The following is a 130249-nucleotide window of genomic DNA, read 5'->3' on the forward strand; positions in this document are numbered from 1 at the left end:
TTAGCTTTCCCAGGAGGTCTAATCCTCTGTGTTTTGCTCTTCTGGTGCCTCTTGAAGGGCTAACTGTAGTCATCAGCCCTTTACCCAGAGGCGTCTAGTGCCGGTCCCGGTTGTCTTCAAGGTCCGTTTAAAGTCGTAGCACCCGAAGAGCTGGCCCGGCTCATTAAGCGCAGAGTTAAAATAAAATCATGCAGATGCAGGGCCCTTCCTGTACAAGGGCTACAGCAGAGTCCATCACTGGTCTGCTAAGGGTCTCGTCGCACAGGGGGACCGGCTCTGGGTGGTGGGAGGTCTGTCTGCTGCTCAAGAGAGATGAAAAGCTTTTCTGACCCTTGTGCAATTTGTCTTTTTATTTTGAACCTTATAGGGCATTCTCTTACATCCTGGAATGTATCTGAGTGTTCTTGGGACTTATTTCATTGCAGCAGCATCTTTTTTATAAAAGGGTGAGTAAAATTATAAGACCTGAATTAGGTCTTAGTAGTGCATCGTACAATTTTAACAAACGTTCAGCATTTTTATTATATACCCAAACAGTGTGCCTGTCTTTTGATTAACTCCTCATATTTTTGCGATGTCAGTGACATCATTACCTTGCAAAAGCACGGAAAAACAAAGTACAAAATTCACTTGATTTGATCTTAAAATAGTTTTTACTTTGGAAACATCAGTTAATATAATGGACACAGACAGACTTCGTGGATAGTCAAAGAATATGTTTAATAAAAATAATTAAACTTCCATTTCCTCTATAGAACTTCATAGAAAGTAATTCAATAAATTACAAATGACTTTAAGACGCTTTTTTTCCTCCACTACAGAAAGCATTATTTGACTACACAGACCACAACTTGCAAATATTGCAACTGTCCAAAAGAAAACAACTTAAAATGACTTTCAAGGTTTTATCAAGCTGAAAACAAAAGATACAAATACAAGGCAAGGATAGCTATTTTCTTCTTCAGCAACTACTTTACATAAATGATCTCCTTTGTCCCCTTTCATGTCTTAGTGTACATACTTTTTGCAACACCTGCATACACTCTATTTGCATATTGGTTGGCTGAAATTTAGGGTACACGTAGATGACCTTTTCCGAGGCAGGGGGTGTCCATTAACACAACCTGGTCCCAGCAAGTTCATATCCCCATAAATTGCTGCAGCGTGATAGGACAGGGCAACGAAGTCCAAGACATAATTAAAATGAGACTAAACTGCTTAACTAGAAAATGTGTCATTTTCTGGCAAATACCTGAAGACAAAAACACAGTGGAGGTTGAGTGCAAGTGGAGATGTTTTTGGTGGAGGACTCTAATCTTTATTCTAGATGGAAATAACATTTGAATGCTTGAATCTTTTTGTTCAAACCCAGAATGCAAGTGACTGACTCTACAGACCAGTGCTGGGTGCTTATGGGTACAAATGAAAGTTGCTGACCAAATTCTCACTAAAATACTGAAAATGCACCCTGAACACCAGTGTTAGGACTAGGTAGGTTGTAAAGGGGGTTGGGGGTGGGGGGGGGGATGAAAAATATGGCAAGCCACTGACCGCACTGAATGCAAACAGATTTGCTGGCACCCTAATGCTTTTAACAAGCTCAGATTGAACGGTAACCTTCCTTTGCACTGGTTCACTTGAGTGAACAGCAAGACCTGTAGTTAGAAAATGTTTGTTTTTTTCGCTGACAACTGTCACCAGAGTGTCATGTTCAATTAGCAAGAGAAACGATAATTGTGTAGAAAAAAAATCAGTATTCAGCTAAGACTGCAATAATACGTGCTGTTCCAGCGGTATTCTGTATTCCTTATTTTAACCATATATAAGTAGGTTAATCTCTTTTAGTCTGTGTCAAAACATGACCAGACTAGACTAGTAATACTGTCATTGGAGAAAGCTTCCCAAACTAGGCTCAGGGAAAACTTTACTAAACATTCTCCCCAGGATTAAAATGTTCAGTAATCAGTTGATCTAATTTTTGGCAACTCCTTCATTAAGGTAACTGAGCATCTGTAATGCCTAAACTGGCAATACTTGCAGTAATACCAAAAGTATGTATTTTGTGGTTTAATTAAAAAGGCAGAGGGTTATCCACATTAAAGACGATACTCAAGTCAGGACCCCTTAGCCATAAAACTTCAAGAAATATTGTTGTAGGTAACCCATTCTACTGAATTACAACTGCAATAGACTACACCTAAAAATTCAAGGTGGTCATAAACGGGTTTTCCATCAATGGCAACAGCTTGAAACTGTCCCCCAGCAATGAGATTTTGGGGATCCCCTACTGTAGAGCATACTGTAATGGGAGCTGTGGATGAAAATTACAATGCAACTCTTTCAAGCAGAGTCTTCTCCACCATTTGTCCTCTAACAAGAGCACAGATTCTGTTTACAACCTGCTTTAAGGAGGCGCGCTTGTCAATAGCTCATACAAATGGATTTCGCAGGTCTGAAAAGCAGGTCACTCCGGCCAATGCGTCACTCCATCATGGCCCTCCTACAGGGGTCAGTACATATACAGTGTCCCACCATATTTATTCAAATGCCCCCATCTCTAGTTTAGATACCTCCATGCCAGCAATCTCCCTCTCAGCCCATTGCGTGACTCTGCACTAGCTCTGCAGAGCCTAGTTCCCAGGCACCTGCTTCATTCTGATTGGCGCCGTGCTGCACTGAGGCGCCTGACACACATCTCAGTCAAGGCAGCTCATTGTTACTCGTTCTCACTTGGCAGGGCGCAGACACGGCCCTGCACAGTTTCAGGAAGTGCACAGCCCCCCCTGGGGGGGGGGGTGTCTCTATAGGCCAGCATGTGCAGGTGTGCACAACACACACCAAGCTACGTTACGTCACAAAAAAGACAAAGCAAAGCAAAACGTGCTCCGAAGCTGGAAGGCCCGCGGAAATATTTCTGTCACGGTTTGATCAAATGTCAAAATTAAATCATTCATTCCACTAGCAACGAAAGGACTCGATGGCTCCAGTCTGGGGGGTGGGGGGGGGGGGGGGATGAGGCCAAGAAGTCTGGTACACAAAAGTTAACAATTAACAAAAGCTCATCAAGCTTCTACTCTGCAAAGACCACACAGATTCAGTTAACAGTTTTAGTAGTGTTGCAAGCTAACTGGGAATAGAACACAGATTTAGCCTGTATAGTATTTGGCAACAGTTCATTAGGAATTTCCTATACATACTGCGTTGCTTTCTTTCTGTGCCTCTGCCGCCGTTCATAAAAAAAGTACTAAACTTACCCCAGGGCTCACACTATGCCTAAATCCTGATCCTTTGCACACCACCACTTATTGCTACAAAAATTAAAACAGCAGAGTGGTCTTCATAAAATTGCAAACTATTAAATTTCATCGCTTTTCATCATTTATAGCTTTATGACGGTGTTACAACAGCCTCCCTCAATACACTGATACTTGCGTTTGCTTGAGAGCTGACTTCAGCAACTGAGTGCAACAAAACAATTCACTTCCTATCGTAATGCTTTAGTTGCTCAGAACAACATGGATCCGTTTGTAAGGACTGAACAGTCCACAGTTCCCAGCATCCCAGACTCTGTTCCTTTACAAACCACACACTCACAGTTACATCGATCCCTCCTCTACCGTCTGCAGAGCCCGGCACAGGAAGCCGGAGAAGCATGAATGACAATGCCGACAGAAGTGCGACTCTCTCGCACAGACTTTTCTTCTGAGCCTTGGGTGGGGAAATGCCAAAAATAAAACAAAAACACACAAAACCAAATCGGGGAAATGAAAGAGCACAGCACCACCAGAACCCGGTGAGTCAACGTAGTCACAGCAGTCAGCTAGGTGAGTACAACACCGTGCAGGACACTCGAGTCTTTTATTTCTGGACTGCGAACAACGAAGTAAACTGCTGTAAACTCGACACCAGAACTCAGCTGAGGTAACAGCCACTCTCGTTGGCTGACTGGGAAAGGTTTTCGTTTCCGCTCTTTGTTATTTTAAATTAATGTTCTTCCGAACACACGGTTGTACCTGAAGTTGATTTTTTTCCTCTTCCCATCAGCAGTGCACTACAACCCAAGATAGCGTTTCTAAAACTTTTTTTCCCTCTTTTAAAGCCTGGCTCCCGTTCCCACGCGGATTATCATTCGGCACGGTTCCGACTCGCTCCGCTGTCTGGTTTCCACTAGCACTCAGCGGTGTGGTTCCGGACTTGCACCCGCACACAGCAAACAGGTGTATCGGTGTTTATCCACAGAAAACAGGTGCCTTCTAGCACAAGGCCTCTGTGACTGACCTGTGCAAGAGCACATAAGAACCTAAAGTGCAGTTAAGACGACCCATTGCTAAAGGAAAACAATTATATACATTATATATATATACACACACACGTAGATAAGCGTGTGATGTATACAGCATTAGCCAAAAGGCCTATATACTGTTAATCTACCGCCTTTATCCCTTCCCTAATATCACACAAAGCACTTTCTAGACGGAGAACCAGCACAGCAGGAGTCAGACCGAACAAAGACATGCCTGGAGCACCAAAGCAAACCACACTGAAGGGAGCAACAGCTTCTTTAGGATCTGCAGAAAAATGGCAAAGAACATGTAGAATCTACAGCTTCTGTGACATTCATTAGCTGCCCGAGTTATTGCTGAGTTTTCCAAAGTTTGATCTGTAAATTATAAGTGTCAAGGAGGCTGTAAAACTATTTACAAATTAAATCAAAATATGTATAAAGTCCTGTGTTTTTTATCCCCACTCCAAATATATTAAATGTACAGCTCGGCTCGAGCATTAATTTTTTCTTTTTTTTAATAAAATTAAACCCCAACAAAATTATAATAATGCCTTTTTTTATCTGTTGCAATTGTACACCATTGTGTTATACAAGTTCATGTATTTCAGAAATCTAATAAAGTTTGACATGCAAATTGTCTTTCAAAACAATATTGTACCTTTGAACAAACACTGAAATTTCATTTCAGTTCTTCTAGATAGGGATCTTTTCTTTTTTCATTTTTTTCTTTTTTTTAAATGACACAACACTTTCTTCCGTTTTTTGATATTTACAAAGGAAAAAAAAACACAATGTAAGTGCAGGGTTATCTATATATAAATATATATATTTATATCGAGACTACACGGGGCTCAGTCTTCGTTGCTGGAGTCCGAATCCTCCGACGACGAGGAGGAGCCGTCGGACTCGGACGACGAAGACCCGGCCTTCTCCGAGCCCTCCTCGGCACTGTTCTCCTTCTGCTCGCCGGGCTCCTGGCCCTTGGCCGGCGTGCTCCCGCCGGCCCCCCGTGGGGTCTCCCCTGAGGCGGCGGCGGCGGGGGCCGGGCTGGCACTCGCGCTCTGCTGCTGCACGTCGAACACGCCGGACTGAGACAACGCGGAAATGGGAAGATTAAGGCCTGGAGTGAGAAGCATCCCTGGATACAGCATACTGGAGAGTAACAAGGGGTTAAGAGCTAACGGGTGGTTAGAGGAAGCAGCGGCAGCAGCCACAGCTGAAGCACTTAGGGGCGCGGTGGCGCCTGAGGTCGAAGGGTCACTCGGGCATTGGTCAGCGCCTTGACCTTCTGTCCTTTCGCCTTTCGTGTCCGTAGGCACGGGCGTCTTAGAAGCCGAGGAGGAAGAGTCGCCGCTGCCGCCGTTTCCCTTTTTCGTGCCGTCCTCCGAGACCCCAGCTCCTTCCTGGGGCTTGCCCAACAGGCCGCCCATACCCAGCAAGTTCGGCAGGCCGGCCATGCCCGAGAGCATCATGGGAAACATGGCGGCGAGGTTGTTGGCGTCCCCTGCGGCGGCCAGTCCCCCTGGCAGCCCCATGAGGCCGGCAGTGAGATGCAGGGACTGCAGGCTCTGAAGGTTCTGCTGGAGGGCCTGCAGACTGGACAGGTCCATCCCCGAAAGCAGGCCGTTGGACAGCAGGGGGTTGATGGAAAGGTTCGCGGCGCTGGCGTTCGCAGCTGCCGCCGCCGCCTTGGCCATCTCACTCTTGGGCCGTCGCCCTCTCCGGCTCACTTCCTCACGCACGATCGGTCCCGTCAGGATCCGGTCAAACATGCTCTCTGGAAGGAAGCCCTGATCGGAGAGAAAAAAACCCCAGAAGAAACGGGGCTTACGAACTGGATCACAGAAACAGACACATACAGATTCTAATTGACACCCAACGCAAAATACCCAATGCCAATAAACCAAATGTAAAATTGCTGTTCACCTTTATAAAACCCACAGGAACGAGTCTGGGGAAAAAGAACAGAGGAGTGACTCACCGACCGCTTCACCACGTCGGCCCACTCCGGGGGCACGCCATACTCCGGGTTCTCCTTCAAGAACCGGCACAGGTCCTTCAGAGGAGGGGCAAAGGCGCCGCCCACCTGTTGGGAAGACCACGAGCTCTCGTCAGGGCTTCCCAAAGAAGGGCTCTGTGCAGAACAGAGGCACAGCTCCACTCTCGCAGCTCACCCTTTTTAATGTGAGGGGGGGGGGGGGGAGTGGGGGGGGGGAAGGCTGCAAGGTTTTAAACACAAATGTAAATAAGCTTCCCTGTAAAGAGTCAACTGTTGGTGGTTTACACACAACTTCAACTCGCAGTCCTCTACTGAAAGGGCCTCATTTGCCAGTATTTATCTTATTTACTTTCCCTCTCTTTGTTGAAGCTCAACAGCTTTTCAGGGTGAAATTGAGCTCTTCTAGTTCCCTGGCTAGCTTGTCAACAGTGAAGAAGAGGTAAAGGACAGACAGGCTCCTCTGTAGATGGTGCTGTCTGGCGGAGTGAGGGCGCTCTGTACCTTTCTGGCGTTCCTCCTGTTGATGATCTGCACCCTCTCCTCGCCGGTCAGGCTGTTGATGTCGATTTTATTGGGGTTGCGACACCGATGCCTCTTCTGCCTCGGCCTGCCGTCCTGAAACGTCATCTTGTTCAGACCCTGGAGAGAAAGAACATTTTCATTTAACACCATACGGCACCAAAATAATAACAAACAATTCCAGCGGGGCATCCCACTATAGCGCTGGGCCTGTTCCGAGGGAAGAGAAGGGACTGGAGGGGGTGGCGATGGAGACTCACGGGGATGAACGCTCCCACGTCGGCCACATATCCAGGGTGCTCCTTCAGCCACTGCTCCAGGTCCTTCTTTTTGGGGGCGTCATCGCCAGCTAGCCGAGTCCCATCCTTCAGGTTAATGACGGGCACTCTGCTCTCCGTGTCCACCGGTGCCTGGCTAGGCCCGTACCCCAGCCCAGGGACCACAGCAGGACTGGCCTGAGCGCTGCCCCCGACTCCCAGCCCGACCTACGGGCCGGACATACACCATTTCAGACTGAAAGTCCTGCCTGAGGCGGAAGATAAGCTAGCGACCACGTAGAGGCACCGATATTTACGATAACAACACAAACAGCTGAATAACGGAGCACGCGCAACTTCATTTTTTCCATAATCATAATTAAAAACAGGCTCTTCAAAATGCATTTTGTAAAACACATTTTAAAGGTAACTTCCGACTCAGAGAAACTGGTTCGTGAAACGTCCTGACTCCCTTTGGCCATGTTTGCTAAATTTCCCATGATACTGCCCATGGTTACTTTCTGTAGACACAACTCTGACGAACGACCTTGAAGAGCCTGGTTCTGGTACAGCAGAGCATGTTACTTCTCAGCTTCAACACCTGAACCGATAAAAAAAAAACTCAAGCGCAGATGTTAAAGAGGGGGAGGAGAAGGCCAAGAGCAAGTGTGTGTGAGTGTTCAGGGGGAGGCTGGCATTCTTGACACGTTCCTTCATTCTGGCACATTTACGAGCAGCTGCCGAGACACAGCTTCCTGTCATTGTGGGCTGCCAGGCTTTCTCCCTGCAGCTGGCTGGCTGCCCTGAGCTTCTGGAATGGGAGTGCGGCACTGGTGATGGGTGGGAGTGTGGGGGAGCACTTTGTTCTTACATGGTCAGGAGTGGATCTGTTCTTGTTCAGGAAGAGGAGGTCCATGCCTTCCACATTCTTCCTCCTGCCGCGTCTCTTCTTCACCACGGGCTGGCCGTCCAGGGCACCGTTGGCACGCATCGGGCCCGCGGCCCCTGGGGAAACGGAGCACGCCGTCAACACCCGAGACCGCAATCCTCGCGTGCGGGCGAGATTCTTTTACTAACCAGGTTCCCCCCCCCAAAAAACGCATGACCACCAAACCCCGCCCTCCCCATCTATCAGTCCCCGCTATCTCCATTTAGGACATTAACATCTGCAGAAGAAAAACTTGTTGGCCCAGATGCAAAAACAAGTTTCAGCATCTGCCTTCTTCATGGGTAGCTGGTTTTGTATTGTTTACAAGGCTAGATCTGTACTGAACGCTTTGGCAAAGTCTGGCACTGGTAACCCATCAGCCACATTAACCCCCCCCCCCCCCGACCCCAACCTGACGTACCGGCGGCAGTGGGCAAGGGTTTGGTGAAGTCGGCCAGGCTGGTGTCAGAGGCACTTTGCAACTCCCGGAGCCGGGCCAGGTACTGCTGCTGCCCCAGCGGCCCGTCTTCGCCCTCCAGGGGCCTCTTCTGAGGGAGGCCCTGCTTCTGGAAAGTCAGCTTCAAGCTACCTTCCTGCTGCAGTAAGAGGAAAGGTCAGAGGTGGGGCCTTCAGACACCCTGCAGGGCAGCTCAGCGCTGTGAGCAGCAGGCAGCCTGAAGGAGCAGCTGTCAAGAGCACTGGGGTTGTGCCTGCGCTGGGCGGCCATGTCTGTTCACGTGCAGTCAGGTGCACACCTTGCAATGCGGTGTGTGTGTGTGTGTGTGTGTGTCCCCACCATGTGCTTATGGAAGCGCAGGCATGCCAGTGATCTTGAAGTAACTGCTTCAAAACTGCCTGCTTTTTTTTCCTGCTCCCTCTTGAAATATCTTTCATCAAAGAGAGGCTTTTCCTGAAAACAACAAGTTTAACTGCATCAAAACAATGAAAACTGCAAAACAGACGGGGCGATAGGCTTTTGTTCTTAGTGCATTTGGTCCTTCCTACCAGAAGCCTCATCTTAACAGAACAAGCCCAGGCAATTTGCTCTCCTTTCATTAATGTACTAGTTCCGATGTTTGAAAAAAAACAACAACTATATTTTACAAGGATTTTCTTTTTACTAGCGCTAGAATAAAAGACAAGCCCTGTCAAAGCTGTGTGGAGCCACCGGGGGTGGCGGGTGGGAGTAGTGAGAACAGCAGAGCTCTCAAATTCCATCCCTACTGGGAGATGCAAGTCTAGAAAACAAAGGGGATACAGGATGCTGGTCATATTCACCCTGAAGCCAAAACTGACAGGGCTGAACTCAACTGCCTGAAGTCATTCCCTTCTCCGCAGTTTCACAGTATTTTAGAGTCAATTCCACTGAGGGGAAAGAAAGGCAAGAAACTTAAACCACGGTCATCATGAACGCTCCTACTCCTGGCACAGTGGAGAGACAGCTCTTTAAACAGGATGTCTCGAGTCCTTCCCCGTAAGTTAGTGCACCAGCAGCGGAGAACCGCTGGGGAACCATGAGCACCTGTGTTGGCGTGAAGGGAATGAAGAGCCAGGCATGTGTGTGTGTATCTGTGGGAGGGCTGGAGCAATGCTGGTGAACTGTACTGCCACACTTCGGACTTGCTCTGCAGATTTCATCACATGATGGTCAATACTGATAAACCCCACTTGCAAAAAGTTAACCTGTGTTAACAGCCTCAGTTGTAATCTTAAGACTAGGAGCCTTTTTAATCAACACTGCTTAGTGGACAAGAATTCCATCAAGAGTCATTACTTATTAGCAGTGTTTTGGGAAGCTAAATATTTGGTTCTTGTGGTAAATTTGTAAGTCTATCCATAAAAATACTTAGAGACACCTAATAAGAAAATGACAAAGGAAGCTCCATCTGCTGGTGTCTGGGCTTTGTTTTGCAATCATAAGCGAAGCCATGCCTTTTGTCAGTCTACAGAAAGCAGGCACTCTCCACACAGCCTGGTGGTTTCAGAAACCAGTAAAGAGATCACACCAAAAAAAAGACCAGGAAGCACCTTTAAACCAGCCAAGACTTGGGAGATAAGAGAAAGAAAATCCGTAATATGTAAATTCAAAAATAATCATTCGCATAGCTTTCCCAGAAGCTGGTATAAGGATGTTACTGCTCATAGCATTACTGGATCTAAGCCCATGTAGATCCACAGTGTACCCAATACAGGCAGAAGAAGAGAAAAAAATGCCATAGGCAGCCATTTGCAGGGAAATAAAAAACATGCTGTACACCGCAATTTGCATTCAGGTCCTAGAGGGAATAAAAAATAAACATACGTCATTGATTTTCACTGTAAACTCCTTTTCTCGTACATGCTTCTTCACCTTTGACATCTGAGGCGACTGTGCGGGGTCCTCTCGGGGGCCAGGCGGGCCTCCCTGGTCGCTGGGGCTGTCTAGGAGCTTGGTGGTGTAAAAGGAGGACACGGCGCTGCCCTCGTAGCCCCTCCGCGCCGCGGGCCACGCCCCCTTCAGCACTGCCTGGCAGATGCTGTCCAGCCGGTTGATCATGACCCGGTCCTGCCAACGAGAAGGACAAGCTCAGATCCCGCCGCCAGGCCAGCTCGCAGGAGGAGGTGGGAGGTGCGGCCCCCGCCCGCGAGGATGATCTTGGGAACAGTTACAAACAAGAGGGGGGCCATTAGGGCAGTTGATTAGCTTACAGATTCAAGGATCTCATCCAGCTGTTTGCAACGCTAAAGCCAATACTCCCATGACTCTTCTCAAAAAGTTTGTTTTAAAAGCAGTTCTGCACAGTTACACCTTGTGCCCTCTGCTTTGTGCTTCTCTGTTCATTCTGAGCATTTATAATCAAGGATTTTAAAAACGGATTGGGATTTTGAGAACAGTGGCTACTGTGCATCGAGATTTTTACGCAAGCCTGATTTCTTTGAAGGTTTAGATTTTCAATGAGCAAATAAAACGGCTTATGCTGTGAACTTTCCTAAACATGAGCACTTGAAATGTTTTTTTTTTTAAGTTTGAAAACTTGCATTGACCATTTTATATCTAATAGCACAGTGTCGACTCGCTAAACGTTCTGATAACATGGCCACTCAATTGAACAACCGTTTTATACCAAAAGGATATAAAATGATTTGAAGCAGCTTTTGTGACAGGATGTTAAACCATTTTAATACAGAATACCAACAACAGTAACTAAGTGGCATGTATCACTTCAATAAGTTTCATAAACTTCAGTAACACTGAAAAAGTATTTATCGCTAACAGAATTCTGAGTTATCTTATACAAATGAACGCTAAATTACTGTTAAGTCAGTATTGTTATCTTCTGCAAAATAAAAATATTTGAGGTTGGACAAACATTTCACATTAGAGGCCACAACAGCCTGGAGAGATCTTACCTTTGGCCAGTAGGAGGCAGCCAGCATGTACCCGCCCTGAAAGGCATGGGAGGAGCTGTGCAGGCCGTTATCAGTGAGGAAGCTGTCTTGTGTCTCGTCCTGGGTGGTGCTGAGAGATGCCACGCTATCTTCGTCAAAACCCTTGATCTTCTCTGCCTCTGCAACTGCAAGGAATCCCGCATGATCAGCTACTGGATTCACGGCTTAGCACACCAAGAACTTCCAGTAAGCAGGCAATTATTTTCTTTTAGGTGATTTATTCTAAGAAAAATTGCATCATATCTAATGGAAGGTAGGATGGAGTTGTGGGTGAAGTTTTCTTCAATTACGCTACGACCTCAAATACATAAAAATCACATTTTATGGGAGGCCAGCAGCCATATCACCTTCACCCTGCAACTCACACCTGACAACCCACTGAAGCTCAGCAGCTGTGAGCCTGGTCAGTAACTGGATGGGAGACGACCTGAGAAAAACTAAGTCTGCTGCTAGAAGTGGTGTTAGTGGGGCCAGCAGAGGGCGCTCAGCCTGAAGTCTGTGTGGTCCCAATGCTCCAGTATGGTGACGGGGACACTATATCGTAAAAAGGCACCATCCTTCGGATAAGATGTAAAACCGAGGTCCTAACTCTGTGGTCATTACAAATCACAGGTTTTACCCTGACATCCTGGCCAAATTTCCCATTGGCCTTTACCAATCATGGCCTCCTAATAATGCCCATCTATGAACTGCCCTCGTCACTCTGTTCTCCTCCCCACTGAAAGCCGGTGTGTGGTGAGCGTACTGGTGCACTATGGCTGCCGTTGCTACCATCCAGGTGGGGTGGGGTAAAGTGTTTTGAGGGGAGTGTCCAGAAAAGTGCTCTATAAGTGTAAGGAATTATTTTCCTGGATAATTTTATCCTCTCTGATCTTACCGTAGCGGAAATCTCAGAGCACGTTAAGGGGATGAGAGGTATAAGAAGCGACTCCTCGCCGCTCTCACTCACCACTCGCCTTCCTGTCCTCGCTGTCGCTGTCACTGTCCTCAGAAGAGGAGGAGGAGGAGGACGAAGAGGAGGAGGAGGAGCCGGAGGAGCAGGAGGAAGAGGAAGACGAGGAGCTGGACCCAGAGCGGGAGCACGAGGAAGAAGAGGAGGAAGACGAGGAGGAGGACGACGAGGAGCGAGAGGAGGAGCAGGAGGACGAGCGCTCCGTGTCGGAGTCCGTGCAGGAAGCCCGCCGGCCCTGCCTACGCCCCCGCTTGCTGCCTCGCTTCTGCTTCTTGGCTACCGAGTTGGGCGTCAGCGGCTCCGTCCTGGCAGCCACCATGCTGCGCCGCTCGCTCTCGCCCTTCACCTGCCCCCCAGCTTTGCTGTCCACCGAGCCCTGGGTCTGGGCCCCCAACCTGGGGCTCCACTGCTCCGCCTTGCCCTTCCGCTCCGCCCCCTCATCCTCGGACGTGGGCGGCTCCTCCTTCAAGTGCTCCGCCCGCTGCCTGGGCTCCTCCACTTGGGCTGTCCTGGCGTCGGGCGGCCGGGGCTGGGCGGCGAGGGGGGACCCCGCCACCATGGCCTGGTACTGGGGGAGCAGAAGAGGGGTGGGGGTGCGGGACTGGGCCCCTTTGTTCTGGCTGTAGTTGCTCTGGGCCGTCATGAAGCAGAGCTCGGGGTCGCGCAGGATGTGGTAATCGGTGCGGCTCACCCCGTGCTTGGCGGCACCGATGAGCAAGTCCCGGTCATGCGCGCCAGGCTCCCACCAGACCGGCAGGTCCGGGCCCGGCTGGCACAGCTGGAGCCGCTCGTACAGCTGGGGGTGCCGCAGCACCTGCTCCCGGACCTTGCGCAGAAGCTCGATCCGGTAGAGCGTTCGCGACGCCCGCTCCTCTGTGATGGGCTGGATGGAGATGGAGGGGTCCACCGATTCTGGAAACGGAAAATCAAACCACCTCTCAGCTACGGGGAGCTAATGGTTCTTTTTTCCCCCAGGTTCCTCCAAATGGGTCAGATCGAGCTCCTCTAGTGCCCAGGCGGCACACATCTCACTCACCCCCTTCCCTGGGCGGCAGCCGGCACACGCGGCGGCACATGGCCGTGAAGGCGCACAGGTACTTCTGCAGGCTGTCGTCGGTCTTCTTGTGCAGCCGCGCCATGGCCCGGAACTTGGTCCAGTCAAAGCGGCCCTGCTCCGGGTCGAAAACCACACCGAACGTCGACACCACGCGGTAGAAGTCGGCCTCCTCCCGCCGTGTCCACCTGGGGGGGGGCACCAAGCACAAAAAGCACACCGCTGGTGAAAGACGCCAATGCGGGCTCTTACAGCTGAGACCATCAGGGGACGCTCGTGAGCGCATCAGAGAATCTGGATTTTACTTAGTTGGAATTCATCACTTAACAGAAAACATTTTGCTGGAATTGATGTACTCATCCTAATTTAAGGTTCTTGTAAGTCAACTGATCGACATAACTGAACTAATTTAACGTAAAAAAGTCTATTTAGCTATTGAAGATTTTGGTGTGCCGTGAAAGCCTGCGGGAGTTGAGCCCCCCGGGAACCGCAGTGGATAACAGCCACTGGGTCTGCGAGCCACTCACCTCTGCTGCCGCTCGATCTTGGCGGCTATCTTGGGGTTGATGTTGTCGTTGAGGGTGGACAGCAGGGCACTGGGCTGAGCCGGCAGGGCCTGCTGAATGTGCTGGATCTGGCGGTTCTTGGTGTTGCGCTGGTAGGCGGTGATGAGCCGGCGCAGCCGTGTGGTCAGGGCTGAGGGAGGGGGCCAGTACAAGGCGTCTCCTTCCATTAACATCCCCCCTTCTGACAGCAGGGAAAACCAGCAGGTCGAAACAAAAACCGAGACGGATCGAGATTAAAGAGGATGACCCTGCATGGCAACCACTTCTAGTCTGAAGCCCATCTGATGCCACACTTGTTCAACATTTTAAACTTAAGATTCTTAAAAATAAAGCAAAAAAAAAACCCATCTGGATCTCATTGCACTCTGATCACTGCACCTCATGTGCCTTACACTGCAGAGAAAAACAGCAAATAGCCTGACACCCACCTCCTCCACCATCTGCAATAACCAGGTCTCCAGGGGACGAGGCATCATCCTGGAAAAAACAAGGCAGCCTGTGAAGACCTACAGCCCCACTGATTGACACTCAAGTCAGTTCAGCTTCACTGCAGCGCTGGAATTAGACATTTCCTTCAGACCCATCAGAAGAGACCCCAGAATGGTTACAACAGTGACAGCTGTCCAGATTGCATAATATACTTTTCAAAGGATTACTCTAATTTCTGTATTATAAAGCAAGGTATAGCTGATTTATTCTATTTTAGATGCAGTGTGTTAAAGACCCATGAAATGCAAGCCAGTTAAGACTGGTCCTACTGCTACCTATGAGATAAAGCTTATCTCCTGCAAGCTTCATGTCGTGAGGCCTCACCTCGATATCGTCTTTCAGCAGGGCTGGAGCTGGCTTGTATTCTGGGTCATCGCCGTCCCTGTGCGACATACGAACAGATGTTCAGAGTATGTTAAATGGCACACATTGTGCAAATCTACACACATACAGGCAAAGTTCCCAAGTACAGGAAAACAAGTTATGCCACAATATTAACAGTAGAAAACCATGAAATGAAAGGAGTGTCAGTTTCCATGGCTACAAAGCACTCCAGAGATTAAAGGAATCAGGAGCCGGATGACTGGAAAAAAATAAGAGTGCTCTCAGTGTATTGTTTATCAATGTTCATAATGGGTATTAATCTTAACTTTTATACTGCATTTTTTGGCAGAGTTCTCCTCCCCACCTGACTGGCTGAACTTTCAATTTCATTGGAGTCCACGCCTAACCTGAATGCCTGTCAGCCATCTAGTGAATTTGGTCCAGCATATAATCCTCCACGTGAGGCTGTGAGGTTTACTAGGGTCTGATGCCCTTTGCAGACTGCCCTGCGCGGGTCTGATGAGACTGAAGCTCTTACCCGTCCATGAAGTCGTTGGCCCGCTGCTCTGCGGCGATGGCCTTATCGTCCGGCCGCCCCACGCGCTCTAGGAAGATGAGAGCGGGGTCCGCTCGAATGGTGTTGTACTTCTCGTACCCTGTCCAAGCAACAACAGCAAGAGAGGGAAAAAGTGTTTATACTGATCTCCCACAAACCCACACCTGCTGCCTTCAGAGACCAATAAAAACCCTACGGGCATCTGTGCGCGATCAAGCCCAAATATTGTTAAGGCAACATGACATGACCCTGGAGACATCTTAACTTAGCCTTGAAAAACTGACAACTTTCAGTACGGACAACAAAATCTGCAGTTATGGTCTGGAATACAATAGTACGTTAACACCGACCAGCGGCGGGGTCAGGCCCTGACTCACCATGCTTATAAACGCCGATAAGGAGGCTCTTGTCCGCTTCTGTGTCCCACCAGTGAGCTGGAAGCTCCGAGTGGTCTGGCTCAGGAACCCAAATCTCAATCTCGCTGTTGAACAGGAATAGAACCATAACCACAAGAAACAACACCCTGGAACTTAGCAGTGCAATTCTAGACCCTAGGCCTATACTGCTTAGCCTCTGGCTGGTAGAGGTGGTTTCCAGACTGAAGGGACACACATGAGGGAGGCTTAACATGTTTGCATTTGAAGTATATATTAGTTTGATAAGTTTCATTAACATCCTTTGGTAGTAGAGAAAAGCTTCTGAAAGAGTAATATTTAAGTAAAAAAGTTTATCAAATCTCTGGCACTACAGGAAACTGTCAGTTTTTGCCAGCTTTTTTCAATATTAATATTAAGTCACAACATTTATTCCTGGGCTCAATGCAAAGACGGGGGGCTTCCTTTTTTGGGAAGCAGATGTATAGACGGTATATGAGACTCACGAGGAGTTACATGAGGCTTGTATTCAAGTTTCAGCTTGGCTAGGAGTTATTAAAAGGTGACACACAGGCGCCAGAATAAGAAGGTATATAAACCATCTGTGTGTGATGAATAGTGCTTCTTTATGAAAGTAAAATATTTTAGCTTTATAAATTGGCCTCAGCTCAGGTGCTTGGCAAGGCTCTTAGGTTGTTAAAGAATTATCTAACCCTAAGCCAACCAAGAGAATCCTACTCGAAAAAGGCCAACTGAAGCATTCAGCATAATGCAATATTCTGCACAGTCCACCAATCTTTAAATAATACAAGCCAAAACACTTTGAAATCTATAGAAAAATCTCTGTGGGCAGAAAACCCATAAAACATAAGAAAGCTAGTTTCCTGTCCCTACAGAACAGAGCTAAGATCCGTGTAAATCAAGCTCAGTTTTTGTGCATGCCCTTCTCTCACCTGGAGTCCACACCGTCGAGCACCTTCTGGGACTGGTCTCCTATCACTTCCTGTTTCAAGTAGTACAGCATTCGGACACGGAGCAGCACCCTGCAAAACAAGAGCCAGACCAGCTGAGCAAGGACTCCAGCCTATAGGAAGGGGACAGAAAGCTCACAGGAATGCTGATGAAGCAGGGCGGCGCGTCACAGAGTCAGTGACCCTGAAAGCAGCCTGCTAGTCTGGCTCCAGTTAAAGGCACAGTCAGGTCCGGATTTATGCCAGCTGAGATGCTATGATAAAGAAAAGGAAACACTATTTGTATCTTCAGTTTCACTTCCAGCCAACATGGTTTATACCGAGGAGCTTTGTTTGCTCTTTGTGCCTGCAGGCAGATTTGTGACCTGTGCTCCAACACACCTGTGAGAGCTGCAAAGAAGGAACATTTTCTTAAAGGGCCATATTTTTAAAAAACAAAAAGCATGAGCAAATGATCAATTAAGTTCCAGACACAGTCCTATAGACTTCAGTCTTACCCGTGTCGAAAGCTCAGGTGAAATTCACCTGTTAAAGCTTTCGTCACCAGAACTCGGCGGTCTGAGAAGTGCAGAAGAGAGTCCAGAACAGCCGTTCTCCGCATGCGCTGACATCACCACTGCGAGACGCAAGGCGCTGCTCTTGCTGTTTGGACAGGTACGGGAAATCATGGGGTGGGAGCTCCAAGTGTTATGAGCCCCATCCATCACGTGCCTTTCAAGCAATTCTCTCACATGTAGCTTTTGCGTCTCAGTGTTCCCCCAAGGCAGTGCGGCTACTTTCTCTGCTCTGGGATTTATTTTGACAATGGGGAACTTTCCTTTGATAAAATCCTCTGTGCACATTTCAGCAGTGCTGCCTTGAACAGCTGCTGAATCCCACTGCTGTCAGGGCAGCACTAAATCACACTAATGGAGAGAGAGAGAGCGCAGGACCATCATGCTAAACTGTCTCTGTCTAGAGACAGGCTGCCTGCTCAAGTCTTTCCCTGCTGGAGGGCTTTGTTGCAGGAGTGTCACAGGTTCTTCCTTAATTCTGTGTGCAGAAGTGTGGAGTGGCGGCGTGGGTTCTGGAATGGTAACTGGAGGGCTGTGGGTTCAACTCCCAAGCGGAGAACTATTGTTGTACCCTTGAGCCAGTTATCCAGTAAAAATACCCAGCTGTATAAAATGGGTGCAAATGGAAGTCACTTTGGATAAAAGAGGCAGCCAAATAATCATTAATTAGTTAGGAGCAAGAACAAAGCTCCAAATCTGACCACCCATCCTCCTTGCTCATTCAAGGGGATGAGATGATTAATAATTATGAAATTAAAATGAAAGGAAAACAGTCTGGTTGAGGAAAAATTGCCGGGTTAATGAAAAAATTCCTGATCAGCCAGACTCTCCTGTGTGACAATGTTGGCTCAGCCCTCAGTGACTGTTAATAATGCCGTTCAGCAGTCCTGCCCAAAAAACAAAGGGGAACTTTCTATGGACACTATGGGCTCTGTGTCAAAAGATGCAGAGATACAAAACTCTTTTAGAGGAAAATAACAAACGTGCACATTTCTTTACAAAGTACTGTGCCAAGATATTCCTGCAGTGCTATGGATGAATAAAACCGATTCACAGAACAATTCGAAGAGAACTAAAAACGTGATAAAAATCACACGTTTCTGTTACATTTCATTGCTTGAGGGCTCCAGCAGCTGCACAGAGATCCTGAAACTACCACGAAGACTGGCAGTGCTACTTAATCTTTGTAGTGAGGCTGAGCCCCGAGGCAGCCGTGCCCGCGGGCAGCGAAGGAGGCGGTTGTTAGGATGTGGTTGCCGGGAGCGGTTGCTAGGAGACGGCAGTGCTCACTTGTTGCAGTGGTGTTTGAGGTGCTTCTTGTAACCGTCGTCTTGGAGGAGGTGCTCCGGATTGTGCTTCCTGATCCATTCAGCCTTCTGGATGTCGAAGGAGCTTGGCTGCGTCTTCACCTTCTTCCCCTTCCGCCCTCGGGGCACTGGAGCAGACAGACCTGGACAGGAAGGGACACACCGTCAGTCTCCTTGTATTTTAAGCACAGAAGGAAATGACACACTGGATTGTACAGTAGGTGCTTTGATTTCAGCCTAAAATTGGCACCTTTATTATTAGACAGCTGTATAAGGATCAAAGAGAGGACTGAACAGACCACCTGTCTAAAATAGGACACAGAGAGGGACATGCCCACAATCCCTTAGTAGCACTTCTATACCTACTAATTCTAGTGTTACAACTCTTGAAACAGGCCTGTTTCAGAAAAGCCTTACAGGAACCAAAACTGCCTGGATTTCAAACTAATGGAGCTCTGCCACCTTGCAAGTGACATCATCAAATCTTTTAATTAATTTTAATCAATTTCAACAAGGGACTACAGAGCGCAACTCACTGTGGCAAAAAAAACTGCACCAAGGCAAAACCTTGTCAAGATAAATTCAATACACATTTCCTCTGCCTTGTTTAGGAGTCATGAATCAGCAGAGGCAGTTCTGAACCCTGTCTGGCCCCCCTGCTGTCGAAGGCAGCACCCTGGACAGGCCTCTCCTTTGAGGTGGGGCCATTTGTAGGGAGTTCCCTACATTGAGGGCATGTCACACCCAAGAGAGCACCTTCAGTAACACCGCCTGTCTGCGTCCACGGAGAGAGACAGAACCGGGACTCTTACTACGCCCAGCTTCAGGTTGTGTCCTTGTTCACCTCCCCCCCCACCCCAACAGCCACTATACCCAGGTGGTTCTGCAGTTCCTTGGTCTGGCCGTCTTCTGTGGGCGCGATCAGATCCCACATGAAGCTCTTGATTTGGTCGTCCCCGCGGTAGTGCACCAGGCAGTAGGCCAGCAGAGCCCGGCAGATTATCTCCACGTCGTGCTCGTTCAGCTGCCTCTTGAAACGCCCGTGCAAGAGGATGTCCTTCCACCGGCCCCACCTAGCACACGAGACAGGCCCGTTTACAGCTCGACACCATGGTAAAAGCACTGTGAAGCCCGGCAAAACCACAGCAGAATCTCAAAGAAAAGAGATGCGGCACAGACGAGAGAGAAGCACAGTCAAATCCTGAAAAATGGAGAAAAAAAACCAACTTCCCCCCAAAAATTGAGCTTTGTAAGCAAACAAGGGCGACCCCCTGTGGTCCTCACGCTCATACACTTTTCACAGACGTCGGGGGACACGCACACAAACCATCTCCCTCTGGCTACGATGAACCGCTGTGTCACAAAGAGTCACCTCTTTACGCTGTCGTTATCACCACCTGTCATTCAACTTTTGCAATCATCTCTCTCTCTTTCCTAGCGTTAATCCCGCATCAGCAGGGTCCACTTGTCGGCACACCAGTCTCCATTTGGTGGTTTGAACCAAATCTTTGAGCTGATGTTGCCATTAACTGCGACCGAGAATACTCCAACCGGCGCGTCGCTCCGCCTGCCACCGGGGTGGGAGGGGTGGGGAGGAGAACAAAGTAATGTAGCCAATTCATAGAGGGGGATTATTAGGAGGCATGGGAAATTTGGCCAGGACGCCAGGGTTACACCCCTACTCTTTTCGAGAAACACCCTGGGATTTTTAATGACCACAGAGAGTCAGGACCTCGGTTTTACGTCTCATCCGAAGGACGGCGCGTGTTTACAGTATAGTGTCAACTTTTGCAATCATCTAAATGCAGAGAAAAGCATTTCCTACATTCATTCCATGAAATCTCGGGCTGCCGCAGCTTCGGGAGCCAGGAAGGTGGGGAAAGGGGTGAGGCTCGGATGGCTCACCCATAAACCAGAAGGTTCTTTTCCACGCGGAAACATTCGGTGCGGCCGTAGCCATTGAGCCGATCGTACGGGCGGCGAAGTTTGGGCTTGTCGTCCCCCTCGCTCTCTGGCTCCGACAGCTCCGCCAGCTCATCCTTTGTGGCGCTGAAAGGGCGGGTCTGCTTCCTGACCCGCGGCGTGTCGATCACGAGGCTGTTCTGTTGGGACACATCAGGAGAGACAGAGCCAAACGGAGGGGGGTGAATAAGAAGTTAAAGGAAACACAGGTAAAAGGTCATCAGAAAGACAAGAAGGAAGGTGAAAGATGCTAACGAAAGGAAAAGAGGGAAAAAGAAATGGAGAAAAGATTGCGGAAGAAAGGAAAGATGACTTCCAAGTCTATGGAAATGCAAGACAGCTGTGCTACAGCACTCACTCTGCCATTGATAGTGTCCAGGTCAATCTCTGCCTTTTTTGCCCACTTGTCCCAGAAATTTGGATCATCCAGAGAAATGTCTGTCCTGTTTCCGGATGCCACAAAACTGGCCTATAAGAGAAAGAGTTCATTCAGCGCCGTCCACACAGAATGCTGCCTTATTTTTCCCCCTAAAGAAGTGGCAGTGCAGCCTGTTCTTGGAGACAACACCTGGACAGGAGAGAAGCTCTAAGCTTCAGAAATTACTTGCTCAAGGAGAAATTCAACACATAATTAAGACATAAGTACAAGAAGAATTAAAAATCATAAGTCCTGAGTGAGGTGCCCTGTACCTTGGCAAAGGTGGAGCCCCTGCCCTCAGACTCAATAGTGATGGTCTTGGTTCTGCGCTGGAGGATCTGGTCGATATCTTCCTCACAGAATTTGGAGCCCTCATCTTCCTCATCCATAATGGCCCCGTACGCCCCCCGACGAAGCAGGTCTTCGATCTCCTTCTTGGAAAGCTGCTGGATCTGTTGGGAGGCAACAGAACACTCGGCCTCACTCGGTGACTGGACGGGCTTTATTAACGAAGCCTTCATTAATGGAGTGTGGAAGAGAACCTTGAGCTAACGGGAAGAGTCCAAGGAAAGAATAAAAATAATTCAAGGGAACGTTGCCCCGATATTAAATCTTCTTGTAAGATGTAAATGCATCTGGCATAGTGGAAAAATCACCCCCTCGCCCCTTTACAGGGAAGAGTGACATGGGGCCCGTTTAGACTTCTGAGGCTGCTCCCTGATCGCGACGAAGCAGAATGAGCACATTCCAGCAAGGGTTCGGAATGCAGGAGGTATGTAACGGGGCAGACAGAATCAATTAGATAAAAGCCCTTTTAAAGAAGGTTAGGAGTCTAGATTTGAAAGTGCTCAGGGAATGCGGCTCCGTTATCCTTAGAGATAGAATTCCAGAGCCCTGGGGCCTAGCATACTTGGGGGACAGACAGGAGACCAGAATTAGACGAACAAAGGCTGCCAGGTGGGGAGTAGGGTGATAAATCAGAAAGGTACAGAGGTGCCAAGCCACGTAGAGACTTGTAAGGTGACCATGAGGATTTTAAAGTCGACACAAAACCTGATGGGAAGCCAGTGCAAAGATGCCAGGATAGGAGTAGCGTGACCACTTGCACACTTACGCCGCCCACGCTGTTCTCGCGCCCGCTCATGCTCTGCAGGACAGCCTTGTCCAGGCCCAGCTTCAGGCTGGCGCGGTCGAACATCTCGCGCTCGTACGAGTTCCGGGTGATGAGCCGGTACACCTTCACAGCCTTGTTCTGCCCGATCCGGTGGCAGCGAGCCTGAGCCTGCAGACGCACACACAGAGAGAAGCTAAAAGCCTGAGCCCTGGATCAAAATGCATACAGATTTAAAAGACCAGAAAAGCACAGCAATGGTGCACCGACTATGAGACTTTTTTAAATCAATTAATACTGATATTATTTTAATATTATTAATTTTAAAATAATTATTAATTTAAAATAATTTTTAAAACAGAATGTTACCTGTTATTTTATGGTTGATAAACTAATGAACATTAAAAACAAACCCCAAAAACCTAACCCGCCCCAGCAGGAGGAAGAGGACGGACCTGCAGGTCGTTCTGCGGGTTCCAGTCGGAGTCGAAGATGATGCAGGTGTCGGCGGCGGTCAGGTTGATCCCCAGCCCCCCCGCCCGCGTGCACAGTAGGAAGACGAAGCGGTCCGAGTCGGGCTTGCTGAAGCGGTCGATGGCGGCCTGCCGGAGGTTCCCTCTAACCCGCCCGTCGATCCGCTCATAGAGGTACCTGCAGCAGAGCACGCTCACCTCAGCGCGGGCAGGAGACTCGCACAGGAACACCGATGAAAGCTCGGGCTGTTTTTTTTTTTTAAACCTATCACCTGCATGTGCAGAACACCTCTGACGTCAACCACACAGGCCCTTGACATATACTGGAGGACGCTGTGGGAACCTTCCCTTGGCAGCACACTCCTCTCTTCACCATCCTTGCCATAAGCCCCTGCAGCTCTCCTGACTTTCGGATACTGCCCTTAAAGACTCGAAGGCTCGAAAGCTGCTACACAAATCCAGCTTCAGCGCAGGCTCCCCCAGAGATTTACGCCCCCGGAACAGGCAGGGCTTCAAATGCAAGACCTCAAAATATTTATGGAAGCGGTTTTTTCCTAGATCTGAAGCAATGGGCTTTTCAGGACGGCTGGAATGAAAAAAAAATTCTTCCTGTTCAGGCTGATATACAGGCAGACAGAGCTGCTGTCTGTGCCTCTGCCAAACCCCCATGGCACCTCCAGCCCTGGGATAACCATCTTGTTTCTGTGCAGTTATCCGTCTCTCCCAGCACTGCTGTTTTTCCCTGACAGGCTTCCTAGCTGCTCAGCGCAAGGAACCCCCAAGGGGCTGCCGACCCCTGACTGAACCCTGTCTAGGCTCCAAGCCACCACTTGCTGCACTTGTTTACATTACTGCTATTTTATTTCTTTGCGCCAAAGAAAAGCAAGAGGAAAGAGCTGGAAAGGAGAAAAGGGAGGGTTAGCCAGAGACATTGAACAACCAGACCCTATAAAAATCACTACCAGTTTCCTGACACTGCCTGAAAGACCAGACTGGCTCAGCTTAACCAAGTGTTCCTGCTCTGGTAAAGAGACACAGTTTCAAACACAGCATTATTGTGGTTTGGTGGAATAGCCCTTCAACCAGCACAAGATAAATTCAGCATCTGCTCATTGCAACACAGGCAGGTGGCTACACTGTTCACAGAAAACCAACAAGAAAAAGTGATAACACAGAAACAAAGATTTCTTGCAAGAAAAGGGAATGCCAGAAAAAAAACACCATCAGCACACAGGTTGAGATACTGTTCTTTGCAAATCACCTTTAAATAAATCAGAACATCAGAAATGATCAGGACAGAGTCAATTGCGTGAAAGCATCTGAGCCTGTTTTAGGTTACTTCTGTCTCCTGGCAACTAGGATAACAGAGGCAGCCTACGTGTATCAAAACAAAGGCGGACAGTCGCTTGCAAATGGAGCAGAAAGAAACAAGCTGGGAAAACAGATGAGAGTGTTTTGGTAGGAGATCTGAATCCGAGATATTGCAGTATAGGATGGGCGTCGCAGGCAGGTTACCTCCTCTGGATGAGGTAGTCCTCCAGGATGTCCAGGCAGCGAACCATCTGGGAGAAGATGAGGACCTTGTGGCCACCCGCCTTCATCTTGGGCAGCAGCTTGTCGATGAGGACCAGCTTGCCGGCGGACTGCACCATGGCCTGCAGGTGGAAGTCCGGCGCCGCGGGGTTGTGCACCTCCCGAAACTCCTCCAGGATCTTCTCCTCCGCCCCTGGAGGACACAGCGAGATGAGGGGGGTCGGCTCCCCGCACACAGGAGCGCCTACACTGGCCTCTCTCTGGTGATCCTTGCTTATCTCACATGAGGGTCCAGCTAACCTTCGAGACTGGGCTACCTGTACCCTGTATTAACTGCAACGTCAATTATCAAGTCCGTCAAGAAGCAAAATTTTCCCTGAGCCACAAAATTAGGTCTCCAATATTCTTGTCATGAATTTACTTGCTGTGAAATCACGCACAAGTCTTAGTAAGCTGTGCTTGCTACAGTCCAATTAACCTCAAGGGTAGCCACTACTTTAAGTAAATGAAGCAAAGTGCAAGTCACTTAAAAGCACCTGTAAGAGAAGTAATTCTATTTTTCTTCCACTAAGAAGTTAAAGCTACTGGTGCTACAGGCACCATAGCACAGGTGCAGAACTCTAGTCCTTGATGCCCGGTATCCAGCATGTTTTCTAGGTCTCTCTAAATGAATTGACAACTTTGAAAAGTGTTAAGCTGGTGTAACTGAGCTAACGATCAGCTCATGTCATTAACAGCAGAGGCGCAACAAATACCCAGACACTGCAGTTCTCCAGGACTGGAGTTGTGCAGCACAGCACTACAGGAATGATAAGTAACTACAGCAAGTCAACCATGTAGTGCTCTCCCTTAATGAGACAGGCATGGCAACAGCATACAGATGAAATGGGACATGCTAATACTGGACATGCAGCAGGAGCAGTGACAGAGCACAGGCAAGGCTTGGTGAAGGCATGTACAGTGCCAGCGACTGCTCTGTACCTTTGATGAGGTAGGGGTGGTTGCAGCATTTGCGCAGCTCCATCATGGTGTTGACGAGGTTGGGGACATTGGCCTGGCCAGCGCCCTTCGACAAGAAGGAGAAGTTCTTCTCCAGAATGGCCCGGTAGTACTTCTTCTGGATGTTGGTGAGCTCCACCTCAATGATGGTTTCCTCCTTGGGCGCCAGCTTCTTCTCCACGTCCTCCTTCAAGCGCCGCAGCATCATGGGCTTCAGGATGGCCTGGAGCTTCTGGACCTGTGGAGAGGTGAGAGCAGACGGGTTTTTACTTGAGCTGCTGCACGGCTGACCTGCCACTTGCACCCAGTTCCGCCCACCACAACCCATTGACATACATACCACATGGGGCATGTTTTTATAAAGCTGGCATGAAAGTACAAAAGTTTAACAAGCAGCTTTTGTTACAATTTCATCTTCAGTTATTAAAAAAAGAGTGCTGCATTCAAGCGTCATTGAGGGCTTGTTGTTGTTTTTTTACATAAGGCCTCCTAAGCAAACTGACATTAAGATTTTGAACACCTGTGTAAAGAAATATTAGACCGCAGATACTAGATTTGCATTCAGAGCACAGCTAAAACCTACAGGCTTTTCAAAAATGTAATTATCAGCAATATCTGTTTGTTTACTCTGCCTTGCCACATGTCAGAGTGACCCAGTTAGAATACCAGTCTTTCCCCACTGTAATATCAACATCAAAAGAAATTCCACTTTTTATGCAGTGGAAATTCCCATAAAAATATTCCCTCCAGTAAAACAGAACATCTCTCAGCTGACTCTTCCCCAGACGTTACTGTGCACATAACTATATAAAACAACCTCCCAGCCCCGGCAGACATCTCCAACACAAGGTTAGAGTGCCCTGCACCTTCGGGTTTTAACAAGTTCTCAAATCAGATCACAATCATCTTTACTTACACAAGTTAATAATTCATCTAAAAAAAAATAAAACATACAACTTGTCTGAAATCCAAATCATCGCACAGTATAAAGACTGAAGACCTGTGCATAAAGGAACATGAAAGCTGTGATTTGTATTGATAGACTACCTCACACTTAATGCACCATCATAAACAGAGGCTGGGGATAGCAGGGGCTTTGTAAGCATGGATCCATGGAGCTCACCTGCTCTTCCGTCTTCAGATCCCCGAACTCCTGCATGAAGGTGGACTCTGAAGGGAACCGCAAGGGCTCCAGGAAGTGCAGCAGGCTAAAGAGCTCCTCTACTGTGTTCTGAAGAGGAGTGCCTGTCAACAGTACCTTATGCTCCTGGAAGGATAGGGGGACAGGAAAAAATGTCACACGCTGTACAGAGAATAGGGGGATTGCAGTGCCTTCTGCGTAGTGCTGGGCGATAATTCGATAATGATAATTATCGCGATATAATTTTAACAAAAGTTCAATAAATGTTCTATATGTATGTTTATGCTTTGCGCATGATATGCGCATGTGCACAAAATACTGCACGAGTGCGCGTGCGTGTTGCAGACCGGGCAGCTAACGTGGTGTTGTTTACCCACATGGTGGTGGCTGACAGGATTGTAGTTAGAGTGGAGAAATGAGCGACACTGAAGCAAATGTAGTGCTGCCAACGACCAGCTCGAAGGACGATGACATCGTCGACAGAAAAGGTCATTCAACTTTATCACACTGCTGTATTTAATTTTTCTATTAAGATATTTATTTTGTAAATTTTACTCATACATATTTTGACATAAAAAAGACTTGAATACTCTCTACCTCAGATTTGTTTAATGTTAATGCAGTTTGGCAAGTGTTTGTTGTGTTCTTAAAATAAAGAGTTGTTTAATTTACCAATTAACTGTCCGGTTTCTTCAACTTTCACTCAGGAGAAAAAATCTGCCTTTAAACTTGAAAGAAATAATGATTTGACATTTATCGTGATAATTATCGATATCGATTGATATGAAAATTTTTATCGTGATAATGTTTTTGGGCATATCGCCCAGCCCTACTTCTGCGATATCTTATATTACAGGCATCTTCTGCAATATTTCTACAAGCAAAAGTCTGCACATTCAGGCCCTGCACACTGTCTACCCAGCAGGATAGATGGAACAGATCAGTGTCAGTTTGTCAATTACCGCGCAAATGTTCCACTTAATACAGCACCATAAAAGAAACACATCAGAGGCCAGTACCAGGCTCATGAGCTTGAAGCCCTCCAGCAGCTTGCAGTTCTTGTTCTTCAGCCGGTGCGCCTCGTCGATGATGACACAGCGCCACTCGATAGCGTTGAGCTCGGGACAGCCGCCAAGGATCATCTCAAAGGTGGTGATGATGGCGTGGAACTTGTAAGCCCCGCGAATCACTCGGCCCTTAGGGAGGATGGAGCACAACAGGTGTGTAACATGGCACTGTTAACCGCTGGTGCCCGAGTGACATTGAGCACTTATCACCATGAAGAACCTCAATATTAAAATGAGTATAAGGTGAACTGCCTATTCCCATTAACAGAATTTCCACCCTCTCCCGATGTCAAGCTTGGAATTTTTCAGCACAGCTGCAGCCCCTGGAACGCACTTGTATACTTCTTGACAGATTTGCACATACATATACAGATACTATCAATTAATACAGATTACACATATGAACATTCTATACGTCTAGTCTAGACATTGATTGATATGCTGTAAGCTCCTACTCTCTTGGAGAAACCAGGTGACAAGGGAGCTGTACCTGAGAGTCCCTGAAGTACATCTCGTACTGCTGAAGCATCTGGCGGCTGACCATGCTGCCGTGATAGACAATGACATTCAGATCCGTCCAGGTGCGGAACTCCCTCTCCCAGTTGGCGATGGTGGACAGCGGCGCGATGATGAGGAATGGTCCACGGATGCCCGTCAAGAAGATCTCCTCCAGGAATGTGATGGACTGAATGGTTTTGCCCAGACCCATTTCGTCAGCAAGGATGCAGTTCCGTCTTTCGAAGGAATGGAGGGCAAAAAAAAAAGGAAATAACCTTAAATGTAAGTCGGGAAGAGTTTGGCTTGCCATTCCACAAATGTCCCATCAAGATATTCATCTGAGCTTACTTAAAATCCCTTTTACAGTCTGCATTAGACAGAGACATGGGTTCACAAATGGATTCATCTCAGAATTCCTGTATGAATGTTTCCATGCCCCTACTCCCCTGAATAACGATGAAATCCTAAAAGAGTCACGATGGAATATTTTAGTAAAGGCTTTGCATTCATTGCAGATTTTGTGCATAGAGCCATTTAAAGCAGGCTTCTACTGCTAGTTCTTGGCAGACGTCTAGTTCAGACACAGTTACCTGTTTCACATTTCTCCGACGTGCCTCGGCAGTAGGAATGTGGCCACACACGCACAAAGATTACATGGAATGTTTTTCCAAACAAATCACAGCCAGTGACTTGGAGAGACTTGCCTCTATCTCCGTTTGACTTTTTAATCGCAAAAAATTATTCTTTTTGTTCATTGTACTCACTTCCATAAATAATTGCAATGCAGATTAGCCAGACACGAGAACAGCTGAACTGCTGATAGCATTCATCAGCTTAGAAAAGGACAAAGGTAAAAGGAATCAGGTATTCCAGAAATCTGGGAAGGGACAATCTAAGTGTCATCTTTTAAGTAAAACATTTTATAACAGAGGTAAACTACCAGTACTTACAGATGAATTAGCAAAAATATATTGTACACAAAAATAAAAAAAAAATCACATGGAAGCTAATTAAGTCTAATATGCGCGCTGAATCCTTAGATAATGCACATCCTAGACCAGATTTCACAATTTCAAAACTGTAAAAAAATGCAGAATGACTTAGGAGCTGAATTTATAATAATGCAAATGACTTTTTTCCTCATCCTGTCAGCTTGCAGAGGACAGTTGTGACAGACATGCAACCATTCAGTGACAGGAAAATGAACGCAATTACGGCAATTAAAAAAAAATCTGCCATCCTGTCACCGAATGTGACTTGAAAGAAAAACTGCACGGCTTTGAGAACGCAAGAGGAATTTAAGGAACTCTCTTCTAAGCACCATCATATGCAACATATCCTGATTGCGTTGGCCTACATGTGAGCAACTGGAATTTCACAGAGAAATTCAAGGACTCTCTCCACTGCTGTGAGGAGACTGCAGCCTTGGTGAGGAGGCACTTCCCCTGCCCTCGCTGACCTGTTGTACCAGTTGAACAGGAGCCAGTTCACTCCCTCCAGCTGATAGTCCCTGAGCCGGTTCCCATTGCGGTATTCCCGCGACTGCTCCGTCTTCTTCCACATGCTGGCGGGGGGTCGCTCCTGTGCAAGGGACAAGGGGAGAGGCAGACACCGTGTCACAGGCTACAGCCAGAACTCCCACTCTTGCAGCTCAGCATGAACCGGCTCCTGGCAGCAAGTCCGGAGGTCTCCCCAACAACAGCCATTTATTTTTAAGTGCAACTCTGACCATCCAAACATCAAGTCTACTCAAAGCCATCTTGACATTCCTAAAAAGATCACCACCACCAACAGCGCTTCCATGCAGCCAACACCTTGTCTCCAATTTTGCTCTTAATTTAAATGCGTCTTTCAGACAAGCTGCTGCAAGAAGGCAGAGAGATGCTTACCACTCTGCGCGGGTCTGGCCTGGCTGCCTGCAGCTGCTCAAACTCCTCGATCTTGCTCTGGTCCACATCCTCCTTCAGCTCCCAGGTGCTGTCCTCATAGGGCAGGGAGCACCACTTCACCAGGTAATACACCACAGGCTGCCCAAAACACACGCAGCAATCACAATGAACAGCGCAGCCAGACCTTGCAGGTTCAGCCACCAAGCAGCTGCACACCAACAGCTGGCACTGCTCCTGCTGCCATTCTGTCCTCTAATTCAAAGTCAGGCAACCAAAGATAATCCAGTGAACATCCCTACAGTAGAAGATCCACAGTATTTTTCCATCACAGAAATCAACAGGGGTCTTGGTGTAGTGTTTTCTGCTCAATACCACCAAGCTGCTATATGCAGTACAATTAGACATGCATCTATCAGCTAAAGACAACATTTAATCCCTCCTTCTTGTTTTAAATCAATTTGGGGTCAATCCTGCAGCCGGACAGTGGGGCTTTTATATTATTTGGGGATACAGATGACAAAAAAGGTAGTGAGTTTCCTCTACACGACACTTACTTTTTTATTATCATGCAAACACTTCTGAAACTCTCCGCCCTGGGGTGGATAACAGGGAGAGCGTGTCAGTGTTACCTCTCCAGTGTCCTTGTCCTTGCAGTAGGAGACTTCCAGCACTCGGTCCACCTCCACGTAGTCGGGGTTAAAAGGCTCCTCTTCCATCTGCAATGGAAATGAAGCACGTTCCTCTCATGATTACCAGCAGCACAGGTGACAGGCTCATTTGCATATGAGCAAAACAAACCAAGAGAGAATCAGGAGGGTCTTACATCTGCAAAGAAGTGAGCCCTCTGTGCCTGTTTTATCTTGAACCGTTTGATCTTCTGCTGGATCCTCTTGTCCTTAACAAGCTGCTGCTCGGTGGCCCACTCGCAATGCAAATACGAGCTGATGGTCACAGAGAGAGAAAGCAGACAACCAATCAAATTCCACAAATCCCAAACCTGCCAGGATCAGAACAGCTCTCGGTCCTACTTGGGGAAGAAACTCAATTCAGGTGCAGCACAGAAGGTGATCTCCTGTTACAGCCTGAGCAACAGAGACTGAGCCTTCCTGAAATGAATGTTCGAAAATGTTTGGCTAATTCTTACTAGTTAGGCAACACTGTAACGTAAATCAATGACAAATAAAACTCTTTGAATTTAAACACATAAACCTCTATGTACATGTGAATTTAAAATGGACAAGTGTGTGTTTTCTTAATCACTTAATGGGTTTATAGCAGGAAGGACCAACTGATCTTTACCTGCTAAGGAATTGTCCTAGGGTCAGCACTGAAGCTGCTAAGCTGGAAACATTTTTTCATCTTTACATGAGCAACAGTTCATGTACAGATTACAATGTAAAATGGGTCGGATACCCATTTTTCTGATGACATTGTGAACACTATCATTTCCTAAAAAGCAAAAGTATTTTATGCATCAATAACTTTAAAACAGGTACACCCAGAAATCTTTCTGCATGAAGATGTGTAGCTCAAAATACTTTTTTAAAGCTAAGAGAGCAAGAATATCCAAACGTTATGTAAAAAAAGTCCTTACTAGTTTTTGTATTTGACGTAAAACTCTTCAACTTCAACCACGACCCCAGGAGACACCTGCAGGAGAAGGAGGTTAATTTAGTGAAGCCACAGCACCATAAGTGAAAACAACCTCCCATGAGCCAGCGGTGTGTCACAACTAGCCACACGTGTTCTCCTGTCTTGCAGGCGGGGGAACAGAACCCAAGCTCTGGAAGAACGAAAGAATCGATCAATTACCTCCTTCTTTCCTATGCGGGAAGACATGATTTTGTCTACCACTGCGGCATCTTCCTCACTGGGATTTTCCTGAAATGTTAAAGCAAAAAACAATGTTAAAAAAACACTTAAAAAACCAGCAGCGGCTTGATGCAGTAAAAAAAAAAAACTTGCTGTCAAATAACTCTTGTAGATCCAAGCTTGGATCTGTCAAATTTCTCCTAGCACCACGATTGCCTTTATTCCAGCTTGAGGAAAGCTGCTAACCCTTAACCTTTTTCACTGATGCTCAGCCAGGAGAGCACTGATTCAGAGAATACTCTGCCCTTTTCCAGAGAACCGTGTTTGTTTCAGTGCCGGAAACAGCTTGTGGAAAACGAACAGAAATAACCAATGTGCTCCTTGTACTTCCGCTCAGGTAGATTAAAGATCGGCTTTTGGCCTAACGTTCTGCAAAGCAAAGTGCCAAACAAGTGAGCAGATGAGTGCCAGACAGCACATGCCACCTCCATGAGGCCTGTTTGTTTTTGCTTATTTAGCGATGGCAGTATTCTCAAGATCTCTATGCACGGACTGCATGCGACATTCCCGCGCAGAGTCTCGTGCTCAGCATCGCTGTGCGCTCACCACAAACAGCTGCACGGGCTGCTCCTTGCGCGAACCCGAGGCGGCCTTCTTGGCTTTGACGATCACCTTGACCTCCTCGTCCGAAACCTTGCACTCCCCCTCCTCCGCGTATTTTTTGCGTTTTACCTGACGGTTAGATCTTCTTTTCTGAGGGAGAAAAAAAGTAATTAAAGGCCTTTATTGCTTTGTCCCTGTGGTCTTTAGGGCAAAGGGATGCCAGGAATATCAAGACAACCCGGGGAACAGACACTCTACAGAAGCAGCACGAAACCCTCCTGTATTTCCACTGTAACCACTGTAAACTGTCCTTTACTGTCTACTACACTGCAGGCTTGAACTCCAGCATGTAAAGATGTGATAACGCCATACCCATTTTCCATCCCTTCGGCTCCACACCATCCTCTCTGACCCCCTCCCGGTTCCTACTAATGTACTTAACTGCTCAGAACTGAATTTTGTTAAAATATGTATTCTTTGGAAATTTACATTTCTCAAATTATCACATGCCAACAAGTAAAGCTCATGTGCTGCTAGTGTCATCTTTTCTGCTGAGGCCTTGATTAGGGCTGAAATGTTGAGAGATTTAAAGCATGTTTCCAAACGGATTCAAACCAGGAGGGTACCCTTCCCCCCCCCCCCCACCATCGTGGGTAGTGCTATCTTTAGGTCACACTTCATTCAAGCACAGAGTTAAGTGCTCCTGTTGGGCTGCTGGTTTTGGTCAAGGGCAGCCCACGGCAGCGGGATGACGTGGGAATGATGCAGAGTCTCGTGTTGGGACACACAGAGCCTCCTGAGGCCTTCCAGGTGCTTGTATGCCAATGCAGTGCGGCCAGTGAAGGTCGCTGATCAGTGCTGATCCTGCACTAAGGGGCAGTGGTCCTTGCAATGTGTTTTACAAATGAAGAGGGCTCGAGGGTAGGCAGGTCAGAGGAGTCTGCTCGCTCTTCCTCATTCTCCCGTGTGCTGTCACAGGGTTCCTAGCTCTGAGCCAAGACGTGAAAGACACACGACTGGACCCTCCAGATCAGGAGAGCTTTTAAATAATAACTGGAGAGCCTGAAGAGAAGATAGCACAATAAAGCAAGACCCACTCGTGCCCCATCCTCTCCCACGGCTCACCGAGTCATCGTCCTTGGAGCAGCGCCTTGGAAGGGGCTCCGTGTCCGACAGCTCTTCAGAGGACTCCGTCTTCCTTTTCTTCTTCTTGCCAAACTTGATGACTATTTTGCTGAAATTAAAACAAAATCGATCAGTAAGCGTCCTGGAATGCAGCCTCACTGGGGAAAAGCAAACAAAAGGAGGGGAAGAAGACTCACATGGGTCTGGATACCAGAATAATAACCGTTTCGGCTCTGCAGACAGTATGAAAGCAAATAACACTTCAGAAAGGTCAGAAACACCATGAGGCCAACCGGCTGGAAGAACAACAGGGAAACGATCTGAAAGAGCTAAAATTTTTGAAGTGCTTATTACTGATGTTTAGAAGACTTACGAAATTAAAAAAAGTACCGTCAACAACATTCTCCAAGCAGAGCACACAAGCTCCATAGTTTTAAGGAGTGTTGTTTTAGTAGATCCGTTTTTAAACTGATGCCGATACCAGCTAACACAAAAACGTCAGAGATTGGCAGGATGATGCCAGCTGGAGATTAAGTCAAGTTTCTACCCCCGAGAAGCTCAGATCATGTCAACCACGATGATGGCAACCTGCACAGTTCTAAGTCTGCTAACTGTACTGCTTGTTTGCTCCCTTAAACTGAGGAGTCAGACACCAAGAACAATCCTAAATGTCTGCTGGAGGTGAAAGAGGAAGGAAGGAGACAGAAAATAGCCCAGCGGCAGGCTGCTCTGGAAGTGCCCTTCCCACACTTACTGCCTGGGCACCGTTTCACAGCTCAACGCATCCTGTGCCAAGGAACAGCGAGAGCCACACGTGCTCTCAGATTCCTTCGGCTGCAGAGAAGCGCCAGTATGTACTGGCAAGTCCGTCGGCCCTGGAGAGCTCTGCCGGGACTCGCCCGCTAGGTTGTCAGCGGCAGCTGCATTAAAGCACCCCAGCCCAAGAATAAAAACACACCCAGCCACACCTCTCACCACCGCGGCACAGCCCAGTCCGCCTGCAGCGGCCCTTTGCAGGATCCATTATGGAGGGCAAACGAGGTTGTGTGGAAGCTGCATTCACAGCATTTAACTTGCATGTAATAAAGCAGAAAAACTGCACCACAAAACAAGAACAGCTTGAAGAACTGAAGATTACTCTTCTGAACAACGCCAGCAGCCACAACAGGAGAAACGGCAAGAGGTGCTCTCCACTGCAGGAGTCACCTTCGCAGGAACCGGAATGACCCGTCTTCGCCTGTAGCTCCACACAGGAACTTCATCACCAGTTTGCCCTGGAACTGCGAGGTCCATCACACATGCACTACCAAGAGCTGGAGAGAAGCTTTAACCCACTGTGCAGAAGACCCTCCAGAGCAGCACGACATGCAGGACAGGTCGGGCCCTACTGTCCTCTTCACAAAAGCTGCATCTGTCACCCAGGTTTCAAAGTAGTTAACTGAATTAATTATCCAATGAACCAAACCAGTGAAGCCATTTTCCAAAGTTCAGTGCAGACTTAAGGTATAAAACCTGTTGAACTGAAGCTTTTGACAACCATAGCTGAACAATTTCCCTAAACTTGATATAGGATCACTATTATTCACATGGACTTACTGAAGTCTTTGTGGTGACTGCTGCAGTAGTACACTATTAGACTCTGTAATATTCCATGGGAAGAACTTTAGTGGTATCCCTGCCCTGCACTCCACACACTGCAAAATTCAAAGCACCTGAAACTTAGAGAGACTAATACATAGGAAAAACACCCTGAAATTCTGCCTCTTCCTGTGAGAGCTCTCAAGAGCTGTATTCTACAAAGCACACTCCGCTTCGGTTCTGTAACCTTTACGAGCAACACAAAACAAAAGATTCAAGGTGGCATCTCTCACGCGTACCCCTCAGGCAAGAATAATTCATGCCAAATTTGACACATGAACGAAACTCCCATCTGTGGCATAAAAGGGTTTAGCTTTATGAAACTGCTGACGCAACAGATTTCCACTCTGGACGCAGTGCCACACCAGGCAGCTGGAGAGTGCGAGTGTGCGTGTGTGCGCGCGCAGGTGTGTGTGTGAGGATGGGGTGGGGGGGCAAGCGGCCATGAGGAGCGCTGACATCACCATTTCCCTACCCCTGGAGCCTCCGTCTTTATTGGATCCAGAGAAAACCAGTCAGCTGTCTGGCCCCCTGCCAGGCCTGCACATCTCTCTCCCACCTCTTTCCAGATTTTCCTCCATCTCCCCTTCCACGGAAAGAAAACAAGATCCAGCAGTATCGATCGTTCCATCGGCATAATCACATGCTGACCACATGACAGCAGACATGGGATCCGAAAAGGCACAGACTGAGAAACGCAGCAAACGCTGGCATAAAAAAAAAATGTTTTCCTCGTCCCACAACTGGTCCGAACGATGATGGTAAAAAAATCTTTATTTTTTCGTGTCCCCTCCATGAACCCAGTCCCTCTCCCTCCCCCAGCGAGCTGCCCTAGTCAGGCCTCCCTGAAGGCTCCGCGCGGGGAGATCTGCAAGCACTGGATAAGACCAAAGGAGTCGCAGGAATGCAACACAAACCTCAAATACCATAATCCTTGGCTAACACCCTGGCAATCGAGCGTCATGTATCATGAGGACTCCAGGAGCCTCGCTCAAGCACCTCCGGGGGCCCTAGTGAGACAGGTGGACACAGGGGCTCTGGGGTGCCAGCCCCTCTCCATCTCAACGCCCTCTCTCTTCCAAGTGTTCTCCACCATTCACACGAACACGAAAGACAGGCACACTCTTAATAACCTTTCATTTCTGACTGCTCCCCCCCGAGCTAGATTAAACCTCAACAAGCCCCTATGAAATGAAATATAAATTTTCTCACAAGGAGCCTGCAACATGCTTCTACAGAGAATATTCACAGCATTGCAGTGAAAGTTACATATTTTAAGAAGTTAACAGAAGACACAGCATAATGAGTTATGCCAGTAACTAAGAAAAAAAACAGTAAACATGTCGCAGGCAAGCCAAGTTAGACCCCCTTCAGCACAACAAAGGACAGGACCCCAATAAAACGCTTAACAGCCTGCAAGCACCCTGTCCTGTTTTTCTGAATGGAGCTTCACGATTCTCCTGACACCTTCACAGACCACACAGGATGTTCTTTCACACCTCCCCAGTGTCTTACTTTCGACAGACTTTAAGAGAGACAGATTAAGTGAAAGGCTTGACTTCATAACGTCCTACTACCAACACAGCTTGAAATGCCAAACGCCCCATTAATCCTGAAGTGCGAGCGGGCGCTCTATCAGTGTAGCAGGAGGCATGCCGATCTGTGGACACGATGGACAGGAGACTGTGGTCAAGGGGGACCAGACCCAACCAGGGAGAGAGTCACCAAAACTAAAGAAAACTGGCGTAGAGAAGGAACAAAAAAATGGAAAAATGAAGCCAGAGAACTGGAACTGAGAAGGAGTGAGGAAGCAAGAAGGCAAAAGCCTGTAAAAAAGGAGATTAAGAAGACCACATCCATTGGGGCACATGTACACAAACTGGAATGGTACTGGGCCCAAAAAAAGACACACTGGCTGAGTATCTGACCAGGGTGAGAGACAGCAAGGAGAAACTGACCATGATGAAGCACAGGCTCAGTGACCAGAACTCGGCAACAGAAACTGGGGAAAAAAGGGCATAGTCCTTTCTGACTGTGCAGAAAGGAGGGGCTCAGTGACCACAGCCTGGCCATAGAAACACAGGCAGACCTGGCTGTCCAGAGAGGACCGGCTGTGCTGCAGCTGCCAGCAGGGAGGTGCATGTTCTGCTGCACGGTTAGATGGACTCATGGGTCAGAGAAACTTGCTTCTGTTAGATAAATCAAATCCCAGACTTCCCAAACCTGCCAGACTCCGCACAGCTACCGATTCTACTTGAAGTGGGAAGGAACATCAACAGAGCTGCAGCCCGGCATGTGATCTCCTGTCATAGCCTGAGAAAGAAGAGCCTCTGAAATGGTACTCTACAGGTTTTGCCGTTATGGCTTCAGTAAAACCGACCAATAAACCAATAAAGTGATATTCCAGCGTGGAGCAGGCTGCAATAGTGTTGGGAGGGAGGAGGGGAAGAGGGAGGGTGAGCTAGGGTCCTTAACTGCTCAGGGCTGCAAGCACTTCACAGCCACAGAGCTGCAGGAAGCTGCGAGAGGGTGGGTGGCCAGGGGAGAGAGGGTATCCTCCTGGCTTTCCCTAAGCAGGGTAGGGGCTGCAGCAGCCACTCACAGTAGTGCTATTTTTAACCCATCTGTTTCACTTCCCTGTAATAGAAGCCTGACAAGCGTTGGGACATCTCCAGTAAGGTCACCATCAAAGAGCCTCAATCTTACTTTAGCCTAGGCCAGCAGCGAGAACACGGGTGACTTCTGCTACCACGTTAGCGTGGGAATTCAACAGAAACTACTCAGGTTTCAGAAACTGCAACTGAAAGCTCCCACGCTTACTGGAGGCGCGGCTGTAACACAAACTCGTTTTTTTATGTGAAACTAACTATTACCTCTACCACTAAGGCAGCCGGCAGCTCTCGGCGCATGATTTTAGGCTTCCCTCTGTGCCCCCAGGATCCCAGACCATTAGATTTAAGGAAAACCAAGAATAAATTCCCCTCACATCTCATACTGCACAATGCTGAAAAAAAATAAACCTCACACTGAGGTAAGGAGGAAAAAAAGTTAGCAGTGGGGAAGTATAAATAAAGTAGACGACTTGTGAAGAATTCAGGAAGGGTGTGAGGCAGAGAAAAACAGTGTGAGATTCACAATGCAGAGGGGAGGAAAGACTTCAGCTCCGTGCAGGAGGTTCGTAAAGCCCGGATTGCTTCAGTAACCTCTGACTCAGATGACACCTGTTTCAGCCAGGAACAGGACTCAAGATCAGAAAATACAATGTGCCTTAGAATCCTTCTACTTTCCCCAACTGGAACCTCCTCTTGCATGGCTGAATTCTAAGAGCTCATGATCTCATGTGGCTCTGCTCCATCCTGAGAGCAAAGCCCGTTTCCCTGTATCCTCTTTCTTGAGCATCCCATACTGCTCCCCTGACCAAGGTACTTCACTCCAAAAGCACCATAAACCACTTCAGCTTGTTCAGGGACTTGACCTCAGTCCTCAGTGGTTTGACTGCGAGTTATCAGTTTGATCAGGCCCTTCAGCTGGTACCGACAGCCCTGCCGAGCATATTCCTTCCAGATTCTGAGCAATCTGGGCAAAAAAAAAAAATAGTGCAACCAAAAATAACTCCAGTGCCATTCCCAACCTTTTCCCCATTGGAAAAAAAAGTGTAACTTCTGCTATCTCTTCCTCTTGCCTCACCCAGTCCAACAAGTTCGATGGCACAGCAGCACCAGAGCTGGGTGCTACAGGTTCTAGGGCCCTGGGAGAGCTAAGGGAAGAGGGAGGTCGCCAACTCCATCATGGGAAACAGATTGATCACTGCCATTGACAATGTACACAATTTCTCTGGAGGAAAAGGGCCAGGATGCCCATCCTCCAGTTTCTTGACTGATTAGCCAGCTTCTTGAAAGATCCCTGCGGGTCAACCTTCACAGTGGTGGACCCATATATGTGCCTCCACAGGCAGCTGTCAGAAGGGACTGGAGCAGGAAAGATTAAGACGGGACCAGACAGAGGTACTCATAATCCTCAAAGGCCTTGACCAAGTTTACCCAGAGGACTTCTTTAGAACCAACAGTGAAACACCGACCAGAAGGCACAAGGGGAAACCTGGAAGTGCATTTACAACGGAGGACAGGAAGCACTTCTATGTAACGAGAACAAGCCACTCAGCCGACGAAGTCGATACACTGGGTCCTTGCAAAAAAATAGCTAAATGAGATCGTTGGATCAATTACCTACTAACCACCAAACAGGCCAGATGGGCTTAACAGCCTCCTCTCAGTCATAAGAATATAAAGATTCTAAACGAGTTGCAAATGTTTTGAGTCCCCTTCATTTCTGCTGACAGGGAATATGCTTACTAGCCTTCATGCAGGCTTGACAGTCTAAAGATGTTCCACTGAGCATCATGCCTTTATCCGTAGAGGAAATCAAGGCTTCAATCAAATCTTAAATGATAAACCCCGATTTATTTCCTCCACGAGGGTTTGAAAGCGGAAACACTGAGTCACAGCAGCTCGCAGCAGCCAGACCTGAGGAAAATCTCCACTGGCTGTTTTACCAGCAGCATTGACTAGACGGGGAAAAAACAGCCCCACAGAGAACATCTACCGTAACAGGTTTTCTGTAAAGCTGTGACTCTCTCCTCACGGCAGAAAGCCGTCGCTACATGCGACTGCAATGTCAAATGAGCAGGGCCATCTTGACCAAATTCCTCATAAACACGAAACCAAGAAAACACCCTCTCTTCAGAACCAGAATCGGGGTCTTTTCACTTCCGGCTCTGTAGCACACGCTGCACGCCATGCAGCGGTGGGAGAGCTTCTCTTTCCTGGCAGTCTCCCTCCACAGGGCTCGGGCTCCAGCTGCACTCTGCGGACGTGAGCCGCCGCAGCGAAGCTCCGCCAACCCCTCCTCACAGATTTATTTAAGCAGCAACATGATTAACTCTTCAACTGCATCGCCGCGCAGCGAAAGTGCAAAGTGCTGCATACATATTCAGGGTGGCGCACCACAGAGGCTGGAGCAATGAGAGCGAGCGAAGGTTAGAGCCTCTGCAGTAGAGACAGCAGGCAAGCATAAATATTTCATGAACCTGGCCTACACAGATATTTATAATCTAAAACCTCAGCGCTATTAACGCATGCTTCAATTCTCTCGCCATCTACACACAAATCCCATTACCATACAGTACCAAATATCAAAACCCTCCAAAACCCTCCCTGCTTTCCCCCACGCACACAATGAAAAAAACAACACATTGCCAGTAAGCAACAGCTGGAATATAGTGTAGATCTCCAGAGCTATGCTAACAATACAGAATGCCTAGAATGCACCAGTTAATGGCAACATTAAGACTCAGGAGCTCTGAAATAAGAAATAAGGGTCTATTTAGGGGAATGGTGTGCTGATGAAATTACAGAAATGGTTGATATCAAGATAGTTTAGGATGTTACAGATTCCCCCACTCAAAACCTAATCTTTAAGGTCAGTTTTACGTTTGCTTTGTTTTTAATCTTACCGACATGTTTTTGAGGATTACTAACCAGCATGTTTGGAAAAGCTGTGTAAAACTTACAAAGCAGAACGTTTACCAGACAGAAATTTACCGGGCTCACACACTTGAGCGTGAACCTCACAGAGACTGTTTTGGGAAGAGCAGGTCATACAGAAAATTCCTGGAAAAAAACCGCACAGTAAAACTCTTCTTTAGCCCATGTGTGTTGAATCTGTACTGCACATTCCCAGCTTCCATCAGTCTCGGTCAAGGAAAATAACAGACTTGTTTTTTTCTTTCTAAAAAGCTCTGTATTTTTAGATGCCAACTACTATACAGCAATACTAACCCTCTTCTAATTAAAGATGTTTCAAGACAGACCTTGAAAATTACTCCAGGCAGTCGCCATCACCCACCATCATTGTTAAGTTTAACTGCTTTTATCCGTAGTGACTTATATTTGTTCCCATTTATATGGCTGGGCAGACCGCTGGAGCAGTCTGGGTGAAGGATCTTGTTGATATTGTGTCCACTAGCAGTGCCCCCTGCCAGGATCTGGACCCACAAATCCGAGTCCGGACCCCTGCCCCACTGCGCTGTCTTGATTCTGAACCTCAGAGAACGCAAGAGTACACCACTGCCTGTCCGTCTGTAGTGCGGCAGACTGGGACACCAGCAAGGCGACACCTGAAGGCCTTGTTTGTATTTTTAGATGTTAACCGCGATAGAGCAATAACGATATCTCGCATGACTGCGCAAAAGTAATCGTCATCTCTGTGCTCTAAATCGGCAGCATCCGTTCCTGCTGAACCCGCAGGAGCCATCTCCAAGTCAGGCACCCTGGCTGGACATGCATCCCCACGACCAAGTCTTTGCAAGTGGACCAGTGGTTAGCGTGGTTCACACCCAAGCAGCAGGACAGTGAATTAGAGAGAGGTCTCCCCTCCACCATAACTATGAAGATCTGACAGGACAGATACCAGTAGCAACAGCCACTCACTTGCAATCCAGCGTAGTGCAATACTGCCAAACATCCCAGCTACGCCCAGCTGAGATGTGCACAGACTATCCCACAAAAAGCTAATTTCGCCACACAGAGTTCTTCCTGGAGCGAAACCAAAATGACAACACATGACAAACATAATGACATAACAGTAGGGCTGCATAAGAACACGCAAAGGTTAATTCCACGCTGAAGAGCAGAAAGCAGCAGCCACGTTTCGGCTGTTGAGCCTTCTTCAGGCGAGAGTGAGTAAGTAAATACAGGGCTGACAGCTGGATGGTTTCATGACGAACTGAAAAGACTGCCCAGGAACACCTGATCCATCCCGCCAACTCCCACCTGCCACCAGGAGCCTGACCGCGCGCGTGCCGAGCTCGAGGGAGGCAAAGGCAGGGCCAGTACAGCACGCGGTGACGGTGCACTTGCCAAAGCGCCTCAGTAATACAATAACACAGGCCACGTCAAAGCCGCCCAGCTCACTGGGGTCACAGTTACCACTGCCTTCCCCCTCTACAAATCCGCTGCCTAAAGCGCACGAGAATTTTCTTCGTTTAGCCAAACGAAGCACACCCTCCGACCTCTTGTCCGCACGCCCAGGTCCGTCGTCTGTCTGGTTCTGAACCACAGTCCTGCAGGAGGGCTCCCGGAGTCAGATACTGGATCAGGCAGCAAGCCGGACGGAGGAACGAAAGCCAGACGGGTCGCCCGGAAACGGCCCAGGAAGACGCCCCTGCTTACCCGATCTTGGTCTTCTGTTTGGATCGGGAGGCGGCGGGGCCCTTGGCCCTCCTCGAGGGCGGGTCTGTGGGCGGGGCCTTGGCGTGGTGGGGCTTGTGGTCCTGCCGCGGCGGCGTGGAGGAGCAGGGGAAGCTCTCGGGGCTCATGACGCGCGGGATGTTCTTCTCCCCGCGCTCCCGCGCCTTGGCTATGGCCTCCGAGATGATGCGGTTGGCCTTCTCCTGCTTGTCCTCCAGCGCCTGCTCCATCAGCGGCTTCTTCTTCTGCCTCTTCTCCGACGACGAGGAAGAGGAGGAGGAGGACGACGAGGTGCTGCTCTTCAGCTGAGGGCTGAGGACCCTTGTGTGTCCACTGGAACCATTAGTGTTCTTAGAGGAAGGGGGCTGAAAAAGAGAGAGAGATGAAATCAGTCACTACCAAACACTAAAACCCTTATAGGTGTATACACACACTGCCTATATTTTGAAATAGGATCTTGTGGTAAGATAAACTCTTCAATTAATTAGTCCACTGAATGGTTTATTATGAACCCTTTCGGTAAAGCCACATTTCAACGTACTGCTAAGGAGCTCACAGCTTAAGCTCGGAAATAATTTTCAGATTGCGCCAGGGAGCAGATTAATTCCGAATGTTCATTTACAATACCGAAAACTTACAAAACAGTTCTCGCCACCCCCCCCAGGCAATATTTTTCATCTTCATGACGTGTGTATAGGTGGCCTTTCATAAACCGTGGACATCAGCAAGAACAAATTTGCTTAAACCAAAAGCCTAAAGATGAGAATGATACTTAAATGGTTTGGTTTTGTGACAGCTGATCACAATCAAACTCCAGTCTTGACCAAAAAGGCAAAAACTACTTCTTTTTTTTCCTCTAGATGTAAAAGCAGCAAGGTTATCTACCAAAACTCACAACATAAAAGTAAGCAATTTACATTTCTTGTTTTTGCCTAAATGAATGCAGGCAAGAACTCAGGCCTTCGAGAGCAGTCAGCACTGTGCACCTAAGTCCTAGTAAGAAAGCTGTATAAATTTCATTCAAGAATTCAGTCACAGAAGGGTAAGGTCATTAGAGTACCTCAGCAACAAAACTCAAAACGGTGAAAAGGCTTCTACATGCTCCACAGCAGAAAAATACAAACTTCAGGATTTTTATTAACACATGGAAAAAGTTAAATCTCTGTCTTGTTTCATGTGTCCACGCAAGTACACAATCTTTACTGCAAAAGCTTTACAGTCTATAGCAAAGTACAGATTCTCATTAGTCCAAATTAATTTAACAACATGGACAGGAGCTCCTCCACCTTTCAGAACCTCTTAGGGAAAACCAGGATACATGGCTCCATTTAAAGCACATTTTTAAAGCATGCGAGTCCACACAGCACACTTACTAAAACGGGGAGCATTTCAGGGTGGCCCACAGGCCCAGCTATTTCCTACAGCAGTTTTAAAAGGAGCCTCCTGAAACATGCCCAAGTCTTTTTTTTTAAACTCACACAGCAGTCAGGATCTTTATATCCAAGTTCTCTGTATTTAGCAAACACACTGGTGCCACAGTCTATTTCTGCCGTCCGCAGAGACTCAGCTCCAGAGCAGTAATGAGGCTCTCTTGGTGGCAAATAAGCAGAAACAAGATGTGGGAAAACTGAAATAATAATCACAGCAGCTAATAAAGAACAAACGTGCAGATATTTATTTTCATTGTTCCGCCCTGTTACAGGTGATGTATGCTTTTGTGCACAACAGGCAATTGTTTTAAAAACATGCTAGGAGCGATCTAGAAACAAAAGGACAATGCAAAATAAAGAGCAACGCAGCGGGGAGATGAACAGGCAGCGTATCGGATGTGTTTGTACACAGCGTGGAGGGGAACGAGGCTGCACACTGGAATGTTCTCACTAATCCGACTCAAGAACAGGAAAGAATCTGCACAAAAAGACCTAGGAAAAAACCCCAGCTCCCAGACAAACAGTGAACCTCTGTATCATGTTAGAGAGAAGGAGTTATGATGTTCGTGAAGCTCCTCCGCAGTGCTTCAGATCTGTACAATATCCCCATCCCCCGACTCACCGGGGGGGGGGGACACTCCACCACAGATTTCCAAAGACTTTTGGGTAACCTAGACCCCGTGTTGCACTTCAGCGAGCAACGTTTCAACACTCATCACTGACACACTGACGAGAGAGCGAGAGAGTGCTGCATTGGAGGAGAGGAGCCAGTATCGGAGAAAAAACACAGAGCGCCGAAGGGAAGGAGAGAGAGAGAGAGCGGAAAAAAAAAGAGAAAGAGAAAGTAAAAAAAAAAAGGCAGCAGGCAAAGGCGAGCGGAGCATGCCACCTCTAGGCCTAGGAACTAAACAAACAAGGGAATCGGCAACGAGCTCAAGATGGCGAAGGCAGCCCGGGTCTGCAGCAGCCAGTAGCAGGGAAGGTTATTCAATCCTATTAGCCCTTCAGCCCAGCCAACCCCTCCTCCTCCTCCAGCTCGCTGCACGTTTCACTTACCCTTCCTCTTGGCCTCTTCACTGAAGACATGGTTTTTTTTTTTTCCTTTTTTCCAGCCGCCTAACAAAAGCCTTGCCCCTTTTGCCGGGTTTTTTTATCCTCTCTTTTTTTTTTCTTCCTTCTTCCAGCTTCTTTTTCTTCCAGAACCCACCTCCCCCCCACCCCCCCCCCCCGCTACCACCACCACCACCAACACCACCACCGCCACCGCCGCCGCCGCCACCACCAGCAGCAGCAGCAGCAGCAGCACCGACCCCTCTGCTGCCCCCCCGCCCCCACCCCCAGGCTGGGCTCAAGAGGAGAGCATTAGGAGGCGACTGCTTAACTGCCTCTTTATCTAGGCTGCTCGGAGAGGGGGCATGGCAGCCGGGAAAGCTCGCCTTCTGCCTCTTCTGTCAAAGGCTCCCGTCTGTCGCTCGCTCTTCCTCCCTCCTCCCTTCTCATTGATTCACTGGGGCTCGGCTCTCGGCTCCCGGCTCGCTCACATCCCCGGCTAAGGTAGGCTACTCCTTCTTTGTACACAAAAGGGTTTTGTGTTGTTACTTTTTTCCTCCCTCTATCTCCTCCCCTCTCGCGCGCCGGAGAGCCTGCACAGCCAGTCAGCCTCCACGAAAGCGATGTAAAATGAAAGCACAAAGCATCAAAATGCATCAGCATGAACATTAGAGATGTCGATGTCGTTAAAATCCTGACTCGTTTTTCACTCTCTCTAGCTCGCTCTCTCTCTCTCTCGCTCGTTGTGTGTGGAATTAAGCCAGCAGATGGAGCTAACAGTTATTATTCCATTAGACCGTGCAACTTAACCCCAGAAGGACTAAATGTTCCTAAACTGACAAGCTAATACACCCTGGGATGAACTGGACCGGATCCTCCCTGCATTCATTATGCACTTCTCCTTGAGCACTTCTGGCTGGAGCTCCAGTATTCGTACTCTGAAATAACTGAACTGAAGCCGTTAAAACGCCAAACCTCTGGAAAGCCACAGGATTAAAAACCTACCTATCTGTTCGTCACCTATTTCATTCCCAGGACTTTTTATTCAGGAGATATAATTACCTGTATTTAAAAAAAAATACCACTGAGGCATTATGAAGCAAGAAAAACCTTGTGACAGTTGTCACTATTTCAAGCTACAGAAACATTAAGCAATGAACAAAACAGGTACCCTGGACATGAAAAGAGAACTAAACAAAGCCATGCATAGCCGATCTTTACTCTGCAGGGAAACCAGGCAAGTTAAGGTGGGGGCTGGTTAACCTCCAACCTAGAGAAAGTTTCACTCAACAAATTACCTAACTGTTTTTCTGGATGAGAAATTTGTTTAAGGGGGGTTGCAGGGGGTGTGTCATCAGAAACAGCCTCTGCAAAGCGCTCGGTGCCAGAGAGCTTCCTGAATATCACTCACTGGGGTCAGAGGTCAGAGGGCAGTGACCCCGGCGAGGGGGACAGAGAGGAGCCCCTGTTCCAGACCGGCCTCCTAAACCTACTGGCCGCCTGCTATACGTGTTTCTGGAAAGCAAACAGCGAAAGACTTTGGCTGTTTGTTAAAAATAAAAAAAAAAATGAAATGCTGAAAACCAGAATAAAAACGCTGACTTTCCACAGCCAGTGTGTTACTTTAAAGACAGATCTTCATGTACATACAAGTATGTACGATGAACACGTAGTTGAACAAATTTACCATGTACTCCAGACAAAAGGAAAATCAAAAGACTGCAGTCTGTCTGTGTGTGAAAGCTTGCGTGGACAGAGTGGAGAGGACCGAAGCTGCTCCCGGCAGGGCAGAGCGATGGAGTGGGGAAGCCATCTTGGGAAGGGCAGTATGAAACAGTCCTGGGACACAGAAACCGGAGCCCACAGGAACACGACAGGAGGACCTGGAGCCCTGCGCAAGACGCGACAATTACAGGAGCAGCCACCTGCCGCACATCGGCCCGCCGCCGCCCCCTGCTGGTAAGGGGCGGCTGTGATGAACCCGCCCGCATCCGAGAGCGCCGGGCTGGCTCGTTACTTCTTCACAGCCACACGTCTCCTCATGCAAAACCCACAGGCCACATCTGCCATGCCAATAAGGGCGCCTTACTGAGCTAATTTGAACCCTTAAAAACAACCAGAAAAAAAACTGCAAGTGATGGGGGAAAAAACCGCGGTCTACACAGGGATAGCCCTCCCGTTATTGTAAAACAACACACAAACCCGGATCGTCACCGACATCTAGTCTGAGATTCATAAATGCTTTGGATGTTCGACCGTTTCTGGATTTTTTCCTGTCTGCTGAGCTCTGTTTCACCATGACCATCTGGAAACTGTAAGCTCGTAATTGATACACAACTGAAGAGTCACCCACCATGTGGAATGACATTAAAATAAATACAAAAATAATGGAGACTCTCCACCCAAACACAATGCTTCCTGCCCGTAATGCGATTCAGAAGAATCATCCATCCGCCTCACAGCGAAGGAAACGGAAAAATTAAGTTACACGCAGGGCAGCAGTGAGAGCAAAAACGGCTCTATCAGAGCCGCAGGGTCTTCACCTTCTCAGGACCACGGGAATCTACCTCCGTTCGTTCTCTTACACTGCTGCACTTCGAGTGTCACTGCATGAGAAACGTTTTCCATTTCACGTCAACAAAACAACCCCCCCTGTCATCAGATTCACCGGCAGCAGCGTGGAGCAGTGGTCAGGGCTCTGGACTGGTCACTGGAAGGTTGACAGTTCGATTCCCAGGTGACACTGCTGTTCCACATTGCTTAGTAACACAGCCAGCTGTATAAACAGGTGTGCAAGGGTTGTAGCAGCTGTGGAACAAGAACACGTCATGCTGTTGAAGCCAGTATCCCATTTCTTTCAAGAAATAGGTGGATGGGACGCCTGGATTAACCCACTACTATCCAACAGGCTTGATGAGTGGGGCTGAGGACAGACAGGTGTTGTGCTCCCTGTTCCAGTGCTTCAGGTGGCAGATAATGTACACGCTGTCCCTTTAAGTGCTTAGCCTGTCCAGTCCTTGGAATTTGGACCACTGGAAAAGGATCAGGTCACGCCTTCCAGACTGCGCTTTCCTAACTGAAATAATTACGCATGCCAAATAAATAATGCCCAATCCAGGAGCCCGACCCGCACCTCCAGTTCAGGAACAGTGACGAATTTTTGGGGAAATGAGCACATCCGTTAGCCCATCACCATTCAAGAAAATAAAAAGATCACAAATCACCTTTTAACGTTCATCAAACTAGAGAAAAAAAATCATCCTGCTTTAGACTAACACACACCACTTGTCCAGCTCCGGTTTTGTAAAATGTTTCTGTGTTGCTTCTTTAAACAGTTCTCCGTTTCCTTTCAGAAACACCCTGGGTGAGGAACCTAACATGCAAGCCTGCCCCTACAGACAGGCTGAGTCAGAGGACAGCGGGCTCTCTGGCCGCCCTGCCTTCCGTCTCCTCTCCAGATCCTGCCTGAAAATAAGACGCCACAATGAACATCGCGCAGCAACTAAAAAAGACTAAGAGCGAGCAGCACAGCCAGGCAGTCGCGCACATGCTTGGCTGATCACATGGCACGGTTCTGTACTGCACCGCAGTTCCTTGGTAACAGAACAGTTAAAATGCAAATGTGCTCTCTTCAAGGCTGAGAGGAGTGTGTGTTCCTTCAATACACACACACAACGCAGGTGCCACTTTCAGAGCTATTAATTACCAGCCCTGTTATGTACATTGTCCTTTTCTTTCCTCCTGGATCAAACCCTTCTTCCTCTTTCTCCTCTACCCCAACCTGGTCCTGCGTCCCCCCCCCAACCCCTTCCTTGATCTCCAAAGCTCAACAACGCCCCCCCCCTATTATCTTCCCTACGCTGTATTCTATTTGGAAATGTACACTGCGTCCCTGTCAGCTCCTGCGCTCGTAGAAAAAAAAAAAACTGACAGGAAAGAAAAGGCTAACTGTGCCACAGAAGAAACGTCCTTGAAATCTAGGTTAGCAGTTTTTTTAGACTCCATCAGGTACATCAGGTGCTTCCTGGTTGTCTAATCTAATTCAGTTTTACTCAGGAACGTACATCCCTTCCTTTTTTTGTCACCCCCTCCCCCTCCCTGTTTTTTACTATTTTTACTTCTAGAAAAAACAACAAAGAAGTGAAACCCTGAATGGGCTGTAAAGCTCAGTGGTATCCGAGGTGGGATGTGCGACGAAGATCACCACCCTGGGGGAGTGGGATGGACTCTGGATTGATTACTGATCTGCAACAAGACTACAGCACGAAGCCCCTTCGCACAGTCTCTCCAGTTCCCTTCCCTGAGGCACCCGGACAGAGCGAGCTTCTCAAATCCACAAGAGAAAGGAAAATAAAACATTTCCTTCCAAAGGAGACAGCACAAAAAAAAACAAGCACTACTATTTTTCCAGAAACCTGTATTTTAAAAAAAAATAAAACTTTTACTGAAAGGCTGAAACAAGCCCCCCCCTTCCCCCAGAGAATAACTTTGCAAAAAAATGTCTAGAGACAAACTGGTATCATCTGATTAATCGAACCATACTCCAAAGAAAGCAGCAGTTTTAGAATCATTGCCTTCTGCATCACAGTGTGATGACAACAGCAGCACAGCTCTGAGGATCTGCGCCAGGTGTGAGGAAGAGTACAGCTCATGACTCTGCAAGGTTCAGACCACCTGGGAGCCCTCAGTTAGCAGACGCCTGATGTTTGCAGGAACTCTGCACAGTGATGCAGATACTCCCTGACCAAACACCCGCCTGATCTTAACCTTCCTGTATGACTGCACTGTGAGGCAAGGGTAAAAGATCAGATGAACGAATTAGGCCTTGGTGTCTCAACCAATTAAAAGTTGCGAAGGATGAAGAGATGCCCCGTGAACAAATTAAAAAGGACATAATCTTCAGCGATGCTTCCTGAGCTGATTAAAAAGAGCAGCAGGCTTAAATGGGGCTTCATGTCCAATCAGCCACAAGCCTGGTTCTGCCTGCTCAGCACTCCCCTCCTCTGCACAGAGCACTCTGGGATCATGACTGCCAGGATTTAGAAAAGGGCTGACATGAGGCTGCACCGCAGCAACAGAAAAAGATCATTTTTAAGGAGCGCAACAGCGCAACGCACCGACTGTGGCACGGCACAGTAATGGGACACATTTGCACTCGCCACTGAGTCACAAGTGTTATTTACAGAATCGAGAGCGACAGGCTACAGCCTGCGCCGAGCAGCTGAGCTGCATTCAACACAGCTGGACAATCCTGAACAGCAAGAGACAAGAGGAGAGGGGCTGGACCGGTCTCTGTCATCACTGACCTGAACTGACAATGTCTAAGAGCGCACAAGAGCTTACATACTATATACCATCACATGAAGTTTCATGTTATTTTTAAATTACCCTCCGTCTTGAAGGAAAACCACCTAGCAGCTATTTAAGATCTGCAGAAAAGGGGTTGACCGTGGCGGTGGACTGGCGTTCCACCCAGGGTACCCCTGCCTAACGCCATTGCTGGCCGGGAAAGGTTCCGGCTCCCCCTGACTGGGTTTGAGTTGTTGTAAAATGGACGGATGTCCTTGAAATCTGAATGGAAAGAGGTTAACAAGTCCAAACCAGCCATAACTGGTCAAACTGAACCCTCTCCCATCAGATCAAGACTGATCGTTTGAAGGCATCTTGAAAGCCTGGAAGAACACAAGAACGGTTACATCCAGCCCATTTGATAGTTTGCAGCCAAAGGACCTAAGAACTGCGTGAAGCCATTGTTCGCATTCTTTATAAAAGCCAGGATGTCAGCTTCAACCAGGCTGGGTAGTGTGCACCACACTCCCGCACACCTTTGTGTAAATAAGTGCCTCACGTCGTTGGTATTAAACGCACTGCCAGGTACACACAAGACAGCCTGGACCTGGGGATGCTTCTTCACAAGAGGCTTTAGCAAAGCTACAGGAGAAAAGCTAACATTTACACCCAACAGCCAGCGGGTAGCAGTAGTTGTTGGGGAACTCAAGTCAGAGTTCCAGGGCTGAGTTCTATTTTGGTTAATGTCCTCTGTATCAAGCTGAACACGAGTTCCAGCGAGCCTCCTTGCAGATCCTGTAAATCTGGCCCAGGCAGGACAGCCAGCTAATATGACGAGCAGCTCGCGAGCAAGGTGGTGCCCCTGGCCGATCTCCCGACACGCGTGGTGACGTCTCCAGTATGCGCCGCGGGCGAGTGCCCTGGGAAACGCCAGCCCTCCTGCCTGCAGTCTGCTGGTGGCAGGGAGAGGCTGGGCAGCAGGCATCTTTCCCAAGCTCTGATGACGTCGACCCTCTTCTCAAGCGTGCCAGGGAGTTCTGGGCCCCGCGCCCCCAGAAGAGCAGGCGCCCCCTGAGACACAGCCTCGCACCCCTGCCAGGCCCACCCACAGAGGAGGAGGAGGAGGAACTCGGGGCGAGGGAGGGGACGCAGACAGCAGGGCCTGGCCTTCGCAGAAACGCGGAGCTGCAAGCCTGCACAAACGCGCTGAACCCCCCACCCCGCCCCCAGAGACACACACACAGCCTGAAACCAGATCACATAAGGTTTAAAATAAACATGAGGCCCCGCAAAAGAAATCTTAAATTAAACACCAACAGTGAAACCTTTTCCTAACCTGCAATTTCATTAAATATACAGTTACACATCTCAAGATAAAACCTTTAAAAGATTTAGAGAAATAACATTTAGACAGCGTTCTCAGACAAGACTTGACAACCTCAGTGGCCTTCATATATCCACACGCATACAGTACTACTTTTAGGCTGTTGACAAATGCAGCGTTCTCTGAACATTAACTGGCCCGTTAATTCTTTAAATTCAGCCATTAGTACTAGAAATGAGGCTCATTAGTACTTTCTATTTCAAAAGAGGTTCACCGTTATCAACGAGCCCTATTTAAACCTCTCCTTAGGACTGCAGCTTAATAGCAGGAGCAGTATTAAGTCTACACTGTAATCAAATTAATTGACTTCTTAATTTAATTAAGGGGGGGGCGCTTCTGCTATTTGCATCCCTGATAGGTTTGAGAAGGCGACACTTCTTTGGAGAGACAGGGGACAGGTCAGGGGGGCCAGCGACTGCTTTTATTTGGCGGCGGTAAGGGAGAGAAAGGGGGTCAGACTGTGGTCACAGCTTGCCCACATGATCAAAGCCTGCTGCTCTGCACGGCAGGAGCTCATCACCGCTGCTCACCGGGCACAAAGCATCAGCTTTCGTTCTCCACACCGAAAATCTGAAGGGTTAAGTACAGCTCGTGCGTTCCACAGCACAAAAAAAAATCATCCATTGAAAACCGGAACTGGGCTGCCTAATAAAGAATTTTAAAACGCTGCATTTCTGATGCAACAGCAAAATTCTAAAGGTTTCCATTATGAAAGCTAGATTAACCGGGGATTCTGATGGCAGGGAACACGATGTGCATTCTTAGGAGTCTGACCAGACACTTGCTATGCTTGCTGCTGTTCTGGGAACTCTGGCGCAGAGAGGCTGAGCTCAAGAGAGGCATTCTTCAGCAGCACACGATGAGGTCATCAGCAGATTAACCTCAGAACGGCTCTGATGTGGGAAGCTGTGATGTCACAAAGCTGAGGCGTATGCCAGAGGAGACCTGCCCAGTGTGAGAAACAACAGCGAGTTCACTTCCGAAAGCACAAGGGGGGTGGGGGGGGGGGGGACAAAGAATAGGAGAACTTCCAGAGGTTTCTAAAGCTCTCTTCTGAGGCTGTCGTGCAGCTTTGCTTTCCAGATGGGCTGAATGGCCTCCTCTCTTTTGTCACCTCTCTCATGTTCTAAACTACAGAACGCAGCTCTGTTCCGAGTGATAAACCATCCCCGGGCGGGACTACGTCAGAGCGCAGGGCTGCTGTTGTTGCGGACCAGACACGAGATGGGAGGTGTGGACAGGCCCTGCAGCGCCAGATCACATGGCCCTGCTGGGTGCCAACTGCCGTCCAAAAACACGCCAGCAGCCCTCCGTGAGAGGGGGAGAACGTGAAGCCCCCCAAAACATGACAAGACTGAAAGGGACTGCTGAAGGCCGGTAGAGTACTCCGGGCTTTCTCCACCAGGCACACAGCGGGGGGCACAATCGCAGGCAGTTACCGACTCTGCATTATTAACAACCCCTTCTGTTCAAGCCGGAGGCACGCTGCAGACCCTGCTGAGACACCTCAAGGGAGAGAAGGGCTTCTGCGGATCTCCATGTTTGGTGTCCTCCTGCTATCCTTCTCTCCCTCTCCCTCCCCCCGCCTCCTCCGCTCCTCTTCTCCCTTCCTTCCTCGACTGAACGCTCAGATTTTCCACTTCCTCCCAGCGCAGCCGCAGGTGCCTGGGGAGGCCGGCGGGCTGCCGGTCAGCGGGGGGGACGGCAGTGCCCAGGAGACGAGGAGTGAAGCCGCTCACCATGGAAAACCCACACACCCGGCCCCCACTGGAAAAGCACCACTGTCGAACAGCAGGCTAAAGCACAGAAGACCACAGGCGACCAGGCTTCACAAACACTCACCACAGACCGACTTCATGACACAGCTGCACCGCTGTAAATTATATCAGAAATGCTCTTCCTAATTAATATCAACGATCTCAGGTCTGGTCTGGTCAGTAATCTAGCCAGATTCGCAGATGATCGCAAAATAAGGGAATTGGCAAACACTGCAGAAGGAGCAAAGGAAACTCAAAAAGGCTTAAGACAAAACTCACGACTGTCGTCTCGCTCCTGTTTGCACATTTAACAAACAAGCGCAGAGAGTTACACGCAGGTAGTAAAGCAAACTGCAGATGCACAACGTGAAAGAGAGGAAACTACTTAAGTGCTTAAAAAGAAGTGTTTACTAACAAAAAGCTAGCGCAGAACATTGTTTGATATTCCTACTGTAATATTTTCAAACAATCTGTGGCACGGTTTTTAAAACTTCACGTATGTGCCAAAGGAACAAGTGCCCCCGTTGAGCTTGTTTTCTCTCGTTCTTTTGGCACAGAAGAAGACCAGTTCTTTTTTTTTTTACAACCAAGAAGAGGAGGCACTTCTTTACTCAAAGGGTTGTGGGAGGATGGAACGTGCTGCCCAGCCACGTTGTCAAAGTCAATACTCCTGGCAGCTTTCAAGAAACAACTGCCTGGCACTGCTGGATCAACTACTAACAACCAAACCAGAGAGATGGGCTGAAAGCCCTCCTCTCATTTGTAACTGTTGTCATCAGGAGAATGTACAGTACATTATCTTCCACACCAGTCATTTCTTTGTGCAGGTTTTAAAGAAACTAGGCTTTCACTTAAACACTCAAAATCACTTCAACGGCAGTGGCCAACAAACAAGATGGCAGTATTCCTAAATCGGGGATCTGCGACTCTACAAATGCTGACTGTGTAACTCTCCCTCGGTACAGTGCCCTCCAGTCTGCACGGTTCACGATCAAGCTCGCATTCAAGTCCACAGGTGCTTGGATATGCGTTGTTTGACAGACTGCAGGTTATTTTGACCATCAAAATCTAGCAGCAACGAGGAATAAAGTAAAACTACAGCTCGCAACAAAAATTAGCACTTCCAAAAGAACTCATGCTCAAACTCACTTTTCACTCCCTGGGACAAGGAAAATCCCAAAGCATCCTGACAAATCCCTGAAACCACATGCATACCCACTTACACCCACACGCCTGCCAGTTTTACAGCAGACAAGGACCCGTGGCCCAGTCTTGCCTTTGGCTATTTTAATGTCAAGACAAGTCCGAAAGTTCTCTTGAATACAACATTTAAATCAAGAAAAGCTTGTCATAACAACTAGGAAAACAGCAACATCTCGTTACAATATAAAACGTCCTTTAGAATCTCCACCTAGGGACCAACTCCGTCATATTGACAGTACCAAATTAGCATGAGACAAAGAAAACTATTTCCGATTTCTAAGATGAGAAGGAATGGTGGAGTTCCTTCATTTGTTTCGATTCGTAAAGTCAATCCTGCGTGAAAAGTGTCATTTAGCCTCGATGGAGGTTTTCAACTTTTTTTTTATATTCTAAAAGGGTTACTTTACTTGAATTCCCTGAACTAGTCGTGACATCTGGCCAGCTGTGTGCAGCAGAAATGATCTGGGCCTTGGCTACCGTAGCGCACCAAATGATGTGCGATGTCAAGACACCTTGCTTTCAGAGAGCAAGCCGACAGGTTACAGCCCAAGAGCCAGAGAAACAGATCAGCTCTTGTAACCTGCTGGTTACCAGAGGAACCTGTAAGCCCGCAGGTTCTCTCGCTAAAACTGCCTGCACCCTCAACGCCAACAAAATAAATAAATAAATTACCTACTCTCTCACGAAAACAAAACCATCAACCCGGATCACACATGTGAACCAGCTTTATTCTCGGAAAAGAGAAGCTGTGAAAGCCTTCGGGGCATCAGTTTATAATGCAAGCAAAACAAAATGAAAATATCCTCAGAGCAGCACAAAGGTCCAGCAGCAGACACATCTCAAGTCTGCTGTGACTGCTCCTCTTCCACACACGGTTTCAGAAACCATGGAGCCAGACAAAAGACGGCTTCGTGGTTTCCCTCTTACAGCAAGCCAGGCGGGGAGAAGTTTCTCCTGTAAGCAAAAGGTTAATGGGCGGCAGGCCTCGAGCTCATGGAGTGCTGATTGCGTCACAACCCGCAAGCATGAAATTCCAGCGTGACAACCGATCAGCAGAGCCAGACGCTGAACTCTCAGGCCCCCTTGGAAAGAGCGAGAGAAGGAAAAAAAAAACAGCTCCCAAAAGAATGGTTATTTGTCAGACCTACTGTGTAGTTGAGGCTGGCCAAAATCCCATATGCTCTTCAGTGGCGGTTTCTGATCCAAGAACAGCCCCCCCCCTCTCCCTCCACAACCCCCTCTCGCCCTCCCCCCACCTCGCTCTCCCTCTCTGGCTCCGCCCCCTGTTCCTGGAGCTGGCTTCCTGTTCACCTTTAACCCCGCCTCTCCTCCCCCTCCAGGGAGCTCCGCAGACAGGCCTGCCGTCTGGGAGAGGAAAAGAGTGGCAACGTCTCTCTCTCGCGGCCCTCCTCCCACCAGCAAGCACATGAGCGACGGGGGAATCGGGTTTCAGAGCTGGCTGCAGTTCCGCCCGTCTGCGTGTTATATAAGTCTTTCCAACCGTGTCAGGAAGAGACCGGGCCGGCGACTCGGCCCTCGGCTCCAACCATCTTCTTTCACCAGGTCAGCCGCTAAATATAATCGCCGAATCCAGGCGGCGTCCCCCTGTTACTTGGGTCTCATTGCCCCCTTCTCTGCCCTGTCCCAGGTGATGTGGCCACTCGCCAAACCTGGTCTGTTTACAGTATCTGGTTTCCAACCAAAATAACAACAACAAAAAAGAGCTGATAAAAATGGGTCTGGCTGTTTCCTCGTTTGCCTGCGCACGGCAGTGTGCAGGGATGGAATAATTCTGGGCCTAATGTTCAAAGTGCAAATAAAAGAATCCTGCTGATCAGGCGTGTGCTCACGGGTGATAAGCAAGACAGGCTGAATGGCCTCCTCGCTTGCAAGCCTTACTTATGTTCCTCTGTAAATATCCAAATGTGCTGCATACTTCAATACCAGCAACAGAAAAGAAATATTCTACGAGTCATCTTTTACATTTCTGAAACCCCAAAGACCAATCTTTTTTTTATAGGTTAGAATAAATTCCTTGGTACCAGAAAAAGAGCCTTTTGACATAAAGCCTAAGGTTCGCTAGTGCAAGCCAATGGAAAGGGATGCCCCCACTGCACAGAGTATCCCGCACAATCGTACACAAGTGTGCAAGAAAACCACATGGGGATTCCCCACCTGTCTCTCTCGCGCAGCCCTGCCCAGTCCCTGCCAGCTCCCCCACCTGCTGCTCAGGGAAAAGCCCCCCACACCGGCCTGCAACTGGGAGGGAAAACCCCACCGGCACCTCCAAAAAACAGAGGCGTTGCACCGAAGGGGATTTAGAGAGTCACGGCCCCTTCGCTTATATAGGGGAAAAAAACTCCAGCGAGGAAAACCACGTCCCATATTTAGAAAAACACATCACACGGGCGTGTTGCTTCGCTCGGGAGAAACGGCACAGGAGCCACAGAGCGATCGGTGCAACACCTGCAACGTGTTTGGGATCGTACAAAAAAAAAAAAATAAAGGCACCTAACCCATGCCAAGACCTACTCTTCAAGAAAATTCACGAAACTAAACGTGTACAGGATGCCACAGTGTACACAGACAAGCCAAACAAGTTCTCTGACCACATCCTCTGGTCTGAAGAGTCAAAAAGCTGCACACGAGCGCCAGGTGTCGCCTGCACACGATGAAGGAGACCTAGAGGCAGGCAGTCACAGCTCCGAGCGCCCAGCACGATGGCAGGAAACAGAACGGCAGCAACACCTGCCACGGCCCCAAACCACACCCAGGACCACTCGCTCAGCCGGGCTTGCAGGAAGGGACTGGAGCACCACGGCAGCCCGATCCGAGCTGCCAGCGGAGACATCCGAGCGGATGTGGAGGAAGCAGTGGGCTCAAGGAGGCGAGCTCTGCCAGGTGCACTCTTAGGAGCTCATACCCAAGAAATGCTGAAGACAGAAAATCTTTTCCATGTTGTAACAAGAACCGACAGAGGGCTTGCTGGTCCTGATCTAAAGGACCTGAAAGAAGCTTTGGCAAGAGTAAACATTCAGGGATACTTCAGATTATCTTCTCGCATTTTCCCCTACATTTAATCAAATGTGACTTTTATTACACTACATAGTCTATTCTTTAGACTTTCAGCAGGAGGGTAGAATTAAATCATACCCTCCCACCCCTTGACTAAATCAATATTACTATTCATTTTGTCACGGGATTCACTCAGGTGTCAGAGCCTGGTTAGGTGAAGTCCCTTCAGCCGGTAGCACTGACTTAAGAAAATTGGCAGGGCTCCTCTATCGGACAAAGATCTGACAAAGCTCCCTGCTGCAGCGATGTACCTGCGCGGAGATTAAACACAGCTCATGTGCTCTAGCCTGCAGTCCGTGTCCTGATGGAGCTGGCGTTACTTAAGCTGCTCCTATTCGCTGAACTGTGGGAACGCACAAAGCCCACCTCACACTGGGACAGCAAAACCCAAACAAGACTGCCGACCTGCGATCAGCCCCGCGTGCCGATTGGTCCGCTGGACATGAAACTATTACGGCACATGCTATTGGCCAGCTGGACTCTGCTGGGTGCTGGGGCAGCCTTGTGTTTGAGGTCATTCCACTCTTGCCGTCTCTCTCGCCCCCCATGCACAGATAAACTGCGGGGCAATGCACACCACCACCTCCCAGACATCAGCGAGGGGATGAGGACTCTAGCTCCACACTGACCCACATCTCATTATAGCCTTAAGCACGCTTACAATATGACCTGAAGACACTGCTGCCATTCCTAATCAGTCTCTGCCTGCAGCCCGTGTACCCAGACTGCGATCAGTGCGATTCAATGGAGACTGTAACTCCCCCACAATGGCAGGTTTTCAGAACGTTCAGTGGACCTTCCAGGGATAGCTGAGCTCTACAGCACACTGCTGTCGCGAGTCGCGGTTTTCTTTCTTTCGCTTCACGAGACAGGTTGTCTCTGGGAGGCGACTCTGCCAGAGAAAGGAAGAGGCGTGGTCCAGCCCTCGGACCATCAGGATCTGCCTCCGGCTTGTGCTCAACAAGGCGCCGGGTCTCCATAACCTGTTTTCCGCATTTTCTAATACAAACAAAGCCACGCACGCATCTGCCCGTGTTCCAAAAACAAACCACAACGCCTCGAGAGTCCCTTCGAACGCCGCTCTGCTGTGGGACTCACACAATCGGCCTGTTAAGCACTTCATTAACTGCTAACTAATTCAGGGACCAAAGACCACATTAAGCAAGCAGCTGCACCAGAACTGCGCTACGGAAAGGTCAGGGGACGCCAGCGTTTGCAACCCTTCCAGTGTAACAGGGAAGTCTCTGGCCTCGTGACTAGCAGGCTGCAGGTTCGAGGCCCTCGTGCCGACACTGCTGCTGTACCTTGAGTGAGTTGCACTAGTCCTGTATGAATAGAAACCAGACCTACAGGCCACGTGACGGACCAGCGTCCCGTTCGGAGGGGCGGGCTGGGGGTCGAGGTCGAGTCATGTTCTCTTTCATCGCCTCGCGTCGGGGAAGGAGGATGAGCCCGGGCCTGGTGAGACGCGGTGTGTGGCTCCAATGGAACTACCACCCCTCTGCCCCAGGCAAACCCCCGGCTCTACTATTCATTCTGACAACGCACATGCCCCGCTGCCCGTGGGGAATAACTGCAGGACCACCCCTGCGACCCACCCGGGAGACCCACGGCTGCACGGCACCGCCTCAGTCCTCAGTGCTCCACAGCAGAAAGTGCCCAATTAGTCCTTTCAGTGGCGCAGAACTAAAACGCTAAACGTCAACATTCCAATCGCCTGCCTTCCTGGCTTACGCAGCACAACTTTATTACCCAGTTTCGATACCGAAATGAGTCTTCATTTTCAAACCGCCTATGAAACAGAGAACTTGTTCTGATGAAAGACGCAATACTGGAACCGTGACACCAGTGCTTTTATCCAACGCGGGTTCCAGAGACTGGGGGGGGGGGATGTTGCCGAGGAACAACGTGTGGAACATGAAATAAAACCCCTCACCTGCGCTTTGTAGTCCAGCGAGAACGAATTTCCCTCCTCTTCCTCGTCCTCTGCTTCCGGGTTGCCGTTGGCCCAGGAGCTGCCCGAGTCGTGCTGGGGCTCCATGGGGTCGTCCTGGCCGAGGGCGGCCTCCAGCTGAGGCAGCAGGTCGTCGCCCAGGAGGTCCGGCGCCCCCAGCCCCTCGAACGCCCCTTCGTGAGCCCCGACCTGCTGCAGCAGGTTGTCCTCCAGCGCCTGGAAGCCGTTGCTGCTGGCGGCGGGGGGCAGGGCCGGGGCGCAGCTCTGCCGGTGGTCGGTGGTCTGGCCGCCCATCGCGTTCGGGAAGCAGCCCAACCCTTCCGGGAACATCGGAGAGCCGCCAAAGCCCCCCTGAGGCTGCCTCGCGTGCCGCATGGCCTGGAAGTGGCTCCTCCCGGCCGGGTTGAGGGGGGCCTGCTGCTGGGCCGCCCCGGACAGCATGGCAAAGGCGTCGCCGGGGCCCGCGAAGCCCGGCAGGGAAGAGTGCAGGGCCGCCGTGCTGGCGGCGGGGGCGTGGGTCACCGGGGCCGAAGACAGGTGCCTGCCGCAGCTCGACGCCGGCTCGCCGGGGAAGGAGTACTGCGGGGGTGGGAAGGCAGAGCCGGAGCTGACGGAGCAGGAGGACAGGGCGAGGGAGGAGGAGGAGGAGGACGACGGCGAGGACGAGGAGGACGAGGAGGAGGGCCTGGAGAAGGGCAGAGCCAGGTCCTCCGGGGGGCCGGCGAACTGGCGGCCCATCCGCCTGCCGGAGGGAAAAGGCCTCGACGGGCCCAGGGCGTCCTGGACCGGGCCGTAGGGACTGCCGTTGCGGTCCAGCGCGGGCTGCAGGGAATGGGGCGCGGCGTGCGGCGTCTGCTGCCGGTGGAGCGCCGCGTGGGGCTGGGGGTTGCTCGGGAAATAGGCGAAGTCGTGGTGCTCTGCAAAGCCCTTGCTGGGCGGCTGCCCGGGCTGGGAGTTCATGTACTGGGGCTGCGGCAGGTGGTGGTGGTGGTGGTGATGGTGGTGGTGGTGCTGCTGCTGCTGCTGCTGGCCGAGCTGCGAGTTCTGGCTCGGCGCCTGCTGGTGGAAAACATTCCCGCTCTGCTCCTGGTTGCCCCACATCGGGCTGCTGTCGGGGAACAGCCCGTTAGGCTGGGGGGTCTGGTGCACCGGGGAGCTGTGGTACTGGGAGTGCAGCACGTTCCTCCCCCCGCCCGCCGCGCCACCCTCGGCGAGGGAGAAGGGCTGCCCCAGGGGGAGGGGCCCCTTCAGGACGTCGAACTGGCCGAGCTGCTGCTCGAAGGGCAGGCCCGGCTGCGAGGAGGCGGAGGCCGGCGGGGGGGCCATGCCCGGGTGCTTCCCCCCGCCCAGGGGCTCGACCTGCAGGGGCTCGAACTCGGCGCCCAGGTTCAGCTCGTCCACCAGGGACACCGGCCCTGAGGCCACGAACCCCTCGTCGGACAGCCCGTCCAGGCCCCCCACAAACAGGCTGGGGTCGTCGAAGAAGTCCATCATGGGATCCGTCATGGTGCAAACGCGTCGTCTTACGGTGAGCCTTCGCCGCAGGGCTCCGCGGCGCCGACCCCCGCTGGCTTCTTACTCTTCCAGACAGAAAGGTTCACCGGCTGCAGTGCCTCAGGTCGTCCATCTAAGCAGGCCGACGTCAGGCCATGCTACGTCACCCAACGTGCCTGTATGTGGGAAGAAAAAAGGAAGGAAGGGGAGTTAGCGAGGCCCCATACGAACACCTCCATTATTTTGGAAGCCTGCGCCCCACGTGCGACATATGTCTCCTTTTCCGCGTTTCCTGCCTATCCTCCGTTCCTGGTTGGATGTCTTATTGAATACATTAAGCAGTCCGGTCAGTTAGCACAACGCACAGAAGGCAGGAGTCCGTGCCATTTGGACAGGAAATGCATTTGCACGCCTGCCCAAATTCCAGGTGATTCCTTAAATCTGATAACCTGTCAGAGCCAACAGTTTAACTCCCAGGTGCTTCGTGCTCGTGAAAGATTACCCCTAGTGGCACGTGGAATCAATACAGAGTGCCAAAGCCGTGACATGACGTCACCCAGTCTGCACACGTACGTGCACAGTTGCAGTTTGGTTTTGAGTTTACTGTTCACATCAGGGCCTAGTTTCCTAAGGTGTCGTGATCAAAACCTACAAGCGAACTTGTCAGTGGGGAATGAAAGATTAGGCATCACTATTTAGTCACAAGCACTTAAATGCCCTGTGCTGGTTTCTCTCACGGTGCCCAGAGACAGGGCTTTCTGGATGAGCCAGCTAATTAAGGGCAGGGTGGAGTGTCGCATCTTTCAGGTGCACAGCTGAAGGGCTCCCAAATATCAAGCCAGCAGCAGAAGCAGACTATATTTTTATTGACTCAAAACAAGTTATTAAAATACCGTGTCAAACAAAAGGAGCTGCCTACCACACCACATGGCACAAGGGCTGCACCTGCTGTGTGGGGGAACGACCAGAGACAGCTGGCGAGATCTCGCTCGACTTCCTCTCAGCGCACAGCGTCTAGACCGCAGCCATTGCCCCATCACTGGAGAGCCATGGAAGACCGAGGTCACTGCCAGCAGACCGGCCACGAGGCACAGCTCCTTCCTGCACTCCTGTCATTCGCCTGACCAAGGGGGCCTGCCTGCCAGAGGCCTGTGCCCACTCGCACCCCTCCTCCTCCTCCTCTTCTTCTTCTTCTTCCACCCTCTCCCTCTCCAATCCTGTTTCGACACTCCTGGATCCCCGCCTCTTCCGCAGCCTCCTGCTCGGCCTCCTCCCGACCCCGGCTCCACCACCCAGGTCTGGCCGCTTAACAAAACAAGCGGCCATCCCACTCGCTTCCCGACCAGCGTCCGAAACCACGTCAGGACCTGACCATCCGCCATCGTATTAAAGAATAAGATCCTAGTATTAGCACAGCCCCCCCCCCCATTAAACAAAATTATATGCCGGTCTGAACACAGATGCCCATGCTGAGAGAGCTCACTGGGCAGCGCCCCTGAGCCAGAGCGGACGCGACCCCCAGCACAGCACAGCCAGGCAGTGCAGAGCCACACCACCGCGCTCAACACAGGTGCGACCAGTGCACCGCACTTTCAGAACACATGACTAAACACGGTCAAGCAGCTAATGACCAAAAAAATAACATCTTAACAGGACAGGGAAACCAGCAGTAACGTTCCGGCCACACCGTTTTGGCTCCGTGGAGGCAGAGAGGGTGTCCTTGTTCCAACATCGGGAGTGTCAGGTGTCGGCACCCCGCTCTGTGCTGGGGTGCTGGGGAGAGCTCCCTGGCTCTCCGGCAGCCTCCCTGCTCAGGGCTCCTCATGAAAGGAGCAGTACTAAGAGGATTTAAGCGGCAGTGACTTAGCAGTTCTGTTGTGTTAGCAGCCGGCGCGCACAATGCCTTACTCAACAGAAGCATGCAATCCCCTCACGTCTGTACCAGCACACGTTCAGCGGGGAGACGTGGCACAGCACTCTGTGGCTTAGACAGCTCTACAGTAAGATGTGCCCAATTAAGAAAAAACACGCTTCTCCTCATACTCTCTGCCAGGACAGAAGATTATCTTTATGCCACTTCACGTCTATAAAACATTAACAGAAACAGCTCAATCCATTTTCTACACCCTTAAGTTTCCCCAGATTCAAACGCAAGGTTTTATGGATGCAACAGTCTTTTTCAGCAGCGGTCCTGGTCTGATCTGTCTCCTACAGTGGCGGGATGCAGCAGAGCACGGGTCTCTACTGGGACGCTGTCCCGTCTCAACCGCGGTTACAGAAGAGGCAACCGGTGACCTGCAGGAGTCACAGACGGCGCCTGGTCTCGCACGCACACAGTCCAGACACTTCGGGACTGCCAGACAGCCCTTATTTGTACTTTGTACAGGATAAATAAATAAAATCTCATGAGGCTGCTTTGCACCTTGAGAGTTCCAGCTGCACCTACACCACAAGCAGAGACCGTCCGAGCTGAGCTCACAGCACTCAGTACTGCGGTATGGATCTTAAAGCCATTTTTGTATACAAGTAAAATATTCCAGCTTTTCAATTACTAGTATACACTGTTACGCCAAGGAGGCCATGAAAATGTATATTTTCAAGTATTGGCTTGTTTGGGCAAGTACTACCTCACAGGAGTTTTCCAGGCTTGAAAGTTAAAAGCATAATATTTTCTTTTCCCCCGATTACAGAAACAAAATGTTTTTGGGGGAGAGATTAGACGGTGTTCAGGAGTGACTCGCGAAGGGAAGCACCAACGAGCCCTCGACAGGCAGATGAAAAGAAAAGCACCTAGCCGCCAGTGCGAGCACAGCTGCCAGGGCCTTGAACTTCTGACGCTCACCCCTGCCAGGAAGGGCCATCTCTAACTGCGCATTTAAAAAAAAAAAAGCTCCTGTTTTTTTTTTTATTTGCGTGCATTTCCAAGTCAGGCGCCAACAAAATGAACGCCAGAGGGGGGGGGGGTGACACCGACAGGAGAAACTCGTCAGCAGAAACATCAGCTGGCACGCAAACATCACAGACAGCCCAGGGTAGCCCCTAAAGCTGGGGAACAAGTACTTTTTGAGGGACCGGAGGACAAACTTCTGCTCCCGGTGCCCCGTGGCGGTCGTGCGCTTAGTCCCACACAATCTACGTAAGCACTTTGGTTTCCCGAGCACCTTCGAAAACTCTTCACAGAAACAAAAGACCGTCGACAGTATAGATCTAGAGACACATATACACACACGCAACACACGCACACAAGGCGCTGGGGAACATTTGCCCTCCTAGACGCCGGGGGACGGAGAGGTGCGGACGGGCACATTTTAGCAGACGGGGGGGGAAACAAACGCCAGCTAGCTCAGTTACAGCTCGCCGCCGCACAAACAAGTAGTTAAAATGTAACAATAAGACCCCCCACCACCACCACACACACACACATCCACACCACCACGAACACCCCCTTCCCCAGTCCCCCGTGTTGAGTAACGCCGGCCCTCGCCGCCCTGCGTCCGCGGGTGAGCCGCGGTGCCTGCCGGCGGCTCCCTGACGGCTGCGGCCGGGGCGCCGGGCGCCCTACACCTGCCTGACGCACTCGGGGTGTCGCTGGGCTCGCTAGGCCGGGGAGCTCCTCACTAGTTCACAAGGAAGAAAAGTAGTAGCGCCTTCACTTCCTATTCTATTGTCTGACTCAAACTCGGTCTAAGATTCAGCCTGCCCTTTTTTTGTACCAAAAAAAAAACACACAACCACTAACCTTAGCATCCTGTGTGCGTGTGAGCTGAACGATGTCTTCCTCATTCAGTGGCCTCCTCTCTCACTCTCTCTACCCCCCCTCCCTCCCTCCCCTTGACTAAATCTGGAGTCCGTCCCTTAAACCAAACCGTCTGCTAATTGAGCCGCAGCCCTTTAAAACAAGTGAAGCAACTCTTTGTGTTGTTTTATCAATCCTGTTTTTTTTTCAGAAAGTGATGCGGGGTGGAAGGTGGGGGGGGGAGCACGCTACGCTGACGGGGACGGATGAAAACGTCCCTCCGGGTGGTGGTGGTGGTGATGGGGGGGTAAGTTGAGGACAGCGGGGGCTGCACCGCTCCTCTCCGGTTTGTTGCTGCGAGCGAGGCGCACACGTGTTTTCCACACGGCTTTCACCTCTCTGTGCGTCTCTTCCCCCCCCGTCTGGGTGACGCGGAGGCTGGCTGGCGAAGGGCGGGGGGGGAGAGAGAGAGGGAGGGATCGGCACTCAAGGCTACCCCCCCCCTCCTCCTCCTCCTCCTCCTTCTTCCTTGCTTGCTTCCCAGTCTCGGGCAACACCGTGTTTCGTATATGGGGAATCTCCGAGACACCCCCCTCTCCGCCACCTTCAATTCCTGCTCTGCCATCACCAGCGCTTCTTCCCCGCCTTGAGCCGCCGAGGCGTCTCGACGAGACGCCCAGGTGACACTTTCCATCCGTACCCGTCCCCCCCACAACCACAACCACCACCAACAGGCATTTCTTAAAAATTAAGCTCAGAGAGAGCAGACGAAGCCGGGCATTTCGCAGTTTATCAGAGGGATTTCCTGCTCGCCTTGCCTGAGCGACACACGCACAGATCCCTCTCCCTCTCTCTCTACCTTTCCCAAATGACAGCCAGACCCACAGCTGCTCAAATCACAGCCACGGCGGGCTCCCGGCTCCCCCTCGACCCCAGCACGGCGTCGCAACTTACCGGCGAGAAGCGAGCTTCCCCTGGCGAGGAGGGCGGGGGACCTCGGGCGCCTGTAATTTGGGAAGAATGATTATTTGCGAAGTTTTAGTTCCAGCGCTGCTGGCGACCTCAGCGGTTCCGCCGCCGCTAACGTGATGATACACAGCATTTGCATATCAGTTATTTGCTTTCTGATTGGACAGCTTGGGGTTTGGCAAATTTGGGCCGTCGGCGGCGGAAAATTGGGGGTGGTTCCGCCGGTGTCGGGTCCTCCGCTCACCTGTCTGCCGTGAACACCTGCCGGGGGCAGATTTGGGGCAGGGGTTCGAGGGGATCCGGGGCCGCAATGTTAGGGCACGCAAGATGGCCGCGAAGAGGCTGAAGCCAATCGGCGGAGGTTTTACTTTGATTTCTCAGAACCTGTAGTCTCCCGGATACTAAAGCTGAAGCTGTCGGGAAAGAGATAGCGAAACCTATGGCAGGCGGCCGTGGGTGTGTGGCGCCCCTTGGCGGCCGGTTCTTGGAGTGGAGTGGAGCTGAGCTCAGCCGCCTCCGCCTCTCCCCCACCTCCAATCTCTCATGTCGTTGTGCTCAAGCAAGGCAGGGGGAGACACACTGCCTGAGCGGACATGCCTCAGGTGTCGGCGATAAAACTGCGGATTACAGACCACAAGTCACAAACTCGGCCTCTCGCGTCCGGTTCAGGGCGCTCAAGAGTTCGGTGGTGGATACACGCCTGCTAGCAATGCAGAGCCAGTAAACAGCTGTCTGATGCACAGTGCTTTCTTCTTTCCCTGACCCTGGCCTTTCTCTGGCCAGCACTCAATGAAAACATGACCAATTGAACAGTGGTGGTGTCAAAAATGATTACAACTTAAAGAAATCAATTTGCAAATGTATAAAAACTTAATTGTTTCCCATGCAGCTGAGTTGCAACAGGTTTTTTGAGAAACCAATAGGACAGGAAAGACTGAGTTGACTCATTACGCCACAAAGCCCTCACTGAACTCAGCCTCTGTTAGTTACACAGCCCTTGCAACAGCTAGACAGTGCAAGGCTCTTCTTACACATAGCTTCAATGCACATGTGTCCCGTAATGGAGAGCGATAAACAAACCATGCAATTGTGTTGTGCAGTTTATATCGGTACAACTTCTGGGTAGAAATATCTGAGTGGGAACACATACAAGTACAGGGATTTCTCTTCTCTGGTCAGAATGGCTGAGCATCTTGTTTCCGATTAATAGAATCCTTTGTGTATAGAGTTTCCTGTTCTCAGTTTTAAATGCACGTCCCTGTAGTTTCCACTTGAGTCTCCTGGTTCGTGTTTCACTGTTTCTAAAAAAGGGTAGAATGGGTGTCAGTGCTTTTGAGGATTTTAAAATATTTGAATCAGACGCTTCATAGTCTTCTCTGTGCAAGACTAAAGAGGTATATTTCTATTAGCAAGTCAGTATAGGACATAACTTTGAACCCTGGACTGTTCTTTGGACTGATTCAGATGTAGCTGTGTCTTTTCTTGTAAGGGGGGGGACAAAATGCTCCAAATGCGATCTTACTAGTACATTTCACAGTTATAACACCCCTCATTACTATGTTGTAACCATGTAACCCTACATTGTGTTTGCTATCTTTATTGCTTTCCCACATTGTCAAGAAGATGTTCAATAGCCCAAGACTTTTCCAGAATGAGCTCATTTGTGTTCAGCATTTCCCATCTAATATTTCGAGTTTGATATGGTTTGCTACCTGCATGGAGCAATCTGCAGTCATTTACATCAGATGTTGTCTGCCAGGTGTTTGATCAGTTTGGAAATTTGAAAAAAGCCTTTTTAGAACTTCTTGTGAAGCTTCTATAGTGTGGCCTGCAGACATGAGCAGTTTACTAACTGTGCTTTCTCTTTTCTATCAATCACACGGTTCTGGCCCAATTACAGGCTTTAATGTAAATACATACCTCCTGCAATTTCAAAATAAAATTGATTTTCTTGTCTTTAAAAAAGCAGAAAGATGATTTTGGTAATTTTGTTTTCCACGGGAGCTTTCAAAGGAAGTGTTTAGTACAGATTTAGACTAATTTGAAAAGCAAAAGTCCTAATCGCAATTTTTTTTCACGCAGGTGAGTCATTCCCCATGAAAGGTCACCTCGCAAGTGCAGCTGAGCTCGGAAACCCCGTTTTTAAACGAGAGGCGCCGTCAGCAAAATGTGCCGAAGAACATTTCAAATTCAAGCCTGGAATCGTCTCTCTGACGCAGGCATATCACAGAACAGGCGTGTTGAAGGGAACACCTTTTCGCACGTACACAAGGGAAACCTGTTCTGTTCTGTACAGCAATTCCGCACGTGTAAACATTCTGTATACAGTAACTTAGCAACACCACTCAAAAGCAAATTTCTCTTTACTTCACGCGAGGCTTGTTTCAGATAGGAAAGAACCGAGCTCACACAGTGTAAGAGCACACCAGCTCTTACTGTTGGGTGTGTATTTACTGCTTTTATTGTTGTTCTTTTCCCTGACATTGTTCTTAGACTTACACTTGCTTGGGGGGGACTCCAACTCGGTGGCCTTCAGCAGTAATCTCACAGATGGTAGCTGCACACCATGGGCTCATTCACTGTGATTTCTAAGAGCTCAGCATGCTGCCTGTGGCACGCAGAAGGCTGTAGATAAAGGAGATAGTGCAGAGGGGGAACAGAATGGGTTAATCTCTGCCGAGGTGGGCTGAGGGGGTTGGCATAGGGGCTGGGATGACAAGAGCTCCTGCTTCCTGCAGTAACTCAAGAATACTCCCACAAACACAGCAGTTGTGTTTCTGCTGACTTTATGACGGGGGAATTGAAGTTTAAAAATGCATGCCATCGATCTTCTTTCACTAATGAAGACCATGACATATTCGGTTGCAAATACCTCTTTATCTAAATTCGAATTTTATTTTATTTTTTTTACCAAAATCCAAGTTTGCAATATTTCGTTTTTTCATTTTTCTTTCTCTATTATGTAAAAGCCTGGCGAAAGACAGCTATTGTGTGGTTCTTGGGAGGTCTGTTTGTCTTTCAGAAGGCACTGATTCATAGTCTGATCTCTGATTACTGGCATCATTACCTGAAGCCTTAAAGAACAGTCTCCCCGTGTCTCCCTGTGTCTCTATCTCTGAAGAACCGACAGCAGACAACAGAGATATGAGCCACAAGGCCCTGAGTGAATAGGACAGCAGTGAGCCAGGGAAGAGAGAAGGCACAATAGAAAGCTGGCATATGTACCTTTCCACTGTGTCATTACTGTTGTCTACCGCTTCTGGTAGTGCTGGAAGTCTTTGAAGAAGACTGCAAATGGTGGGATTGGTCTGCCGCGCACTAATGGGCAAATGTCTCCTGGTGTCGGTACATCATTCCTGTCTGAAGTGTATGACATCATGCTTTCATCATCCTGCTCACCGCGTTCCTCTGCTCCTCCACACCTGTCTGTATTAGCCCTTAATTAAGGCATGTGAATCTCCTGCTGTCTGCTGTTGTATTACAGGTTTTGGGTTCCCTCTGCGTTCTAAAACCTTCCACAGAAGTTGACATTTTAATTAAATGAAACAGTGAAACAGCAAGCAACAGCTCTGTGTAGGTCAGGGCTGTCCAGTCCTGCTCCTGGACTCTGAAGAGTTGGTGTGCCTACAGCTTTCCATTCCAGATCAGATCTTAACAAGCTAAAACATCGGTTGATGGGTTTAATTCCACCAATTTTACAGCTTCTCCCGGCTCTTTCCACTGCTGCTGTTTCAAAGAGACCTGCAGACACACCGTCCCTCCAGGACCAGGACATCTCTAATTTAGGTGATTCAGCTGACAAGCTAATTTTTAAAATACCAGGTACTTACAATTTTGTATAAAAACAAGGATTTTTAAGTCTAATAATTTGTAGATAAATATATGTTTGTATCTCTGGACATGGTAGGGATCTCCAGTCCTGATCTTGAGGTTGGAGGTCACCATTAAATCACCAGTTTCTAAGGATATGGATGGATTCCACGGTGATCAATTTTAGAGCTCATTTGTTCAATTGAGCAATTTAGAGAACACCTATCCATTTTCTAACCACCTCATCTAATTTAGGGTCACAGGGGAGCTGTAGCCTATCCCAACAAGCAAAGGGTAGAAGGCAGGGTACACCCTGGACCAGACACATGTCCATCCTAGAGGACACAGACACAGACACACAAGGGTCAGTTTCCCCAGAAGCCAATTGACCTACCAGTATGTCTTTGGACAGCAGGAGGAAACTGAAGCACTCCAAGGAAACCCACAAGAACACAGGAAGAACATACAGAGTCCACACAGAAAGCTCCACAGGATGAGAATTGAACCCAGGGCCCCAGTACTGCAAGGCGGTAATACTCACCACTGCACCACCATGCCACACAATTTAGAGATGATTTAGGAGTGGAATCTAAGATTTGTTCAGCCCACAAGGACCAGAGTTCTCTTTATGGAAACATTACATGCTTGATTCCTAAATAGCTTGCAGGTGTTACCAGACTAGGACTGGAGATTCCTTTTTATAGATGCAATAGTGAAGTTAAATAAGTTTGCAGTTTAGTAAGTTTTTATTGTTATTATAGTTGGTGATTTTCAATTTTATTTTTAAAAGCTGACTTTCCATTCTAAGACCTGTTTATTTAATGTTAAATGGATTTTAATTATTTGGCTTCATCAGCAACTTTAAAAGTAACAATAGCTTTTTCTGCTCATGGAACTGTAGGGCCCTCGTGTGGCGAGTCCGGGCATGACGGGCGTCTCGGATGAGATGAACACAGCGCATTGCCCAGAGCAGAAAAACATCGTCGCCCCGGCACGGAGCGTGAGGAAAATACTGCTCATCTTCCTCACTGCCATGCTGTTGCATTGCGAACCTCTAGGAATAAAAGAAAACTTGGCCTTTTCTGTTTTTAAACATTTACAGAACACAATTTTCCTAAAGAAATATTCTACCTCGTTCATGCATATTTACAGAATTATACTGTAAATAACAATTTTGAGTAATTTTCCATTGTGCCACTGAAATGTATACCCGTTAATGTATTTAGTTTCTGTATCCTCCAGCCTTTGAGTAGTGTTCATTGGGCCAATAGGTGGCGCTCTTCCCTTTCCCATTGGCCCTTATTAATCATGGCCTCCTAATAATCCCCCTCTATGAATTGGTTTCATCACTCTGCTCTCCTCCTCACTGAGAGCTGGTGTGTGGTGAGTGTACTGGTGCATTCTGGCTGCTGTCACATCATCCAGGTGGGGCTGCACACTGGTGGTGGTGGAGGGGATCCCCATTACCTGTAAAGCACTTTGAGTGGAGTGTCCAGAAAAGGGCTATATAAGTGTAAGCAATTATTATTATTAGCACCAGAGTGTATAAACCAGTATTTTAGCACTGTAGGAGGTGTAATCCTTTGGATGAGACATCTTGACTGCTTGGTCAGGAAAGACCCCACGGTTCCTAAGAGTAGGAGTGTTAACCCCTGTGTCAGGGCTGAATACCCCTCTCAGTACAGTTCCCCCTTCACTCATGTCTCCATCCTCGTCTACTGTGGGGCTGCTGTAAGATGAGATCACTTTATTGGCCATGTACAATTTCTTGCATTAGGAATTTGTCTTTTCACGTACCCCAGCTTGCTCTTCATGAGACACACGGACAGGGAGAGAAGCTTGGGGTCAGACATTGTACAGCACCCCTGGAACAGTTGGGGTTAAGGGCCTTGCTCAGGGGCCCAACAGAGTAGGATTCCTCTGCCAGCCATGGGATTTGAACCGGCAACCTTCCAGCCACAGGCGCAGATCCTGAGCCACAAAGCCACAGCTCTGCCCCTATGTTTAGCCTTGGTAAGGGGTGGCTGGCCCGAGTCCTCTCCTGTACAGAACACTGTGCAATGAGACAGTTCCTGTTATTACCCAGCCTACTGGGGAGATCTTGAACTGGAGGGCACACATTGATAAACTGTCTTCTAGACCAGTCTCAGGGAACTGTTCAGCCAGTGATATTGTTTTACTGTTGCCTGGTAGCAGCCAGCAGTGCAGCTGCTGAGGTCCCTGCAGACTAACTACCCTGCAATTAGGACTTCTGGTCAGGTGCTGCCACCATGGCTGAATACCTTTCTTGTGTAAGAACGTTTCATTGTAATCCTTGTCAACAGTTCCTGTAGTAAATCTCATTGTTTCATTCCTAAGCAACTGCCCCCCCTTGATCATGTGAGTGCTGTGAGCACTACTTAATGCACTATTTAAAAACTAAATTAAAGTGTTCAAACAGTATCTGCTACTCCTAGAGTATCCATAAAGTGTTTTGTAAATATTAAACCTAACTCTTAACATGTAACTCCAGCATCAACCCCAAGACCAAGCCCTTAACCCTTACCCTGACTGCAAACCCTTAACTTGATCTTAAACCTCAGTCCTAACCCTAAACTGCAACTGTGTACAGACCGAAGAAGTGGTGGATATTCAAATAGAAGAAGTTTAATAGCTGGTATGTAGTCTATTGGTCAGACGTCTGTGTTTAAATCTTTCTTTGCAGATCAGTGTGAACATTTCCCACTTGCTACGGCTGAGAATCCTGCCTGCCCATTTAGCAGCTCTCCCGTGACCAGGGTGTTGGAATGAGAAAACGAACAGTAAATCAACCTTTCTCTCAGCCTTGAGCGCAAAACTGCTGAAGGAAACTTTCTGAAAGCGTGCGAATTACAGAAGCATCAGTCGTTACGTTCTGAGGAGTAAGACACATCGGAAAAGGTCATATGATTAAAATGATCTGGCGCTGCCGGCATCCATCCGCACTCATCAGGGGAAGAACAGAAGACCGGCACAAAAACAACAGCTGCTGTACTGTAGGTCCTTGTGACCTGACTGTGTATGGTGAACTATATCATAGTTTTTCCCGGCACAGAAAAGACAAATAATAAATCAATAAATAAGTTTTATCAAGGAACAGATTACAATTTTATGACACTGAAACATTCAGGTCTGTTCATTATTTATTACGGGTTTTGTTTGTCTTGCGTATGAATGCATGACCTCCACAAATCCTTGTCTTTGAGGTACGTTAGAGTCAGTTTCTGTCTGGTATTCTGACACACACTGTCTGACAAGCCTTATCATATTCAAACACCAATGTTTATTTTATTAGGAGACGCGATAATATCATCATGAAACAGCAAATGTTAAGAGCAACTTGAAAACAGGGAGTCATACCGATCAATTGAAAGCAACCTTTTTGCAGCTGAGGGAATCGTCATTTCCAGTTTGACTGGCGGACATTTAGCAGGGTGACAACACCTGTCTCCAAAAACCTAAAAAAGAGAATGTCCCTTTGGGACAAAAATGCTGACAAATGTGCCCTACAGCATGGCCATAGCTGTGAGTGTTAGTTGCTATGGCCACTTAACTGCGAATAAACAAGCTGTGTTTGCTAGTAACCATGCCCTGATGTATTAAAAAGTTAAAACTAAACAGCGAATCATTTCCTATTGCTTGGCAAAAGCAATCACAATAGACCAAGTTGCTAATGCAAACTGAAACCTAAAACTTTTTTTTGTAAAAGTTGCAGGTGTTTGCTGAGACAGGAATGGTCGGGCACCGAGCTCGTTGCCATAGGAACTCCAGGGCTCTCCTCTGACAACAGTCCAGAGGCAGGGGTATTTAGGAGGAGGGTCAGCTGAGCAGCTCAGAGCTCTCGGGACACGACGGACTGAAGGCGCTCGTGCAGGAAGAGGACCTGGACTGTCCACGGCTCACTGCGAGAGGGTCAGAGGAGCACCATGGGTTGCAACAGCAGTAAGAGTGGAGAGGCCATTGACCCTTCCAAAAAACCTGGGGAAAAGGCAGAAGACGAGGGTGCCGACGGAGAGCCTAACGCAGATAGCGCACCGGCGGCCGAGGGCAATGGGAATGGGGCAGAAGGAGACACGAGCAGCTGAAAATCAGCCCCCGCTAGACTGTGCCCCCCCATCAGCTCTCCTCAAGTAATTCTCAGCTTCCACTGCTCTTCCTGACACTGACCGCTCTCCACTGCCTGTGACAGCCATTGGTTTATTAGAATGAAGACTGCATTTAATAACAACAGTAACTGCGAATATTTTAACTGAAAAATGCATTTCTGAAAACACACTAGAGAAACAGTTTGCAAGGGGGGGGGGTTCTGGCAAATTCTGTTACAACGTCTGATTATAAACTACTACCAGTGAGAATTTCAAATACAAAACTTTCATAGGAACTTGTTATGTATTTATCTGCTTATCAACTCTTCTTTTTTTTTAAATATAGAAATGAACTCCTGTGCAAAATGGATATCACTGGCCTTGGAGAAGAAAACTTCTCCAGTGGCTGCCCTCAGATGCCAGAGATAGGAGTTCGGCTCTGTTTCTTCTTCAGTTAGTGTCTTCATGACCGACCTGTAAATATGATCACTACCACTAATGAGATTTATCGGCAATACAGTACTTCTCTTCGAAGACTCCACCGTGTGAAAGTCTAGCACAGTGTAGCTGTACAGTTGTACTAGGAGGTATGTAGGCTAAAGAGCTGCTTTCTTTTATTGAGTTGATAAACTGTGGAAAGGACCACACCCCCAGAAAAAAAGGGTACAGTGCCTTGTGTGTGAATTGTAAGTTAATGTTTTGTGTTGTGTTGTTGAATAGAAAGTTTATGCTTATTTTTATACCAAAAATGCCAAGGTTATACCTGTATCTGATGTTTTTTAAAGCATAAAAAAAGAGATGTAAGAGATGCAAAAAACATCCAGGAAACTTTGATCAAATCAAAATTCTCAGCAATATGGTGTTTAAACTTAAAACACTCTTTCTGTTCAGGGCCTCTCAGTCCTCTATGCTCCTTCAGTAGTTGCAAAGACAGTATAAAATATGTCACTTTACATGGACTCCTTTATTTTCTTCAATTTTAGAATATTTTCGTAAACAGCCTGTGTTAAAGTTTGTCTGAACTTTTAAATATTTCCAGCTCATAAAAGCTCTTATTGTTCTGATGAGTAACCTCTTCCTATTGGCTGTGCCTCAGCTGAGTGACTGGATGGAGATGAGCCATGTTGTTGTCTTGGCTCTGCCAGTATCCTGTTTGTCCACTCCTGTTTAAAATAAAGTCTGTCTGAACTGCGTGTTCTTATTAGGAATTGTTTTTCTTGCAGTCCTGGAACAGCCAGGGGAGGGGAAGGGTGTCATTGCTGCATGTCCCCTCCACTGTAAATACACCATACTATTATTTCTGCCTGTGCAATGCTTGACTCAGTAAATGCAATACAACTGTAGTGTGTTTGGTAGACAAAATCTCATTTTAACATATAGTTATAACAAAAACGTGCCTACCCCATCCCTGAAAGTCAAATGAGCTCTTTTGTGGACCTGCGATTGAAAGTGTTTATTCAAAGTGCAGGCAGAGCCCTTCAGTCCAGTCATCTGTGGTTAATTTCTAGGATTACACCATTGACCGACTGTGACTCGGCTTCAGGATTCGGCTATGGTATCCAGGTTATGGACCAGGGTGGCGTTGCACTGTAGCTTTCCAGGCATTTGTGAGTCTGCACTGCTGTCTCCCGCTCCCCATCCTGATGGCACCATGAGACAGGCTAAGCAAAAACTAGAGCATGGCTCTGACAAGTGCACAAGAAATAATTAACACAAATAATTGAACGTTTTAATTTTTCTAGAAAAACTTTTGTGTCCGTGTTGTAATAAACATTGTTTTGGAAAGTAAATGGGTGCTACAGAACTGAAGAGCTGCTGAGAAAGGGGTTGATTAGGGGGACAAGCAGTTCAGTTCAAGTAACAGAGCTGCAGCCCAGTATGTGATCTCCTGTCACACCCTGAAGAACAGTGAGTGAGCTCCCCAGATAATATCATTCTAACACTGATCGAAATGTTCAGAAATGTATCAGGGAAGCAACTGGTTGCTAATTGTTATTGCTTTGAAAACATTCAATTGAGTCAGTCATAGAAGTAAAAGTTTCTTAATTTGAATTCTTGACCAAACCCTCAGAGTGAAAAAGTTTGAGTCAAATTTTTTGTCAAAGATGGGTGTGTCCCACTGACCAGCCCAAATAAGTACAGAACTGATGTTTGGTTTAACTTTGAATGCCCAGATTGGAGTTTGAATTTGTTGGGATGGCCATTACCCACAGCATTGAAATATTCATTTTTCTTAATTCTAATAATTTGTTTGAGACCAGCGTGAGATTTTGCTACATGCTGTATTTCGGTATTTGTGTGGTGCATTTCTATGAAAAGACAGTTGCTTTTAACGATCAGTTGAACACTCACATAATCACTTTAGGGCATGAAAAACCTGGACATCCATCCATTTTCTAACCACTATATGCAATTTGAAATCTAGACATCTTTAAGTAAAAAACTAACAAGTGGGAACCACACACCTCATTTCTGCAGCAGGAAAACATGAAGCACGAAAACTCGATTTTTCGTTTTCGTCCCACCAGAGGGCGGTAGTGTTTCATGTTTGAAACAGAGTGCGGCAATGACGTCAGAGTACAATTCGACGATTTTTAAATGGAAATTGAAAAGCCTACCAGCTTGCGTTGAATGTTTATACTGAGCTTTACGTAATGTGGGTCTTCAATATAAACACACACTTAGAGGACTGTCAAAATGATATTGCTTTAATGCACTGCGGAATTCACACTTTTCCAAACTAAAAGCGCTCTACAGTTGGGATTCTGTCAGCATGTACAAAGGAAATGAGGTTATGGTAACTGTAATTAAAATACATTATCAGCTTCCTAAGGGAGTAACAACCTGGCCTCACTCTCACAGGAGCAGCGCGATTCTTAATGACTGAAATTCATATTGGAATTAATAACACAGCAGATTGTTCTGGGATGAAGTGATAAATGATACAGCTTGTTGTCTTGGTAACAGGAGCATTCTAGAGCTGTAGTGTAACAGTGCAGTACTGAATACTGTAACTGGGAACAGTCTCTCCTTGTTCATCTTGGCTCCAACATAACAGCTGTTGTAGATGCGTCACTGCATATAATTCATTCCGATTTCCAACCTGCAGGAACTCGAGGCTTTAGAGTATTAATTTCTTTAACCTCTACACCCATGTCAATTTCTTTTGTAGGCAGATAAATACACACCCCTTTTATACTCTACTTTTTATGGGCCAGAAAGACTTTCCACTTTCTGGTCACCGAACTGATGATTTTCCAGTTTGCATTTGATTTAAATGGACATTTTTCTTGAAAATGTTAGATGCTTTTTTTTCTCCCTCCTATTCACATCAGCAGTTGGCTGCCAGTTGCAGATTTCTGTTACATTATCAGGCTTCCTTGGCCCGGAGGGCCATAAAAATGGAAATTTCCATTTGTTTTGTGTAACTGTGGTGTTCCCATTGGAATCAATACTGCATTTATCTCTCTAGGGTTAAATAAAGATCTCTGTTTGTTTTTGTGCAAATACGAATATACAGCAGAGCTGCTATTAAGACTCTGAGCCTGTACCTGGAAGATTGTGGGCTCAAATCCTGCTTTGGGAAATGTTCTTGTTCCCTTGAGAATGTGGTGATTCATTCAGTTTTCTACTGCAAAGAGCCTAAATCTATAAATGAGTATAAATGTAATTCACTTTGGCTAAAAGCATAAGGCAAAGAAAAATGAACAACATGTAGGTGCTACACACTGTAAATGGCTGAGTGTACACAGGTCTTGCAGCTGCAGTGGTTTATTTGTCAACAAAACCCCTCTGATTGTATAAGGGATTCAATTTACAATCCTAAACACAAGCAAGATGCTAATAAATATAATTCCTGCAGTGTGAAATTCAGTGACGCTTTTGAGCCTATAAGGTCCAGTAAATGTCAGTAAACAAAACAGTTTGTAATGTTACAATGGTGTAATGCACCTACACATGCCCTACACATGCAAATTACAGGCTGAAGAAACTGAACTTTTTGAACAGGGAAGACTATGACTACTACTATGCCCAAAGGTCCTGACCAAGTTGAACCAGCAACTATCTTCACAATGAGAACTGAAAATTGAAACTGAGGGACATTTAAAGCCAAGAACAGGAGGCACTTCTTTACTAAAACATTTGTGCGAGCGTGGAACATGTTATCCAGCGATGTTGCTGATGCCAATACCCTGATTTCTTTCAATAAAAAGCTGGAGAAGATGCTAGGATCAATTCACTTTTAACTGCCAAACAGGCTACATGGACTAAATGCCCTTCACTACTTTGGAACCTGTCTTACGTTCTAATTAGGTGTGGACCTGTTGTAGTTCTGTCAGCAGACACTACTGGAGAATCAACCTTTGCTACTTACCTTACTACCGTACATGTGATCAGCAGCACTGAGCTCCTGCACTGCTCCCTATAGAATATTGTATTACAAGAATCTTTTGCAGAATGTGTCCTTATACTGCATACCTGCTGCTCAAATTTATTGGATTGTAATCCTGCGCCTTATTTGCTGTGGTTGCCCTTAATGTATCTGTCAATGTAATTTTGATTCATTGTGAGACAGACATGTGGCAGACCACTGTACTGCACAATTCTTTTAGTAGTTACCTGCCTGTGGTGACATTGTAAGAAATCATTAGGGGAAGACCAGAAAAAGGGTTTATGTGCAACAGGAACAGGAACAGGAACAGCAGCAGGAGCAGGAGCAGGAGCAGGAACGAGAACGAGAACGAGAACGGGAACGGGAACGGGAGCGGGAGCGGGAGCAGGAACGAGAACGAGAACGAGAACGAGAACGAGAACGAGAACAGGAACAGGAACAGGAGCAGGGCCAGGAGCAGGAGCAGGAGCAGGAGCAGGAGCAGGAGCAGGAGCAGGAACGAGAACGAGAACAGGAACAGGAACAGGAACAGGAACAGGAACAGGAACAGGAACAGGAGCAGGGCCAGGAGCAGGAGCAGGAGCAGGAGCAGGAACGAAAACGAGAACGAGAACGAGAACGAGAACGAGAACGAGAACGAGAACGAGAACGAGAACGAGAACGAGAACAGGAATAGGAATAGGAATAGGAGCAGGAGCAGGAGCAGGAACAGGAACAATGTTGATACAGAGACAAGGTACTCACTTAATCATCATTCCATCTAGCACAGCTATTAGGGTGTAGAGAATAAATAAAAAGCAATGTGTTCAGGCTGTTAACCTTCCAGGTACAATAAAAATAAAAAACAATTACCACCCAGAAAGAATGGGATCCAACTGGAACGACAGCATGGTTTAGATTTGACAGGGGCCATGGGGTGCTCATTAAAACTCATTCCATTTACAGAAAGCATTCTGTCTGAAGTATATGTTTTAAGTTTATTACTGCAAAATGAATTTTGCTGGAAGGAATTATTCCACAAAGCCATATCACAATTACTCATCAGACAGGCTGCAGGAAATTACATGAAAATATTACCATTATACGAATGGAAAGTGTTTTAAAATGGTGAAATGAAATAATGCATTTTGAGGGGAAGATAAATGAACAGCACTTTGTTGGAAAATGTAAATCGCTTTTTAATTTCGGATTCATGATAAAAGAACTTCATTTTTTTCCCATTTCACTGCAATTGATTAGTACACCTGCAGAGAAAAGATGCTTTATCATCTCATTATCAGTTAATTAATATGCATGCATGAATGAGAATTATCTTTCCAGTTACATTTTGAAAAAAGAAAAATTCATTGAAGTTTTAATGGCAATGGGAGCGCTGACTTTCATACCAGCTTTAAATGAGGTCAGATTTAACGTTCTGCTTTATCTCAGGGCCTGCATGCGGACTGATTCCTGACAGGACACACACACACGGTGTGCGTGTGTATGATGTGTGTGTGCTTGCACGTATGTATGTATGGGTTACGTGTGTGATCGGTGTGTTTGTGTACGTATGCGCGATGCGTGTCAGACAACAACACACAAAATAGAAATCAATCACATCAAGTGTTGTAATAAATCAAAGTCAACTGAATGACTCTTGTTGTAGTTGAAAGCAAACAGCTAATGGCATTTCATTTACACACTGCATTACCTATTTCTCTAAGTTATTATTATTATGTAAACCAGATTAAAAAGAGAGTATGCAATCATCCATCCTTTATGAGTGACAGCTGTATCCCGAGAGGGTGGAGATGAAGCCCAGCCAGGCAGGACTTTGAAGAGACACCTGTCCATTCTTTCTGTTATTTCATCCTCCTCACACCAAAGGTTTGCAAAGAGCCATTTGTCCACTGACAGCACCTTGAGTATGTTGTCAAATGAACATGAACAGACGCTTGATCTTCACCCATCTCATGAACAGGTTTGGGGATTTTTCCTCGACTTTTTCCTGTCTCAAGAGTATCAGTTTCTCGGTCCCACACCAGGCTTCCATACAGCACTGGGTCACACATGGCTTGAGCTGCAGTGTGTGCGTCAGAGCTGCCATCGTTAGCTAAGGCAGTGCTTCCTGAGGCATCAACAACACACGTCCCGCCCCACATCAGTTTACACAACGTGGAAACACACTGAAGGGATGCACCAGACAGGATTCTTCTCTGGGATCCTGCCTGCACCTGTGCACAGGCGAACACCTGGAATTTCCCCCCAGCAGCCCAGCCTGGGGACATGAGGCGCAGAAGAAGGGCTCAGCCCTGTGGCACATGTTGACCTTACTGGCACAACAGACTGCATCTGAACGAAATGGGCGAAGATCTACATTTAGAACATTTACAAAGAACATTTAGAAAGAAAGGAAGGGGGAGGGGTTGAGAATCTAGAGAAAATCCAGAGAAAAATACAAGCTGAGTGGAATCAAAAATGGAACCCAAGGAAAAAGCAAAATATCCAAGGACCAGGTATTTAAGTGCTTACACCTAAATGCCAGGAGTATGAGGAACAAAATGAAAGATATAGAAGCTACTGCATTAGCAGGTGATTATGATGGGACCGGAATCATAGCTAACAGAGTGATGGTGATGAATACAACATCAATGGATACACAGGAGAGACTGGAAAGATGGAAGAGGTGGAGGTGTAGAGCTATAGATTACAAGAGCATTCAGGCACAGATGAATTAAGTGTCTCAGAAACTATACGTTCTAAAAAAACATCAAAAAGCACAGCGTTGGGAGTATGCTACAGACCATCAAATTCAGATCTCAGTTATAATGCAATTTCATGGAATTAAATCAGGAACACGTGTGTAAAGGAAGACGTAGTCGGTGTGCTTGCGATGTAGGACTGATTGATCTAGATTTTTAAACAGTCAAGAAAGAGTAAGCAAAAGGCAAGCGACAGAACCATTAGGGAACTGTGATGATAATATGGCTTTAAACTACATTTTGAAACTATACAGAGACCCAAACAGGTTTAGAATTTCAAGAAAGCAAACTGAGAAGGAGCGAGACAAGAGTTTACAAGAAGCAGAACGGAAATAAAATAGAAGATAATTTTTATAATTATTTTGCTTGAAGAGACTTTTTTTGTTCTCTGGGTCTCTTTCAAAATACATTTGTGATTGTGAATAAAGCACTCTTAATAAGCGTGGTTCATTAAGACCTATTACACGAAATTAATAAATGACACAAAATGGTTTGTTAACAATATAGGAAAAAAAATGGAAGTTATTGCTGTTTTTTATTTTGTTTGGGCCGTGAAACAAGGTCTTGATCTTTACATAATTGACCGAAACTGTGATCCAGAGAATGAAATCATTGGTATTTTTGGGATTTGGTTCCACTCTCATTAATTCGGGGGTCTGTAATTGATTTTCATGCCTTCTGGTCTCCCACTCACAGAGGTCTTTGATGTGATGGTTCATATCCAGATGATTGAACACAAATAGAAAAGCTCTATTGCTGTGTGATTATACAACTCGCTTCATGATAAAAGATGATGCCTGCCAAAGAGGTCTGCTTTCAGAAAATGAGGAGTCGGCACAGTCTCTTTTCTTAGTATTATTTTGCAGTTATCCTGAACTTCAGACATTCAGTCTTGTAACACAGGAGAACCTAACTTTGGAAGTTGATATCGAAATGGTTCACCACTATCCCTTCATCATTATCTGATAGAAATTTAAAGGTGGAAGGTTTAAACATTTAAAGATATTTTCGGCCACTTTTCTGCTCTCTTGTGTGGCATGTTTGGAAACTGTGATGTCATCTTGGTGGTGGCCCCATCCAAATCTACAAAACAGAGGAGGGCCCTTCTTGGCAGTCTATTAGGCAGGAAGCCTTCTTTTACCTGGCAGTAACACGAGCCTCACGTGGAGCAGCAGTGGGGAATTCCTTGTTCTGGAGCAGCAGCATCTTGGACTAGTAATCAGGGGTCTGAACTGCTGATTAGAGGAGCATGGGTTCAGATCCTGGGTGGAACCCTGCTGTTGTACCATTGAACATGGTGCCTCACTCATAAACCTCTAGTAAGCACCCTGCTGTGTAAATGGGTCTCCAAGTCATCATTGTCAATGAGAATTCATTTTCCATTCACTTACAGTATTTGGCTAAATAAAAAAAAATATCGCGCCACTGCTTTGTTTCACTGTTTCACTGTTTCTCGAGTGTTTCGATTCTGCAGTTGCACACAGTCCTCCCCTCCTCATAGAAAGCTCCGTGGGCTGAGGAGTAGGTCGCTGTGCGCTAAGCAGGAGTGAAGCTCACTATCTATGGTAGCAAAACACGCCCTGGAACAGGCCAAGGCTCAACGAACACAGAACGCAGCCAGAACTGCAGAGTAAAGAAGCCACGTTTTCTACCATCAGTCTTGAAGAGAGAAATAAATAATGAACCACAGCAGACATGAAGGAGAATTCGTCAGAAAGATCCCATTTTAACTAGCTATTCCCTCTTGTGACGTGGGTGATGATTGGTTGCCGAGTGCATAAAGTCAATTGGTGGTCAGATTTGCAAATCGTGTCATTAAGCAGTGATAGCATTTCTAATCATAGCTATCTCATCTACAGGGGGCACACTTTGGTGTTTTAATTTGAGGCAACAAAACGGATAGTAGTGCATTTTGCATGTCTATTTCATTCCTGTTTGCTCTTTCATACTTCAGTATCGGTCTTTTCTAAATCGGAAGACCTGTCACTGATTTAGTTAATACTAAGGCAATCTATAAACTAAGCCCTAAATATTGTTCACAGCTGTACAGTGGATTGGCCAATAACTTTAACATTGTGTGATTGAAGAAAAAAAAATCATAAAAACGTTTTGCATTTACTCTATGGTCATTCTGTATGATTGTCATTTAATTGCATAAATTACTCCATTTAATAAGGTGGTGTGGAGTTTAGGATCAGGGAACACAGTGTGCAAGTGCTTTTGAAGCCCTGATGTAGTTAATATGAAGGACTTTTATTGCACAAACGGTGAAATAATTATTTGGGATCCATCACAGTAAAATAAATAAGCCATTGTGTCAGGTGTTGTACTCAATGCTCTCCTGAATTTGTTTTGCCTGCGCCAAGCCGAGAGCTCTTCAAAGCAACTGGAAAGAAGGGGAAATGTGTTTTAAATGTCACTCTTTTGCTGACAGAGGCAAGGTGACCTTAAAATGTCATCTTTTCTATTGTAAATATAACAAAGTGGATTCTGTAAAATACCAAATATTTGATATGAAAGGGAATATATATTAAAGCATTAGCACTTTGGGCTGAACAGAATTTCAGTGTTGTGTTTCTGTAAACAGCAGAGCCAGTTTGTGAAGGACTGGTTGAATTGGCTTCTTCAATTTGTATCAATCTGCTGCCTGTGCTGAAAAGACTGAAGAGTTTATCAGCCTCTCTGCACAGACTCCTGTACCCTGCCTCCTTGGTACTCTACCAGGGGAAACATTTCTTCTCCTTCCATTAACCACATACTAGAAATAGAGCAGGTCACTTCCAGATGCTTAAGGCGCAAGATAATAATACAAGTATTCTAAATAAGAAGACTGAGTTCACAAAAGTCATTTTTTTCCAATAAGTGCTGACTGAAATGAACAGCTGTAAAAACATTTACCAGTTACAGGATGGCTTTGTCTGTCCTGAATTGTCCAGTGCACTGTAGATATCTCCTGTGCTGTCCAGTGCACAGTAGCAGTCCTGTCCTGTTCAATCAAGTCCAGAGAAACTGTTCTGTCCTGATCTGTTCAGTGTACAGTAGCTGTCCTATCCTGAACTCTCCAGTGTACAGTAGCTGTCCTGTCCAGTCCAGAGAAGTTGTTCTGTCCTGATCTGTTCAGTGCACAGTAGCTGTCCTGTGCAGTCCAGAGAAGCTGTCCCTTCCTGTTCTGTCCAGTGCACAGTAGCTGTGTCCTGTTCAAGCTTTTGGTGGTGATTTGCTGCTGTCACAGTTAAAAGCAGACGCACCCAAAAGATTTTAACCAGATATTAAGCGGGACTATATTTAAAGGCTGAACACATCCTTATTTATCAATTGTGAGCCACGAAAAAGACAGCAAATCTCTAACTGCTGGAAAATAAATAAAAGAAAACTGAAATGGAATGTGATTCTATTAGTCTTATTTACAGTGCTCTGCAAAAGTATTGGGACAGTGAAGTCTTAACTGGGATTTTCACAATGAACTTTAGTAATAATCAGTTCTCATGAAAAAACTTAACTGATAAATACATCTTCTAATTATTTCATTTTAAGTTTAATTAAGGTCAAATAGACTTCCTGGGTCAAATAAACAAATTCAAACCCTGAAACTCTAATTCAATTTAATTCGAAGGAGCAAATGGACAATTGGCTGACAGGTGTCTCTTGTTGGCCGGATGTTTGTTGCTGGGTAATTAAGCTCGCAAAAGAGCTGTGAACATCCAATCAATCTGTTCCACTTTGACTTCAATGTTTGGTTACCAAAAACAGCACCTGTGTGCTTTTCACAACCTAATTGCTCCTAATTTTGTAGTACTCTATGCACATTAGTAGGAGTTGTAGAATGGGAACTGTATTGTAAATTGAGGAACATCATGCACCTCAACTTTTGAAATATATTCAAAACATATTGCAACCCTTTCCAAGTCTCCAAATCAGCAAGCAGTGAGAATCAAACAACCTAATTAATCAGTGGTTAAACCAGACTGTAATAATCTGATGATCTAAGATTAATAAATGAGTTTACCATGTCATTCATTAAAAGACCTGATGGGACAAAATGCTATTAATTGTATTAAATTCCTGTTGACCTTGAAATTTACATCTTTAATGATAGCTAACTGACTCTTTAAAGTAGTTCATGGCCCATGCTAAACATTAAACAGGGTCTATAATTGGGGTGGTTTCATGGCCTCTGCAGTCCTCATTATTTGCATGTGTGTGTCTGTGGGAGTATCTGAGGCTAAAACAGCCATGACTGTTTACTAGACCAGAGAAGGAGGCAGACAGTTAAATTACTTGACCTTAGCACAAGGAAAGTAGTTAAGCCGTGGTTCTCTGTGAAAACATTTAAACCGCAATATGCAAAATTGAAATAGCTATGATATGTCATTAGTTTAATTCCAAATTGAAAAATTAGCTTCAGGAGAAATTATCAATGGGACGTTAGCTTAAAACACAGAAGTCTTCTCATAAACGTGAAGCTTCAATTTATGGAGAAGCAAGCTCTGCGGATTGAGTCATTTCAATTTGCACTCCCCAGCCTTAACGGGACTGGTGTTTTAAAACAAATTGTACCCAAATGAAAAGGCTATGCATTAATCACAAAATATAAAATCAAATCCATTTTATTTTTTTAAAGAACACATCTAATTGTTTTATATATTATTGTTCATATTTCAAAAAAATAATTAGCTCTCTTGTACATTAATGTAATATTAAAATAACGTTATGCATTTTGCATGAAGCTTTTTATCTTTGCTTAAATATTTCTGGAAAGAGAATTTTTCACACGAATACATTGCAGAATGATTTCTAATGGGCTTTTAAAAGCTACTTCAGGGTTTTAATTAGTTGAAAAGCCTTTAGCCAAAGTATCTTTAGCCTTAACTTTTAATCACTTTTGATCGAAGGAGTAGTGAATGTAAATTGTATAATCACCAGAGCCCTAAAAGGTTTCTGGGAGCTTCAGTGCTGATTTATAAGCAGAAACACAGGCAATGCAATGCCTTTTATAAAACCTAATGGATAGTGACAAATTAAAACTTCCTACATGATAATATAGTGTTCAGTGCTGATAAATAAATAATACCATTGTGAGATGGTCTAATTCACTGCACATATGGGTACATTTCAGCTGAATAAACATGAGCATCTACAATCTACTTTTATCTACAAAAGAGATTAAATATAATTTAGAACCTTACATTTTTTAAAACACTAGAGGATGGCTTTGATCTAATCTGTAACATAGAATAAACAGACATACAGTAGATCACTGAGAAAAAAGGTTACACTCAACATTCACCTAATTTATGTCAATCAAAATCTGCATAATTTAGAGGATTTGGGATGGTGTGTTTTCTGTTTAGAATAATCAAAGGTTCATAAATGCACCCACTTTAAAATAAAGACAATTTTGGTTACTCAAAATTGAGTACCATCTTAAAGCAATTAGCAATACCAATGAAATACAGTACATGGCTGTACAAAACTATTTGATGTCTCTGTTATTTCTCTCGGTATCTCATACAGGCATAATGCAACCTGTGACCATAGAACTCCCACTGGATCACAGCAAATAATTCAACACTGCATTTGTGGTAATAAGCTTTGTGCATGCTGAATGGAAGTTAATTCAGAACTGAGAACACCTATTTGACAAAAAAGCACCTCTAATTAAATATTCTACACAGGTATATCTGGCAATGGATATCCACGCACTGAGTCCCAGGCTGTGTCTATGAGCCTATAAGGCATCTGGTGCAGGACCGAGCAGAGTAATTCTTGCTTCTTGGACCAGTCTGGATCAATTGCCACCAATGCCTTGCTAGAACCAGAAATCGATCAAGATGCATTCATCACCTAACATTAATTCATCATATTTTTCATTTTTAATGCCTGAGACAACCCACTGTTGACAGAATAATTGATTTTTTTTCCTTTGGCAAGAAATGACCTCTTATGAAAGATTAGATAAAACAATAAACAGAGGACTTCATTAAAATACATCAAAATGAATAAATTAGACCTAAGCAAATAGTCTCATAAGTCGCAGGCATGTCAATGTTTCTGCAGTCTGTAATGTATTTCAGATGTCAGGATTTCAGTGGTTTTCAGATTTTAAGAGGGTTTATTTTGTCTTATTCCTCACAGTCTGTGCAGAAGTGTCATTGTAGGTTTCTCCAGATCTTGGCTTTGGGAGCTTAAAGAGATTAATAATCATTTGCAGTTTAATAACCATTTGCAACCATTTGCAATTTAATGAATTACATTTTATTAATTAAACTAATAGTCATTTGCTAATTTGAGAGCTGAAAGTATCAACAGTTGTAATTAAAAGAGAAATTAATACAGATGCATCCTGATAAATAAACATATAGAATAAATAGGATAAAAACGGCGAATGTCTTTAGTTTTTTGTTCAGTTTTTTTGTTGTCAAATACCACATTCAACAACAGCCTTGAGACTGAAAGCTTTCCCAGACACTACATCTGGGGCTTCTTACTGGGATACGGCGTATTACAGAGGTGCAGTTCCATTCACAGCTACAGCCTTTGAATAAACAAATTGAAGAGAGAGAACGTGTCAGTTCCTGCTTGTATTGAGGGTTACACTTGACATTTTGCGAATATCCAGAGCATGTCTATTTAATACCTAATTATGTGCAACCAAGTATGACCAATAGCCAGTTTCAATGTGGTATTAATATTCTATTGTGAAAAGAATCACACCACATTAACCATTTATACAGGGTATATGTAACTGCGAGGCTAAAAGGTAGTGTTATACATTAGGGGTTATGAATTACCTTTATAAATTCTTTATAAGCTAGAATATATTACTGTAACACAGTTCCATTAAGATTGTTGAAACTGACCTCTGCAAAGGGCAAATTGCCAAGAAGATAATTGTATGTTAATATGAAAAGGCAGCTTGTTCCCACATGCAGATGCTTGTAAAATTAATTGTAAAAATTAATTATTAATAGCTCCTTTAGTATGCATTTATTATGTCTCAATCACAATCCCTAAAGTTTACCTCGGTCATCTAAGAGTAATTTTTCCAGCTGTAACATGTCAGAATAAGCTTTTTTTCAAATGTAGACATCTTGCAATGGTATTACTTCATAGCACACAGAAGAAAATTCAAAACAGTCGGCAGTATTATAATGGTTATCTTTGGTTAATAACCACTGACATTTTCAACAGCATTTCTCCAGATGCTACTTAATGGATTTTTAATCCAAAGTGTGCCCTATATGATAAGGCAGTAAAAGCCAATGTTGCTATAATAAAACCTAATGCTGTTGTCTCCTGTGTTAATGAACATTGTGCAGATGGGAGCTTTAAGATTTAAATGATGAATTCACCACAGATTGTGCATATGTGCCCATTTCCTTTCAAGATTGGTGAAGTGTCAATAGCTTAATTTTACAGTCTGCAGTTTTCCCTGATTTCCCACTGGATTTCCCACTGGAATCTTCTGCCACTCAGAGAGCTACTTCGACAGGGGATCCCTTTTTTCTGTTTGCAACAGGTGAACACCTGAGTTGTTTTAAGCAAGCGTCAAAATATACATCCCTACAATATTTTGCTTAGTTTTGATTCACAGTCTCTAATTTAAAATGAAATAAACTGCCTTCGGCTGTCATCTTGGAACATGGTATACAGTACAGTACATACCAGCTGACGTGACCAGTGATGACGCAGAAAAGTGCTTCTAAGAATCTTTAACATTTTATTGTAGAAGTATGGACTTTTTCCAAGCTCTAATACCACACCACACCCGCTGTAGGGCTCCCAGACTCTGTGTATAGCTTTAGGTGGTGTAAGAGTGGAGATTTGTCTTTAGAGAACTTAATGTCCTCTCTTCACATACCATTGGATAAACCAGATTGAAAACAGTGTTGATAACTGTTTTCAGTTCATTCATAACTGAGCATGCCTGTTGAGTATTGGAGTAAAACAAGTTCCTCTGAATTACTTGTTGTCACGGACGTCCAAAGGGACTGACCGTGGGGAACAGGAGAGCGGAAAAAGACCCATATGCGTAGCGGCGAGACGGGAAAAAGGCCCGGGCTCATTAGTGCAAAGAGTTCAGGACTGCCATATAGAAATCTATGCCCTCAGGGAGCGGACGTGGGGCGCCCTGGTGCTAGGCGGGTCTCAGGACATCCGAACGTCAATGCTGGGCGAGGACAGAGTGCAAGACCCGGAAATATATAGACCAAGGGAAAGAGAGGGACAGGAAGGACAGCAGACCGGAAACTAGGGACAGGACAGAGAAGGAGCGCCCTCTGGCTGCAGAGGGCGTGACACTTGTATTCTCAAAGAGAAATCCCAGTTTCAGAGTCTGTTATTATGGGTTTTTTTGTACTGATGTATCTGTGGGGTCATTTGCACAGAGGAGTATAAGTATAAACATGGACCTGTGACCCTGGTGTTTGAACGGGTATCACTGTGTTGAATAGACTGCAAATGTGAGAAAATCAGAGAAAGTCAAAGCTTTTGTGGTCAGAAAAAAAAGTGGATTGCATTTCTCCAAGATGAATGCCGAAATGTATTTAATATATAAAGGACAAAGCGAGGCAGTTTGTCTGTGAGCTCGTCATCACTTTGCTTTGAGCTGAAAATCTGCTTGTGGCTGTCGTTCTGGAAATGTGGAACTCTGTAGAAAAGAACTGCTATACAGACTGGGCCTCCGTTTTGGCACAGACAGTAGCCAACTTGTAATTAAAACCAGATTCAATATTAATCTATTATTTTTTATTGCAGACCTAAAAAATCCTTCACCAAATGCCAGATCCATCATACCACAAATTCTGAAAGGAAATTAAAAATAAATAGATGCCTGGTTTCATTTACGCTTTGACAGGAGTATTAATACTTCCGTAATTACATCATTACACATGTGTTAACTACACTGGCCATTGCTTGTGCTTCATAAAGTACTGACAAAACAGACCATGGCATTACATGAAACTGTCTTGCATCAGTTTTTCCCTGGTAAGCTCCAAATGAAATGAAGTCCAATATACTGTTCTGAAGCCCGTTTCTCTTTAAAGACAACTGTAAAAATGTAAGAACAACATTGAATGATTAAATTGCTACCACATCACAGGTTTTTTGTAAAGTTTAATCTTTACAATTGATCGGTACAACAAAGCCATGTTCTTTTTCAGGCCAATCAGAAAAAAAATCATTCTTTTCTAAAGTACAGGGGTTCAAATGGTGGAAGGGTAGCTTTGACCTACAACTGTACATCTACTGTACATCTTAGGTCTGAGATATTGGTGGTTCTCATGATGAGACCCTGATATGTATACAGATAATATAAGATAAGATCAGATCACTTTATGAGCCACACACAATTTCTTGCATTAGGAATTTGTCTTTTTGCATGCCCCAACCTGCTCTCCATGAGACACACAGACAGGGAGAGAAGCTTGGGGTCAGAGCGCAGGGTCAGCCATTCATACGGCACCCCTGGAGCAGTTGGGGTTAAGGGCCTTGCTCAGGGGCCCAACGGAGTAGGATTCCTCTTCCGGATGCAGGATTTGAACCAACAACCTTCCAGCCACAGGTGCAGATCCTTAGCCATCGCTCCGCCAATCCATCTTAAATGCTCTACTTGTCCACATGTCCACCAACCCCACTGTTTCCCCCACCCCTACAATCTTGCCTGTTAATATGAATTTGTCTGTTGGTCAATTTTACCCGCCAGAGCCAAAGATTTAATTGGTTTCAACATGTTGGGGTTGATGGTCTTTGTTCTTGTTTGGTAGGGAGATATGCCTGCTGGGTGTGTTTGTGTGTGGGAGGGTGATTCTGTCACCAGCACTCTTCATCCACACGAGGCTCCATATTCTACCGATTTGAACCACGTTAGACTGACTGCGAGACAGAGTTTCTCTTTGTTTAGCATATCCGTGGTGGTGCTGTATGCTCTCCTTCAATCACTCTGCCCCTCCCTCCCAGCAGCCTTGCCCAGCGAGGAGCTCTTCAGGCTCTGAGTGTAATTCCATCTGAGCAGGGCTGCGATCCTGTCGAATGGGAGGAAGAGGGACAAGTGATGAAAACCCCGATTGTCCTTCTAGATCAGATCAGATCTGTGCCATGTGTTTGCATTCAGTTGCATTAACAGGGTAAGAGGAAGGAGTCAGATCTGAGCCGAGCATATGTTCCCTCTGATACTGGAGGTAAAAAATTGAAAACTGAACTGAGAGGAGCTGTGACTGCATGAATCTCCAGACTGGCCACTGCCACCTCTCAAATATTTGTGACTGCTCCCCCGGGATTTGCAATGTCTGTAAAAATATCCTGGCTTTAGATTTGACTGTAATATTCACAATCTTTTTATCATTAGCTTGCTATTTTGAAAAAGGTAAACGTTTGTAGTTCTGAGTAAATGCTTTAACTAAGGGGAAGTTCTTATTAGCACATAGACAGTATTTAATTAACCCAATAGGACCTCAGCCAAATAGTCAATTTATGCCTGGAATGATGTCCCCTCAAACGTTTTGTAATATCTCTGGCAGTGTATACAGTAAAAGCCTGTTTTATGGCTTAAATTAAAGCTAATTTCATTCTAGCAAAACCCTTCGTAGTAATGGCATTGTGCAGCAGGGCACTGTCTTTCAAGTTGCTTAGGGCAATCCTTAGCAGAATAAGAAAATTTGGTTTCAGGCATTGAAGGAGGGGGATGATGGTCAGACGTCCTTGTAAATGTATGTAGAATGTTCAAAATGGAGGCAAGTTGGTTTCCATTCATAACAACTGACTCCTGACCTTCTGCATTGCAGTATGCTTGCCTTCATCCCAGAAATGAGAGTTTAATTGGCTGAATAAGGCATTCATGGGATTTCACGGCTTTCTGTTTCATGGATCATGGCTTAGATATTTATGTAAGAAGATGGGTGAAACGTCATGTCTTGAAGATTCAGTACAAGTGCTGTAGAGTTCACTTCCCTACAGTGTTACAGGACATAATTGTATGCATGTCTGTGTGTAGGTGGAAACTTCAGATTGAGTCATCCAAGCTCCTTTGCTCCAGTAGTTCAGTGCTAAACTCCCCCTCACCCACCTGTGTATCTGTTCACTTGACCCTGGCCAACTATTCTGTGGGACAGAAACCAGCTGCATAATGGATTAACTGCGCCAGGACCAGGTGCTTAAATATCTCATCTTGTTCTTGAAGAAAGGGGTGCCAGCATGCAATGAGCATCACTTTTTTAACAGACAGCTTATTTCCCCGCTCGTTTTTGCGAAACAATGTAAAAATGTTTTATGAGCTTGTTATTGCCAAAGGGTTCTCTTCTGCTGTGCGCACGATACAGGCTGAACCTGAAACGAAAGGTTCTCTATTCAGAAATGAGCTTTCAGAAACAGCTTGATTATTTTGTGGACTGCAAAGGAGCTGAACAGAATACAAATTTACAGCCAGGTAAAGATCTGCTTGGACTGCTTGCTTTTAATTTGGGAACTTGATCACCAGACAACAGAGTGTGGCTGAAATGTAGACAACTTCATACTGTCATATATCAAACAATAAGAACGTTAATGGATGCAGGTTGTCAAATATGGGAAATGCTTGGTTATACACTTTATTTCTCCTGACTTAGTCCTTCCTTCTAACGGCTGCTTTTCAATTAGAGGCAGTGGAAGTTGGGGCTTCTCTTTAGCATGTGCTCTGTAACAGGGCAGTGTCAGATACAGTACAACAGGTCTCAATGGGCAAGGCATTTGTTTGTGACGTGAAAGAGGACATTCCCACTGTCAGATGGCTAGTTTGCTCCTGTTTCATACAGTCTATGGTCTGAATTTCTATAGAACAGCTGTTTAGCCTCTCTTATTTGTGTGTTCAGTGACCTTAAAACACCACCAAAAAAAACCAAGACTCGTAGAGTGGATACTGTATGTTTGACACATTCTTGTTTTATAGAAAATCTGATGTCTGAAGTGATTCTGGTCAGCCTGGTGAATTGGGAACTCTTGCACCAGACAGCTGTACAGCCTGTCATTACAAATCTATAATTCATTCTTAAAACAAACTGCTGACAGACTGTGGATCTCACACTGGTGCAGTTTTGGTTCTGCAGGCTCTGTTGGATCTAGGAAAAACGGAAGAGACAGGAGCCTACTGCCCCAGGCAGGCACTGGCTCAAACTAGTGACAGAGTTACTTACTGCCCTTCCCAGCCAATGTCAAACACAGGCACAAAGAAAACTATTTTAATTCAAAACCCACAGAGTGCAGAAATATTGGATATGCTGCCAACTTTTGTTTGAAAAACTGGTCCATTTTGCAACCTTTTGGTTTGTAACGAGACCCCAGAAACAAAGCCAAATTCCAAACACACAAAAGCACCAGATAGAATATCTCTGTGTTTCGGAGATGATTTGTAATTTATTAATGGAAGTCAAATGCTTTGAATCGAATCAACTATTTCTAGTCAATAACCTCTGGTTTCAAATGTCTGTTTTCATCTACCCAATGGTTACAGAATCCATTGATTTTTTTTCAAGATAAGACATTATAAATTTTAGAGATGTGTGTATTTTCTTTAGCTTTTCAATCTTTATCTGTGAATGAATATCACCTCCTCCAGACCAGACCCACATGTCCGGTCTTGTCTGTTAGAGCAGATGCAATTTAGGATGGATAAAATTGAGCTCTGAGGGTGAAGAGGATTTGGAACGAAAGAAAAAAATAAAAGAGAACTGATTTTAGATGCCCTGGACAGACACTTTTGGCACATTTTTTAATCCATTCCTGCCAAATTTGAAAAGACACCGCAGGATCATCCTTTATTTTCATATCACACTCGTCTATTATAATGGGATAACATTTAATCAGCAGACAGCATTTGTTTGCTTCTGATATGCATTTCAAACTCATAATAACAATGGTAATATAAAATAAAAATGAAATGAACCTGTGTTTGTTGGAGTATGTCCAATGGCTTCCAGCAATTGCTAACATTTTGCTGCTGTTATGAATCTATTACATTCTACATGAGAGTTCATTTCAATTGAAGTACAGCTCCCCCCCACCCACCCCAAAAAAAAGGAAAAGAAAAAAGATTTTAGTGTACACTCTGTTCTTTGCGATAATGAATGCTTTGTCAGGGAGAATCCATCAATGGTCACTGGGGGAAGGAAATGTCAAGGAAAGTTATGGTTTGTTGGCTTTTAACCCACGTGGCCCAGCTCTGCAAAGTAATTGAAGTAAGGAAAATGCCATGTTGTTGTACCTCATCTATTTGTATAGCTGTCTGACAGGATGAATAGAAATATTGCTGCAGTAACACAATGTACAACAAGTATGACTGCTTGCCTTGTGCTGAAAATCAGTTCCGAAGAGGAAAAAAAAAAACATCTCTTATTGCATTCTCCCTGGAGTTAAACTGAGAGGATAACATGGACGTAGCATACTGATTTTCTCCCACTGCCTGGCACTTTCCCTGAAACGGGAAGATGTTTAGCTACGGTGCAGATTTTTTTGTTGGCCCAGGTTGTGGAATAAAGCATAAGATCCAGTAGATTGAAGAATTGACCCTGTTCTGCAAAGGGCGCTTCAAGGAAGAGCTGATAGAAAGACTTGTTATTAATAACCCCGAAAGCCTTTTCCAGGAAAAAAAAAATGGGCAGTGAGGTTATTATTCATCTGCCCTGCTGCGATCAGGTTATGGGGAAAGTGAGTGGCAATAACGTGAGTCTTTTGATGTCTTTAAACAGTAATTTCATTCTGTATGGATCTTAAAGAGATACAGCTCAAGTCCGGAGACGGCTTCTAAATGATGAATGATTCTCTCGGTCACAGGACGGTTTTCTCTTCTTTGACTTTGAGTTGAAAATAAACCACCGATGAGCTGTCTCCTGTAAAAGTACTTCAAGCCTGGACCGTGAGTGTTGTACTGGGAGACATGCTTGCTTCGGCAGCACATGTACTAAAATTGGAACGATACAGAGAAGAGTAGCATGGCCCCCTGCACAAGGATGACATGCAAATTCGTGAAGTGTTCCATATTTGGCCGGAGCGGTGGCACTGTGGCTAAGGATCTGCGCCTGTGGCTGGAAGGTTGCTGGTTCAAATCCCATGGCTGGCAGAGGAATCCTACTCCGTTGGGCCCCTGAGCAAGGCCCTTAACCCCAACAGCTCCAGGGGCGCTGTACAATGGCTGACCCTGCACTCTGATCCCAAGCTTGTCTCCCTGTCTGTGTCTCATGGAGTGCAAGCTGGGGTATTCCTAATGCAAGAAATTGTATATGGCTAATAAAGTGATCTTATCTTATCTCTTACATGTACCCCCCCAGTTCACATCTGGACAGTGAGTCTTGTACACCCCCAGTTCAAGCCTGGACTGTGAGTCTTGTACCGGGTGACATGTATATCCCCAGTTCAAGTCTGGACTGAGAGATATGTACCCCCAGTTCAAGTCATGCAGTCACCCTCGTACCAGATTCTTCTAAAAATTCATAACAGATTCTGAAAGTGTTTTTTTTCTAGTGTATTGACTAAACTTGTTTTCAAATGTATTTCTATATCCTTTGAAAATACAGACCAAAATTAAAAAATAAATAACCCTGGATATACTGAATCGTTACATTACTAAATAAATGATATCAGGAATTACAGCAATTAAATTTATGAACTGAAATTGTATGTGCGCACATTTGCGCACCAGATAAAGAATTTGTTTTTAATGGATTCAGGAATCCAGTTGTGTTGAGTAGAACAGAATTATTTAATTCAAGTATTGTGATTAAAAACTGTAATCTTAAATAATTACTCACTGGAATAAAATTAATTCACACTTAACCAAGCGTGAAATGACACTGGCGCATAGCATTGTCTGTGCTGCTGTTATTGTAATGAGAACACAACCGTGTTAAACACCAGTAATCAGCACAGGTATTTTATACAGATACTCTTAAAGCTGTTTGTTATTGAAGAGGAGTGTCATTTCATAGTATGTGTTTGGGATGAAACAAAGTGACGGCATCAATAAAGGGACTACTAAGCAAAGAAACCCTATGTGATTTAGATTCCAGTGCATTTAAACACAGGCAGCAGTGTTTAGCATGGTGGTGCCTCACAGTCTTGGGCCCCCCCCCCCGTTCAATTCCAGACTTGGGGTGCTATCTGTGTGGAGTCTGTTTGTTCTTCCCATGTTCACATGAGTTTCCTCAAGAGGCTTCAGTTTCCTCTCACAGCCCTGAAACATACTGGTAGGTTAATTGGTTTCCGGAAAAATTGGCCCTAGGCATGCGTGTCCGTGTGTGCCCTTGCCAAGATAATAATAATAATTGCTTACACATATATAGCGCTTTACTGGACACTCCACTCAAAGCGCTTTACAGATAATGGGGATCCCCTCCACCACCACCAGTGTGCAGCCCCACCTGAATGATGCAACAGCAGCCAGAGTGCGCCAGAACGCTCCCCACACACCAGCTCTCAGTGGGGAGGAGAGCAGAGTGATGAAGCCAGTTCATAGATGGGGATTATTAGGAGGCCATGATTGGTAAGGGCCAATGGGAAATTTGGCCAGGACGCCGGGGTAACACCCCTACTCTTTTCGAGAAACACCCAGGGATTTTTAATGACCACAGAGAGTCAGGACCTCAGTTTTACGTCTCATCTGAAGGACGATGCCTGTTTACAGTATAGTGTCCCCGTCACTATACTGGGGCATTAGGACCCACACAGACCACAGGGTGAGCGCCCCCTGCTGTCCCCAGTAATACCTCTTCCAGCAGCAACCTTAGTTTTTCCCAGGAGGTCTCCCATCCAGGTACTGACCAGGCTCACACCTGCTTAGCTTCAGTGGGCTGCTAGTTGTGAGTTGCAGAGTGATATGGCTTCTGGAGAGATAGGCTCCGGCTCCCCCGTGACCCTGAATTGGAAAAAAAAATGGTTAGAAAATGGATGGATGCATTTAAGCACAGGATTTCCAGACCATCACACTAATATGAACACTCTAGAACAAAGCTGAATCCCTGGCATGTTCCAACAGATTTATCTGATACCCACAATCTCAGAAATCTGTCAGGTTTAGTGTCAGCGCCATTCAGGCAGTCCTCAGCCTTGTGGGGAAGAGTGTCTTAGTGCAGCTCCATACAATCCTTAAAACAAGAAAACAATATTAATACCGTAAATCACTCAAGGCATGAAATTATTTTGATAAACAGGCTGACCTAGTTTGGCGATCTCTAACACAGCAGTACATCAGCTAAGCCAACACTAAGTACATGCCTGGCTCTTAAACATAGACCTTCTGCTTTGCTTCTTTTCTCCTGTAGATGTAAAAATGTACAAATCAGCTTAAAATAGAAACCTCCAGCTTGTTACATTCATGTGTTCTTTGTGGAAGATACATAACTTCCATTTTGTCCTGAAATTTTAAATACTAGCATAATCAGTTAGTGCAAAATGTCATTAGTTAACACTTAACAAGTCTGCAATTAACAGAGAGCAGTATGCTAACAACAAACATGTTGCGCCACTGAGCAGTGGCAGCAGTTCATGGTTCTGCTGTGCTCCTCTCATCCTGAGTCCAGCCACAGTGAAACCTCTTTAAGTCTCCTCTTCATGCTCATCCACCACACACGCTTGCTGTGGTAAAGGGGTTGATTCCCACTTTGAGAAATGGGAAGTCTCATCTGCAGATGTCACTTCTATGTGTCCGACCTCTCAATGATTGCTCAAGCTTTTGAGGGTGAGAGTTATGCATATGTTACTGCAATGCACCAGTCCTGAGGACTGGGGTGACCATCTGATGAAACACTCACCCCCTTTTAGCAAATTTCCAGCTCTTATATTCAGGCAGGGATGTCCTTCAACTTAGTGAGCCTGGCCTTTCTTACTTCTGGAAATTAGCTGGACAAAGAGCTGCAAGCAAGGTGAATTCAGAAAGGGCTTAAAGTCACCAATGCTTCATGGGATGACTTCAATGTGGAAGTCAAGGGCATCACCATTCATGTCTGCATAAATGTTTTGTGGTGCAAGAAAACAACAACAAAAAAACACTTCAATAATGTATCAGACAGAAAGTTCCCTCTGCAGGGCTCTTTGATACTTCTCCTAGAACAAGAGAGAACATTCCCCAGTGTTTTTAAAATAGGAGGCTTTTTTTAGAAAAAGAGCGCTAAAAATGATGGATTTCTCATTGAATGCTAATTAACATTAGTGCAAGCCCACATTAGGTTTTTATTTTGAGATACCACTTGAAATATTTTGTTCTTAATGGCTGCTTTTGAAAATAATGCTCTTGACACCCTTTCATAAAAAATATTTATTAATTCGAATATACAGTATTATCATTTATCAGATCAATTAATGTCTGAATACAACAACTAACACAACTCAGAGCTTTCTATTAAATTGCCAAATATGCTTTATGTTAAAAAAATGACCTGAATTATATCTGGAGAATCTAAGAGTGATCTAAGAGCGTAGGCAAACACTTAGAGAAAGTATGCAGAGATAGTCAGTCAGAAATAAAAGATTGCAGAATAGGGAAATAAAGAAATCAAAATAGAACGAAGAATCACTGAATAACTAATGGCCTCTACTGACTCCTGTTGCTTTACTGGTGAGCTTTACTGGTGAGCTGACACAAGAAAAACAAATCACAAGTACAAGGTCTAATTTAATAAGAGAGCAGATGTGTAGGTACTGTAACTGCTGTTTCCATCTGTAAGAGGCCAGCTCAGTGTTAATCAAATCTGATATGAAAATCACAAATTTTTTTCTTTGAAACTGGGCCATGGTCTTCGATGCTCAAAGGCAGGTTTTTAAACTCATCATTTCCATCCCGGGAACACTCATTGATCAGATCGGATGCAAATTCTCTTCTCCGGTGGACAGCAGTCAGGTTTCTGCTGATGTATCTTGAAATGCTGAGGTTACGTGCTGTGCAGGGTTCCACAGTTTGCCCCATTCAGGGGTTTTTGCTTTTCCATTGTTACAGAGAAGCAGGAAGCTGGAAGTGTAGGCATAATTTCCAATCACCTGTCTCAAGTGAGAGGTTCTGAGGTTTCTGGGGTTTCTGGAATGCTCATACTGTGTATCTACATGCTACCCCAACCCCAGTGCTAGCCCTCTCTAACTCTTCCACTATTTAGAACTTCAACCCCAAACCAACTTGAGTACACGACCTGCAGATATTCTGAAAGGGCCTTGTTAATTTTTAGATAGGATGTCTGGAGCACTTTTCTTATAAACATCGCAACCTTTCACGTCAGAGTGTGAAACTTTTACCGATGTATTTGACCTCATTACAAATAACACTTTAAAACATACAGATAGAGCAGAGAGGCATGGAAAAACATCTCACCAAAATACTGTGTCAGAGAAGGTGAGAAATTCAAGGGGCCTCTGTCATCTCATTACAGATTACTCTCTACCCCCTCATCAAAAAGGCTAACACATTCCTGTATTAAGTTTCAGGATCCTATGGGACTGTAGGAATCCATGTTTATGTATAATGTTATCTGAGGAAATGGTTTTAAATCCCCCACAGGATTTTCAGTCTCTGCACTATATTTGTCTAATAGGTTTTCACTTAGGAAAACATTTAAGTTAAAACAGACATTAAAACTTGGATTTATGACAGCAGGCTGACACTCCGCACACTGTATACATTTCCCTTGTTGAGCAATGAGTTGATCAAAATAAAACAACACTGAGGAAGATCTGCCCGCAGTCGGAGAATTTTCAACCTGAGGAACAAACGTTTGTCAGAATTAGGATGATTTTCTGTTTTTAAGGAACTCTCCGGGGGAGACAGGGCTAAGACATAGAAAGCACGAGTTTTGCCGAGACTGAAGAATGAAGAATGTGTTCAAAGAGAGAGAGAGAAAAGAGGTAGGGGTGGTGAAATTTTATTTTCCTTCAGATAGAGAAGCCTGCTTTGCTTCATGAAAAGCCTCCTACAATTTCAGATAAAAGGCCATGGAATTGTGCTAGTCCTGTTGTATCCTCTGTTCTCTGCGTGCAAGATGCCCAAGCAGTGGGACACCCTCCTGTCTCGAGCTGATAAGTGTTACTATCTCAATATTGAACAACAGAGTGGGGGCGCAGTGATTTCATTATAGTGAAGCTGCTGTGCATGACAGAGTGAAGCACGGTTGTACTTTAGAAGGGTTGCGGTACCTATTCGCTTTACATTCAATGTAATACAATTCAGTACATTTTATACACACCTTCTTCATGTAAGGCATTACAGAACAGCAAAGTCATTACAATCAGTTTGCAATGTTTCCCCAAGAAGCTTCCAGCTGTGCACTGAAGTGTAGAATAAACCACAGCTACTTTATGTCTCCCAATTAATTCAGAAAAAGCATTGTACAGTATGTAACAGAACACTACTGACCCAGTGCCGTTTAAAAGGATGAAAACTGACACCAAAAATGACCACAGTTGAAGGAATGAAATGATACCGCTCACACATCAGCTACCAAATTAATTTTTAACAAAATATTTTTTTTATCAAATCCAATAATGGCATTGTAAACAAGAACTACAGAGCTGCACAGCCTAAACACCAACTCCCAGATTAAGGGTCCTTCTTTCACTCTTAGTGGTGGAAATAAATTCGATCAAATGATCAAGTGCAGCTGTGTGTGTGTGGACTGCCTTGTACAAGGAGAACAGTTGTTGTCGATATTTAGTGCGCTTGAAAAAGAAGTGTCAGAGATCACTGAAGCTGAAATAGGAGCCCAGACTTCTGATAAAGCCACACATTCTTAGCAGGTGTGGACAGACAAGCCAATAATAAATATTAAGCTGAAGCAGAGGTTCATACACATCTTTATTTAATGCAAAGAGTGTATGTGTTGACCATCAGTTACAGTTTTTATGGTAATCAGCGCAAACTTTTTTTTATGAATGTTATTATTTCCGTTTTTTACCTAAATTTAAAAGGGCTCTTCAATCCAGTATCCTCATAGACATACCCAAACATTTTGCTTACTGTTAAAACAGTAACAGTGGCCTGTTAATGACAATTGTGGAGAAGAGGACTTCCTGTTCAGTATAACAAGCAAAAAAAAAGGCAGGGGCTACAGAGATCTGACCTGATCAGAGCTGGAGAATGTTTGTGATGAAAATCCCAGATATCTATCATGCACAGCCAACTTTCTGGCACATGGCTTTAAACTAAAAACCGCATGAGCTGAGCTGCCAGAAGGTGGCAGTAACACGTTATTTGACTGACACAAGATGCTCATTTTGGCTAGAACAGAGAATGTTTACCATAATACAGTTTCACTATATAAATAGTAATTAAGCTGTTAGCTAGAAACACTGACTAACAAATTTACAGTGTTCTGCTCCTGGTTCGACATCAAAGCTATCAGAAATCCAACCTTTTCAATAAGAAGCACGCAATTAAAATTTAACACTACTGTCTATGTTGCATGCACAGCCATGGAGAGAGAAGAAATTAATGAGCAGAATGTATATAGGCCCTGGGTTATTAGTTAGCTGCAGAATTGTCAGTGTGTCTACTTTTTGCAATGTTGAACTACATCATCTACAGACACTTACAAATAACTGCAACTGCAGGTGTCATGGGAACGCTAAAAAAAACGCCCATCACAGCCGGCAGGCACAGCACCTAGAAGAAGCCCTCAGAAAGGCTCATGCTGGAGAGTCTGTCGCCCACTTCCTAAATCAATATGCATGAAGGTGATGCAACACAACATGCCAGAGACTGGAGTCTTGAAGGAAGCACTGGAGTGATGATGTTTAATATACTGTATTGACAGGTGTATGTAAGTGATCACACAATCTCTTAGTCATGACCTGTGTTCATGTTAGAAATTCTTAGATTACTTGCGGGATTGGAGATTAGGAGGTCAGTGGATGATCCAGGTAGCCACGTCTCACCTTGCAACCTGCTGATTACTTACCAGCACTGCAAGGCTAAGCTACTGTTCCTTTAAGTGAACGGTCACCAGCACCCGTGTAGCCTCAGTGCGGACAGGTCAGCAGCACGTTCTTCAAGAATGGACTGAACAGCTGCCATTCAGTATTGATTTTCCAGCTAGAATGTAATAGACACTCTTGAGAAGCGCAGTTGCTTAGCAGTGTTCAGTAATTCGGCTCTATCACACGACTGCCGTGGAAAAACTGTGTCCAGGCTCACCTTCTCCAGGTAGCTCAATCCAAGTGGGAAGCCTGGGTGCATTTCCAGTATGTGACAAGAAGTGCTTTCCCTTTTAAATTAAAATTTGAATGTATTCCGTTGTAGCATTTGCAGGACAAACACAAGTACAGGCAAAAGCCAGAATAAGAAGCCAAAGTAAGTATTGCCTGCAACACGCTTTTTTTCTAACTTGCTTTAGCAAAACAGGTAAGAAAATGTTCTGAAGCTCTTGAAGTCCTCTAACTTTACACCACCGGTGTTGAGAAACACCAGGCTGACTTTTTTATATCATGAGTCTTGAGGAAGCACAGCATAGTTACAGTGTAATGTAACATATGGTAGCTATTCGCTTCTGTAAATACGTGGATTTAAAAGTTTTGGGGACATCACTCTTTTCATCCTGGAGATAAACCCTGAAGGACAGAAAGAGAATATGTTCTTGTAAAGACTGCAGCTTCAAAGCATGGAAACTAGGGTGCATATAGCATACTTCCATGTGGTATAAATTAGAATTTAGTTCCAGAGCCTGTTGCAGTTCTATTGCAGTGATTTTCCAGACCTCATTAAAGTAGGTTAGGAAAACTCACTAATGCTTTCTTTCAATGCTAATAACACAAGCTCACTTCACATCACTCAAAGCTTTACTCATTTCATCATGTTATTTAGCCATGTATTATTAATGAAAATAAAAAATAAAAAACATTTTTAAACAGTTAATAGACCTGAGACCTGGACAGATGTGACAGTCTCAATGCTATTACTAATAAATAATACATTTTCAATGGAATGTTAAATATATAAACATATCCTGCATAATGTGTCTAATGACCTGAGAAGGCAATTGCATCTGACTGATATGAAGTTCCTCCAACACAATTCAAAGAGTTTATAGATCCACATGCATTATGCAATAACGATAAGAAGTGACCTTTTTTTGCTTTTTGTGTAATCCTACTTGTATGTACAAATGCTTTCTTACACCCAATTTGAAAGAAGTATGCAATTGGAAAGGATTTTTAACATATCACATTTGGCAAGTGAATTGTTGGTCTCCGATGGCCAGTTTCTTCATTCAAAGGGTGTCCATCTCTCTTTAATACAGTACATGAAGTCTGAGCTCAGAGCAGTGTTCACAGTGCTGGACATGTCTAGATGTGATGTGCTAATGAATTATATGCAGTTCTGCTGGAACTCCTGCAGCTGTTATTACTGATATTACTGCTACCAGAAATTTTACATTTTCAAATGCCTCCGTGATCCGACTTTGCATAATTTATATAATTTCATTCATGGAAATGTGCATCAGTCCTGAAATCTTCATACATTTCACCATCTCTCAACCACGCATTATTATCAACCTAACCACATAAAAATGTTTTGCCTTGTATAATGTTGTGTTATATTAACAGATTTGCATTGTTTCCATCTCCAGAAATACAGCAAACAAAAGAAAATAACTCTGCTCTTGGGCCATAATGTTTTATTCTGAGTGGTATAAGAGGATGGACATTTTGAAATTTGAATAACTTTAATGCTCTATTACTTGTTAACAACAGTGAATGTTAGCTAAAACCATATCATGACATCATCCATGTGCACTTTGTAGCTATCAAATCGCATTGATCATATAATGCATACAGAACTTTATTTCGGAGAAGGGTAGTGTGGTGCGGTGGCTCTGTGGCTCAGGATCTGCGCCTGTGGCTGGAAGGTTGCTGGTTCATATCCTATGGCTTGCAGAGGAATCCTACTCCGATGGGCCCCTGAGCAAGGCCCTTAACCCCAACTGCTCCAGGGGTGCACATATACAGTAAATGGCTGACCCCGCACTCTGACCCCAAGCTTCTCTCCCTGTCTGTGTGTCTCATGGAGAGCAAGCTGGGATATGTGAAAAAGACAAATTCTGAATACAAGAAATGGTATATGGCCAAGAAAGTGATCTTATCTTTATGAATTGATTAAGAATCTCCTTTTATGGCAGTGAAAGTTTTCCAATTTCCTCTTGTACAAATTACAGACCTAGAAGTTCTGATACTCTTGTCCATGTCCAGTAGACTATCTGCCCCACTGCATATTTAAATTAATTCTCAGCCATTATTCAATAATGGTTAATAATAATGGATAATTAATAAGTTGGTGGTACCAAATCTTGTTGTGCCCAGACTGGAAGATCCAGTACCGGACTACTTTTCATACTGAGTAAGCAAACATTTCTAAAACAATTTGTTTTAGAACCTTACAAAGATCCATACTAGCACAATCACACAGGAAATCAGTGAAGTGAGTGTTCTGTTCATACTCTTTAACCCTTGATGCTGCAGTGCTCTGTTACCTGTGTGAGGCTTACAACCCAGTGTGTGGGTTAGCAGACAGTTTCTGTGCTGGAGCAGTGCTGACTTTCTGCAGAGTTTATGTCACCAATTAGTTTTCTGCTTCCTGACATTCACCCATCAAAGATGAGAAACCACAGCTCGTTTTTTTCCCCCAACATCAAAGACCATTATTCTTCTGCTCTCTTCAAACCAGCGTCTACCCCCAGGATCTCTGATAATACACCAAGTGAAGATCAGATCTGTGCTACATTGTAATAGGATGGGGAGAAAAGACAACAGAGAAAACACTTATTTGCACCATCGATATGTCAAACTGTTTAATATCTTTTTTCCTTAGTTCCCTGCATTGTTCTTGTATAAATCCTGCAATTCATATCGAGAGTAAATCACAATATTTAAACATAACACAGCATATACTGACTGTGTAACAGAAAGCAATATTTTAAAAAAAAGTATGGTCCATGTTCACAATGCACAATGATGTTTAAAATAGAAGTTCCGTCCCACTGGACCACTCACTCTACAGCCCAGAATATCTGCCCTATTGATCTTAGCAAGGTCTGAATGAAAAGACCTCATTCGAGCCCCACTGAACAGAGGAGCAGTAATGCCAGAGACCTATGAATGAGCTTTGTCAAAGGCAAATAAAGACAACAGCGCTGTAGTTTCAATTTGAAACAAATTCAAATTTGCAAAATGAATTATTGGTGAGTCACATATTCTTACATATACATCTACTCCTGCATAAAGTAAAATCCTGAATGAAAATCCTATATGTATTCTCATGAAGAAACGTGTGCACACTGTATATTTAAATAGAGCTAATCCAAGTGCACAAAACAACCATCCCGTCCTCCACCCTCAGTGCAGACAGTGGAATGGGAAAATTAGAATCCCTCCTGCCTAAGAAGGAAGAAGAGCATTTTCTCACAGAAAAGCTCTTTTCCCTCTTGTGTTGGCTTTTTATTAACCTAACATGGTTCTTTAAAAGGATTTACACACAAAATTAGGTAGTACAGTGTGAGCATTGTACTTCAGAGACGGGAGCCAGAGGACTGGTCAATACACTCTCCTTCACAAGCCCCGGCCAAATCCCCCAACCTTTGAAGGAAGGATGGCTGGCTAATCAAAGAGAGGATCAGAGGGAGTATCGATCAGCTCCTGTGATAGTCTTCGATTAAAAACTCCCCCTAGTGCACAGGTGCTCCGTCTCTCTCAGCTCTCTCTCATCACTGGTGGAGTTGTGAGCATAAGAACATCAGAAAGGTTATAAATTCAGCCCAGCTGGCCTGGTCTGTGGCTAGCAGTTAAGTGACCAGAGGATCTCCTCCAGCTGTGTCTGCAGACAAGCAAGGGGATCGGCCCCCTTTGGCCACTAAATCTCTTTTTCTTTGATGTCTGTTTTGACGGGCGGACACATTTTTGGGCAATACTGTGGTCAACTAGCGTTTGAGATAACACAGCTTCTGTGACTCAATCTTGGATGTTTCTGCAGAAACAAAATCAACTGTACAGAACGACAGGCCTGACCAGACATCAGGCAACACAGGCAGATTTTTCTACGTCCCTGTGTTCTTCATCACTGTCTTGGATACTGCTCTGGTCACTGCGTTTCTCAAAGGTCTTAATTATTTAATTGGTCCTGAACAAGCTTAATTAAGAAATCAAAGGAAGAGCTGATATCAGTTGCATCTACCCGTTCGTCATTGTTTACTAGTGACTCTCATACACAGGATAGGTTCAAAAACACGTGAGCTTCATTTAGCCCCAGAGAGAGCAGCTGCTGTGAAAACAGGGCTGAGTGCACTTCTCTGTTGTTGTTATTCAGCACTGTGTAGCGCAGACCAAAACACAAAACCTAGATGCCTGATACTTCACCCATTCTATAGGATTGCAAATATAATTAATGTAGAATAGTTTTAGGTTTAGAACTAGACTTGTGCTAAACTCAAAGCATTTAACTGCAGACATACTAGACATTACAGCAAGATGTTGTGGCCCAGAATAGAGATATCCAGTCTATGTTTCTTCTTTCTAATTTGGATAAGGCATGGTTCTATGTTGCCAAAACAAATTATGTTGTGTATAACATCTTATATGCTCTTATGATATGAATAGTTCTGATTATGTAATATCACTTACAGCTGCTTACAATTGTCCGTCACTGTTGTTATATCATTTTTCTGAGCCTTAAAGGCAGTTACGTACTGCAGCGCTCGAACAAAGCAATGCCACTTCCCTTGAGCTGGGCTGTGCTGCGATTCATTGTCCACAGGTGCTCCTTTGTCCCCACACGCAGGCCTTCACATTTAATCTCACAAAACAAAACCTGTGAGATTTAATGCTGTAAAATCAATTAGCGGGCAAAAAAAAAAGGAAGGGGGTTAGTTTAAAGGGAGATAAGACTCAGATTCCTGTTCACTAATGGTGCGGGTCACTATTAAAATGTGGTGTGTTACTGTCAGAGAGTGCTAATGGGATGGTGCTCTATTCATTAAGGAATAGTAAATTGATCAGGAGACAACAAACGCCAATTAGGGGACCCACTCATTTGTCCACGTATTCATAAATGCTTGAGTCAACACAAGATCTCTATTATGTTAAGCCAAGCACAACCTAGCCTAGGTATTTTTTATTTTGTCATTTGTGTCCATTAAATAGCTCAATTGTGATGCCAGGCACGAAGCTGGGTGGTGGGGGGTGCGCGTATTGGAGCTTTGTTTTGCGATGAAAACTTTGCTTAATGCACAAGAATGCCCATGGACTTGTTTTAACGCGGGAACGGCGAAAACAAAGAGCGACGTTTTGGGGTTGATGCACAAGAGAGCCGAAATTAGCATACTGAAGAGCTGCAGAGCAACTCGAAGTTTGCAAGGCTGAAAAAAAAGGAGCGACTCGGGAAAATAATTAAACTCGCTGCTTCCCTGCAATTAAGTTGGCTCTCAATAATTTTGGATCCAGAATTGAATTAGCACTCTCTGAAGGGGCAGGAGGAGGGAGCAGCCAGGAACGGTGTTGAAGTGCCTGGCCTTCAACCTCTGCACCTGTCTGCCAGTTTAGTGAGACTGGGATAATCTGCACCAATGAATAAAACATCCGGGCAGGTATTTTCACAGCTACGCAGAAGATTATAGGATTATAGATTATAATTATAGATTATAGGGAGATTTTGCACTTTGTGTAAATGCAACCATTTGCAATATTAGATATCACATACATGAGATTTTACTATATCTTTCAATGCCATCATACATGTTTAATAACATGAATGTTCATATTTCATATGTTCGATTTGTACACTAGATGTTGATGTGTCATTGTGTTCTTGTAATGGAAGCCTCTGCGTTTTGTTTACTAGAATTTTCTTTCTCGCCACTGTTGCTCTAGGAAAACGTGGAAACTTCCTAATTACTTACCTAACTGCTTCTCGCTTTCTGTTCTTTAATAAGCCAATCCTCAAGTTACTCAACTGGAGCCTTAATTACTCATTTATACAGGACTCAGAGATCATATTGAGAGGGATTTCAATGACAACCTTGTAGTTCATAAAGAGTAATTAGCCCTATCTGACTTGGCTAATTAAGGAGAAGATTGATGACAACAAAACAAAAGATTATAATAAAGTTAAGGATTGGTGTTAAAAAGTTTGACCTCTAGATTGTTATCATTTGCACTGCATACATATCACCACTGCCCCTTGCCTGTGTTCTGTTTGAATAACTCATATCATTAGATTATCATTCATTGATTACTCAATATCAGGCAAGATTTCAGCAGCAGTGTGAAGGAGTGGTCAGGGTTTTAACTCATGGGTGGAATTGTATTGTTCTATGATGAAGCAAGCCAGTTCATGCAGATGACTCTGGTAAGGCCCTTACTGCACAGAGTGATATCCATCAGGTTGTAAAAAGAGATGTTCTTTACAATTGATAAATAATCAGATTGTAGAAAAACACTGCAGTTCAATTTTACCTGCAACAGAATAATAGGTACTGAAAAGATTATCAAATATTTTTTTGTGTACAGTAACACTCAGTCCCTTAAATCGCTCCAGAACTTTAAAACCAAAACAATCCATTTGCAAATGCTAATAGTTTGAACAAGTGGGATAGGGAGTTAAGGTGAAGTAAACCAAATTTACTTCATAATTCATTGATTACTGGCAAGAATACAATGTGATACTGCTTTAGTTTCCAGTGGTGACACTCTGTGCTGCACATATATTGAATTACACAGAGTAAACTTAAATTTGCTTCACAGATTCTATTGCTTATGATTGCCAAATTGTGATACTTGTTACCTGTTTAAAAAAATAAGTAAACAAGTTATGTATAAAAACAAAAATGTATAGCTCAGCACTATTTATTTCGCTATCTTCAGTATTTGGAAAAGTCTCTGATTTTTGTAGGAATTTCATGATATGTGATTTTTAATAATTCACACTTTAATACATAAAAGAGTGGACATACAAACAGAATAAATCCAAATGCATTCCAGAGGTCCCAGATGTCCCTAGAAACAAATGGACTCATGTGACAACTCTGGAGGATTTCAGAGAAAACAAATAAGTAGTGTCTCCTGTTGGCAAGATCTGCAAATTGCATTACACTTTGGTTTGGTCTTGATAATGCGAATGAAACAATTACAGTGTAGGAATTGTAAGCAAAGTCCAATTGTTTATTTACTGGTTAAACCTTCTTCGGCGTCATTACAAAGGTCAGTTTTTACTCCCTATTTTTCAATAATCCCTATATGGATTTTATTATGCATTTTGCAGCTTTATTTCATTCAAAAATATATTTTTTATTTCTGAAAGACTACCGCAGTGGTCAGAAGGTACATTCCATGACTTATTAAACACTCAAAATGAAACAGAGATTTGTCAGCTTCTGTCTATTTCTTGTGCTTCCCATATGCTACAATCAGAAATGCAAAACATTAATGACCAAAACAATATTCAAATTGTTAAAAATTTGCACAAATCTGCAGAAGACCTGCACTTCCTTTTTGTATCTTAAATAATGTTTTGCATTTCAATAAACAGATTAAATGTGTTTAATATTGATTGTACACTTCTCAAAGGCAGTCCCCTTATTGCTGCTGAATTCAACAGAATGCATGGACAGAATGCTGACAGGAATATTAAGTATGGGAGCCTGGCAATATGGAATATCAATGAGTTTATTTTACACTGCAGAGCTCCAGATACTGACGCAAAGACTTCTCCCTTTGTAATAAATCATTCTGTTTCAGACAGCCCTGTACTCTTAGGGCATTGTTTAATACTATCTGCAATAGAAAAACAAAATTGGTTTACATTGCAAAAAGGTAGTGTTTGGGCTGGATGATGTGTAGATGAAAGATAGAATAGAGTTGGCTTATTGCTGATAATGAACTTGCAGATAGAGGAATGTTGCAATGCTGCTGTCAAAAAAGCCCAAGAGAAATTCATACAGAGCAGTAAAGGTAGGAGAGTTACATTTTCTGGTTATGGAATTCTTGTTCTTCAAGACTTCTTTCAATAGAGGCAATAAAAGGATGCAATTTACCGATGTGAGTTATACAGGAGACATACAAGTCAACAGAAGGGAAATAAACGTGGGGTTTGGATTGCAAAAACCTTAGAATTGCCTCCACCACACATGAAGCCATTGGCAATACAGATAAGCCCAGGGACAATGGGTGTATTTCTGAGCGATATGTGATTTTTACTGATATAAGTGTTGGGCCTTTAGCATAGCCACTTATGTGTCCTATATCAGCTTCAATAACCTTGTCAAAATCAGACAACATGACCCTGTGATAGGGCATACCAATATCCTGGATAAAATAATCTCAGTGGCCTTGCAATATCTCCATGTACCTCTTTGTGTCTTGAATGTGTCCCTTTGAAATAACCCTTGACATCAACATACACACAAATCTATAATGCAGACAAGCAGTACATCCACCACCACTGAAGCAGTTTATAACAAACCGGAAAGAATCCAATTTAGGCAGATTCTAAATTTGGGTCCCTTTACTAATGAGTCAAGCACACATGTAGTTGAGATAAAAACCAAAATATCACTTAGCTCTCAATGGATTAAAACATGTGGTGAATGCCTGACATTTATATTGGGGATGCTGTGCTTTTAAGGTATTAAGAATCTCTCTCATTGCTTTTGTAATATTTTACAGTATAAGCTACTTTTAAAAACAAACGGTATGGTTTGATTCTTTTCCCCGTATTAGTGATTCAAGTCTAATGTCTGCTGCTTTCAGTCAGCTCATTTATGAAGCAGAGATATTGTTATTTGTCTTGTCCTGCTTATCTGTTGAACACAAGGTCTTCACGCACTTTTATCCTGCTGGCTCAATAACATTGGAGTTGACAGATTATATGTGTATTGTTCTATATATATATATCTGCAAGAAAATCATCTTTCAAAAAAATAAAAACCTATATCATTTAGATTTACACAGCAGAAGTACTGATGTGACTCCTTTGATGTAAGATACTGTGTGTGCGCCTTACAGTTCTATTACATTTGGCATCGTCATTTAAAAAAAACTAGATGGGGAATTTAAAGAAAGCATTTTTTACTCTAATTTTTCCCATTGAGACAGTTTTGCAGCAGTACATTTGTGCCCTGAATTTTATTGCAATTTCTTAGGCTAAATAAGTTCCCTGAATTGCTTTTAATTACATCAATGGTTCACAGCAATGATTATGAGATAATTAAAAGCAATCTAATGAGCAAGGAATAATAATCTAATAAGTAAACATTTTCTTCTACTAGTAATTAAAAAGGTTCTGGCGGGGGCCAGTCCCTATCTGCCCCTTCTGTTCCTCGTTGATGATGGGTCAAGATAAAATAAATTGGACATCAAAGGAAAAAAATGGTTTAACTGCTGTCATTCTTGTCATGTCCTCTGCGATGTGGTCACTGATTTCATCAGGATATAAAAGAAACCAGAGCTTGCGCAGGCATTTTCTGGATTTTCAGGGACTGGTATCATACTCTTTTTAAAGATATAATTACACATTTATTATTAATGCATATGGTTGGGTTAATGCATTTGTGAAGTCTTAAAGAAAAAGATAGCAGAGGGGTGGCACACAATTACAAATACACTCAAAGAGGTGGTGGAAAATATTCTGTTCTATCGATATTTGTACAGTCTCTACAGCTATGCTTTTGTTGACAGAACACTTCCTCACTCTCAGTCCAAAAGTACTGCCTGTTACCGAAATGCCAGGAGTATTAGGAAACAAATGAAAGATATAGAAGCTACTGCATTAACAGGTGATTATGATGGACCTGGAATCACAGCAAAAAGAGAGTGATGGTGATGAATACAACATCAACGGACACACAGGCGTTCCAGAGGGACAGGAAAGATGGAAGATGAGACAAGAGAGCGTTTGAGCACAGGCATCAAACTTGGATGAGTCCGGGGTCTCATTAAGTGGAATAAATAGCTTGATAAAGCAATAAATACAAAGAAAAAATAAGAAGGAGAAAGAAAGTACTTTATAAACTGGTCAAAAAAACATCCAGTTGAAGAAAGGAGTATAAAGAACGGCAAACCCAGGTAAAAAGGACATTAATTAATTACATTAATTACCTTTTTATCTAAGCATTAATAAGGCTTAGATAAAAAAGAATATTGCAATGGAGGCAACAATTGATAGAATATTCAAGTACTATTACAACGAAAGAACAGCAAAGGAAGAAGTAAAGTGTCACAGAGCTAAGAATGGTACAGTAGACTTTAAGATGGAAGTAAAACTGTTGAATTGGTAAATGAATATTTCACACAGGTGGTAACAACTAAATAATTGAACAACATGCCTCAGGAGGAGTAAAGACAAAGTTCTTAGTTCTCGCATATTAGCATAGAAGAGGCAGAGGTACCACAGGTGCTAGTAGCTCTAAAGTTAAACACATCTCCATGACCTGGTGAGATTCTGTCAGTTGTCCTTAAGGAAATGGGATGTTATTCACAGGCCATCAGCAAAATTCTCCCGGCTGTCACTCAAGAGATGTGTCATGTCTATAGACTGGAAAACCTCTAGGTTAACAAAATGAAACCAAATATTTATAGATTTGCATTACAAGTAAAGTGATGACAATCATAATTATAACTAAACTGGAGTGCCATGTACAGTACAGTATATGGCAATAGGATTCTTGGGGATAGTTTATATGGATTTACAGGAGACAGGTCTTAGGTTTTACTGACTTTTTAGATTTCCTTGAAACACAACTGTAATGCGATGTAGATCACATGATGTAGTGTATTGAGATTCTTATAAGGATAAAGTTCCATGTAAAAGAATAAGTCTCTAATAGCAAACAGGAGGTACAGTAACTCATCTTTAGATAAGAGGTGAATGCTCAGACAGCGGTGATGTAATTTAGTGGAATACCACAGAGATCTGTATTAGGACACTGCTTTTCTGAATGAATATTGCAGATCTAATTTGGAATATAGTAATAAACTAATCAAATTCAAAGATAATACCAAAACAAAAGGATTAGAAAACACCGTAGAAGCTGCTAGACAGACACATGAAATATACAGAGACAATTCAAAATTAGCAAACACCTGGAAGATGACAATTAAGGCAGAGAAGTGCAGAGTGTGACACGCAGGTAGCAGAAACATTAACTATAAATATAAAATGTGACGTACTGAACTTGAAGCAGCTAATTATAAAAAATACTTAGAAGTCTATGTTGACACATCATTTACATTTTCTAAGCAATGCGGAAAAGAAATAATAAAGGCAAGCTCAGTGTTAGGATATACAGTTAAAATTACATCCTTTGATTTGAACGCTACATTATTTAAAGTGTACAATGCACTAGTAAGGCTTCATTCAGAATACTGTGATACAAAAAATATATTGGTGCTCTAAAATAAGTTCATACAAGTGCAACCATACACATTACTGTACTTAAATGAATGTCCTGCACTGATGGGCTGAACGAATTGAGCCTTTTAAAAACTTGAACTGAGACCCTGAGGGCACCTGAATCATGCATTTAAAATCCTCAAAGGTACTGACAAGGTCATCCAAGAGGACGTCTTCACAACAAACAGCACAGAATAAACAAAATAAACACAATCCGAAGGATACAAATAGATATTGTGCTAAGTTCATATTAAAACTGAAAATAGCGTTACGAGAGTTGCAGGAGTCTGGGATAAGGTGCCCAGCTATGTTGTCAAAGCCGATACCCTGGATTATTTCAAGGAATGACTGAATTAAATCCTTGGATCAATTAGCTACTGACTACAAGGCAAAATAGCTTCCTTAAGTTTGTAATCTCTCTTTCTCATGTTCTTATTACCCCCTCGATAACCATATTTAAATATATCAAAGGCTAAAATAAAGAATATTGAACAGTAGCTGTCTGAAGATCACGGTAGGAAGGCATTTTAACATTCAAAAAGCTGGTTACTTTTTGAACTTCAGCACTCAATTTAATATGTTTCTCTAGCTTTGCTCGGCAATCACACTCAACAAATGAACCTAAGCTTTTTTCATTAACTTGGGTTGTAGATTTAAAATGTCAAAGCATGTTGTTTTAGGCCCATCTGAATTGCTTGGCTTCAAAGAGGATTTACACTACACAATACTGAGGTTTATAGGGACTAAAGCTATTGTGAATAAAGAGTGGTCTAACACTGGCTGTATCAACTTCAAAAACATGCGTGTGATTCATCTTCAAATGCAGATAGTAGATGTAAGAAGCTAGATCTCCGGGTCTGGCTGGATGTCTGTGATGTGTTTAGGGCAGAGAAATATTTCCAGTGACACATGAAAAGCCTAGTCTCCTTTTTGTAATTAAAAGATTAAGTGCAAACGCAACTGAGCCAAGGCTCCTGGGAGACATGTTCTGTTTTTTTATTTCTTAGAAATTGTTAATTTTCAACTAATCAGTTAGCTGAAGTGTGTGTGTGGTGGGGGGCTGAACAGGTAGTGTGGGAAACAACAAAGTCATAATTTTTGAGCCATTAAAACTACATTCTTATAGATCAAGGGCCTCTACATCTGGTTCTGGAGAGTCACGGTACCATGAAAGTAATTAATAGTAATATTAATTTCAGGTTTCTAATGATTGGGAATATCTGTAGGTTACTGAGGAATTAACCAGGTAATCTGTCTAATTAAGAGAATCTGTTCCTTGCTCCTTGAGGGCTGAAGGGTGCTCATATATTGGTCCCAAATTATCTCTAAATTAATTTAATTTAATGAATCACCTGCCTAATTGATCCCACTGATATTGTTCCATGTCTTTAGAAACCGGCAGTTGGACTGGGTGTGGAGTCTTGTCGCAGATGAGACTGTGGGCAATTGTCACACGAGGATGTGACTGGAGGGGTGCAGTAGGCCTGACGTTAGGGATTCTAGAAGCACTTCCTGTTTTCAGGTAGGTCATGGCTCACCTGTTTTAGGTAATAGGTTAATTGTTTGGAAGGTGGAGTTTTCTCATGGGTTTGTTTTGTCTCTAAAATACCACAGGTAACCTAGGTATGAAATGGTTAGGACAGGTTTGGGGACCCAGAAGTGGTGGAAACAGCCTTGGGTCCTTATTTATTTTATTTCACCTGAAATCAACCCAATAACTATCCTGGACTGTCATTTTCCTTCTGGTATCGAGCGACTAAAGCTCTATCAACAGAAGAGACCTTCTGTGACATACAATAAACAAGGAAATGCAGGTTGTTCTGAGGCACTCTTCTGTTTCTCCCTGTATAACCCCTATTTCTCACATTTTAGCTAGATTATTTTAGTTACGGAATGTAACAGTTAAAAGGCAACCTGAAACACACTGAAGAGTTGAAATCAGTCAAGCAGTTTGAATTAATCCTGTTATTAAGTTAATTAAGGGTTCAGCTGTGTAACTGAGAGCTTGGGTGGAACAAAGATCAGCAGGCATGGGGTCTCCAGGAGGAGGACGGAGAACTAGACCAGCAGTTAATATAACCTTTTGCTTATTCCATACAAATGTTTAGAGAAAATTACAGCAATAGCTCTTAAAGAAACCTCTTAATTTAGTCTGCAATAAAACCAAAGAGCTTAAAGCAACTAAATTCTTTTCAGACCATTAATCATCCAATTTTAATGGATATCAAATATTTATTGCATTAGAATGTACAACTTGTATTACTATGGCTTTCTTCAAATCGATCAAGTAGGCAAAAATCCATAATTAAAACTGCGGCAGCAGGCCAAGTCATTAACATTTTTGTTTTTTTTAAAAAAAGGAAAAAATGAAATATAAGCGCTGTCTGTGATGTCTGGGCCATTATCGGCAAGCAAAAAGAATGTAGTCACACTAAAAAGGACTGCTTAATGATTTAGGAGTTATCAAAGTATGTAGTCTCTTGCATACAGCTGAATGGAGGGGGGGAAAACTAATGCTGTTAATAATAAATAAGCAGTTCTTAACATGCTTTGAATTCAGGAGCAGCCAGTGTTCAGTGTTGATAGTGTTTGAACCCTGGCGAAATAGATTTTGCTAATTGGGGAGCCGGGTGGCTCACCCAGTAAAAACGCTCGTCCGAGAGCAGGATTGTCACGGGAGCCGGTCCTGACTCACGTGAAATGTGTAATAAAGACCCTATGTGGACAGTATAATCCGGAAGTGGCTGCAGAAGGTGTCACGTAGTCTTTCAGGACCCTATGAGGACAGCACAATCCGGAAGGGAGTGAACGGGAGGAAGCGAGGCTGGTAGACGAACAGGGGGGCGTGACGAAGGTGCTCGGGGGGGCGGCGTGGTCCAGGAAAACAAGTCCGAAGGGTGTTCGTAGGGAAATCCGTGGAGAGGCAAATGTCCAAAGCCAAGTGATCAATCCAAGACAAAGACAAACGAAGTTAAAAGCCGGAACGGGATCTGGCGACAGGTTGGGGGAATAAAAGTGTAACGGGGCCAGGCGCTCCCAGCCCCGGACGCAGATGGTCAGGACACCGGGGAAAAGGCTTGACTTTGGATAACCTGGAAAATAGGCAAGCCTTGTGGTGTCCATCTTCCGAAGCTGAGCCCGGAATAGTGGGAGCGTCTGGCTTTTAAAGGGGAGACTAGAACAGGAGGCAGGTGCAGGAGATCAGCTAAAATGCGAAAAAGCCGGATCAGGACAGGATGGCAGACAGGGGGACGGTGACGGCAGTGATCTGGTGCTCGGGGGGGGGGCGTAGCGATCTAGTCCAGAGGGAAGTCCAAAAGGGGAATCAGGGCGCAGTCCAATGTTCAGGTACCGGGAGATCCATCCAGACGAAGACAGGGAAAAGAGATCCAGGAACATGGAAAATAAAAACCATAACGGAGTAAGGCGCTCCGAGCCCCGGACACAGGTGGCCAGGATGCCTGGGGGAGAGACCTTGCCCTTGGGCTTCTCCTGAACCCGGTTGATAGACGGGCCTTCAGATGTCTGTTTTCCAAAGCTGAGCCTTGAATAGCGGAGATGCCAGGCTTTAATAATAAAAAGGGTAAGAAGACAAAGGTGTAGGAACTTAAACTAACAGGAATACAAATGGGTAGGAGCACCCTCTAGAGGAGGGAAGACAATCGTGACAAGGATGAGCTCTATGAACACTGGTCTGAACCTGGATCTTGTCCCTTGCTGACTGGTTGTGGACAATGGACTGAGTGCTGCTGAAAAATGGGATGGGGTTATTTGGACTGGGTTCTCTTGGCCACACAGAGACCACTGCTTTCTCCCAGGCTATCACAAGCATAGTGGTACTGCCTGTGACGTGTCAAAAGATGATTGGCTCAAAGGCAGGTTGTGCAGAGGAGTCTGTTTGCACTTCCTCATCCTCTCCTGTGTGCGGTGACAGGGTTCAGAGCCAAGATGTGAAAAAACATAATTAATTATTTCCCAAACATGCGAGTATAATAAAAAAAAATCTATAATCTTATAAAAACAAACAGACATGCTGCATAAGAAACAGTTTGAATCTTATACAATCAGCAGAGCTCCATACTAGTCTTAATTCTGGGACAACAAAAATGTTTTAATCTGCATTAAAGCTTACATTTTAAACCGGTACTTTTATATTTTTAAATACCTGAAGTGTGCAATATTTCCTACAGTGTATATAAACATACATACAGGTACTACATTTTGCAAAGCAAAACAGTTACTGCTGTTGAAATTGTTCAGCAGCATGAAGAAAGTCAAGTGCATTTAAAGGGAATTACGTTTTCCAGAGGCCATAATCTTTTGTTGGAATTTTGCTTTTCCATGGAATGGAGATTTAGAGTGGTTCAGAGATGAATGGATGAAGGCACTTCTGATTCCAGAGCCCATCCTAAACCATCATCGCCTGTCTCATAGCTGTCACTTCTGAGGTAAGAGTGGTGGAGAGACAGATATAGAGTGCAGGGCTCTCTTCTCTTTCATCAACCAGTTGCTCAAGTACGCTGTTCAGCTGGTGAAAGATTTGTGCATACAACTGATGGAAGGAACCTAGGCCTTCAGAAGTGTTCTCACATATTCAGCTTTGTGTGCATTAGTAATATGTGTTTAATAACTATAAAACTGAATGGACTGTGTTTCTGGAGATTTCACCACATGATGCAATGGATATGAAAAATGACTCGGAGCTATTTATACAACTGGCAACCCACTGAAGCTAAGCAGTGTGAGCCTGGTCAGTACCTGGATGGGAGACCACCCAGGAAAAACTGAGGTTGCTGCGCAAAGCGGTGTTAGTGGGGCCAGCAGGGGGCGCTCACCCTGCGGTCCATGTGGGTCCTAATGCCCCAGTATAGTGACGGGGACACTATACTGTAAACAGGCGCCGTCCTTCGGATGAGGCGTAAAATCGAGGTCCTGATTCTCTGTGGTCATTAAAAATCCCAGGGCGTTTCTCGAAAAGAGTAGGGGTGTAACCCCGGCATCCCGGCCAAATTTCCCATTGGCCCTCACCAATCATGGCCTCCTAATAATCCCCATCTCTGAACTGGCTTCATCACTCTGCTCTCCTCCCCACTGAGAACTGGTGTGTGGGGAGCGTTCTGGCGCACTATGGCTGCCGTCGCATCATCCAGGTGGGGCTGCACATTGGTGGTGGTGAAGGGGATCCCCATTACCTGTAAAGCGCTTTGAGTGGAGTGTCCAGGAAAGCGCTATATAAGTGGAAGCAATTATTATTATTATTATCCACTGTGTTACTGATTCAACTGTAATGCAAGGACACATCAGGCGGGTTCAGGTCTCGAGTGTAGGAGACTCATTAGAACTCTGATGCAGTGAGTTGAATTAGTCTCAGAGTAGTATGGTGTCATTTCATAGGAAGAAGAAAGGAAACTTTTGATTAGATTTTATGTGGATATTTAAAATTATTCCATCATGGCATCATGTTCATTTAGTTGTATAAGAGTGAGGAGCTGTGTCTGCATGGAAGCTGCTCAGAACACAGCACACTTTTTTCCCACAGCCATAATATTTTTTCCCTTCTTTTTCCTTTTCAGCGTGGAATTAACCTCTGCTTGTTCACTTCTATGCATTCCACCATTTCTGTAACTTTGTACTTCCTTTGATCAGAGCTGTACTCCTTGAACCAGGCACATCAAACAAAGAAGCACAAGTGAACACTTAAAAAGAAAAGACAGCTCACGTTAGAAACATTTTCTAGCCAGTGACAATCTAATGAAGAAAAATCAATACTCCTCAATATTTTATTCCATATACCTTGTTTTTGTATAGATATATTTCGGGAGTAATATTTTCTGGAACTCAGCTGTTGTGTTGAACATACTGGGCCAATGATATATGAAAACCTCAGCACGCCTGCCACTCACAAATTCCAAACCCTAAAGCTTGTGGTGGCTATCCACAGATTCAGAAAAGCCCCAGATGAGGAAGTTCCCATCGACGACATGCTTTGGTGAAATTAATTGTTTAATTCTAGTGCAAGACTGGCGGACACTGTAGCCTCTGACAGATACTGTTTGGACATCCAGCACATGGGGGCATAGCCACTGTTGAGGTCATGTGAAAGGAGCACTCAACAGGAGAACAAGAGAAGGTTGCCAATGGGAACAAGCCATCTGATCCATCCAGTTCATTTGATTTTTAGCAGGCAATTGATCTGAAGATCCTATCCAGTCATCCCTTGAAGGAAACCCTAGTACTAGCATGTTCCAGACTCATATGACCCTTTGTGTAAAGAAATGGCTTTTTCTCTTGGTTTTTCACTTGAGTCCTCTGTTTGCTTCACCTTGGTGGTGACAACTGCAGAGAATTAACTGTCCTACTGCTGGGTGCTCAGTGCTCACCCTATTGACATTGATTAATTTCGGACGGTTTATCAAGCATGGCATACATTCTGCAGGAACCCTACAGATTTAGAATAGAGCATGCATTAAAATCAAACCTCTGTAGCTCTAGAAATCTGCATTAATACCAATGTGATGCAAATGTCACATGACTGGGAAAATCAATCTAATGTGCTGACATCAGCACCTTTCAGATTGGATGTTTCTCTTATTGTTAACCAATATGGGATTACACATGCTGGTTTCTCATTAAAGAACAGCATGAGCTCCTGGCACAGACAGGTACAGAACTTTGCATTGTGTCACAAAGAACAATTCATAAAGAAATGGAGAGGAGAGCCTCCCATACAGATGTTAGAATAACTTTGAGTTAGGCAATTACATTCTTCCTTTACACTGCACAGTGTTTACCAAGCCAAAGCATTTACATCTCAAAGAAGAGGCAAACACAATATTCATTTTTTGTAAGTTTCAACTATGAAAACACTGTCGTATATTCAAGGATGATGGCTCTTCGTAAAACAGTAATTTAGTAATACTAAAAGGACAGTAAAGTGTAGATGTGTGCATTATGTCTGCCAGACACCATACAGTAAAGTGAGGTTGTAAAACCACAGAAAAACTGTGCGCACATTTTCCATGGAAAAGAGCCATGAGAATTATTATTTTAATTACTAATTATTGTTTAGTATTATTTTGAATCAAAAGAGTTGTATATTTTAAGAGAACAGTTGCTTGAGTTTATTTGTAATACTCTGAGCAGCTAAAACTGGTCCTCTCTGTTTGGTTTTGACCAGATAAGACAAGCACAGCAATTAATTAAGAGTTTCTCCTGTTCGCCAGCCTACACTTAATTAAAGTAACAAGCTACAAAAAACAGCAATTTTTAGGCTATAGCCTCTTGTTTCACATTTTCTCTAAGATATGATTTTCCTGTCATGTTTTGTAGGGTGATATTTCATTGGATATGGAATGAGAGCCTTAAAGGATTAAGATTTTCTTAAGGTCATTTGTCTTCTCGTACTGAATGATATGATTTTCTGCCACAGACCCCGAAATTGCTTTCCAGAAGAAAATGGGATATAACTTCATAAAAATAAAAAAAGCAAATGTAAAGTTTCCACACTCTCTGCATCCATTTTCCTTGAAGATATTGGAATTCACCTCTGCATTCTCATTCATTTTTCTATGTTCTGCTGAGAAGAAATTACATAAGTTAGACTTGGCTGCTGTTGTCACCTCTGGACCCTTACTGTTTGATTCTCTCAGTACCTGACAATGCTCATTAGAAAATCTTAAATCTACTAATCTGCATAAGATTCATCAGTTGCCTACAAAATCTCTTGCAATAACCTTATCTTAACTAGGATAGCCAGAATATACAGTACATTGAAAAAAATGGTCTAATTTAAAACAATATAGTAAATAAGCAAGAGGAAATGTACGTTTCATATTAATAAGTGTCTCTGAGTAAATAGAAAATACCTATTCTGATCTGAATGATTTCTTCCAAACCTTGAAACCATTAAACCATAACACTGAGGAAGACAAAAAATATGCATTTATGTGTAAATGGATAGTACAGTATGTGTATGTGCATATATTTAATATGTGAATACAGTAAGTGTGTTTGTGCATACAGTATATAGTACGTATGGTATGAACTATGTCTAACAACACTCATTTAACTGGTAGATGGTAGAGGTATGGAAATGTTAAAAATAATACCTATTTGTGCATGTGTTAGAAGAACTTCGCAAATATTGCCTCATTAATGATGATGGGCAGAAGCATGGAGGAAGCAGTGCATATGTGATGCACTTCTGTAGTGCAACTGGGAATTATCCCACAAATTAGCTGGAGGCTCAGCCACCTCCTGAGTCAAAGAGTGTGGAGGGGGTACTTCAGTCCCCAGGCCATAGCACTGCTCGCTACGCCACAACAGCACTGTGGGGCCCTTTAACACCAAGGCCGACACATTTCGTACGATACTTACTAGAGAGCTCAAAATTAATTATTTGACTCATTTATTCATCCCTTTTAGTACAACAGAGTCGGTTTGTTTCTTTTCTGCAGTGGCAAGGGTTGGATTAATACTGTGTGTTGCGATGAAGCATATCAGATCACTAGAAAGGCCGAGCCAAGCAAGGTGCACCTGAGCATATTTCACACACTCACACTAATTTGGGAAGTGCTGCAAACAAGAGGAAGCCACGTGTCCAGTCCTGGCCTGTTTACCAGCTCTGATCCGAGATCCTCATTAAGCGGTTTTGTGAAGGAGCGAGGTCCGTTATCTCCCATGCAGGATGTCCAGAAGTTTGTTCCATACTCCCCGGACTGTCTGTGGCAGGAAGTGCCTCCTGTTCTCAGTCCTCCTGCCATAGACAGTCCTGCCTCATGCTCTGTTCTGGAATTAGACTGGCATTCCTGTCCCTCTGGCACGCACAGAATGTAAAAAAGGCAATCAAATATTTCCCTTTTTTAGATAGACAGATACTTTATTGATCCCGTGAGGGAAATAGCAGTTTTTAGCCTTTTTGTCAAAAGCTAAAAAGGATTGAGCCCATGTAACAATGATCTTGGGGTTATTCTCTGTACACCTTTTGAAATTGAACGCATGTTAACTCCCATGTATTCAACAATGAATTCGACATGCATTATGGGTATAAAAATGAATTAGCCCTTGTCCAGTCACAGAGCTACAAGAGTTTGAACCTTATGAGTTCTCATTCAGTCTTACTGAGTATATAGAGTTATAGTTAGCAGTCACACACGGCTGTTTAAGGGCTCATTAGTGTGATATAGCTAACTCTGATCACTAACATGATGTACATACAATATGCATTAGAAAGAAAGTCAGACTGCCTGTTAATCTATCTTTTGCCAAAAAGATCAGGGGATCAGTGGAGCATTTTGCACAATATTATAAAAGTATTTTATATGGTAAATGCTTTTGTTTGTATTATTAGTCCAAATGCGGTATATGAGTGTCCTTTTTGTGATAGTAGAGAAACCGCATTCTATTTTGTTTGACAGGTTTCACACAATCTGGATACTTTTTCAACAGATGTGATCCTTTAATGATCTTCAGCTGTGGTGAGTATTCATCTTTAAATGAGGTGATGCTTGTGATTTTAATCTATTTTTGTTCTTAGAGTTAGAAATTAACATTTATTTCTATCCTGTTTTGCTTTTTTGATGAACTGCTTTATGAAATTATTTGTGAATTCTTTATGGTGAATAGATGCACCTTTTAAAACTGAAATCCATCCAGCCATCCATGCAGCCTTGGTGAAGCGCAGTCGACAGAGACAGAACTCCAAACTCCCTCATCCTGAGTGTATGTCACTTCATCTCAGGCATAACCAAAGAAACTAATTGTGATAGCCATCGTACGCGCCACGCCAGACCGAACCGACTGTGCAGAAAGCATAAAAATAGGATGTTGTAGGTTCTTGCAGTATCTGCTTTTTAACACACGCTTAGCAGGCAGGATGGCTGGTGGCTAATGCATGGGTTAGTATTTTATGGTCCACCACGCACTGATTTGAGATGATAACTTTGTGTTGCTCCGGCTGTTTTCCTCTGAAATGTGTTTCAGCAACGGAATCAGCATCACGTGTTCAAACATACTGTATATCGTGAGGCATGAGAAATGCAACAGATGAGCATTGAAACCATTAACTTCCTTAAATTTGAAATAATTTAAATAATGTACCCATAACTGCACAGGTGCCGATATCTACTAGTGACCAATTTTGTGTTCATTAACATATCCTTATTATTCTTTTAGATTCAGTTTTCAGATCATTCTTTTCATAAATGCTTTATACATTAAAGTATAATTTAACGCTGACAGCTTGTTGTGATTTTTAAAGTATTATTTGGAATCCCGAAAATATATGCACAGAAGAGCTGTGAGAGCCCAGAACAAGCTGCCCAGCCATGCTGTTGAAGCTGATACCTTGGGTTTTTTTCAAGAACTGGCTGGATGAGGTTCTTGGATCAATTAGTTTACCAGCAACCAAATGACCCAGATGGGCCAAATGGCTGCCTCTCATTTTGTAACCCTTCGTATGTTCTTGCGTTCTCCCAGTAATGAAACTCTGCATTATTGCTTGCTGGTTTTGTCATTAAGTGAAGTGCAGTGCTTGGGCATGAACACATAGATGAGCAAGACTTAAGGCAAATATGTGTCATAGAAGCCAGAAGAACAGAGGGCTCCATCAGATGAGAGACTGATACATTGTTGCGTTGCCAGAGATTAAATACATTGAAGCACTTCTCATTTTTTAGTGCCATCAGCTGGATTGGAACCATATTGCGGTCAAAAGATGAGGTCAAAAGCCTTTCTTTCATTGTAGCCTTCCGATCGTTCTTATTTTGAGTGATAAAGCAAACATTTTTTTGGGAGTTCACAAGCACAGTGTGACATAATCTGTCCGAAAACTACTGTAGTTATATAACCCAGGAGCATTTCAGTTTTGAGCGGTCCCGACTATGAACAAGGACCATCCTGCTGCATCGCAGTGCCTTGCTTTAAGATGAGGTGAACAATGTCTTCTGAAGATGCTGTTGTAGCATGATGCTTAAAAAGTTGTCCATGATCAAGGAGAAAAGATCCAAGAACTGCTGTAAATGGATCAAAAGTCCAATCGCTACTATTGAGTTAAATTCATATAACGGGTAAAAGAAATATTGCCGTGCTCACTGAGCATTGCATACAGTATACCTCTGTACACTCCAGCCTGGTAATTCATTTTCTCTTGCTTGTAATTCAAAGAATCCCACAAAAAAAACATGAAAAACAAATCTGCTATAATAAGTTTTTATTTTGTAACTGTGTAATCTTATTTTCTGTTTAAATTACTTCACCTGCCGAAATGAAATAATTAATTATGAACAGACAGAAGATCCAGCTGGTCTGGATTTATTAAAAGGAACTCAATCTCTTATTAAGTGTTTCTTGCATGCCATTTTTTATGATCTATCACGGCAACAAAATGGGATGAGGGAGCAATTTTAAGCACATTCATAAACGCACAAATTTGATAGATAAACATATTCATGGAACTTGTTCATCATAATGAGCAGGTTTTTCTTTAAAACCTTCAAATTGCAAACGTTGTAGATGTAAAATGAAATCAGAGCGTGTTTGTGTGTTACATGAATGATGTGGTATTAAAGCCGAGCCCCCAATTTATTCAAGAGGCAAGTCTCCTCTATCTCCTCAATTGAGTTAGCTCTGTGCAATTGCTGTCTATTCAGGGCTAAGAAATTGAGTTTTGAGCCTGAAGCAGTATCATGCTAGTGGAATGAAAAAACCTATTACAATGCTACAAGAGAATAAGTCAAGGTGTAGCTTTTATACTTACAAAACCATAAAGAGCAGGCACCAGCGTCCTTGAAGCACAGATACAGTTTTTTATTTAAGGGGAAAAAAAAGGCTTGAAAACCTTGAACTGCAAGTGGTACAAGTTGAAAACACTTCTCAGGTGTGCACTAATTAAAGCCAAGAGTAACTAGTGGCCTCTACTGTTAATCAGCTTTGCTTACTGAAGAATGCAAATGAAAGACGTTCCCTCTCACAGAGGCTGGTTTCCCACACTGCTCCGGCTGCCCTATCCTGTCAACCTCTCACAAACACAGTCCCTTCAACCTGTTGTCTTTCCACTCCTGAGCTCTGCAGTACTGTCTTTTTGTTTTTAGAAACAAAGTTGAATTGTATTCATTATAGGACAGTAGACGGCCTGGCATTTGGGGGGGGGGGGGGGTTGGGTATTTTGTGTTAGGAGTGGCAACTTAGCGTGCAGCTTTTTTTCTTGAGCAGGGTTTGTGGTTTGTTCATTTGCCGTTCTCCGTGTATTTCTGCGTGGATCGGGCTTGGTCAGAAACAAAATAAAATCTATCTGTTCCGGTGTTCCGGAAAAGGTGCGCATTATAAAGGCTTATCAGTCATGGGTACAGCAATAAAGAAAACACAAGTCATTTCAGCATGTCACACTGCAATTAATGCATTGTACCCTGCTGTGAAGGACTCTGTGGCCTGCTGAGAAGTGTTACTGTGAATGCTGACAATTTTAGCACATTAACTGTTGGCATATTCATTTAAGTCCATTCCTCTCTCCAGCAGGCACTGCAGATTTGTTCAACATTAGTGCAGCCAAATTCCAGGATTTTTTTTTTCCCTTCAACGGCGAATATATTTTTGGCTGTCACAAGTGACCTGAATTTAGTTTGTTGTCATTATTTCTGAAAAGTCAGCCATATGCGTCCATATGGCATTGGTTGTTAAAGTGCCATATGCCATCCACAATTCAGGCTGTTGTGTTCATTTGTATAATCACTGTATCCATATTAGAGTGCTTACATGATAAATCCATTATCTTTGATAAAATGCTTATTTCTGCAAACTGGAAACTGTAAGTTAATTGAAAGTATAGATTAGCACAGAGTGCATTTCAGTTGCAAACCGACTTTGTAAATGAATCACATTAATTAAACACGCTTGACTGTTGGTAAATAAAAACAGTCAATATCTATCTAATTAACTATTTAGAATAAAAGCAAAGAATAAATAGTCACTATAATTTATAATGAGATGGCACTGATTGTACAGTGCATATACAGAGCAGGAGGGAGCTTTAGTCCCATATTAATGCATAAAAAATAATAAATACATTTCACACAGTGACACAAATTTGGATCCATGGTGGTACAAATCAATTTCAGGTCTCTGCAAGTAAAGAACTATAATTCCATGGTTAAATTGAAATGCCTGCTTTTCATTACCAGTAACAAAATGGGCAAGATACCTCATGAATAAGGAAAAGTTTGGAGCACACCCATCTTTCTGCCAGTGTGCCTTAGATCTACCAGTTCAATCCTGTCAAATAACTACGAGTACAGCACCAGATATTGACCTGGGTGTCTACCTTTTGTTTCTGTTTGCTCACTTTCCTTCTCTAAAAACGGAACATGTGTCAAAAGACAAAATCCCATTGCTAGATAATAGTATAATTAATGAGCAATTGTTTTGTTTGTTTCAGTAATAATAATTCAGAAGTATAAATATGAATAACCCTTGTCACGCGCTTGCAAATAAAGCAGAAAACCTGCTCCTTGAGGTTGTTTGCCTGTACAGTAATTGCACACAGGATCAGGCATAATTACACAGATCTTTGAAATTACTCAATGCTTGTATCACTCGCAGGAGTCTGTTCTACCAGGGGTAGCATGCAAATAAAGCACGAGGACAACTCTAACCCTCAGACAAAATAAAAATAAATAAATGTCATATAATAACAAGATCCTTAAATTACTTCAGAATGTTTGGGAGGTTAAATTTTATGAAAATGTATTTGGGAATTGGAAAACAACATTTCCTGATTTGAAAAAGAAATGTTTTTCAGGATACCCATTATCTTGCCTTGCTCCCTTTGCTTGTTGCTTGCTAGCAGGCTCTGACTCTCCTATGACCCTGAATTGGATTAGAAATTTAGAAAGTTCTTGCTGGGGCTGGTGTTTGGCAGAGCAGATATTGATAGCTCTAGAAAAATGTGGTGAGGTCATATGTGAGCTCTGGTATGTTATCATGAGGCTGCAGTTTTGGTGATTTATTGCCATAAAGAGGGATGAAAAGTGATTTATGTTTCGGAATGCTGGATTTCCAAAATTACACTATTACACTAACTTTTTGGTGCTCCTGGTCATTTATCTTCTTTGAATGTTAACCAGTAGCCATGATGAAGACCAACTTCAATAGCAGCCACTGAACATTCCACTGAAGTTAGAAACAGATGTATGTTTTGGCATAAAATTAAAGTGACCACTAGATTTTAACACAGGAAATGTTTGGCCAAGTTTTGTATTTAGATGCTTATTGAGCGTTTATCAAATGCATATCTCGAACAAATCCAGAATTCAATGTTTTATATGCCTTGGTGGTGCAGCAGGCAACAAAAAAACAGAAATCTATTTCAGAACAGGTTCTGAAGCTCTCTAGAGCGATTTCCCCCCCAAAAAAACACCATAACTCAATATGGATTTATTTTAGTGTCTGACTTTATCAGCATATAGATAAAGGTATAAACTGATGAAGGCAGATGTCAACACATGTCTGTGCTGAACTTTGGCACACTTAATGTGTTACAAGTGTTTGCGGCTGTTTGTTTTGGGTAGTGTGAGCACTGTTTTTGAATTAAAAAAACAGATTTTTTAAATGAAATCTCTAGGGTCAGCAATGCTATTCTTTAACTAAGTACATAGAAGTGTATACCACAATAATCCTGAATATGGCCGTTCGAAAACCTATTCATTATGGTTAGATTTAACCTGTCAAGGAATGTGATACTAAAAAGATGCAATTGTGTTCGGAATAAAATGGAAATATAAAACTCTAAATACAATACAGTACAAAAAAAACTCAATATCTGTGCGATTTCAAGTGTGTCAAAAGAAATTATGGCTCCGTTTTCTTTTTACAGTTGTCATTGATGAGGTTTTTTTAAAAAAAAACTTTTTTTTGTCTTCCGTTTAATTCTCGGTGATGTCTAAAAGCTGTACAATCCCTTATGTGGTGAGGATTTAACTAAAGTCAAACAGAGCAACCCCCTGTTTACTGTAACCTAGCAAGCGAGGCCCTGTTTCAGGTAAGAGACAGAACCCAAGTGAGATTGGTATCGGGCTGCAGGAGCAGACAGGCTCTCGACGATGAGACAGAAAGGAGTAGAATCGAAAAGAAACAGAAACAGGAGTAGAATCGAAGAAATGAGGGGAACTGAGAAACTGAGATTCAGAAGTTAATATTTTAGAACACAAATTTCTGGTATTGTGGGGAGACAAAATATAAGTAGAACATAATCAGACACTATAGGAACAGTGAATTATTTGCTTAGTCTTCTTCTCATGTTTGAGTCCAAAGAAAGTCCAGATGTTGCTGAGCAAATTGACAAAAGAACTCCATTTCTGATGATGTGTTTTAATATTTAGACCAGCTAGGTTGGGAAAGGGCAGAGGGCTTATTTTTTATTTTTCTGGACCAGAGGGAAACCAAGAGCTGGAGACAAAAGAGTGGTCCATGCAATCGTACTCGCTTCCAATTTTGTGTTAAAAATTGTTCCTCGGGTTGTGGCCCCGACCTGATAATGTAGCTTTTGAACTGGGAGCTTTGGTGAAGATATTGTATGCTGGCTTGGTTTGTTCCATTTGAGCAGGTAATCAAGTCAGTGATTAATACGCTATAGTGTCTCTCTGGAACCTTGTCAGACATGATATATGACAAAAACATTGATCTCTCTGTAGAAGAAATATGGAGTGCTGCAGTGTCTTAGTTACATCTTCTCAAAACCTGAATCTGTCACAATGGCAGGACACAGCTTAATAAATGTAGCCCTGACAGCGCTGATTCTTTGATAAGCTCTAAGGCACCTCATAGACTGTTTACGTAACAGTAAGAGAGCAACAAAAGTCCATAGAAAAAATGTCACATTTGCTTACTAGGAACAAATACTCTATACTGTATGCGACATCCAAAACATTTTCACCATTCGTTTTTCAGTGGAAGTTAATATTTCATTTTGTGATGAGAGATGTTCATAAAAGTACTTGTAACATGCAGTGTTTAAGTTGTTCTCCATAAACATGTCTTTTCTCTCATATGTATATATCTCATATATACTGTATATTTATGTATACTGTATATTTGTTTGACAGGAGAATACTATTGTAGGCTGATTCTTTTCGCCATGAGCTTACAATATTAATCAGTGGATTCATTATAGTTCAGCAGTGATGGCCTAGTATAAGCTCTGCTATTGTGCTGATACTGCTAATGTGCACCACACTGAGTGGAGCTCTACAAAAGCAAAAAGCAATTACTCATGGAAATATGATATATAGCAGAGCCTTGATAAAAAGGGGCTATGAATTTCATTTTCAGTGGGGCCAGGGTGACCCTTAAGAGACAGTTGTTGGGTGAAGGGCACCTGTGAAATCTCTCCCTTTCTGAAGGCACCACGCACCTTAAACAGAAACCCACCAAGCATCTTGAATCTCAATGAGAGCCTTGTCTTTTTTTTGTTTGTTTTTTTTTTGTCGGAGTCAGTGTATTATCGCTTCAGAGTCGATGTAGTGCGTTACATCTTAAAATTGATTTTTCAAAAGAGCTTTATTTGGTACTTTGTGATTGCTCTCGGCAATCATAAAACAAGCTAGTAAATCTGAATGCCTCCAAGCTGTCAAGAGTTTTTTTCCCCCTAGCTTATGCAGCAAGATTTACAGTCACTTTACAAAACAGTGAAAAAATAATATTTTACTACCGTCTCTTCTTTCCAGCTGAAAATAGACTTTTTCAATAATTCCATGATTTTCACATTTTTAAGCCGAAGAGCTCATTCTTTTTTTATGTACACTAAAACTATTTTGGTCTTTAATGCCTTAGCACATTCTGGTACTACACAATTAATTTTTAACGCCCTGAAAACACCGACAGATATTTTTACAAAAAAATAATTTAATGGAGAGATTTTTTTCCCCTGTTTTGAACAAGTTGCTGTGAAAGTGTAGTGTGATTTTATGAATATTAATCTCTTCTTTCTGAAATCTCCCAGGAGGAAAATGGGGCACAGAGGAATGGGGGGGAGGGACATGGTTTTCTTAACAACATTACATTTTCAGTTAAGCAAATTTCTCGCAAACACACTTGTCATCAGCAAAACCTGTCCCTCCATCCTCCTGCTCCTTCTCTGGGCAAGACCAGACTTGGTCCTCACAGAGGACTTGCACACCATTTAACCATGCCTACAGAATACCTATGGCCTGCTCTGCTATCACTCCTTGTGGTTGGTGCCTGCTTTTCTCTTCACCCTTTACAATGTTTTCCAGCCCCTGTTCTTCTGTGCCCTTAGCACAGGCTGCTTTTCCCCTGTGTAGTATAAACGTTTAGACAACACTCTGACAGTTTTCTTGCATTAAGCGCATCTTGTAACAAGATGAATGGAGTTGTATTTTGGGGGTGAGTTATGATG

At 44.8% G+C, this 130249-nt stretch overlaps 1 protein-coding gene, 1 long non-coding RNA gene and 1 other non-coding gene across 16 annotated transcripts; 2 read left to right on the forward strand and 1 right to left on the reverse strand.

The window, feature by feature from the left end:
- Positions 1-699: 699 nt before the first annotated feature.
- Positions 700-65516, reverse strand: chd9 (chromodomain helicase DNA binding protein 9). Of its 14 annotated transcripts, none has more exons than XM_088938789.1 (39): positions 65407-65516; positions 59205-60892; positions 42063-42445; positions 33196-33304; positions 32074-32220; positions 31468-31536; positions 31250-31305; positions 30479-30596; positions 30285-30371; positions 29656-29793; positions 29226-29347; positions 27759-28002; positions 27221-27397; positions 26184-26327; positions 25043-25298; positions 24044-24254; positions 22511-22706; positions 22059-22226; positions 21217-21396; positions 20885-20995; positions 20470-20666; positions 19438-19637; positions 18548-18707; positions 16686-16775; positions 15736-15839; positions 15341-15458; positions 14803-14860; positions 14418-14466; positions 13951-14170; positions 13406-13611; positions 12367-13281; positions 11379-11542; positions 10339-10533; positions 8410-8581; positions 7932-8065; positions 7064-7288; positions 6786-6923; positions 6267-6371; positions 700-6075 (listed from the first exon to the last, which is right to left on the reverse strand). In XM_088938789.1, the coding sequence occupies exons 2-39, from the start codon at positions 60726-60728 to the stop codon at positions 5137-5139; spliced, it is 8829 nt and encodes a 2942-aa protein (XP_088794915.1). In that variant the 5' UTR covers positions 60729-60892; positions 65407-65516; the 3' UTR covers positions 700-5136. The 14 variants fall into 14 exon arrangements, with proteins under 14 accessions (XP_088794915.1, XP_088794914.1, XP_088794913.1 ...); XM_088938788.1 differs by having other exon boundaries at positions 8410-8584; positions 10291-10533; XM_088938787.1 differs by having other exon boundaries at positions 30210-30371.
- A 7567-nt stretch (positions 65517-73083) lies between these two features.
- On the forward strand, positions 73084-74524 carry LOC148817296 (uncharacterized). Its single transcript, XR_016094614.1, has 2 exons — positions 73084-73379; positions 73681-74524. It is a non-coding gene; the product is annotated as an uncharacterized LOC148817296 (long non-coding RNA).
- A 19850-nt stretch (positions 74525-94374) lies between these two features.
- On the forward strand, positions 94375-94482 carry LOC148817297 (U6 spliceosomal RNA). The gene has a single exon (XR_016094631.1). It is a non-coding gene; the product is annotated as a U6 spliceosomal RNA (small nuclear RNA).
- Positions 94483-130249: the final 35767 nt, after the last annotated feature.

The sequence above is a fragment of the Atractosteus spatula genome, chromosome 21 (genome assembly GCF_055471065.1).
Source record: "Atractosteus spatula isolate fAtrSpa1 chromosome 21, fAtrSpa1.hap1, whole genome shotgun sequence".
Lineage (NCBI taxonomy): Eukaryota > Metazoa > Chordata > Actinopteri > Semionotiformes > Lepisosteidae > Atractosteus > Atractosteus spatula.

Bases quoted from the DNA above. Each gene is read 5' to 3' on its own strand.
- chd9 (XM_088938780.1), bottom strand. From the start codon at position 60,728: ATGACGGATCCCATGATGGACTTCTTCGACGACCCCAGCCTGTTTGTG. The intron at 29,794-30,209 runs GTAAGTGTCGTG...TGTTTTGGGCAG, and splicing joins GTTTGCATGATAATAAAAAA to CCTGTGGTGTATTACCTGGT. The intron at 20,667-20,884 runs GTGAGTGCTGTA...GTGTCCCAACAG, and splicing joins TGGACACTATCAATGGCAGA to AACAGCCTCGTGATCGACAC.